Genomic DNA, 141,799 nt, shown 5'->3' with positions numbered 1-141,799 from the left:
GACCTGCAAAGGAATCTGCTGGAAAGGTTTGAGGAGGAAAGGCTAAGTGGGAGAATTGGGCTCTCTTCTTTTTAAACAAACTCTGGTTCCTGAGGAACAGCAGAGGGGAGCAGATTTGGTGTTTGGGTGACTTTGTAGAACATAACTACTGCAAGTCACCAGGATCAACTATATGTTCATGCACATACGTTTGTGTATGTATGTATGTATGTTTATAAAGCAAATTAGGGAAACTGACTTACACCTTTGTAACCTGTTATTTTAACTTAATGTGTGAATTTTTCTTCATTTATAAAATAGTCAAAATTGGTCGGGTGTGGTGGCTCACGCCTGTAATCCTAGCACTCTGAGAGGCCGAGGCGGTAGGATAGCTTGAGGTCAGGAGTTTGAAACCAGCCTGAGCAAGAGCGAGACCCCATCTCTACTATAAATAGAAAGAAATTAATTGGCCAACTAATATATATAGAAAAAAATTATCCGGGCATGGTGGTGCATGCCTGTAGTCCCAGCTACTCGGGAGGCTGAGGTAGATGGATTGAGCCCAGGAGTTTGAGGCTGCTGTGAGCTAGGCTGATGCCACAGCACTTACTCTAGCCTGGGCAACAAAGCAAGACTCTGTCTCAAAAAAAAAAAGTCAAAATTATGTGAAATGACTCAGACAATTAATTACATAACGAACATATGTAACAGATCACTTATCCAATCTTCTGTAATTTGCCTTTTGGCTTATTTCCAATTTCCTCTGATTTTAAATAATGCTGCAAGGGGTGAACGTCTTTATAACAAGTCTCAGAAAATGTCTCTGATTTTTTTCCTGAGGAAAAATTCCCAGAAGTGGAAAGGCAGGGTCAATGGATATACACGTTTACAAAGATTTAGACATGCTAAATTGCCCTCCAGAAAGGCCTTGCCAGTTTGTTTTCCTGACAGCTGCTTATGAGAGTGCCCCAAATCTCAGGGTTTTGAACACAATAAAAACCGAAAACCTATTAGCTTATTAAAGGTACTTTTCCCCTCCTCCTATCAATGCTTAACTGACCCCAAAAGGATGCACAAACCTTGCACTTCTCAAACTCCAGCATGCATCGGAGTTACCCGGAGAGCTTGTTGGAACCGATTGCTGGGCCCTTCTAACTTCCTAGATACGCGGTGAACCTGAGAGCATGTGCTTCTAACAGGCACGCAGGTGGAGCTAGTCTCTGGACTGCGTTTGGAGAATGCTATGCCAGGGAGAGACTTTCCGGGTTCATGACAAAGACTGAACATTTTCTATGGAAGCTGCAGTCTGTACTGAGAATTCTGCTAAGTGATCTGTCTTACTCTGTTCTGTGAATATTGCTTCCCGCTGACCCTCCAGCAGCAGAGTGTGGACTTGATAAGCTTTCCGATAGCTAGTAAGCACGCGCTCCAAGTTGACCCTGTGCTGGCACTGGGCTAAGAGCTGGAGTACCAAGTACTATATAGATCATTCCAGTCTTTTCCCCTTGCTTATCTATAACTTCCCACTCCAACAGTGAGAAACCTGCTTCCGCCATCCATTTGTGTAATTGCTAAATTCCAGTATACACAGTGGTTTCCTGATTGTTGACATGTACGCCTGTGGGAAGCAACTTTATCAACGAGAGTACAGTTCTCATGTACAGTTCCCTTTGCTTTTAGTCTGACAGACTCCACTCATTTCCAGAGTTACTTAGTTCAGCAGTTTTCTACCTACCCCTTTTAATAAGGTTCTTACATTATAGTTACATTGTTTTTTGGGTTTTTTTTTTTTTGAGACAGAGTCTCACTCTGTTGCCCAGGCTAGAGTGAGTGCCATGGCATCAGCCTAGTTCACAGCAACCTCAATCTGGGCTCAAGCGATCCTACTGTCTCAGCCTCCCGAGTAGCTGGGACTACAGGCATGCGCCACCATGCCCGGCTAATTTTTTGTATATGTATTTTTAGTTGGTCAATTAATTTCTTTCTAATTTTAGTAGAGACAGGGTCTCGCTCAGGCTTGTTTCAAACTCCTGACCTCGAGCAATCTGTCTGTCTTGGCTTCCCAGAGTGCTAGGATTACAAGCGTGAGCCACCATGCCCGGCCATAGTTCCATTGTTTTGACATATTCTGAATCCATTCTAAGATTCCCCTGATCTCTAAAGGATTTTTAAAAATTTGCATATATTAAAGCTTACTTTTTGTCCTCTAATAGTCTGTGAGTTTTGACAAATGCATCTTGTCATGTATTCATTAGTGTTTTATTTATTTTAAAAATTGCTCAGACTTTAGTATGTTAAAAAATTTTTTAAATGCAGATAAATTTCATCTTGCTTGTTTTCAATTCCCCTCTTTCTTAAAAATTAACCACTGTTATCAGTTTGGTATAAATCTTTCTGGATTTTTCTTCCATGCATTTATACACATATATTTGGGTATATAAATACACAATTTGGTGTTTTTTCTAAGATGTATATGATCATACATTATATGCATTTTGAGATCTCATGTTATTTATTACTGACAGATGTACCTAATTCTTTTAAACTGGTGTAAAGATAATACAGATGTACTGTTAATCACAGATTCTTTTTTTTTTTTTTTTTTTTTTTTTTTTTGAGACGGAGTCTTGCTTTGTTTTCCCAGGCTAGAGTGAGTGCCGTGGCGTCAGCCTAGCTCACAGCAACCTCAAACTCCTGGGCTCAAGCAATCCTCCTGCCTCAGCCTCCCAAGTAGCTGGGACTACAGGAATGCACCACCATGCCCGGCTAAGTTTTTTCTATATATATTAGTTGGCCAATTAATTTCTTTCTATTTATAGTAGAGACGGGGTCTCACTCTTGCTCAGGCTGGTTTCGAACTCCTGACCTCGAGCAATCCACCCGCCTCAGCCTCCCAGAGTGCTAGGATTACAGGCGAGAGCCACCGCGCCCACCTCTAATCACAGATTCTTAATCCAGTCCATGTGACATGCTCCAGAACCCTAATGTGTAGATAGCTTGGGTGCTGGGTTTAAGTTGGAAAATAGAAGAAGGGCAGACAAGAAAGGAAGGCAAGGGTCAGATAATGAAAGGCCTCATGTTCCCTTGCTAAGGAGATCCTCAGACTTTAAGGAGGCCCTGGAGAGGCACCAAGAGTTTTTAATATGGTTTTATTTCTGTAATGGGTACAGAAGCATTTTAAGGCATCCTACGGATGTGCAATGCTGTTTAATAATATATCCCTTTTTCCCCCTCATACCTTTCTCTTTAGAAAATATCTGGCTGGGTGCAATGGCTCAGGCCCATAATTCTAGCACTTGGGGAGGCCCCAGCAGGAGGATTGCTCAAGGTCAGGAGTTTGAGACCAGCCTGAGCAAGAGTGAGATCCTGTCTCTACCAAAAATAGAAAAAATTAGCCAGACGTGGTGGCTCATGCCTGTGGTCTCAGCTACTTGGGAGGCTGAAGCAGGAGGATCACTTGAGCCCAGGAGTGTGAGGTTGTAGTAAGCTATGAGGATGTCACTGCACTCTACCCAGGGCAGAGTAGATCCTGTCTCAAAAATAAATAAGTCAATCAAATTAAATGACTAAATTTAGTTTTCAAAAAGAAAGAAAATATCCAAGCATATTTACTGAATGCATGAGTGCTCTGTAAATACTGGGGTAGCCATGGTATGACATGCCATTTGGACACCTTCATCTCTTTAGTTATTCCACAGGCATTTATTGGGTGGCACCATAGGAGGCAGTGGAGGGGAGTACAAAATGGTGTAGTGATTCTCAAAGCAGGTCCAGGACCATCCGGGGCATGAGAGGGTCTCAGTTGGGCCATTAAAAGTCTAAAAGATCATCTCCAAGTACCACAAAACTGTAAGCGCCATGAGATCAGGGACCCCATCTCTCTTTTGTTCCCCACTGTATTTCCAATACCTGCATAGGTCTTCACATATTTGTTTCACAAATAATGGACAAATTACTCTAAAATGCAGATCCTTATATTATTATTATTTTCATTATTATTGAGACAAGGCTCTCCCTTTGTTGCCCAGGTGGTCTCAAACTCCTGGCCTCAAGCAATCCTCCCTCCTTGGCCTCCCAAAGTGCTGGGATTATAGGTATGAGCCTGGCCTAAAATGGCAAATTCTTTTGTTGCTTCCTAGAGGCAAATAGTCTCTGTCATTGCTTCCTGGGGGCAAATAGTTACATACCAATATATCCCCATAATTTAGTATTCACACGCTAAAACATGCACATTACTAGATTTGTTACAATCTCTAACTCATTATTCAACTAAATCTAGCGAGCTGTCATATGATACTTGGCAATTTTGTAAAGCTTCCCCATTTAGGGTTCCCCTCCCCCCGTTTTTACATATATAAGGTAGTCGGAATGTCTGCAGTTTGAGGAAAGATAATTTTATTATTGTTGCATCTTCAATGTTTCTTGAGTCGGCTGGGCACCTCAACTAATGCTTTTCAATTAGGAATTATTATTATCTTAGTCACATTATTACCAATGTAATACGTTGTAGGTGTTGGGCTAACCCTGCAATGTGAATACGTGCATCTCTGCATCAGCAATACTTTGGGCCTGCGATGTTTCCAATGACTAGACTTTTTTTGGTTTGTTTAACCATGTTAACCATTTTAAGAGTCCAGTGACTAGACTTTTAAGACATGTATGCATCGTGTTGCTAATACAAATCATCCATAACCCTAGCACTAAAAGAGGTCATCCCCATGTCCCACAACCCTGCTTGTTACAGTAGCATTTCATGACTATCTCAGGTTATTGTCCCCTGAACACTGGGCTGTGTAGAGTGGGTTCCCCTCTGTGACCCTTGTCCTGCCTTCGGAAGACCAGCTGGCGTCCCCTGGTGTGCTCAGGCAGGAGATTTCTGCAGTCCACTCTCCCCGGGAGTAGAGACTGGGTGGTTCCCACTGAAAGTGGCGCTCTCAGTTTTCCAAACCAGCTGGAACTGGGAAAACTGGGATGAACTGGTCATCCTACCTGGAACCCCAGAGGCTGGCTTGGTCTTAACCAATTAAAGAAGGAAATAGTCCTGGGAAAATATTTAGTTCCTTCTGTGAACTAAATCCCAATTGCGGCTGTGGCCTGGGAGCGAGAGGAGGTGCATGCAATGTACAGAAGGAAGAACCTCCTAGCATAAAGGGAGGGAGGCTCGCTGAGTTCCAATGTGTGTCAGGCACTAAATTAAGCACTTGGCAAACATGCTCTCATGTAACACTCGAACTCTGTGAGGTGGTTCTATGATGCCTGCCCAAGGATAGCCCAAGGAGAGCCAAAAAAGAGCTCCTCCTCCTCCCCTGCTTCCTGCCCAGTGGCCAGAGGCAGGGGGGCTTTCAGAGGCGGTGGAAGTAGGTCAGATAGAGGTAAAGTTAGAGAACAGGAATGGCCACCTGGAGCTTGGGCAAAGTGACCCGGATCAGAGTCCTGGCTCTAGAATGTCAGGCCGCGTGGCTTTGGGCAAGTCCCCTTCCTTTGCAGGGAGGCAGCCTACTGTCAGTGAGAGCTTTGGCCCAAACAATCTGCAGGTTCCATTTGGATACCCTGTCATCAGGGGAGGTGGGCAGGGGATTCCAGAAAGTAGTGATGTTTCTAGGGAGTGAGTAAAGAGTCCTTTGCTGGTCTTTGGGCGTGATTCGAGAGCAAGTGGAGACAGTCCTGGGACCCAGGAAAGGGGCCAGCATCCTGGCTTTCCCAGGCTGAGACTTTCTGAGGTCAGAAAGGGTTGGGATACTTGCATTTCTTGAGACGGAAAGTACTTGAAGACATGCCAAAGCAGGGTCACGAAAGTCATGGAATACTTTAAATATTTAATATTTTAAGTTTCTACATTTAAATATTTTTAAATGTTTACATTTACCATATATATCAATGCATTTAACAAGCACATTAAAAAGCAGAGCAGTATGAAGAAGAGGCTAGAGCAAACCTGGGACAGACCAGAGCCATGTACAGCTGCAACCATGCACCCAGCGCCTATGTCCAGCCTCCCTGGCCACCAAGCCCAACAGAAAGGCTGAAGGGAATGCTAAAGAGATAAAGTCAAGGTGACAGACAGAGAAGATCTGCAAGGTTGTCTGCTAAAATTGCTCCTCCAAAGCCAGAGCCCGAGCTTAAAAAGGCCCCTGCAAAGAAGAGAGAGAAGTTAGCCAAAGAGAAGGGGGAAGCCAGTGCCAGCAGGTATCTCCTGCAGAAAACGGAGATGCCAGGACAGACCCGACACAGGAGGCTGAAGGTGCTGCAGATGCTAAGTGCGGTGTGTGCATTTTAAACAAAAATTTTCATTCTGGTAAAAATACACATAACATAAAACGTATCATCTTAACCATTTTTAAGTGTACAATTCAGTAGCATGAAGTATAATACATTCACGTTGTTGGACAAGCCATCTCCAGAACTCTCTTTATTTATTTATTTATTTATTTATTTATTTTGAGACAGTTTCACTCTCTTGCCTGGGCTAGAGTGCCGTGACATCAGCGTAGCTCACAGCAACCTCAAACTCCTGGGTTCAAGCGATCCTCCTGCCTCAGCCTCCTGAGTAGCTAGAACTACAGGTGTGCACCACCATGCTCGGCTAATTTTTTGTTTCTATTTTTAGTTGCCCAGCTAAGTTTTTCTATTTTCAGTAGAGACAGGGTCTCATTTTTGCTTAGGCTGGTCTCAAACTCCTGACCTCAAACAATCCTCCTGCCTCAGCCTCCCAGAGTGCTAGGATTACAGGCGTGAGGCCCTGCGCCCGGCCTCCAGAACTCTTTTCATGTTGCAAAAGTGAAATTCTATACCCATTAAACAATAATTTTCCATCTTCCCCTCCCCCAGCCCATGGTAACCACCATTCTTCTTTATGTTTGCATGATTCTGACTAATCTAGGTACCTCATGCAAGTAGAATCAGACAGTATTTGTCTTCTCGCGATTGGCTTATTTCACTTAGCATAATGTCCTTAAGGTTCATCCATGTTGTAGCGTGTGTCAGAATTTCCTTCCTTTTTCAGGCTGAGTAATATTCCATTGTCTGTACATACCACATTTCGTTTATCCATTCATCCATCAATGGACACTTGGCTTGCTTCCACTTGTTGGCTATTGTGAATAATGCTGCTATGAACATGGGTGCACAAACATCTCTCTGAAACCCTGCTTTCAATTATTCTGGGTATGAACTAGAAATGGAATCACTGGATTGTAAGGTCATTCTATTTTCAATTTTTTGGGGAAACTCCATGCTGTTTTCCACAGAACTGCATTGTTTTAGGTTCCCACCAACAGTGCATTAGGGTTCTAATCCCTAGGATGTAGATCCTCGCCAGCACACGTGATTTTCTGAGATTTAAAAAAATTTCTTCACCCACTTTATGAGTAATAAAGTTCTCGCTCCAGGAATTTTGTGATTTTTTTTTTTTTTTAAGAGGCAGGGCTTCATTATATTGCCCAGGCTGGACTCGGACTCCTAGGCTCAACTGATCCTCCTGCCTCTGCCCGCCTGGTAACCAGGACTACATATGTGTGCCACCATACCCAGCTCTCTGGGAATTTGTACCAGTTTATTTCCTCTGCCCCGAGTGGAGCTCTTGGAGGATTATTTTCAGATGGAGGCGATGGCATGGAGATTTCACCAGAAGAAAGAAGGGTTCAAATACTAGTCTGGCCACCTTGCTCGCAGCAGAGGCAGATGACAGCTGCATTCCTAAGGCTGGAACCCCCCAAAGGCAGCAAACCACCTCAGGCACCACCCTCCTTCCCCACCCCCACCAGTGCTTGCCCAGCTCCCAAGCCCCAGTACTGCCAGCCAATCAGGAACACTGCCCTAATTCAGGGTAGAGACAATCTGCAGGTTCTTTTCGTTTCAAAATACTATGCCATTTCCCCTCTTTGCAAACCTGGTTCCCAGAGGCCAGACTCAGATAGACCAGGATCCCCTGCTTGGCATTAAACGTTCTTCCTTCAGCACTCTGTCTCCGGTCACAGCAGGGTGCAAGGATGCATGCGGATCCAGAAAGTTGTTTTGCAAAGTGGGACAGGCAAAGAAATGGAACGATTACCTCCGTGAGGTAGAAACCCAGTTTTTCAGCTGGAGCGATAGATTGTCTAGAAGGCTTGAAGGAAGGACCACGGATTGGAGATCAGCACGGGGGATGTGGGAGAAGCTGCCCAAGAAAAGTACTTGGAGCCACAGGAGCTGCTATTAGAGGCTGTACATTTGTAATAGGGCCCATCAGCACGCTTCTGGGATTTTCTACAGAAAAGTCCCCAAATGTAGAGAGAATCTTCAGAAAACAAAAAATCACTGTTTTCTTTGTGTGTGTGTGTCTGTGTGTGTGTTTTTGATGGTAGCTATCCTAATGGGTGTTAGGTGGTGTCTCATTGTAGTTTTGATTTGCATTTCTCTGATGATTAAACATCCATCCTCTGCTGCCCATGAGCATCTTTTCATGTTTTTTTTTTTTTTGCCATTTGTATATCTTCTTTAGAGAAATGTCTTTTCACACCCTTTGTCTATTTTTTAATCAGGTTGTTTTTGTTGTTGTTGAGTTATAGGAGTTCTTTACATATTCTGAGGTATTAACCCTTTGTCAGATATATAGCTGCAGTTCCCAACCTTTTTGGCACCCGGGACCGGTTTCTTAGAAGACAATATTTTCACCAACAGGGGGTTGGGGGGGAAGGGACAGGGGAGATGGTTTCAGGATGATTCAAGCATGCAACCCAGATTCCTCACATGCGCAGTTTACAGCAGGGTTCAAGCTCCTGTGAGAATCTAATGCCACTACTGATCTGACAGGAGGTGGAGCTCAGGTGGTGATGTGAGCAAGAGGAGCGGCTGTTAAGTATAGATGAAGCTTCCAGCTCACTTGCAGCTCACCACCTGGTGTGTGGCCCGGTTCCTAACAGGCCAGGGACCAGTGTCAGTCTGTGGCCTGGGGGTTGGGGACAGCAGAGATGTATGATTTACAAATATTTTCTCCCCCCACCCCAGGTTGCTTTTTCACTCTATTATGTCCTTTGAAGTTCTTTTTTTTTTTATTTATTTTTTTATTTTTTAATTTTATTTTTTATTTTTTTGAGACAGAGTCTCACTTTTGTTGCCCTGGCTAGAGTGAGTGCCGTGGCGTCAGCCTAGCTCACAGCAACCTCAAACTCCTGGGCTCAAGCAATCCTGCTGCCTCAGCCTCCCGAGTAGCTGGGACTACAGGCATGCGCCACCATGCCCGGCTAATTTTTTTGTATATATATTTTTAGTTGGTCAATTAATTTCTTTCTATTTTTAGTAGAGACGGGGTCTCGCTCAGGATGGTTTCGAACTCCCAACCTCGAGTAATCCGCCCGCCTCGGCCTCCCAGAGTGCTAGGATTACAGGCGTGAGCCACCGCGCCCGGCCTGAAGTTCTTATTTTTTATCAAGTTTTATACAAATGAAAAATTCTGTTTCACTTTCTTTTTATTTTGAGACAGAGTCTCACTCTGTCGCCCAGGCTGGAGTGCAGTGGTGTCATCTTAGCTCACTGTAACCTTGAACCCTTGGGCTGAAGCGATCCTCCTGCCTCAGCCTCCTGAGTAGCTGGGACTGCAGGCATGTGCTACCATACCTGGCTAACTTTTTCTATTTTTGGTAGAGATGGGGTCTCACTCTTGCTCAGGCTGGTCTCAAATTCCTGAGCTCAAGCGATCCTCTCTCTTCGGCCTCCCGGAGTGCTAGGATTACAAGCACTGCGCCCGGCTTGTTTGACTTTTTTAAAGCTATGTCTTAGCTCACAGAAGACATCATTGTTGTTTTTTGAGGAAGGGGCATTTGCCACTCATATAGCATGTCTCTCAAGCTGGACAGATTTGGGAGAAAACACCTTTCTCTTCTAGTTTTGAGAGACTCCATTCCCAGGAGGAGGGGTTCCCTGATATTGATACACATTAGCCACTTTGACACAAATGTCTTACAGTGTGAAAAAACTAATTTCACTTCTATGTCCATTGACAGTAAATTTCCTGGCTCAACTTGACTGAGCTGTGCAGATAGCTGTTGAGACACGATTTCTGGGTGTGTCTGTGACGGTGTTTCCGGAAGAGATTAGTATTTGAGTGAGTAGACTGAGGAAAGAAGACTCCCCTCACCAGCATAGGTGGCTGTTATCCAATCCTTCCGGGGCCTGCACAGAACAAAAAGGCAGAGGAAGGGCCAATTCACTCTCTCTTCTAGAGCTGAGGCATCCATCTTCTCCTGCCCTTGGATGCCAGAGCTCTTGGTTCTCAGGCCTTCAGACTTGGACTGAGTAGCACCACGGGCTTTCCTGGGTCTCCAGCTTGCAGAGCGCAGATCCTGGGACTTCCTAGCTTCCAGAGTCGCCTGAGCCAGTCCCTGTAAGAAATCTCCTCTTTTATACCTCCATATATCCTACTGGATCTGCTTCTCTGGAGAACCCTGGCTAACCTGTGTCCTTATGTCCTTTTCTCTCTCTCCTTTCACATACACTTGACTCCCTTAAGCCCAGAGACCTGCCAGAACCTGACCCCCAAATTAGTCACCAGTACGTCGGCAGTCTGGACTTCCCCGTGACACCATTGAGATGGTGTCCCTCAAAGGAGCAGCACTTCCTTTTTTTAGACTGTGGATCTTCAGGATGGAAGTCCTGCCATTTTCATTTCGTCTCTTGAAAGTTAGGGTCAGCTGGTGAAAAGTTGTCAAATGACATACTGAATGTGAGATATCAACCCTTACTTTAAACCTTCTCTGTTCAGAGCAACAAAGGAAGATGCTGTTGGGTTTTATAGGTGGCTCTCTGATTTTGGTAGTCCACTGAAGGAGGGAGTTTGAAAATTGTTGTTAATGAGTATCTGCTCATGTCCTACCTGAAATACCATGATTATTTATGAAAAGTATCCTTCGTAAAGCTGGATACGGTTTGGCTTGGGAAAATAAAAAACAATTAGACCCATGTATTGTGACAGTCACCTCATAATGTGGTTGGCAGATAGGTTTAAAGTTGAACACTGAACATCTTCCTTTTCCAATCCTGTTAGTTCCTCTAAGACTGACAGGTGAGGCGTATCAATCCTGGTCCATTTCTCTAACCAGCTTGTTGCATTCTCCAAAATAGCTCTCTCCACAGACCTTCACATCCCTCCCTTTCCCTCACTCACCCACCCTCTCCTCCTTCCCTCCCTTGGCGTTCTGCTCCTCAGCCTCGCCCTGCACCTGGGTTTTCTCTGGATCCTCACGTCCTCACGCTATTCTTCCTGCTTTGTGCTACATCTTCAACCTTTCCCTCCACTCCTGGCTCTCTCCCAATAGCACTTAACAGTGCTCTCCTCTCTCCATTAGACTGGGGGCGGGGGGAAGCAGAAGGAAAGAAGAGGGTTCTGGCTGAGGAGGGGGAGGGCCTTTTTGGACCCACATGCTCCGGGGGCTCCCTAGTCTCTCTCTGTCTCTCACAGCCACTTTCCTATATGCATTGTCCAAGGGCACTGCCTACTGACCCTGATTTCTCACCTTAGGTCACTTGGGCATCCACCCCCCTTACTACCCTGAAGCTGCGTTACTGATGTCCTCCTATAACCCCCATGTTGACAATTCCCAAGGTTGCCTCTCAGTTTTCATTTTAGCTTCCGAGTGCCTGTCTACCTACTGCTGGCAACACATAGGGGAGTCAGAATAGAGTGGGGAGAAGAATTGCCTAAAATTCCTCTGCTCAAAGCCTCCATTGACTCTCCAGATGGTCAATATAAAAGCTGACGTCCTTATCGGGGCCTGCAAGGCTCTATAGATTTGACTTATTTTTTTTAGGGGGGGGGGTGGACAGTCTTGCTTTGTTGCCAAGGCTAGAGTGAGTGCATTGGCGTCAGGCTAGCTCACAGCAACCTCAAAATCCAGGGCTCAAGCAATCCTGCTGCCTCAGCCTCCCGAGTAGCTGGGACTACAGGCACGCACCACCACGCCCGGCTAATTTTTTCTATATATATTAGTTGGCCAATTAATTTCTTTCTATTTATAGTATAGACGGGGTCTCGCTCTTGCTCAGGCTGGTTTCGAACTCCTGACCTCGAGCAATCCGCCCGCCTCAGCCTCCAAGAGTGCTAGGATTACAGGTGTGAGCCACCCCGTCCGACCTAGATTTGCCTCTTGTTAAGAAACAAAAAGCTCTAGCATTTCTGCACTTCTTTCAAGCAGAGGCACTGGCTGCCTTGGTTTTGACTATCTTTTTTGAGGATGTTTATATAAAACAGCCTTGGAAGACAGAGCCTCTCTCTGAGGCAGGGGACAGGGGGCAGGTTTGTGTACTGTCCAGTATGATGGTGTGTCCCTCTGGGTCAAAGTTCAGGCAGGTTTACTTGCAGCCATGAGTGAATGATTTGGGTTCCCTGAGCACTAGGTTCCTCACCTGTGATGCAAACCCACCGTTTGGGCAGGGTCCATCCAGGCTCCTCTGTTTCATTCCATTGTACTTGGAGGGGAGGAGGGAGGAGGGAGGAGGGGGCAAGTGGAAATGACAAAAGCAGGAAGTTCCTGCTGCTTGCTATGCTTGAGGTAGTAAAATCTTTTGTCTTTGACACAGAAATCCGGAAAGACTTTAGAGGTTAATTGGTTAACTTGTGAGTTAGGTAAAACCTTAGAATCTCAGAAGTTCCTAATCACACACACCTCTCTCACTGCATCTCCTACTACTACTGCCTTTGCTCATCTTGCCTGGTCTTGCTGGCCTCCCAGATGTTCCTGGAACCTGCCAGGTACACTCCTGCCTTAGGGCCTCTGCTGTTAGCTTGGAACATACTACCCTGACGGTCACATGATTTTGGGTCCCCATCCAAATAGCACCTTTGCAGGTCTTCCTCGACTTCTTTAAAACAGCCTTGCCACGAATACGCTGGTGAACTTTTGCCAAACTGATTGGTGAAAATGATATTTTAGTTAAGTTTTAAATTTATCTTTATTTTTTGTATCTACTTCTGACAATATAGATATAACTATATAGAGATATCTAGACATAGAAATAGGTCTATATATTTTCTGCATCTACATTTTCTATATTTTTATATATTTTTCTATATACAGAATTTCTACATCCATATATTCTACAGTATATATATTTCTATTATTTTACTATACTTAAGAGCCACTTATATTTCCTTTTCTATTAATTATCTATTCCTATCTTTGCCTATTTTTCTATTGTTGTTAGTCTTTTTCATATTTACTTTTCACTTGCCTATGATGTGATTCTCTTTTCAACTTGTTTTGTCTTTTGAGTTTGCTTGTGTTGTCATCATTGTTGTAGTTTTGCCATGGAAGTTTTTTATCTTTATGTAGTTGAATTTGTCAATCTTCTCTTTTATGGCTTCTAGTTTTCAGTCAGAGCCAGAAAAGTCTTCCCTATTCCAAGATTATAAGAAATCTGAATCCATGCTTTCTTCTATTTTTCTAGTACTTTTATGGTGTCATTTCAAAATATACAAATCTTTGAATCACTTGGAACTTATTTGGTGCAGCACATCAGTTATGGATTCAATTTCTAAGTTTTTTTTGACTACTCAATTATCTCAACCCCTTTTATTATTTATTTAAAAGCACATAATAGAACCATCTATTGAAAACGTACTCTGGAAAAACTACTTTACATGCACAACAATGCCTGCTTCACCTGTTTAACAGGTGGGTATAAGGTGGTCTGGGGCATTTGTCAACTTGCTCAAGGCTGCCTAGTTGGTAGGTAGAGTTGCAGCTTTTCTGAGACTCTGCCTGTGTGCTCTCTCCTTCCTCCTGCAAGCTCCTTCCTTGTAATTTGGACACCCCAACCTTGTGCAACCAGGCTCCCACCAGAGCCAGTGATCTAATGCTTTAGTTTGCACTGGGGCTCCAGAATTCACACATTGGGGTTTCGAGTCCCATAAACACAGCCCATGTTTATCAAAAGCTGGCAAGAAGCCTCAGAACATACCATGGCCCTTTTCTATGTTTGAATGGGATTCAAATTCAATGCCCTAGATCCCAGCATGAAAGGAGGGGAGAAGGTGGTGAGCTTGCCCACCCAGTCCCCCAAGTATTGCTCGAGTGCCAGATGGCACTTTAGTTTTATTTCTGCAAGTACTTGGGTCTATTTCTGTGCTTTATTCTGTCTCATTGGTTTCTTTGGTCTTTTGTGCACCAGTTTTAATTACTGGGGCTCTAGAATATGTTTTCATATTTGACAATGCCAGATCCCCTCTCCTTGTTCTTTTTCAGAGCCTGTTTCCATATGAATTTTAGAGACAAATAGGGTAGTTCAAACACACACAAATTGTTCCCTGGTAAACTGCTAAACTTAAGTAAATGTTTCTCTGTGTTCTGTGAGCCATTCTAGCAAATGATTGAAACTGACTAGGCAGTGGTGTGAACCTCCAATTTATAGCTGGTCAGTCAGGAGCACAGGTGCCACAAGCACAGGGCTTGTGATTGGCATCCAACGTGAAAGGAAGTTTTGTGGGACTGAGCCCTTACCCTGCAGGAACTGCTCTAACTCTAGTTTATGTTAGAATTGAGTTAAATTGTAGGACACGCAACTTGTGTTGGACAATGGGTCAATGTGGAACACCCTCTCCTCCCATTTTGGTGACCAGAAATGTTTTGTGTTGAGAGTATAATAGGAGAAAACAGTCAGTTTTCCTTGTGAATAGGAGACCTCTTTGGAACTGGAATGAATGATGTGATGTGTCGCCCAGATCCCTTTTCAGGAATAAAACCTTATTCTTTCCAGATGCCAGGAGTGCTGGCTGACAACCCTCAGCTGTCAGCCCTCTTTGGAATTGCCTTGCCCTTGGTCACACCCCCTTCTTGTAGCACTCTGTATCCAATGACTTATCAAACATAAAGGTCATCCCCTTCACCCCAACAAGGGCATCTATGAAGGTCCATCTCTCAGCTTCAGAGTTCAGCTGAGGTTTTCTTTGTGACTTCATCACAGCGTAACTTATTCTCCCTACACTTCCAACCCTTCCCTTCCACAGGCATTTATGCCAAGAGCACTCATTAATACCCTCTGCATAGGGGTATTAGGGTCCAGGGCCCCCCAGTGGATGCCTGAAACCATGGATAGTACTAAACCCTCTATATACCATGTTTTTTCCTACATACACATTTCTATGATAAAATTTCACTTATAAATTAGGTACAGTAAGAGATTAATAGTAACTAGTAATAAAAAAGAACAATTACAATATACTGTAATAAGTTATGTGAATGTGGTAAAAAATCCACACACAACCTATTAATCCTATTAGTACTTTTAGTGGAAACACGTTAAATTTATAATTTTATTTTATTTTGTTTTGTTTTTTTTAGAGACAGTATCTTGCTCTATCACCCAGGCTGGAGTGCAGTGATGTGATCAAAGCTCACTGTAACCTTGAACTTCTGGGCACAAGACATCTTCCCTTCTTGGCCTCCCCAAGAGCTGGGATTGCAGGCATAAGCCACTGCGCCTGGCCTATATCTATAATTTTAAAGGAGAATCGAGATCTTCACGATATTGAGTCTTCCTATTTAAAAACACCATCTATCTTTCAGTGTGACTGTTTTCTGTAAAACGGGAGTAATAATAATACCAATCTCATACGGCTGTCCTCAGAACTGAGTGGGAAAAGGCAAGTACAGTGGGGGCCAGCATGCTGCTTTGCCACTGAGCTGTATGAACTTGGGCTTGGTTACTGGACTACCTTGAACTTCGGTTCCCTCATTTGTAAAATGGAGATAACAGTATCTGCTCCACAGGACTGTAAAGAGGGTTAAATGAAACAAAGCGTGTAAAACACCCAGTGCACTGCCTGAACAGAAGCGCACAATAAATAACAGTTGTTTTTCTAAAAGACAGGCCACCCCCCAGGGCAGGCAAAATGTGACTTAAAGGGAAAGCTTGGTGGGCCGCACCTTGGGTGGGCCCCAGGGTCAGCTCTCCTTTCCCAGGACCTACCCAACCGTCGGCCGCCCCTCCAGACTTTCGCGGCGCGCCTAGGGGACGCAGGAAAGGCGACGCCACGAGCCGAAAGCCCGAGGCAGCCACGGCACGCCAGGCCCCCGCCCCGCCCGCTAGGCCCCGGCACTGCCACGTCTCGCGCGGCCTGCTCCCCCTCCAGGAGTGGGCGGGGCCAAGCAGGGCCCGCCCCCGGGCGCGCTTCGTCACGCCCTATGCCCGCCTCTCTGCAGCTCGAGTCGCTGGTAGGGTGGCACCAGGCAGAGCGGCGTGACGTTACGAAGGGGCGGGGAGGGGCAAGCACGCGCCCGGAAGTCTCGGGGGAGGAGGCGTGACGTACATCCGGCGAGTAGCTGGCGCTCCCGGTGCTGCTGGTCTGTGTGCCGTGAGGGAGGGTCTTAGCTGCCCGCCGCCGGAGGAGCCCCTCGGGCCGTGAGTTAGGGGGCAGCGTCAGGGGAGGGAGCCAGGGCCAGAGGGGCTGGGGCGGACGGTGGGGCAGTCGGGGCGGAGGCCGCCCTGGCGGGGTTGGGGAGGGAAGTGACACGCAGGCGGTTCTGTGGGGCCGCCGGGCTGGTTCTGGGCGGGGACGGGCCGACTCGGCCCGGTCTCCTCCATACCCTGCTGGCCTCTGGGGTATAGGGTCCACCTGCGTTCCGCTTGGGGGTCTTGCTGTTGCTGAGCCGGATAGCAGTTTTCTTGTCTGTACTTTGCGCTCCGATTTACGAAAGGGCTTCACGTCCTCTGTCTTGTATGAGCCTCTCAGCCTTCGGGTCGAAGCCCTTGATTATCCTTATTTTACAGGCCCAGGGACTGAGGCTCGCCAAGGCCCCGCAGCTGGCAAGTGTGAGCACTGGAACCAGGTGTACGGGCTCCTAGTCCAGGGCTCCCCCCCACTTCAGCTCTCGGATATCATCTCCTGTCCTGGGTCAAACCCCGAATTTTCTCCTTCCACCTGACTTTCCTTGTCTGTGCATGGAAAAATTCCCCATGTGCATTTGAATTAAATTAGTGTTTTCACGTTTCTAGCCGAGGGGTTGGGGGCACATTTGTGATGCTCGGCACTAAATTGTCTCTGTTAGTATTCTTCTTTGCTCTTTTTTCCCCCCTTATCCTGAGTCCATCTGCTTTGATTGCGAAAGGGGAGTGAGAGATATTTGCTATTGGGCTGACCTTTGACATTTACCCCGCAGCTAAGGATACCAGCTAAGGGTACCAGCTGCCTGGTACCCATATCTGTATGGAATGGTGTTTTAAAGTTGCTATGAGTACGTATAAGAAGTAATATGTAAATTTTTAATTGGCTGATGGTCAGTTTGGTGCTCTTCTTTTCTATTTGTTTGAATCAGTCCTGAAATGTGCAAAGTTTCATTTTTGGGTACATTAGTGGTGTTTTTATTGATAGCTTACAACCCTTAAATTTTAGAGTTTTCTAACTTGCTTTAAGGTGGTAGAGTGAATCAAGAATAGAAAGTAAATACAATGCTAGTTATTAAAATACCATCCAAAAGGTGCGATGAATTATAAGGAAGAAAACTTCGAAAGATTATCATCTGTGTAGTCAGTGGGTTAAGGAAGTTTTATATTTTTTAATCAATTTTGTGATTTGGAGTTGAGTTTTGTATGCTTTTAACAGAAGAGCGTAGACTTTGGTGTTAAAACCTGAGGGTTTAAGTCCTGGCACTGTTAGTTTTTCAGCTGAGCAATCTTGGGCAAGACAGCTAACCTAGGAGTGTCAGCATCTTCCTTCATCTTGTTAAATGAGGCTAAATGATCCCTGCCTGGTAGAGTTGGTGTGAGGATGAAATGAGATGTATGTGTAGGTACTGTATAAATTGTAACAATACTGATTAGTTGATATTAAGATCTCAAGGAGAGAGAAGCCATCAAGGCCATTTCTTTAACTTTGGGTAGTAGTACAACCCAGCTCTTTGGGTTTAGTAAGGGTTATTATTATTATTTTTTAACATACCTGAAAAATTTCTTCAATTGCTCCCCATAGACCATTTTGGAGGGATGAATTGTATGGCTTTTAAAACAGGGATGTCATGGGAAAATAAATTGGAAAGTTAAAGTAGTTCTATTGCCATGAAAAATTTGTTAGTTTGGGGTTTTCCCTTTGTCACGTTTGCAGAATTCACCTAATTGGGAATTCTTTTAAAGTGATGTAAAATTTTTAAAAAGAGTCTATCAAGTATCTGCAAACCAGTGTAGTAGGAATGTATATAGACATATTGGGTTGTAGAGAGTGATGAGAGTGGGAGTGACCCTAATGAGGGGTGCTCTGTAAAGGTGAGCTGCACTTCTCCAAGTGGTAGATTGAGAAAAGGAGGGAAGGATGTCTGGTTTGGGGGAGGTGCAGGGGAAAGGTGCATTGTTCTTTTACTTAACTATAGTAAATGGGAGCTTAAGTATGGAACTTTGTAAGTATGTTTAAGTTATAGAACTATTTAAAGTACAGGTTAAGTTTCCAGACAAAACTGTTATTTAACGTGTTCAATGTGGTCTTTCTGCCAAAATGTATTTGAATGTTACTGAAAAGGGCAAAAAACAAACCACCACCACAAAAACCTCATTTAGTATCTTTTTGTAAAAGTTTAGTCTGTACTTCCATCCAAACTCCCAAGCCTTACTGGGCTTTCTATGGTAAGAGTCATGAAAAGTAAGCACTAATCAGGCCCTAAATTTATAGGTCAGGCCATAGGCCTGTTAAAAACCCAGTAATTAGATGAAAACCAAAAAATATACTGTCTCTATTTTTTAGTTTACTCTTCATCAAGCATTCTTTGAATGAAGATAGGTGGATTTTTGTAAGTAACCCTTTTATAGGTTACTGTTCCTGAAAGTCTTGTTTGATTGCAGTTGGTCACATCTGGTATAAACCCTTGTGTTCAGATGTTCTTGCTGATTGAGAGAAGTAAAAGTGGAGATCTTCCCTTTTTCTGCACTAAAATCTGAGATATCAAGGCAAAAATTCAGCATGACCAGGAAATGCTGACTGAGAATCCTTAAGACCTACCAAGGTCTCTAGATCCTCCCCTCTTAACTTCACTCAGAGTTCCTTTTGCTTATTATCAATGTATGTAGACCTTTTAGTTGGTTTGGATCATGGTTAGTTTTGTCTAGGTCTTTGGGAAACAACAGAAGAAATGATGTTTAATATCAGTACTAATTAAGATATGTACTTGCTTAGGAATCTGCTGCTATATCCTGAACAGGTATTCTTTTTTATAGAAAATTCATATTTGTAAAGCAGGTTGGAGCTTGATTATTCACATTATGAAAAGATTCTCTTCTTATCCCTTCCTGTTTCTCTAAAATAATGATGTTGTCTCTTTATAAGTAGAGACACACAAGAGAGGTGAAACAAATATTGTTTAAAAGAGATAGCATTGGTAAATGGAACAGGGCAAATTGTGCCAGCCAATAGGATTTTGGGGGACTTTGGATTTTAGAGCTGTTTGCAAGGATAGGTAAATATGCTTTTCGTTTAGGTCAATATGCTTTTCAATCTTATTTTCTACGTAGTTCATCTGTATGGCATTTTGATCCAGACTCTTGATGAGATTGATCCACATTATTGATGAGACTGATTTCCTAGAGCTGTTGCTAACTGGTAGACAGCAGTGGTGTATCTCGGGAATGTGAATGAGCAGCTGCCTAGTAGAGGAGTGAGTCCCACAGTGGCAGAAGAAAGTACAGGCATACCTCAGAGATATTGCAAGTTTGGTTCCAGACCACCGCAATAAAGCAAGTATCAAAATAAAGTGAGTCACACAACTACTTTGGATTGTCAACAAATATAAAAGTTATGTTTATACTTTTATGTTTATTAAGTGTGCAATAGCCTTATGTCTAAAAAACAATGTACATACCTTAATTAAAAAATACTTTTTTTGCTAAAAATTGCTAATAATCGTCTGAGCCTTCAGCAAATCATAATGTTTTTGCTGGTGGAGGGTCTTGCCTTCATGTTTATGGCTACTGACTGAGGGTGTTGATTGCTGAAGGTTGGAATGATTATGGCCATTTATTAAAATAAGACAATGAAGTTTGCCATATCAATTGACTCTTCCTTTCACAAAAGATTTCTCTGTAGCATGTGATGTTGTTTGGTAGCATTTTACCCATGTTAGAATTTGTTTCAAAATCAAGACCTGCCTCTGCTTTGTCAGCTAAGTTTATGTAATATTAGAAATCCTTTGTTGTCATTTCAACAGTATTCACATCATCTTCATCAGGAGATTAGATTTCCATCTCAAGAAACCATTTTCTGGGACTTGGATCAGAGTGGCAGTAAAAAAAAGAATCTATTTTCTTTGCTCATTTATTCTTTTTTTTAAAAGATAGGATCTTGCTCTGTCATCCAGGTTGGAGTGCATTGGTACAATGATCATAGCTCATTGCAGCCTTGAACTCCAGGGCTCAAGCAATCCTGCCACCTCAGCCTCCCAAGTAGATGGAACTATAGGGGTATGCCACTGTGTCTGGCTAATTCTTAGAGATTTTTTTATAGAGATGGGATCTTGCTATGTTGCCCAGACCGATCTTGAACTCCTGGCCTCAAGCATTCCTCATGCCTTAGCTTCTTAGAGTGCTGGGATTACAGGTGTGAGTTACCGCTCCTGTCCTTTTTGGTCATTCATAAGAAGCAACTCCTCATCTGTTCAAGTTTTATTGTGAGAGTGCAGCAATTCAGTCATGTCTTCAGGCTCCTCTTATGTATGTACGTACTTATTTATTTTTTAGGGACAGGATCTCTATTGCCCAGGCTAGAGTACAGTGGCACCATCATAGTTCACTGTATCCTCGAATTCCTGGGCTTAAGGGATCCTCCTGCCTCAGCCTCCTGAGTAGCTGGGACTACAGGCGATGCCACCATGCCTGGCTAATGTTTGTGTTTTTTGTAGAGATGGGGTCTCCTTATTTTGCCCAGGTTGGTCTCAGACTCCTTGCCTTAAGTGATCCTCCCACCTCAACCTCCCAAAGTGCTGGGATTATAGGTGTGAGCCACCTTGCCTGTTTAGGCTCCACTTCTAATTTTAGTTCTCTTGCTGTTTCCACCACATCTGCAGTTACTTCCTCCTCTGGAGTCTTGAACCCCTTAAAGTAATCCACAAGGGTTGGAATCAACTTCTTTCAAACTCCTGTTAATGTTGATATTTTGACTCCTCACATGAATCACAAGTGTTCTTAATGGTGTCTAGAGTGGTGAATCCTTTCCACAGGTTTCCATTTGCTTTGTCCAGATCCATCAGAGGAATCACTGTCTATGGCAGTCATAGCCTTACAAAATGTATTTCTTAAATAATTAGACTTGAAAGTCAAAATGACTCCTTGATCCATGGACTGGAGAATAGATGTTTTTGTTGGCAAGCATGAAAACAATATTCATCTCTTTGTACATTGGCATCAAAACTCTTGGGTGAGTGAGTACATTGTCAATGAGCAGTTATATTTTGAAAGGAATTTTTTTCTGAGCAGTAGGTCTCAAAAGTGGGCTTGAAATATTTAGTAAACTGTGCCGTAAACAGATAGGCTGTAGGAAGAGTAGATTCAGCATAATTCTTAAAGGCCTTAGCATTTTTGAAATGGTCAGTAAGCATTTGCTTCAATTTAAAGTCACCAGCTGCATGAGCCCCTAACAAGAGAGTCAACTTATCCTTTGAAGCTTTGAAGCCAGGCATTGACTTCTCTTCTCTTGTTATGAAAGTTATAGATGACATCTTCTTCCAATAGAAGGCTGTTTTGTCTACCTGAAAATACCCTTGTATTCCATTATCTAAAAGACAGAAAATCTGGGTATCTTTGATGCCCAAATCAATAGATGACATTGGAAACATTAATTCACTTTATCTCCGACTAGCTGGTTTAACTTTTTTTTTCTTTTCTGTTATGCTAAACCTTAAAGGTACAGAATAAATATTAAAACCAATGTGACCTTTCTCAGTAAGTTCAAGGCTGATTGGTCTCTGAGTATTATAGATTGAAAACTATTAGGAAACCAGGAGTTTGTACAGATAGAAGGATTCTAGAGGCTTCCCTGCAGGTTGCAAAATCTGTAAGTTTCAAGATGGAAGGAGTTTATCTTCCTTATTTTGCTTTCTAATGCCTGAAAACATGGGACTGTAAATGTGCCATTGGGGTCAGGGGAATAAGAGGTAACTTCTCTAGAACTATACTGGCATTCAGAAAGCTAATGTTTGCTACTTTCATATTTTATACAGGTAGTAAGCATTAATAATGTCTTTCATCTTCGAGTGGATCTACAATGGCTTCAGCAGTGTGCTCCAGTTCCTAGGTAAAGCCATTTCCTTGAAATATAATAGGTTTCAAACTTTCTGCATTTCCTTCAGCAATTTATACAAACAGCGTTTGGTATGTAGAGAGCAAATTTATGTTAACAATTTTTTTCTTTTAGGACTCTACAAGAAATCTGGAAAACTTGTATTCTTGGGTTTGGACAATGCAGGCAAAACCACTCTTCTTCACATGCTCAAAGATGACAGATTGGGCCAACACGTTCCAACACTGCATCCGAGTAGGTTTGAAAATACCAGGTGACCGTTTGATCTTTGAAGACCATTGTCAGGCTTCGAGGATGAATCCCTAGCTGATTTAGTTCTTGTGTTAACTGAAGTCCCAAAAGCCAACTCAGTTGAAAAAGTTCTGTATAGGACACACTCAGGTCACATAACTTATAGGTCTGAACCTTTGGAACTTTGTCGTCATGTTTTGTCACTGGTCCTGTAATAGGACACATCTCCGATATCTACTTCCAAGAAAGAGAAAAACACCTTGGAGAAAAACTTTTGGCTTTTAGAATAGTTTAAGGGCATTTTCACCCCTGTATTCTTTTCTATTTTTCTTGAGACGGAGTGTCACTATTGCCCAAGCTGGTCTCAAACTCCTGGGCTCAAGCGATCCTCCTGCCTCAGCCTTCTTAGTAGCTAGGACTGCAGGCGTGTGTTGTCACGCCTGGCTTTTTGTATCCTTTACAAGGTGAAAGCTTCATTAAATTTTGCATTGTTATTAGCTTATGGTACTGGTATTTGGGCCTTGTTGGATTGAGAAATTTATTTATTTTTTTTAAACACTTTTTCAGCATCAGAAGAGCTGACAATTGCTGGAATGACTTTTACAACTTTTGATCTTGGTGGGCATGAGCAAGGTAAGAGACGACTCAGTGGAAGCATGGTATTGACTTGTGGTTCCTTTTGTGTGCGCCCCGCCTCCCTTTTTTAAAAAAGCAGTGTGTTATTTTTACCTTTTAAATTAATTGTTTTTAGGAATGAGGTCTTATAATACTTCAGTGAAGTTGTTTTATTCACTTAATATTTTTAAGTAATTTCAAACTTCTCAAAAATTGCATGAATAATACAGGGAACTCCACTCACATATACATTTTGCCCAGATTTGTTAGTCTCCTTCTCTCTATAATACATATTAATGTTTACTTTTTCTGAACCATTTGTGATTATATCATGCCCCTTTAACCCCTTAACACTTTAGTGTCTGTTTCCTAAGAACAAAGAATATTCCCTTGTATAATCATAATAGTTATCCAGGACGTTTTATTTTTATTTACTTTATAGTGTATATTCTCTTTTTGGGGGCCGGTTGTCTCACTAATCTCTTTTATAGCAATTTTTCCCTCTTGAACAGGCCCAGCACAGTATCACATATCATATTTAGTTATCAAGCCCCTTTTGTACTTTTTATTCAATGGAGTATAAGTATGTAGGAAATCAACTGAATATTTGTAAGTAATTTCAAACTTGTCAAAAGTTGCAAAAATAATACAGTGTCTACATGTGACCACTCTGATCTAAGTTGATATTTTATATACTCTACCCATTTGGGACAGTTGGTAGAACAGTTTCTTCTACCTTTTTGCTTTCCTCATAAGTGTTTTTTGCCTTACTTAGGTTATGTCTGTTTTGTTCCCAGATTCCTATCAGGTGTCTTGCATGTGTTTTAAGGACATACAAAATGGGCATCTTTATCTAATGGACACTTCATTTACATTTGGCAAGACTCTAGATGCAGAAGTAAAACATTTAAGGTGTAGGAATAAATATTCTGGGAAGATAGGGAAAAGAAACTATAGATACTGTCAGATTTGCTCATTTGTTATCAAATTGAGTTGAGAAGTCTCCTTTTGAAAAAATATATTAGGTTGAATCTAATATAGTTAAAAAATATATATATATATAGTTAAATAACTCAGTATAATATCCATGTTTATAATTAGTAGACAACTAAGAGTAATAGCCAGGCATGGTGCCTCATGCCTATAATCCCAGCACTTTGGGAGGCTAAGGTGGGAGGATTGCTTGACCCCAGGAGTTTGAGGCTGCAGTGGGCTATGATTGCACCACTGTACTCCAGCCTGGCTGACAGAGACCCTGCCTCTTAAAAAAAGGGGGGGGGGGCAGATGTGGTAGCTCATGCCTATAACCCTAGCACTTTGGGAGGTCCTGGTGGGAGGATCACTTGAGTCTAGGAGTTCAAGACTAGCCTGGGCAACATAGGGACACCCTGTTTCTACAAAAAATATAAAAATTAGCCAGGTGTAATAGCACGGGCCTTTAGTCCCAGCTACACAGGACTGCTTGGGAGGCTGAGGCAGGACGATCACTTGAGCCTAGGAGTTTGAGATTGCAGTGAGCTATGATGATGCCACTGTACTCCAGCCAGGGTGACAGAGCAAGTCCCTATTTCAAGAAAAAGAAAGTAAATAGAATATTGGTCATTTCTAATGGTTCAGCCTAATAATTTTATAGTTTATTTCATTAACATATAATTACAGTTATTTTATTCACTTAATATTTATATCCTGAAATGTAGTGTGGTCATAATCATTTAAGATACCTATAAAGAAAAAAGATTGGAAGAAAATGTACCAAAACATTAACAGGGGGTGTGTTTTGATGGACTGATTATAAATTATTTGTTTGCTTTTTTCCTATAAGGAGCTTATATTATTTTCATTTGGGTAGGAATGAGTATATGGTATCTTTTCTGCTTCTTCCACAAAAGGATTTGTAACTACTTAGACATTTAAATTCAGAGTGAGATAAGACTGAACCAAGACCATCTGGAAAATGCAGAAGGAGTAGACACCAGATGGTTTTAGATACCTGAAACTGGGAGTTGTAGATTATTTAGTGTGATAAATTTAGCTTTCAGGTTTTGTTAAAGAAGGGAAATATCTTGCTGTGTATATTGTTTGGCTTTGTTTGACTGAGGAAAATTTACTTAACAAACATACTAATAACCCAGCCACCGTTTTACAGAAGTTACTAAAATACTGTACATCTGGAGGTTTCCTTTTTTTATTTGTATACCTTTAAAAATTTTAACTTATGAAACAGTAAAGGTTCAGTGTATCAAACTCAATCATACAGAAATATGGAAAGTGAAAGCTCCCCCAGCTCTCCATCCCAATTCCACTCCAGAGGTAACCATCATTAACTGATGAAGAGTTGCTTTCTTTTTTTTTTTTTTTTGAGACAGAGTCTCACTTTGTTGTCCAGGCTAGAGTGAGTGCCGTGGCGTCAGCCTAGCTCACAGCAACCTCAAACTCCTGGGCTCAAGCGATCCTCCTGCCTCAGCCTCCCGAGTAGCTGGGACTACAGGCATGCGCCACCATGCCCGGCTAATTTTTTTTATATATATCAGTTGGCCAATTAATTTCTTTCTATTTTATAGTAGAGACGGGGTCTCGCTCTTGCTCAGGCTGGTTTTGAACTCCTGACCTTGAGCAATCTGCCCGCCTCGGCCTCCCAAGAGCTAGGATTACAGGCGTGAGCCACAGCGCCCGGCCTGCTTTCTTATTTATCACATTGCCAGGGCTAGAAATGAACGACTTAGAAATTATAATACAATTAAGGCACTGCTTCCCAACTTTTACCACTTTATGTCACAAATAAAAGTAACATAAGGTATGCTGGGACAAATATGGGAGGCTGAGGCAGCTGGCCTGGAGACTTCAACCACTCCTCAGGCCTAGTTCCCCCTGAGGGCTGTGCCAAAATGTGTATCAGCACACCCACACACTCGTTGGTTAGAAACTAACTTGGGACTAAAGTAATATGGATAAGTAATTGTATCCTGATGTTTTAACTCAGAGGTTGCAAACTAAAATTGCTCCAGGGGCAAGCCAGTTCATTTAAGTGAGTAAAATTGGGTGTAAGACAGCAAGCGGAGAGTAGTAGAAATTTTGGCAAACTGAAGAGCTCAGACATCATCCAAATGGGCAGCCACAGTTCATTTTCAGCTGATTATTGGCATGTGTGTAAGCAGATATAGGATTGCCAAATGTTGCAATTTTTCAAGGAAGGCAGAAACTCTGATTTTCAGATTTACAAAAATCATATTCAGCTCATGGATCATCAGTTTGCATCCTCTGTTCTTACTTAATTATTGCTGGCCAGGACTCTGAGAAATCTTTGGGGAGTCTAATCTTATTGAAACCTGGCCAAAATTTGAGCATTAGGGTATTCATTTTTAAAATATATATATTTTAATTAGTACAACTACACATTTATTTGTCTTTTAGCTCGACGAGTTTGGAAAAATTATCTCCCAGCAATTAATGGGATTGTCTTTCTGGTGGACTGTGCTGATCATTCTCGCCTCATGGAATCCAAAGTTGAGCTTAATGTATGTTTATATATTTTCCCCTTTTTTGGCCTCTATTTGTTTTAAGGAATACAGCTCAATAGTGCCAGTACTTAATCATATTTAATATTTGGTGAAAAATCCTACTTGTAGGAAGAATATATTTTAAAATCTAAGACCTTGATTTTCAGTGTCCTGAGAAAATAAAGCTTGAAATTGAATAACTTTGTTATTTATATCATAGGGTAATGGTATGGCCTAGTTTGCTTAGGAAATTCCTCATTTATGCCTGTTGTCCCAGAGTAATAAATGGTGTTCCCTTTCATATATCATGTATAATCACTCTGTATAAGTAGTGTTGGCGTACTATTTATACTCTTTATGACTAGTAGTGAAACACTAAAAGATAGTAGAATTCTTTATATTTTTAAAATTTGTATAAATTTATGGGGTACCAGTACAATTTTGTTACATGTGTAGATTGTGTAGTGGTCAATTCGGGGCTTTAGGCTCTCCCTCACCTGAGTAGTATACACTGTACCCATTAAGTAATTTCTCATCAGCTACCTCTTCCCCATATCGTTCTTTACATTTCTGAATCTGCATTCTCAGGTTGTGCCTACCCATGCTCCCGCTGAATGACTTGCCAGACCTTCACAGTCTGTTCTCAGTCTTCGGTTTTGATCACATTCATTCTTTGATAATATCACTTCAAGTTTTCCCCTTTGTCAACATTGCATTTTCTTGACTTGATGGTTTCTGTAATACTACCTTTGTTACCCCTACTCCTTCACCGTATATGTCTTCTTTCTGTTTGATTTGTCACTGCCTCCCTGTATTCTGGTTCGTGGCAATTTGAACCAGAGTCTCAGAGTTGTTTGTGTGTTTCTCACATCTATAGTTTTAATCTAATGTAGAATTGCCTGCCAGGTAGTCCTTATCTTACTTGATCTCTTGGCACTGGCCATTCTTTCTCTCTTTAAACTCCCTTATTTATTTATTTATTTATTTATTTATTTATTTATTTATTTATTTATTTATTTATTTATTTATTTTTTATTTTCTTTTTTTTTTTTTTGAGACAGAGTCTCACTTTGTTGCCTAGGCTAGAGTGAGTGCCGTGGCATCAGCCTAGCTCACAGCAACCTCAAACTCCTGGGCTCAAGCAATCCTGCTGCCTCAGCCTCCCGAGTAGCTGGGACTACAGGCATGCGCCACCATGCCCGGCTAATTTTTTCTATATATATTAGTTGGCCAATTAATTTCTTTCTATTTATAGTAGAGATGGGGTCTTGCTCTTGTTCAGGCTAGTTTCGAACTCCTGACCTTGAGTAATCCGCCCGCCTCGGCCTCCCAGAAAGCTAGGATTACAGGCGTGAGCCACCGTGCCCGGCCTAAACTCCCTTTTTATACTCTTAATTTTAGTGCTATCTCTCTGGCTGATACTTCTCAGTCTTTTTACATGCACTTGTTCCTCTGCTTAGTCCTTAAATGTTGATGTTAATCAGGGTCCATATTTTCTCCCAATCTGGTCTCATTTACTCTCATTCCTTTATCTGGCACCTACCTATCAATAACTCTCAAATGGATTTCTCTCATCTAGACCCTTCCTGAGCTCCAGCCTCATACATGATACCGCCTATTAGATAGCTCCATGTATTGATTCTGTTTTCCTATAATGGAACTATTCATCTTCTCCTACCACCTATCTGGACATATAGTCCAGAAACTAATGAATTATTGTAGATTCCACCATAATCCTGATATGCATTGAGTGCTGTAAAGAACTTTCTCAGATTTGTCATCGCCCTACTTAATATCCTTTGATAGTTCTCTTATCATTTTCAGAATAAAATCTACAAATCATTTGCATATCACATAAGATCTTCCATGATCCTCCCTTTGTTTATTTCTGTAGCTTCCTTTCTTTCTACTGTCTAGCTTGACCTATATTCCAAACAAAGAAAACAACTTGTACTTCCTTGAATATGCACAAGTAGCTATTCCTGCCTGGCTTTCTCACCTATACCCATCCTCAACCGCTTGCTGGTAATTTTTAAAATGTCTTTTAGAGACCTCAGAGTTGAGATGTTATCACTTCTAGGAAGGCTTTCCTGACCTCTCAGACTGCATTAGACATTCCACCTTATCAATGTCTATTGTCTTTAGTTATTTTCTTACAGATCTCTCTCACCAGTCTATGAACATGGTAGGGACCAATATGGTCAAAGCACATTCTCCTTTTATCCCTTCAACTCTGCTTTCCTTCCTAGCCCTTCTTTTGAAAGTGAGAATTAGATGCCCAGGCTTGAGTTCTGTGCCAGCTTTGATTCTTTGTCTTCATTATCATTTAGACACTGGTCTCTTTACTTCTTTCTTTAAAAAGCCTCCTGCACTACTCATTGAATGCTCTACCTTAGAATCTAACATCATCTCTTATATGAGCACCACAGATACTCTTGGAATTCATTATACTGCAAGTATAGATTTTATTCACTAACTTCTGGATTTGTGCTCTATATGATCTATTGCAGCTAGCCCCTCAGACTGATACTTTAATGTGGGTCATCCTTTCCCATCCCATTTACTTTGTCACTGCTCATCAATATAAATGCTTTAATCTAGCCACACAATACTCGTGTGGCTTCCTGAATTCTTATCTTACTGCAAAGCTGCTTATGATTTTCTTTTTCCTTTTCTCCTAAATGCTGCCCTCCCTTTTTAGGTTCTGGATCTTTGCTAAGACTTTTCTCAAGCCCAAAATTGCCATTTTATTTTCCTGAACTTGGTTTAATATTAATATTCTGTTGCCATTCATTGTGACACTGAATAATTCACTATGTTGTGTTCTTAATTTAGCTTTGTTAACATAAATATGAACATAGACAAAGGATTTCTTGAGGACAGGGGTGTATCTTACCCTTCCTTTTGTACCCTTCTCAGTGCCTGAGATAGTTCTTTGCACACATTGGGCACTCAGTGAATACCTGAGGACTTCCTTGTAGTCATCTTTGAGACTCTGTGGCCAGAGCTTTCATTTTTTAGAACTGTGCTCAATGGATATCCTTAGGGTAGTTTGTGAGTGAGTGAATTAGCTCAAAAGTTAAGGTTGGGCAGTTCAACTGCCTTGCAAATAGCCTTAAGTTTTAGTTATTTTGAGGCACTTAAGGGACTTTTATCCATTGTCAAGAGTGTTATATAATGTCAAGATGAACCTTTAATCACTCAGATATAAAGATCAGATTTTTACTTTACATTTAATGCCTTATAAGGATAGTGGAAGACAAAGTTCATTATCTGGTGGGCTTTTATAGATTCCTCACTTGACTCTTATTTTTTTATCGTGTCTTTAGGCTTTAATGACTGATGAAACAATATCCAATGTGCCAATCCTTATCTTGGGTAACAAAATTGACAGAACAGATGCAATCAGTGAAGAAAAACTCCGTGAGATATTTGGGCTTTATGGACAGACCACAGGAAAGGTAAGAGAAAAATCTTCAGGGGACATTCACAGCTTTTAAAACTTGATATTTTGCTGTCTAGATTCTCATTTTCTTTCAAAAGTTTAAACAGGCTTAGGATTTGTTTTACTCTGGGTATTTTGTAAGCTTGCTGAAGGCAGGAGCATATTCTATCTTTAACCATTTTCTAATTGGATTCATTCCTTAGGTATTTGAGGCAGAAGAAAATGGTACAAAAGGCAAACTTACTCCTTTAAGAATTTTCTAATTGTCTTTCAAATCTGATTCTGAGAAATCTCTTTTGAAAGAGCCCTTGTTAACCAGAAATGAGGGTTTTTTTTTTTTTTGGACTGGAGATTTTAGGTTATGAAGAAGAATAATCATTTATATCACTTTCCAAGCACTGAAATCAAAGCACTTGATTTTCCTCAGTGCTGCTACTGAGAGAGGTAGGAGTATTATTCCCATTTTGCAGGTGAGGAAACAGAGTGGTTTGTTCAGGTCTAAGAGCAAGTTTAGTGATAAAATCAGGAATAAAAGTCATCTTTCAGATGAGGTTATGCTGTCTTCAGTTAGAGGGAGGACTCTGTTGTAGAAAAGCAGGCTTATGAGAGAGAACAATCTAGATCAGATAAAATTAAGCAGGAATCATTCTGGTCTTTTCAGCTTGAGGTTTTGGCATATTTAATTTTTAAAAATCTTCCTGTTCTGTGATCTATGATAACTTTCTGACTTTTTTTACAGTTCCTTAATCTTGCCTCTTTTTAGTTATCTGTTTTAGTTCTCTTTTATTTATTTTTTAAAATTTTTTATTTTTATTATATCTTTCTTCGTTTTTGTTTTTCAACCTCAAACCTTGTGTTCTATAGTTCTCTTTTAGTTCATTTAGTTTCTCCTCTTTTGCATGAATGTTTTTACACATGAATTCTTCTTTTTGAGACAGAGTCTCACTCTGTTGCCCTGGCTAGAGTGCCGTGGTGTCAGCCTAGCTCACAGCAACCTCAGTCTCCTGGGCTCAGGTGATCCTTCTGCCTCAGCCTCCCAAGTAGCTGGGACTACAGGCATGCGCCACCATGTCCAGCTAATTTTTTTCTATATGTTTTTAGTTGGCCAATTAATTTCTTTCTATTTTTAGCAGGGACAGGGTCTCGCTCTTGCTCAGGCTGGTTTCGAACTCCTGACCTTGAGTGATCCTCCCACCTCAGCCTTCCAGAGTGCTAGGGTTACAGGCGTGAGCCATCGCTCCCGGCCATACACATGAATTCTTAATTTCCTTGATGCCACCCATTACCAGTTCTAAACAGTCTCAGACTTCTTTTGTCCATCAAAGAGCATGCTGGTTCCATGGGTCCCAGTGGCTTTTTCTTGGTTTGCTGCCATAACTCTCCAGATGAATGTTGGGTGTTCGAAGAAACTGCTCTTCAGAGAGAGAGAGAGGGAGAGAGGCAGGCTGGGAATAGAACTGTGCTGCTTATTCTATCCTGGACATAAGAAACGCTGAGGAAGTCTTCTGTATGGCCTTGACCACATTTCTATAATTAATACTTACTTAGATTTGCTTTTAAGGAATGATTGTGGTAATCACCCTTTTAAGCTTTTCCACTAACAGGAAGATGCTAACAGGTCTTTCTTGGTTTTGCCTCCATTAGGGGAACGTGACCCTGAAGGAGCTGAATGCCCGCCCCATGGAAGTGTTCATGTGTAGTGTGCTCAAGAGGCAAGGCTACGGCGAGGGTTTCCGCTGGCTCTCCCAGTACATTGACTGATGTATGGACAGTGAAAATAATAGAGCTTTACTTCTCTGGACTGATCCTATTCACAGCTTCCTCATGAACTTTTCTAATAGAACAAGGAAAGCTCTCCAACCAAGTCTGGCGTTGAGAAGCCAAGAGTCTTTGTCAACTCTCTCATCACCCAGTGGTGACATGTGCTCTTCTCCACACTGTTGGGAGGTAACGCTGCCCCATGTGCTGGTGCAGGTCAGGATCCCGGGACTTGGAAACTGGCAGAATTTGCCGGGTTAAACTGTGTGCCATCATGGGGCACCTGAAAAGAAAAACACGTCTCACCACTGTGGTTGATTTCAAAGAAAGTGATTCTATTTTTTAAAGAAAGTGTTGTTAATGTAATTGGTATCCCTCTTAATTTTTGAGTTCACAATTTACTTGGTCCAGAGTTTTCTATTCTTTTTTTTTTTTTTTTAAACTAATGAGTGGTATTTAGATACTTCATAAATTTATGAACAGATACACATTGGAGGCCAAGGCTCAGGTGGGTGAACTTAACTCCTGCTGAGTTAGCAGGTTGGGAGAGAAGCTCCCCTGTGCTCACATGTCTCTATGACTGCCTTGTAGTAGGTGATATCACCTTGCGCACAGAGAACTAAAAAAGGGCAGAACCCTGGCCTTGCAGTTACAAGTTCCCACTGTGGTAAGCTCATCACAGAATGTGTAGTAGATTGTTCACTGTGGAGGGGTTAATTACAGAGGGAGTTATTGTTATTATTTTTACTTATAAAGTTATAAATTTCAGCCAGTCTTTGCTTTTATACTGTTGTGAAATTTCATTTCTCTATAGCACCTTCTTTTTTCATTTTGAGTTATAAAAAGTGACTTTCACCTCATGAAAGAGTTGAGACCATCTCTCATGTTGTCACATACTGCAGGTGTGTCTCAGTTACTTTTTTGCACAGATTCTAGGGGGAATTTTTGTGAATAGGAGGACAAAGTTAACAGCTTTAAGGGCTCTTAATTCTGTGAGTTGAGGACTTAAAATTGGTTATTGTAGTACTTGTTTGAATTTAGGAAAGATGTACTTGGTGGGCTATAAAATTTCCACTTGCAGAATTTAGTCTTGATTTGGCTGTTCGTGAACTCTTTTTCTTAAATCTTTTCTCTTTATCAGCTATCTGTTTCATTCATTGGTGTTTAAAGTAAGAGTTAACATCTGTAGCTTTTCCAGATTTGGGAGGGGAGGGTATAAAATTGCCTTTCTCCATTTTAGAAATAAGTTGGGAAAAACATTAACTCAAAAACTGCCTGTAGAACTGTTCCTTTGAAGGCAGCATCATTTATTGTCAGTGAACACCCAGTGTGAAAGCTTCAGCATCTACACTAGGGTGATGATGATTATTTTTTATAGCATTCCATTTTCTTAGTGCCATGTGTGAAATTGGATTTTCATGATCTTAATCTATAGTCTACCCTTGTAGTAAAAGATGAGAAGATAGGAGATGGTCTTAACATGAGAAGATAGCTTTATTCCTTTTTCCTTTAATAAAAGATTAGAGGTAGTTTCCTCAAAATTGAAAATTGTAATGATGCTTATTTGTGGAGGATGGAACTAAATTCAGTGGATTCCTTTTTAATGTGAGGTAGGGAAACTGTGGATAACATTACTGGGATGAGAGAGTGTCATTCTTTAGTTGGATTTCTCATTCTTAGTCTTTAGTACTGACCTGTTGGGAAAGCATAGTTTTTCACTGCCAGGTCCTGAATGCAGAGCCTCAATGACATATGTCTGGGAAATGCATGCATTTCATTTATTAGCAAGCATAGCTGGGATTAAGACAAAATTATTGATTTGGAAAGGTGTTAAAGCCTTAAGTGAACAAATCTAGCTAACCGTGACTGAACTAGGTAGGTAGTTAACTTGCATACCTTTTTATTTCCTCTGGTTAAAGGTTACTGATACTTCTCTGTTCAGAGACATGAGAAGTATGATTGCTTCAGTGTTAGTTTTCTTTCTTTTGTTTTTTCCCCTATTTTTTCCTAATCACTTTGTTGCAAGCTAGAAAACTATGGGTTCTACATAGGGCAGCTCTTGTGAAAGTGGTTTATTCCACTGGAGAAAGAGGGGATTGAAAAGTCAGTTAGCATTAGTCTATTTCTTGTCCCATAGAACACCATTCTTATAATAAGATAGCTGAGAGAAGCTGCTGTGAGGAGCTTAGCTCCAAACACAGGATCAGAGCCTTGTATGGGAACTCCTATGAGTTGAGACTTTTCATTCTGTTTTATCAGAGTGCATATATGTCCTATTTCAGGAAGAGCAAAACAGTCTTTACAAAAGAAAGTCAATCTGTATTCTAAGCATTTTAATAAAAAGTTAAAACAGACTTGCTGTTTTCTTTCTTTTTTGCATTGGTTCTGAGTTCTGAGTTTGAACAACACCATTTGTTTGGGGTTGGGGACAGGGGGGAGGCAGGGAGACAAAAATTCCTCCCTACATATATGAAGAAACTTTGAGGGTGGATATGAGATACTTGAATTTTGCCACCAGAGGGCAAAAATGGCTGGGCCATTAGAAGTAATTAATTTAGTACTGTTTGAGAGCCTTGGAACATGCTATGGACCCAGGGTTGTTGATCATCTCTGCAACAGGGTAACATGCTTACAAGGATTGAGTATAGTTTAGCTGTGTTTCATGCATTAATACAAAAGTAGAATCAATTGAACTCTACATTTGGTAAAATAGGGAAAGGAATCTGTTCTTGTGCGTTTACTAGGCTTTTAGGAACACTTGCTTTTAGAAAACCCCAAATGAGATCCCCAAACTAAAATACTGGGACAAATAAAATGGGCACCAAAATGCAACAGGTTCTTTTTAACCAAGAATTAAATTGTTGGAGGTGTCCTGTCCCTGTTAATGTGTAGGGATGCCATGGATTCTACAGGTAAATGGGTTTGTTTTGTTTCAGGCAAAGTGGAACATGAGGATTAAAGTCTGAGTCAATGAGCCTAGCACTCAAGGGGTCTCACTGGCTGTGACTTGGGACTTCTGTACTGTGGTCTGCTGTAAATACAGAAAAACCTGACGCATAACAGTTCATGCTGGAGCCTTGAGCGTCATTAAGGGAAAATCATTGGGCTCTAGAGAGGAATGAAAGTTTTAATTGCTAAGAATTGGAACAGTCAATAGATAATTGCTGTGATCAAGCCATCTTCTGTGTCACAGAACCAAAAGAAGACAGTGCCTACTATGGCGAGACTGCTTAATTTCAGTCCTGCCTCATACTATGATGGATAATCATTTCCCTTTCTCAAACAGGTTTGTGTCACTGGGAGCCCTGGGAGCATTGTCCATGTTTTGTGCTGGGGCTACACCACACAACCTTAATTCAAAGAATTCAGGCAGAAAGATCATGGCATTTAAGTAGCAGTTGAATATTTTTTCATTAATACTAACAGGTATGTACTATACTGATCTTAATAAAAGTTAACGTATTTTAGTGATAGTTATAAAGCAGACCTTTGTAAAATGTCTAGCTTGTGGTGACTGCTTTGGGGTATCATGAAAGCCTCCCAACCATAGCATACTTGTTCATTCTCTGTCCTAAAGGATACTTTGGAAACGTCGAGAAAGCTTTATGTTAGCCTAAATTATATATGGCAAACTATGGCTTAAGGGCCAAATCTGGCCTGCTGCCTGTGTCTTGTATGGCCTGTGAGATAAAAGGTTTTTACAACTTTTAAACGCTTGAAACAAATTAAATGAAAAATGATATTTTTGGCACACGAAAATTAAATTTGAATGTCTATAAAGTTTTTTTTGAACACAGCCACTGCCATTCCTTTAGTTTTTCCATGCAACAACTGCAGACTCTTTGAAACAGAGATTGTATGGCTCCCAAAACTTGAACTATTTCCATCCTGGTCAGGGCTGTACGATTAAAATTTTTGACTTCAGCTACTGTTCATCATAGTCAACTTAAAGGACAGTTTAATTTAGTGCAAATCCAGTTTCCATGAGATTTATCTTGTTGGGGCTTGGGCAGCAAAGAGTCCTGGGAATAATCCTGAGAGCTCCACGCCCCCTAGTGGATTGCTGTGGGATTTACTTTCAAAATTTCAAAACACTGAATCGGCCTAGGATTTCCTTGGTCCGTATTATCCTAGGGGTCAGAGGCTAAAGGTCGCCTAGACCTGGGCAAATGCTGACAGGTCCTGTCACGGCCTGGGCAAGTCTGGCCACGTCAGCGCTCATTTCTATTCCCTTTCCAGCAGCGCAACAAGCCGGAGAGACTGGGCAGGGACGGACCCGCCCTCCTCTCCCGCGATCCCCGGAGCCGCCGCACGCGGGTCACACAGCCGGGGCTCATCCCGGGGGCTGCCTGCTCCGCCTGCGTCCCTCAGGTGCGACGAACCGAAGGGGCGGAGGAAGCAGGCAGCATCAGCAGCCAATCAGGGTTCGGCACAAGCCCAGCCAATCGGGTCCGTTGGGGCTTAGCCAATCGGCTCGACGAGGAAGGCCTGAGTCGGGCCTGCGCCTCCCGTTTCCAGCGGTGGGAGGCGCTGCGCGGGTTCATCTGGGGCCTGCGGGGCGGCCGGCCCTCGCTCGCTCCCTCGCGGGCAAGCCGCAGGTGTCCCGTCCCGGAGGCCATGGGGCGGCAGTGGGGGCCCGCGATGAGGGCGGCCGAGCAGACGGGCTGCGTGGTGAGCGCCTCCCGAGCCGGCCAGCCTGAGGCGGGCTCGTGGAGCTGCAGCGGGGTGATCCTGAGCCGCAGCCCGGGCCTGGTGCTGTGCCACGGGGGCATCGTCGCCCCTTTCCTGCGGGCCGGCAGCGGGGCCCTGACCGCGGCTGGCGCTGCCTACCTGCCCGGCGACAGTTGCAGCGACGACCTGCGCCTGCACGTGCAGTGGGGGCCAACGGCCGCCAGTCCCGCCGGCCGCTCGGAGCGGGGCCTCCCGGGGCTGTGCACGCCCCAGTGCGCCGGCCTCGAGCTGGGCCCGCCTGCCCGGCCCCGCGGGCGGCCCCTGCAGCCCCCGCGCCCCGCCGAGCTGGTGCTGCTGCTGAGCTGCCCGGCCTTCCGGGCCCACTTCGCGCGCCTCTTCGGGGGCGCGGCGGCCGAGCAGTGGCGCTTCGCGAGCGCGGCGCCGGACGACGAGGTGTCGGAGGACGAGGAGGAGGATCAGCTGAGAGCGCTGGGCTGGTTCGCGCTGCTGCGCGTGCGGCCCGGCCGGGAGGCGGCGGCGGAGGAGCGCGGGCCGGCAGTGGCCGTGGCGCCGTTCGGGGCGGTGCCCAAGGGGTCACCGCTGCTGGCCTGCGGCTCCCCGTTCGGGGCCTTCTGCCCGGACATCTTCCTCAACACGCTCAGCCGCGGGGTGCTCAGCAACGCGGCCGGCCCGCTGCTGCTCACCGACGCGCGCTGCCTGCCGGGCACCGAGGGCGGCGGCGTGTTCACTGCGCGGCCCGCGGGGGCGCTGGTGGCGCTGGTGGCGGCTCCACTGTGCTGGAAGGCCCGCGAGTGGGTGGGCCTCACGCTGCTCTGTGCCGCCGCCCCGCTCCTCCGCGCCGCGCGCGCCGCGCTCGGCAGTCTGCACGCAGGGGCCGCTGCTCTGGCCGCCCTCCTGCCGCCCGAGGTGGGCGCCCCGTGGGGCCTGCCCCTCCGGGATCCCGGGCCCCTGTGGGCAGCCGCGGCCGTGCTGGTGGAGTGCGGCACCGTATGGGGCTCCGGAGTGGCCGTGGCGCCCCGCCTCGTCGTGACCTGCCGGCACGTGGCTCCTCGGGAGGCAGCCAGGGTCCTGGTGCGCTCCGCCACGCCCAAGTAAGACCCGCAGGGCTGCCCCAACTCTGCCCTTACCTGGCCTCAGGTCTGGATGCAGGCCTTCCACTCTGAGGATTGCGTAGGCCTCTCTTCTGGCGTCACGCTGATGCTCTGGGCATGTAGTGCGGGTAGAGATCTGGAATCCTTCCTTCGTCCTTTACACAACGAACCCTTGTGCGGGATTAAGGCAGCTGGGGCAAGATGCTAAGCTCCGAGCAACTCTGGATTTGGGAACTGGAGGGCTCCCTGCATGTGGGACGGACGTCTCTGAGCTCCCCTCACGCTCTGAATTCCTTCCAGGCAGCTTCTCTGTCTCATAACCCTGTGGCCCACACCCCGCTGTCATCTGGTCCCTTGAACAGAGCTTCCTTCCTTCACCCTACCTATTTCTCTCTTGAAAGTGGTGAAGTCCCAGGGGCCCAGGACTGCCCTCCTGGGGTAATGAGATGGGCCTGTTAATCTTAATTTATCTTTTAGAGCATAGCCAGGGTGTCCTTTCTGGATGAAAATTACAGGTGTTGGTTGGGTTTCTGCTAATTAGAATATAGCAGTGGGCTGATCCTGGTGGGCAGCCTGGTTGGGACGTCTGACAGTCATTTGCTCCCTCTGCAGAGAAAAGCACCCTTGCCCTCCTATACTTCCACTTGCTCTCATGGTGGGGACAGTGGCCTTGACTTCCTGGCTTGGTTTTCTAGTACCTGTTCCGTTTCCTTGGTGTTAATGCTAACCCAGCCTTGCAGCCCAGGCCTTTCCAACTCTCTTTCCTGAATCCCTGGGGTTAGCCCAGTGTGGGTAAGCCAGTCTGGCTTTGCCATAGAGGTCCCCACTGGCAGCCTGCAGGCCAGCCATGATTTTATAGGGAAGGCTAATGATGAGGAATTTCCCTGTGTTTTGTCTCCCAGATTCCTCCCCCTTCCCCTGACCTGGCTCCTAAGGAAACCACCAGGTCTGCTGGAAGCTTCTCCTACAGGGCATGTAGTAGGACACCCCTGTGTGATCTTGGGCAAGTCACTTAATCTATCTGAGCTACCTCCCCTGAGTTGACACGTAAAGTCTTGGAACAGAGCCTGCCACGTAGTGTGCTACAGAAGTGCTAACATCTATGTGGGCAGGGGACCCAGAGGAGTGAGAACACGTCTTGTCTGCCCTACCAACTGATGGGATTGTCGGGGGTATCAATGAGGCAGTGAAAAAATGTGCTGGTATGTTCTCCCTGGCTCTCCCACTTGCCCTGTGACGTTGAGAAAGCAGCTCTACTTCTCTGGGCCTCAGTTGCACCGTCTAAAATGGAGGTAATACATAGGTTGTGAAGATTAAATGAAGCTATGTCCACAAAGCATTAACACCTGTCCTGCTCATTAAGTGTCAGGTGTCTTATCATGGTAAGGTACTGGAAGCTTTGCTTAGAAGTACTCTACAGTTTGTAGACCACATTTGGAGATGCCACAGAATGGTTAAGTGACTTGCCCACTGTTGCCAAACTGGTAGGTTTCAGGGCTGATAACCCAGATCTTCTGACGCCAGGTCCAGGAGTTTTACTGTCATTCAGCTCCTTGATTTCTCCAAGTGCAAAAAGGTCTAGCCTGTCATTTGTCTCACTTGCTCCCAGGAATGTGGTGATCTGGGGACATGTGGTGTTTGCCACCCAGGAAACATCTCCCTATGACATAGCGGTTGTGAGCCTGGAGGAGGACCTGGATGATGTCCCCATGCCTGTGTCCGCTGAGCACTTTCATGAAGGTAAAGGACAAAGGGCACATCCTGAAGGAGGGCCCCTCTGGTCCAGGGTGGTCTTTGGGGAGGACAATCAGTGCTAGACACTCTAACCATGCCAGACTCCCTTCCCCGCCCCTGCTGAATTAAGGAGTCAGGGTGGCATTGGTCAAGGTTCTGCCCAGAAGCTTCTCTGCTTGTGCCAACATACCCAAGGTGCTGGGGCAGGTGGATACCTGTGGAGGGTGAGGCATACCCCTGCCCTGAGTGCCTGCAGTAGTGTAGTGTGGGCATGCTGGGCCTTGAGGGCTGCTTCTAACATTTGAAGCTGGTTAGAGGTGTGTGGCACTTTGGAGGCTCCAGGGGCATGATTTGAGTGACAGGCTTTGTGATGCTGCCACATAAGTACTGGATGTCCCGCTTCATGGAGGTAGTGTGACATGGTGATGAAGAGTACAGGTGCTCTGGACTGGCATCTTTCCTCTGCCACCGAGCCCTGTGTCCTAGGACAGACCTGTCTTATGCCTCAGTTTCCTCATCTGTAAAATGGGGGTAATGTGCCCTACTCCTGGGCATTTGGGGACTGGCTGAGTTGTTGTCTGTAAAGGACTTAGCCGCATGCTCTGCCCTGTGCACTTAAAGCCCTTGGGAAAGGAAAGTGGTGGTTGCTTTGTAGCCATGATCACCATTTCTTCTCACCAAGAGTCTTAGGAGTCCCAGGAGGAGATGGATGTTAATTCCACAAACATTCACTGAGCACTTAGCTAGGTGCTAGGGACCCTAAAAATTGACTGTCCTAGTCTAGCAGGGGAAGGAGGAGTGAGGAACAGCCTGGTGCTCAGAAGTAATTGAGTGCCCCATGCTAGGAGCTGAGTGGACTCCCAGCCTCTTCCTGCCGGGGCCTGGGCAAGGCTGCTTGGAGTGGGGAGTCTCTGAGCAGAAACAGCAAGGACACAGAGACTTTGGACCTTTGGAGAGGAAGGGGCTGGAGGTTGGGAGTGTGAGTCCTGCCAGAACACGGGAGTCCCAGCTTCACCCTCCTCCTTCCCTCCCTGGCAGGTGAGGCTGTCAGCGTGGTGGGCTTCGGTGTCTTCGGCCAGTCTTGCGGGCCCTCGGTGACCTCGGGCATCCTGTCGGCTGTAGTGCGGGTGGATGACACACCCGTGATGCTGCAGACCACGTGTGCTGTGCACGGCGGCTCCAGCGGGGGACCCCTCTTCTCCGCTCACTCAGGGGACCTCCTCGGTAACTAGCTCCTTGGCTCCCTCCCACCCTCCCCTTGCAGAGCCTCAGTCCCACCCAGTGAGTGCTCGTATCCGGCCCCGGAGCACCTTCTGTCTGGGAAGGCGGTGGAGTGTTCGAGTTAGGTCGCCATGGTTCTCAGGCTGATCTGCTCCTGAGGGCGGAGAGGGAGGGATGCTGAGCTGGGAGGGAAGAGGTCTGGGTTCTGGTCCTTTCTCTGCCACTAATCCATGTTGGGATTCGTAAGTCACTTAATCTGATTTGATCTGTGAAGTTCAGGAGTTGGATTAGTCTGGGGTCAGAAACTTAAAAGCTTACAGAGGTGAAGCAAATAGATGAATGAGTGAGAGAAGACAGCAGGGAGTCGGGGCAGGCCGGGTAGACTGGGCACACGCTACCGCTACCCAACTGCAGAGGATGGTGGCCTTGTCTTGGCTGATTTTCTAATATTTCACAATAAGCTGTGAACCTTTTTTTTTTTTTTAATATGTGGTTGTTAAATCTTTAAATTTTGGTAACATTTAGGTTTTTAAAAAATAGGGCCTGAGGCCAGGCATGATAGCTCACACCTGTAATCCTTGCACTATGGGAGGCCGAGGTGGGAGGATTGAGGTTAGGAGTTCAAGAGGAGCTTGGGCCGGGCGTGGTGGTTTACGCCTGTAATCCTAGCACTCTGGGAGGCCGAAGCCGGCGGATTGCTCGAGATCAGGAGTTTGAAACCAGCCTGAGCAAGAGCGAGACCCCGTCTCTCCTATAAATAGAAAGAAATTAATTGGCCAACCAATATATATATAGAAAAAATTAGCTGGGCATGGTGGCACATGCCTGTAGTCCCAGCTACTCGGGAGGCTGAGGCAGGAGGATTGCCTGAGCCCAGGAGTTTGAGGTTGCTGTGAGCTAGGCTGATGCCACGGCACTCACTCTAGCCTGAGCAACAAAGCGAGACTCTGTCTTGGAAAAAAAAAAAAAAAAAAAAAGACGAGCTTGAGCAAAAGACTTATTAGCAGGGTGTGGTGGTGCATGGGTGTTGTCTCAGCTACTTGGGAGGCTGAGGCAGGAGGATCACTTGGATCCAAGGGTTTGAGGTTGCTATGAGCTATGATGACACCACTGTACTCTAGCTGGGGTGACAAAGTGAGACTCTCAGGAAAAAAAATATCCTGTTTAGCTATTTTAAAAAAACAAACCATGAGTCCATATAAAAACCTCCAGCTCCAGTCTCACATCTCAGGGTTTATGCCTTTGTTATTTCTAACTTTCCTTATTCCTTACTTCTTTCTCCTATAATGAGAAACCTTGCTCTGACTGTCTATAACATATTAATATTTGCTTATCTCTTTAACCCTAGTATACAAATATAGTAGTTTCAGAATTTCTACCCCACACCCCTGTGAGCAACAAATTTACCAACCAGAGTACAGTGTTTTGAGTATTTGTGTTCTTTTTGTCTTTGGCCTGACAGTATCCAAACACTGCTTTCCAAAGTTACTTAGGTCAGCTCTTTTCTTCCCTTTCAGGATGGTTATATTATTCATTTGTAATAGTTAGAGTCATTTGTCAGTTTTTTCCCCTGTCCATTTTTCTCTCCATATCCAGGTTGACTTTTCAAACCATATGTACAGATAAGTGGATTCAGATACATAGATGTGTGTGCATAAGTTAGTGTATACACACACACACACACACACACACACACACGCACACACGCACGCACACACACGCACACACACTCTGTATCTCCTAGCTCTGTCCGCTGATGGGTTAGAAGCAGTGACACTCCAGTTGCAATAGTATCCCCAGAGCCCAGACCTTAGTTTCTAAATACCATTCTCTAATGAAAGTGACTAGGAGCTGGTCGATTCCAGGACCGAGGCAGGGAAAATCAGGGTAAGCCATGGGTGCTAGAGGAGACACGTTAACAACAAAAGGGATGGGGCACGTCGGATGTTGACAGGACTGGGAGCCAACCTGGTGTAGCTCCTACTAGAACAGCTTGACCAACACAGCAGAAAACAATAGTGTTGGATTATAACTCAAAGAAAATGAATATCCATGAATCCACACTGATACAAATAACCAAATAAGTTTTTTAATCTTTTTTTTTGAGACAGAGTTTTACTCTGTTGCCCTGGCTAGAGTGAGTGCCGTGGTGTCAGCCTAGCTCACAGCAACCTCAAACTCCTGGGCTCAAGCCATGCTGCTGCCTCAGCCTCCCGAGTAGCTGGGACTCTAGGCATGTGTCCCCATGCCTGGCTAATTTTTTCTATACATTTTTAGCTAATTTCTTTCTATTTTTAGTAGAGACAGGGTCTCACTCTTGCTCAGGCTGGTTTTGAACTCCTGACCTCAAGCGATCCTCCCACCTCAGCCTCCCAGAGTGCTAGGATTACAGGCATGAGCCACTGTGCCCGGCCCAAATAAGTTTAAAATGAAGATGAGCAACAGCCTTTCTGTTTCTGAGGGAAATAGAAAATCACCATTAGGTGATAGAAATCCTAATTTCTAATTTCCTAATCACCATTAGGAAATAGAAAATAACCATTAGGATCTACCCATGGATGCAAAAGTTGGCAAAAATTTTAGTATAAACAGGATATTTGCATAATGTCAGAATATGTCTCCTGAAATACTGAGCCCTTACAAAGAGGATAATAGTAACTCTACAGTGGAGAGGCCTGGCAGAGACCACCTGGCAGAGGTCACCAGAGTGACCAAGGTTAGCAGCACAAGTGCCACATGTAGACATTGGATACCTAGATTCGATGTGCTGAGGACATGAGGACATGTGGCTTTCAAGGAAAGCCTGAGGAAGCGACCTAGATTAGAGACTTAGGAGACGTAACGGATAAATGCAATGTGGGATCCTAGATTGGATCTTGAAACAGAAAAAGGACATCAGTGGGAAAACTAGTGAAATTGCAGTGAATTCTACACCGTGGTAAATAGTATGGTACCAAGGTTAATTTCCTGCTTTTCATAAATGTTTTATGGTGACATCAGACATTAACAGAAGGGAAAGCTGCATGAAGGGTACACAGAACTCTGTACTATTCAGGCAAGGCTTCTGTGTGTCTAAAATTATCTAAAAGAAAAAACATATCAATGCACTGAGCAGACCAGACAAAGTGTGTCTGTGGTCTCACTCACTCACTCTCACTCACTCACTCACTCACTCAGCAAGTCTGCTGCGAGCCTGCTGTATGCCTGGCACTGTTCTGGGTACTGGGAGACTGCACGAAGAAAACACAAAAGTAGAGCTGATGCTAGTTGGAGAGAAAGATAACAAAAAAGTGAACTGTGGTGTGTTCAGTGCTGATAGTGTTATGAGAAAGCACAGCTGGCAAGGGGGCAGGGTTGGGGCAGCAGGTGTCCGTGATCGGAAGCTTAGCTCTGTCACTGTGAGGGGGCCCTGGGGGCTCCAGGGTGGAGCTGGCCCTCCTCCCTTCCCCGTTTGGCTGGCTGTCCTCTGGCTCACGTCCTCTTCTGCTCTCGGACTCCTCAACAGGCATTGTCGCCAGCAACACCCGGGACAATAACACAGGGGCCACCTACCCCCACCTGAACTTCAGCATTCCCATCACGGTGCTCCAGCAGGCCCTGCAGCGGTACAGCGAGACGGGCGAGCTGGGCGGCCTCCGACAGCTGGACCATGCCGCCGAGCCGGTCAGGGTGGTGTGGCGGCTGCAGCGGCCGCTGGGAAAGACCCCGCGGAGCAAGCTCTGAGGCTGTGTCGCCCCTCTGGAAAGGAGAGTGACCTTTTGATGCTGAAGCAAGTGATACCGAGGTGACAGTGACCTGAGGATCTGGGGCCCAACTTCCGACGGGGCACACGCCAGCTGGGCCGCCTCCCCGTCCCCACCCACGGACTGCAGTCTGGGCTCTGGGCCCTGGAACAAACTTCCCTTCAGCCCCACAGGTCCTTAACCTGGCAGCCTGTTTTGGGGTGCTTTCTTGAGCCCCCACCTCTCGGTGTCCCTGGCACTGGACTCAGCTGTGTTGTTTTCCCTTCTGGGGAGCCCAGGCCCACTGCACAAAAGCCCTGGCCCGTCAGGCCGCCGCTGGCTAGAAGGCAGGCCCGGGCCTACTTTCTCACTTGTACCCCCAGAAGCCACTGGCCACCCAGAGCAGCTGCTGCACTGGGGCCTCGGCTCCCGTCTGCCTCTCGGTCAGGGCCGAGGACTCGGAACACCTCAGTGGAGAGGCCCTGCCCTGAAGACCAGATACGAAAGGGCAGAAACGAGTGTCTCCCTGCTGTGCCAGCCTACGGGCAGGCAGGCGGGTCCCTGAAAGTCGGCACTCCTGGGTCGTCGTAACCGGCAGGAGCTCTCTGACACAGTGCCTTCATTCCCAGCCCTGGGCCTCAGGGATCTTGGGGGTAGAACACGTCTGGTTGGGGCTTGGGAATAAACGCAATCCACTGGAGAGCCTCTGTACTGCCATATATCAAATTCCTTGGCCCTCCCCTCCACCTTTTTCAAGAATTGAATCTGGAACAGGCAGGCACCTTTCTGCACACCTTTCTGTGCTGCTTTCTTGGCAGGGTTTGAGCTCACGGCCCTCACAGCCAGTCAGTGCTTCCTGGAGCTTGCAGGTCCCAGGTGGTGGTGGTCTTGGCCTAGCAGCAGGTGTTCACAGAATGCCCGGGCGAAGTGGGAGTTGAGTTTAGAGGGAAATATGAGGTAAAGGCAACCCTCAGGAACTAAGCCCAACTCTTCGAATCAGGAATGCACAATGTGCCCAGGGCCCTGTATATGCAGGCCCTCAAGAATTGATTCATCCGCTAAAAACCATTTGAGGAATAGCTGGGGGTTCATTCTAAGCAGTACTTTGTTTCTGACTTCTATTTGTTGGTTGCCAGCTCTGGGTATCCACAGAATATTTCTGTAATGGTGGTTCCTCCCTTTACAGATTAGGAACGGGTCCAGAAGGCAAGGCTAGCTTGCGAGAAGTCCTACAATAAATCATAGCGGGGAGCTAGATCTGAGGTCTGACTTTGTTGGGGGTGGGATTTATTCTATCATGTGTGGGTACTAAGGTGCCCACAAGCTATTTTGGGAAGACTGGTGTGTCAACCTATTAGTGCAATGAACAGGGCAGCTCTGTCCATAGAAGAGTGTACGGGGGCCCAGAGATGGGGGTCAGGTAAGGCTTCATCGAGGTGACTCAAGTGTTGAACCATGAAGGAGAGTTGAAGTTTTACCAAGTGGACTGGAAATGGGGAGGGTGTTCCAGGTTGAGAGCAGCAGGAGCTAGGACAAGGCAGTGTGGAGCCACTTGCTGGTTCTGGGGGTGCTAAGTAGAGAGAACATTGTTCTACACATGCGCACTGTGGGCCCGGGACGAGTCGGCTGCTAAGCAGGACAGGCAGCGGTGGCAAGAACACCTGGCAGGCTGGATAGATGTCCTCAGCGGGCCGCATGTGGCCCGCAGGCTGTAGTTGGAGGACTCCTGCTTGACGTTTCTGAAGATAACAGGGCAGTCATTTCATAGAATGCCCCTTAACTTGGGTTTGTCCAGTCTTCCTCAAGATTAGATTCAGCATTGATCTTTGCCAGGGTGATCACGGAAGTGATGTCTTTTTTATCCCTGCATCCTCTTGGGTAGCACCCGATGTTTATTTGTCTCATCACAGATGATGTTAACGTTGATTACTTGGGTAAGATGGTGCCTGCCAGAATTCTCTACTATGAAGTCCCTTTTTTTTCCTTTGTAATAAGTAAGTTACATGGAGATACTTTAACAGTCCGTAAATATACTGTTCCTTATTCGACTCTCACGTACTAGGTTTAGCATCCATGGCTGTTTCTTGGCTGGATAGCTATACTGGCTGCCAAATGGTAGTTTTCTATTTTCATCATTCCTCCAGCATTTATCAGGTGGCAGTCTACTGTAGGCAAGAGCTTTCCCTTCAGTTTATTTATATCTGGGTGGATTCATGGATCTGTACTTTATTCCGTGGGTTATAATCCATTACCCTTTATTATGATTGCTCAAATTGCTCCATATCTGGTCAGTGGGGGCTCCTCCAAACCAGCTTCTGTGTCCTTTTGACACCCCCCATCATTCTTTGAGCACTTCCTTCACAACACAATGGTCTGGGCAACTTTGTGCTTTTCCTAGAATCGGCTGTTTATTTCTCCAGGGTCCCTTTTAGTAGAGAACAGTGTTTAGAAGCCAAGGTCTCAGCACTAGGTGTGCTGACTGCACTGGGTGTCACTGCTCCTAGGCCCTCTCAGCGGACAGACCTTTGAATCTCTATTTCAGTCACTTTCTCTGTGTCGTTAGGCAGAAGTTCACGCCAATAGTTTCAATTTGGATTCATTATTACAATAGCTTTTCCCCTTTTTGTATTTGTTCCATCAGAGAGAAACCTGGCTCCATCATCCGCAACATATCTACCTGTTTGCCCCCTGCCCGTGCCTTGCACGTGGCCGGTCTCCCGACCTCCTGCCCAGCCCCCCTGCTCTGACGCTATTCTTGCCCAGGCCTCTGTACTGCTCCCCTCAAGGCTGCCCAGTGATTTTTTGTTTTTACTTCGGTAGGAAGAGCGAAGGACGCCACCCTCACTTCTTAACTCCTTCGTCCCAGAATGAGTGCATATCACTCCTGCTAATACTCCTTTGGTGAGAACCTGGCTCCACCTAGAAGCAGGGGGTAGGGTGGGGTGGGAAATGCAATCCCTGCTGGGGCAGATGCTTCTCAGTAACACCCCAACACCACAGAAGAGGAGAATCGCCCTTTATAGATAGCAGGTTGGCTCTGCCAAGCTGGGTGGTGGTTTATTGCTTGCTGCTTTTTGGCTAGCAGGGAACAAAGACTCACTCCTATTACCTAAGTACGGTAGAGTTCACTGTTCACACCCTCCTGGGCAGGTGCCAGAAAGGTCCTTGACCTGGGGAAGTTCTAGGGGTCACGGAGGCCACTAGGTGCTGACTCAGCACCCCTATTGGCTTTGTTACTCTCTTCTGCCGCCTCTGCTCACTGGGGGTCCCTCCTTCCTCATAACTGCAGTGTGCACGTGGCCATCCAGACCTTGTATCTCTAGCTCTTATGATCACATGTACCATGATCGGATTTCCTATAGAAATGTCCAAGGGAGCTAATATCTAATTGGGCCTGTGTTTACGGGACAGGAGCAGAGTGGGGGCCTACAGGGGGGCTGAGAGTAACAAGCAGAGGCCAGGAAGAAAACCAGGGAGGCATAAGACCTAGATCCCCAAGGCAGACACTCGTTAGCCCCTCACCCACATCTGCTTTCTGTTCTTGGGCATTCATTAGACTGCATTTCGTGGCCTCCCACAGTGAGGTGTGTCCATGAGTTCCAACTCATGGAGTGAGAGCAGAAGGGAGGTGAAACCCTGCTAGGCCTGCCCTATAAGAACCTTCCACCTGGCCTCCTCAGAGCAATTGCCCCCCACCCTGGTAGGAACGGAGGCGACCCTAAAAGAGACCTTAGAAACCCTGTGTTGAAGATGGCAGAGCCTGTTAGCCTGCTTCCTGGATGACTAGGTACAGGGGGACAGCCTCAGTAACCAGTCCCCTGGCCTGGAACTGATATTCTAGCAAGAAATGCACCTCTGTTGTATTTGAGCCATTCCATTTTGGGGTCTATTGGCCACAGCAGCAGAACTTACCCTCACTAACACAGTCTTTCCGTAGGTGGGAGCACTATACAAATCCACATGTTGGGGGAGAGAAGAAGAAACTGTCCTTTGCAGCTTACAAATGTGGCTGGAACCCATATGGAAAAGGAGAACATTTACCAGGCTCTTCAGAGTCGAGGGTTGCCACTTCTCAAGCGGGGACACTGCCTCTGTTTCCCTGGGCTCCTGAGCTGACCTCAGTGCGCTGGAGTTCCTTAAGCCCTGGGAGGCGGCAGTAAAAGCCACTTGTTGCCTGTCAGGGAATGTCCTCAGACCTGGCTGAGCTCATTAGGCCTGAGAGCCAGCAACTCTTCCTCCTGTAAATTCTGTAATGTTGGACAATCTGCCTGCTGTCCCCACTTACCCAAGTTCGACGGAATGGACTTGCCAATGTCTCGGCATCCCAACCTACTACCTCTGGCACCTGGAAGTTCAAAGACAAAAGCCTTTTGATAGGCAGCAAGCCCTGATTTTCAGTTCCAAAGCTATCGGTGGTACCGCTGGGTGGGAAGAGGGCAGTGATGTGCCCTCAGCTGCCTGGGAAAGGGCACAAGAGGGGTTGCATAAGATCCTGTCCCCTCTCCTGGATTGAGGTGTCTTCTGGTTGCTAAGAATGTGTTGAGTGACAATCAGAAAGCTTTCTTGATTTTCGTAGTTTGAGACAGATTCTTAGAGATGGGCCACACCAGCCCTGCCATGCCATGCCTGAGCTCAGTGCTGGCCACCCCACACCTCTGTCTCCTCCCTTCCAGCTTTATCTCTGTACTGAGCTTTTTTTGGAGTCCTTCCCTTGCACCCGGCCAGGTCCTACACAAAGCCTGCCTTCACCTTCCCAAGCCCCAGAGCTGTCTCCCTGCCCTGGGCATGAGGTAGCCTCTCCATTCACCTCTCTAAGTCACATGTTACTGGGCACATGCCCAGTAAATGTCCCATGTTTGCTTGACACCACAGTGGAGACTCTCTGCTTTGCCTGCAGTGACCTCTGGCTCCCTTAGGGAGGATGGCCACTGAGGGATTTCCTGGCGGTAGGGTCATGGTTCAGACCTCCATTCAAGGCCCAGCTCCTCTGCTGAGTCACTAGCTGAGTGTTTGTCTAAGCTTCTTAGTTTCCTAAGAAGCCTCAATTTTCCTCACCTGCGAAATGGGGTAATAAAATTTACCTTGCAGGACCTTTGTAAAAAATAAACTTGAGAAGGCATCCAAAGCACTTTTTTTTTTTTTTTTTTTTTTTGAGACAGAGTCTCACTTTGTTGTCCAGGCTAGAGTGAGTGCCGTGGCGTCAGCCTAGCTCACAGCAACCTCAAACTCCTGGGCTCGAGTGATCCTTCTGCCTCAGCCTCCCGGGTAGCTGGGACTACAGGCATGTGCCACCATGCCCGGCTAACTTTTTATATATATATCAGTTGGCCAATTAATTTCTTTCTATTTATAGTAGAGACGGGGTCTCGCTCTTGCTCAGGCTGGTTTTGAACTCCTGACCTTGAGCAATCCGCCCGCCTCAGCCTCCCAAGAGCTAGGATTACAGGCGTGAGCCACAGCGCCCGGCCTGGTAGGATTATTGCATCAGAAATGAATCATTGTGGCCCAGGCATGGTGGCTCACGCCTATAATCCCAGAACTCTGGGAGGCTGAGGTGGGAGGATCGCCAGAGTTTAGGAGTTTGAGACCAGCCTGACTGAGCAAGAGTGAGACCCCGTCTCTACTATAAATAGAAAAAATTAGCCAACTAAAAATATTGGAAAAAAATTAGCCGGCGACATGGCACATGCCTGTAGTCCCAGCTACTCTGGACACTAGGGCAGGAGGATTGCTTGAGCCCAGGAGTTTGAGGTTGCTGTGAGATAGGCTGACTCCACGGCACTCTAGCCCTGGCAACAAAGCAAGATTCTGTCTCAAAGAAAGCAAGAAAAATGAATCATTCTGGTTGCTTTGGGCAAACTAATCTGCAACATAAAATATTTTACCGAATTAGCTCGATCCTCATAGCTTGCAATGCACTGACTTCCAGATCATTGTCTTGCCTCTCGGTCTTTCTTTGTACACCCAGAGCACACTTCCTTCCTCTTCGCCCAGAGCTAACTCTAATCCTTGGAGAGAGGTCTTGCCACTCTTTCGCCCCCGATCTTTCTTACTGCAGTTGGTGATACAAGGTTTTTCGTATTTTTTTTCCGGTGGTGTTAACATCTGTCTTTTCCCAGACTGTCGCCTCCACAAGAGCAGAAACCGTGTCCGTTTTCTTCTCCATTTGATACCCCGAGCGCCAAGCACACTGCCCGGCATGAAGTAGGTGCTCAGCCGGGTTTGAGGACTTTTAATATCATGTCCGCGCGTGAAAGGAGGCTGGCGACGCGCCCACGGTGGCGCAGCCAGTGTGCGGGGAGCCGCGCGCGCAAGCCTCGGCGGCAGGAAAGGTGTCTCCCAAAAAGTCGGGCGGACACTTGGAGCTGAGTGGCTCCGGCGAGGCTGGGGCGTGGCGGCTGGCAGGCGCGGAGAGGCGACATTCGGCCCCCGGAGGCATTTGGCCTTTAAGGTCCGGGGCAGTTCGCTCGCGGACAAGGTCATCCCGCGGGCGGCTCGGGACCAGCCCCGCGCCCCCGGCTGGCGGCTGCAGCTCCCCGGGGGGCGCCGGGCGCGTGGCCGCCGGTTGGGGGCGGTTCCGGCGCTGAGTCACGCCCGCCGGGGAGCGCCTGGGGCCGGGCCGCTCCGGAAGACGCCGGCCGAGCCGGGGCTGGAGCGGCCGCGCGGCGGGCAGGTGAGGTTGCGCTCTGCGCGGCTGCCGAGGCCCCGGCGGGACAGGGGCCGGGCAGGGCGGGCAGGGCGGGCGCGCGGACCAGGGCCCGGCGGACGCCGCGGGAGGTCGGAGCGTGGAGCTGTGGCGTTGGGAGCGGCGGGCGGTCGCCCCGGATGCGCGGCTCCGGCCTGCACCGCCCCTGTGTACTCGGGCGCCGCGGGCGGCGAGACTCTCCACCCTCCCCGTCGGCCCCTAAATCCCTGCTAAGTCTTCCCGGGAAAGATGGGCTCTGGCGGGGCAGAGCAAGCGGGACGGAGGGAACGGGCGGGCGGGGTAACTCCGAGCTTGGGAGGCTGCGAGCGGGAGAGGCTGCCGAGCTGCGGAGTGAAGCCGGTATCAGAGGGCAGGGGGAAAACCCAGGTCTCTAAGAGGAAAGGCACTGGGATTACCCGGGGGCCCATAGACTTGGGGGTGCACAAGGAGGCCCGCTTCTCCCCTCCCTGAAGCCCGAGGTCGCAGGGGTGGCTGAAGTAGCTGTGAATGGACCCCTGAAATCAGCCAGGAACTGAATTAGTGGGTGGTGTTGGGCTTTCCTTCCCACTCAGCACACCCCTGCCCTTTCCTCCAGCAAGTCTCTATGACCCTAGGAGCCAAGGTGAGGGTGGGGAGGGTAAGGTCGCTTGGGAGCTGATGGTCCCGCGGGAGGACAGGCGCAGGGCAGAGGGTCAGACATAGTTTGGGAAGGGACTTCCAGGTTTCCAGGCTCCACAGGTGTGACAAAGGCCCGTGTGAGGTTCTAGTGTGTCGCACGCACTGGGGAGCCCCAAGCTCTCAGAGCCCACCTGTCTTCACCCTGGCATGAGAGAGGAGCTCTCCAAGGAGCACTGCGTGGAATCACAGATCCAGAGCACCTCCATTTCACCCAGGTGGACGCTGAGCCCCAGCCAGGGTGGGGCCTTGCTCAGGACTACCCAGCCGGAAAGCGATGGAGCCGGGCAGTCGGGTGTGCTCCAGGGCCAGCCTGGCCTTTGTCTGGTGGTGAAATGAAGGCAGGGTCCAGGTGCAGGTGGTGAGCAGACGTGGGGGTGTTAAGGGGCCCACAAAGTAACTGGCTCTGAGGAGGACCGCCGAGTTGCTTGGCCTCGGTTTTCAGTACAGGTGACACCCAAATGAACCTGTCAGCCCAAAGCTGCCCTCTCCTGGGGCAGCAAAGGAGACTGCTACCTCTTCAGACTTTGAGTCCCTTTCAAAAATTGGTCTTTTTTGGATTACATTCAGTGTGTGTGTTCCCCGGGGGGCCAGCCATGGAGTGTCCAGGGAGCGGGGCCACCTGCCCCTCTCCCTCCCCCTGGTGGAGGGGGGACATTCGTCCTGCTTTTTTTTTTTTCAGACAAGGTCTTGCTCTGTCACCCTGGATAGAGTGCAGTGGTGTCATCATAGCTCACTGCAACCTCAAACTCATGGAGCTCAAGCGATCCTCCTGCCTCAGCCTCCTAGTAGCTGGGACTACAGGCATGCACCACGATGTCTGGCTTTTTCTATTTTTTTTTTTTTTTTTTTGTAGAGATGGGGTCTTGCTGTTGCTCACGCTGGTCTTGAACTCCTGACATCCAGCGATCCTCCCGCCTCAGCCTCCCAGAGTGCTAGGATTAGAGGCATTTACAGGCATGAGCCACCGTGCTCGGCCTCTGTGTGCTTTGAGTCACGATTTAGTGTCCTTCTGATCCCAGACGGCCACTCTGAAAACATGGCTCTGCAGAGGGCTGGTGTTGAAATCTGCCCTCTTTGCAAGCCGTGGAGACTCAGAAAGCTGCATGCTTTGGAATCTTTATGAAGCAACACTGGGGCGACATGCTTGCTTTAATCAGAGCCCGAAAGGTTTCTGCTGTGTGCCTTCTGAGGCTTGAACTCTCAACAGCTTTGGCATGGATGTAACTTACTCTTATTTCAGTAAATTCCTAAAGGCCCCTTACTGTTAAAGAAGAATCCCCTGGGATCAGTGGGATCAGGCTGGTGTCCTTGTCAGAGAAAACAGGGTTGACTGAGCAAATTGACGGGTGTAAACCAGACGGTGTGTGTTGGGGCAGGGGGCAAAAGTAAAATGACTTAGGAGTTGCTGGACAATCAGGGTTCGTTCTGTTCTCGTGGGCCTTCTATTCAGCTGACATTCCTAGATGTGGGCCGATGTATTAAGATTCTCTGTGCTTCCTCCCTGGGCTGTGATGTTCAGTTTAAAATTAAATGGTAGGTTTGGCAGTTCCTCAAAAAGTTAAACCTAGTGTTACTATATGACCAGGAAATTCCATTCCTAGATATATAACTAAAAAGAATTGAAAACATGTGTTCACACAACAATCTGTACACAGATGTTCATAGCAGCATTATTCACAATCGCCAAAAAGTGGAATCAACCCAGATGTTCAGCAGCTGATGAATGGATAGAGCAAATGTGGTGTGTTTGTACTATGGAATTTACTCAGCCATACCAAGGAATGAAATACTGATGCATGCTACAGCACGGATGAACCTTGCCAACATTGTGTTAAGTGAAAGCCAGACACAAAAGGCCACATGTTGTATAATTCCATTTACACAAACTGGCTAGAATAGGCACATCCGTAGCAACAGAGTAGATTAGTAGTTGCCAAAGGCTGGGGTTGGGTGGGGCGAGGGGAGTAACTGCCAATGGGTACAGGGTTCATTTTGGGGGTGACGAAAATGTTCTGGAATTAGATAGTTGCGATGGTCGCGCTACTTAGTGAATATACCAAAACCCACTGAACTTATATTTTAAATGGTAAACTTTATGGGAATTATATTTTTGGTTTTAAAAAAATTCCATGGTGAGAGGCCTGTCCTGTTTTTAAAGCTTTATTATTTGTGCAAAAATGACATTTGTTTGAAAAAGAATTCAAACAATACGAAAACACTCAAGAAAATAAATACATCATCTGTATGACTGCTGTTAGCATTTTGGTTTAGAGAGCAGGTTGGAGCTGTTGAGGATTGAACTTGGGCAAGTTACTGAGCTCTTTCCTGAAACAGGGAGAAAAACCCAGGAAGATAGGGGTGAAAGTGCAACAAATGCTGCCTGTAGTGCTCATTACGTGTGTGTGTGTATGTGTGTGTACCTAGGTGCACGTGACTTATTGCCCACAAACAGGACTAGGGTCTACATGTAGATCTATTGCCTGACTTTTTCATGGATGGACTTTTCTTGTAAAAACATAACTTACCCTTAAAAAATGGCTGGCTACAGAATATTCCATTGTATGGGTGTATCATAGTTTGTCCTGTGGTCTCCCACGGATGGAGTTTCCAGTGATTGACGGGGTCTCACAGTGAAGTTGTGTTGCCGCCCAACCGGGTTCATATTATGCCCGTCGCCCAATACGCTGAGTCAGCAGGTTTCATGGCCGAGAAAGAGTTTTATTCTGCATAGCGCTAAGTGGGGAGACGGGAGAAATTTCCCAACTGCACTTCCCCGAGAATTTGGGAGACAGAGTTTTTGAAGTCGGTTTGGTGTAGGCAATTGGATCTGTTAATTGGCTAGGTTTGGGGTGGAACCATATAGGGTTGTAAACATTGTCTTCTTTGCTGATCAGGTTCTAGGGTGGGGGTCACAAGACCAGTTGAGTCAGTTCCTTGGGCCGCTGGTCTGCGGGACTTGAGGATATCTCAGAGACTACCCTTAGGTTTTAGAAAGGTGGTGTTATCTACGGAGAAAGCTGAGAATCTTTATGACCACCAGCTGTGTGGCTCGGAGTGGCAGTTACAGAGAAGCAAACAGGGGGACAGTGGCTAATTATTATTATTTTTAGATAGGCCCTTACCATAGCTCGCCTTGTAGTTCACCTTTTTATTAATTTGCGAGGGCGGTTGCAGTAGTTTGTCAGCACGGCTGCTGTGTTAGAACATGTGCTGGAGCACCCATTAATGCCTTACCTGCAGGTTCAGCCCCGCCGGGGCGTGTGGCTGGAAGTGCAGGTCCGTGCTTAGGTGTAGGTGTCTCCTGGTGTAGGTGTCCGGCAGAGCGCGTCATGGCCCAGCAAAGGGGAATCTGCTGTCCTCGGGGACCTGGCAAGAATCGACAGTGGCAGCACCAAGCAGAGTCAGCCTGCCCAGGGTGTGGGGCAAGGGGCTGCTGAGGAGGAAGGGGGACTGGCCAGAGAGTCCCTGGCCTCCCCGTTCTGCTTATTTGTTTGGTGTCAGAGGTCAGCGGAGGAGAGAGAAGAGCAGGTTGCAGGAGCGGCCTCGGGCCCAGTGCAGTGTGACAGCGCCTCCCCTCCCTGGCCCTGCCCTGGTGCCCCTCTCGGGCTTAGGTGTGCCCTCCGGCCCCAGACCCCCATGGTGCAGCGTGCCTGCAGAGGCCAGGGTTTGCCCTCTGGGGAAGCAGGTTGATGATCCTCAGGACTGAGGAGTGGTCAGGGGCTCAGCTCCTGTGGCCAATTCACTGCCCTTTAGGCCTGCCCTGGGGCTGCCGGGGCTCATATGTCCACATGGTTGTTAAAGCTGCCCTGGTGTGACAGGCTGTCTGTGCTGGGCCCTGCCGTCTGCACTCCTGGCCTCCCTACCTTTCTGTCGCAGTGCCCTGAACTTCTCCTACCCCCACTCCCTTCCTGCTGCTGGGCCTCTGGCCTAAGTTGTCCCTCTGCCGGGAAGGCTCCTGACCTCGGCTCTTTTTCAGGACTCTAGTGTCTCCTCCTTGAGTGTCCCTGAGTGGTGCAATGTGACCTGACCCACAGTGGACCCCCTGCCCCAGCAAGCTATGTAGGCCCTCTCGGGACCTGCGCATAGCCAGCCTGAAAGTGGGGCTTTCTGGGTGTTTACTTGACCTCATCTCTAGCTGCCAGTCCCAAGGGCAGGGCCCAGCACAGAGGGGTTCATGCGGGACAGGGCAGGTGATACACAGCCTGCCTCAGTGCTTCCTACCTTCCTGGGCCCTGAGCCCCTGGTGTCCACTCCTGCCTCTGGCTGGGCCCCAGGAGACGGTCTCCTTCTGGCCCAGTTGGCAGATTCAGCCTGACGCGCACTCAGGGATCAGCTCTGGACAGCCCTTCTGAGGGCCTGGGGCACTGAATGAAGGTGGCCCTGCCTGCTGGGGCACTTGTCCTGGGTCCCAGCCCTGCCTCCTGTAAAACGGAGTGTCCAAGCCTCAGTGCATCGGGGACCGTTCGGCCAACGAGAAACGACGTTAAGTTCCCTCCAGTCCTTTACACGTGGCTTGCGTTTGCGGTTCCCCACGAATGTGCACCCCGTTTCTCGTTACAGTCCAACCTGCCCAGCTCCACGCGGGATTTGTGTTATGATCCTTGTCCTGTGACTTTGCAAGCGCGGCCTTCTTAAGGGCAGGGACCACATCTGCCTGTCTGACCACCGGATCCACAGCGCAGAGCGTGTCAGAGAGCAGGAGCTGAGTACGTGTTTGTTGTTGGGTGAACATTACTCCCCTCTTCAAAAGTCCTTGATGAAATATAGTGAGTAAAAAAGAAATACAGAAGTTTAACGTGTGCACAAAGCAATGACTGAAGTAGTCATGGTTAAGTGTCTCTGGAAGGACTCCTACAAACCTGGCGACAGTGGATGCCCTGGAGAAGGGAACTGGGTGGGTGGGGGATGGGGTGGAAGCGGGATAGTCCTTGTTCCTTCTGAATTTAATTCTAATTTTGCAGAATTGGAATTTCATTAATAAAAGGTTTACTTGATTTGAAAAGGCCAGTTGGTGGCACCGGAGGCCTTTGGCTGTGGGTGCCCCTGCCCTCCCTGCCCCTGACTGTGGTGTGCTCTCCTCTCCCGCCCTGGCAGCGCCTGGTTCGAGATGGGGTCCCAGGTCTCGGTGGAGTCGGGAGCTCTGCACGTGGTCATTGTGGGCGGGGGCTTCGGCGGGATCGCGGCCGCCAGCCAGCTGCAGGCGCTGAACGTCCCCTTCATGCTGGTGGACATGAAGGACTCCTTCCACCACAACGTGGCAGCCCTCCGGGCCTCTGTGGAGAGCGGTAACTTGCGGCTGTCCGGGGCATGATTTCGGGGCTGGGGTGCTTTTCTCCACTTAGGGCAAGGCGCCTGCATCCCACCATTAGACAAGTTCCGGAGACCCTCAAGGTCACTGGTCTTAAGCAGCTACCATAGTGAGACCCCGAAGTTAGAGCTTGAGCTTCTTGGAGGGGCTGAGGCCCAGGTGGGCCCTGCGGAGGGTAGTGGGTACCCCAGGGGTACCTGCCGGCCCAGCTCTTTGGCCAAGGACGCCCCTGTTGGTGCGCAGCTCAGGAAGGGTTCTGACTTCCTCTGGCTTCCTGTGGGCAGCCTGGTTCCACGCTGTGACCTCTTCTATGTCCGTTCCCCAGGGTTTGCCAGAAAGACATTCATTTCCTACTCAGTGACCTTCAAGGACAACTTCCGGCAGGGCCTGGTGGTCGGCATAGACGTGAAGAATCAGACGGTGCTGCTGCAGGGCGGGGAGGTGAGTGCTGGGCAGGGGTGACCCGCCGTGATCTGGCTCTGGAGGGCCTGGCAGGTCTCCCCAGGGGTCAAGAGAGCTGTCCCTGTGACCCCAAAGCCCCACCTGGTGCTGGGCAGACAGCAGATTCCTCATAAACAAAAGGCTGGACCATAGCAACCACAAGGACACGGTGGCAGATACTTCTTGCGTCTTTCCTGTATGCCAGGCACCGTCTTCAGCCTTTACGTGAATCTCATTTAATGTTCACAGTGCCTCTAGGAGGTAGGCGCCCTAACCGCCTTTTACAGAGAGGCTACAGGGCAAACTGTGTATCCCCGACCCTGTGTGTGTAGCTTGGTGCCTCTACTGCCTGCAATGACTTGAGCTCCAGCAGTGAGCTGCCACCACCCCAGATGGGTGTCACCTCCAGCCCAGCCCCTGGCTGGTATCCCAAGCTAAGGGGGGATTGAAAAAGCAGAGACACGTTCTTATCCTCAATGAGTCTGTGACTTGGTGTGAGTCAGTCCTCCTTGAATTAATTTTAGGACTGGAGAATTTCCTTGTTGAAAAAATTCCTGGGTATCTCCTAGTCCTGCAGTTTCGGGTCATGCTTTTCAGAGCCCTGGAAGGGTCCGTGGGGGCCTCTCGGGGGTCCAGGTGGGAAGAGGGGGTGAGTGGAGTCAGACTCTCCGGCCCCTCCCATTGGAGCAGCTTTGTTTTTGTCAACGGTATGTATTTAGGCTCCACACAAGATTTCCTTTTCTTTCTTTTGTTTTTTTGGTGAGGGTAGGAGAAGGGTTCTTCCAAAATACCCAGGAGGTTCCTAACTAATTGCACATAGGAAGCTGGAATCCTGCGTATGCCCACAAACCGCCCTTTCCCGCCCAGCACCTGCTGTGGGGCTCGCTCCTCCCTCTCCCTGCGGGGGGCTCTGTTGCTCAGGTGTTGTCCAGGCAGGAGGTCACATCTCTTCCTTAGGTATAATGTTTCCCTGGGTTCTAGTGCCCTCGCTTGGCCTGACCGGTGCGGCGATTCTGCCTCCCTCAAAAGAGGGCTGCTCGGTGTGCCCAGAGCGGCTTCCTCACCTGGTGCTCCTTGGTCGGCGGGGCCCCCAGTAGGATGCAGCGGCCCAGGCCGCCCCTGGTCTGCCCTCATCTGCCTTCCTCTTGTCCCTCCCACCCAGGCCCTGCCCTTCTCACATCTCATCCTGGCCACGGGCAGCACCGGGCCCTTCCCGGGCAAGTTCAATAAGGTGTCCAGCCAGCAGGCCGCCATCCAAGCCTACGAGGACATGGTGAAGCAGGTGAGCTGCGTGCCGAGGTGTGGGGCAGCAGGGCCAGGTGGGTGGACAGCCGGGAGGCTGCCGGGGATGCAGCTGGGAGACCACGGAGGGGAGAGGTGGCTTCAGAGCTGCGGGCTGCAGCCGTAGAGCTGGAGAGTCACTAGGAGGAGACTTTTCCTGGGAGGAGACTTTGGACCTGCCCCTGAAGCCTGAACGTGAGCACCTGCTCATGTTGCGCTTGGTGCGTCCTCGGCTGGTCTGTCTCGGGGCTTTTCCTGTTCCTGTCCCTCCCGTTCACACAGGGCTCTGTTTTGTAGAGCAGGCTTAGATCCGCGGTCTCGGTCGTCACAGCAGTCCTGCGGGGTGGGTAGGAGGAAGCTGGTTTGGACCCCAAAGTTGGAAAGTATTCTCTGCCCTTCTTTGGCCAAGGAAGCCACACGGAGGGCTGCGCTGCCAGGCAGGGGTGGGTGTGTCTCACGTGTCCCTCTTCTCCAGGTCCAGCGCTCAAGGTTCATCGTGGTGGTGGGAGGAGGCTCCGCAGGAGTGGAGATGGCAGCAGAGATCAAAACCGAATACCCTGAGAAAGAGGTGGGGCAGGCTGCCTTGATTTTGCACTCTAAGTGGTCGGCTTCTTTTCAGCATTCAATTTGCTCAGGGGCTGGGAGGCTGGAGCTCCACTCATTAAACTGGGAGTGTGCGTTTCCCATTTGGTGCCAAGGTGCCATTGTGCTGCTCTGGGTGTGTCCTCATTCAGTGAGAGGTCCTGCCCTCTGCTCCAACCAGGAGGATCAAGCCCAGGGGAGATGCCTTGCAAAAGCTGAACTTCTTTGTCTCCTGCAGAATTCAGGCCTTGTGATATAACTGTAGCTTTGATTGCCTCTTCTTGCCATTGCAGGCTTGGACAAAGTGGGGGTGGGGGCGGTGGGGGGTGCAGCCCCTTGACTGCCCAGGCTAGGGAATGAGCGGTGTGGGGGTGACAGGAAACTTGCCCTTCCCCGGAAAGTTCACTGAAAGATCAACTCACAATTAAGGCAGATTAATAAGAGGAAGAGATTTTTTTACTGTGCTCACGGGGAGACTCACAGTGACTACCCAGTACCCCAGTGGGATCCAGATATTTTTATACCTGTTTTTTTAGAGGGGAGTGGCAGATGAGGGGTATAGGTAATTCTGTTTAGGGGCAATAAATGGTTGCTAGGGAGCATAAATGGCTACTTGGAGAATGAATGGATGGGGAAAAACAGATTGGCTTGTAAATTAACCTGAGAGACTTGTTTGAAATGATTCGGGCCAGATCTGGTTGTATTCTTTTTGTTTGTTTTGTTTTTGAGACACAGTCTCACTTTGTTGCCCGGGCTAGAGTGAGTGCCGTGGCGTCAGCCTAGCTCACAGCAACCTCAAACTCCTGGGCTCGAGCAACCCTTCTGCCTCAGCCTCCCGAGTAGCTGGGACTACAGGCATGCGCCACCATGCCTGGCTAACTTTTTCTATATATATCAGTTGGCAAATTAATTTCTTTCTATTTATAGTAGAGACGGGGTCTCGCTCTTGCTCAGGCTGGTTTCGAACTCCTGACCTCGAGCAATCCACCTGCCTCAGCCTCCCAGAGTGCTAGGATTACAGGCGTGAGCCACCACCTCGCCCGGCCTCTGGTTGTATTCTTGATTTGCTTTCCTGCAATATAGTGACATAACAGGGAGGGGAAGTCCATGGTTCTTTTGACAGGTCAGTGGGGTTCATGCAGATAGAGGAACGCCCTTTCCAATGCCTTTTGATCTTGAAGAGCTTTTAATTCAAAATATTCTTTATACCAAGGAGTCATATTTTGGGGTGAAATTTCCTGAGCTCCTTCGGCGGCCAGCACTGCCTTTTGCCCATGGGTGTGTGCATGTGACCAGCCTGCCCGTTGCCCGCCAGCGCTCCAGCCACAGAGAGCCTGCCTAGCAGCCTAGGGAGGATGAGGAGACCCTGGCATGTGGGCTTGGCAGCGGCTGAGTGACGATCGTAATGACGGGTGCTCCAGGCAAGGGCTTGCTTGCGGCTCATGCCAGACTGGCTTCTGAGAGCAGCCCGAGCCTGTGGATGGTTCTTTTTTCCCTAGGGCAAGGCAGGTTGGTTTTGAAAAGAAAGATCAATACGGGCTAATTTAATTATGGGGCTGTTCTCTGACGGATTGTTGGAAATTGTTATGAGTGATTGATATAGTTAAAGTTTATTCATTTGATTTATGAGGGGTGTGGAGGGAAAAAGCAAACTCTCCTTCTCTGTACTCACACTCAACACTTCTGTGACGAGACGTGCGGGGTTTTTTTCCCCCTCCACTGACCAATTCTTTGACACTGTCTGGGTGTCCTATAATTGGATTCAATTCGGTTCAGTTCACTTCCATGCTGACACTACCTGGAGTTAGCGCAGACCCCACAAGACTGCCCCACTCAGACCCGAGTTGCCAGTTGTGGGTCCCAGCTTACCCACGCTTCTGTCCCACTCGGCACAAATGGGATGTTCCCAGGACCTCTCCGCGGGCGTGATGATGGGCTAGACCGGCTCGCAGAGCCCAGGTTACTTGTGAATGCTGAATTACTACAAAGGATGTTTTAAAGGCTACAAATAAACAGGCAGACGAACAGGTACGTAGGGCAAGGGGTGGAGGGGTCCTGAGCACAGGAGCTCCTGTCCCTATGGAGTTGGGGTGTACTACCGTTGGGGCAGATGGCACGTTCACCAACCGGGAAGCTCTCTGGACCCCGTGCTGTAGGGATCTTTATGGAGGCATGACTGATCCTTCGCTCAGTCTCCAGCCCCTCTCCCCTCCCTGGAGGATGGGGTAGGGCTGAGAGTTCCGGGCTTGCAACCATGGCCTGGTCTTGCTGGTGACCAGCCCCCATCCGGGAGCCCACCATGGGTCACCTCATTAGAACAAAAGCTGCTCCTCTTACCCAGGAAATTCCAAGGTCTTAGGAGCTCTGTGTCAGGAACCAGCATCAAAGACCAAAGACTAGAACAAATGATTTCTCCTGGCACCCCTTTTTACGAGAGTTTTAAGAGCTCTGTGTCAGGAAGTGGGGGCAGAAACCAGTATGTACACTTTTTGTTTCTTATTTCACAGGGGTAAGACCAGTCAGACGTAGTAAATTAGTTCAAGTAACTCAATAGAATGCCCATATGTGTATGATTAGTACACAAATAAGAGTAGTAGCAGCCACCTTTTATTAAGGACTTAATATGTGCTGAGTTACATGCTTTATACATATTTTCCTGTTCATCAGTACAAAATTTCTGTGAGTGGGACCATTGTGCCCATTTTAGTGAGCCTCCAGGAGGTGTCCGAGTGAGGAGCAGAGATGAGATTTCAACCCAGGCAGTCGGATTCCAGAGTCCAAGCTTTGAACATGATTGAAGGCTGCCTCCTGCTTCCTTGTCCGGGACAACAAGTAGACATGCCTGGAGGAGCGCTAATTTTAGAACCAGCTTCAATGTTGGCGTCAGCCTGATTTGCAGTTGGAATGTCAAATGGTTTATGTAGATTATATAATTGTCAGTGCCCAAGGATGCTTGAAAATAATTTTCCAGGTGGCCCTAGGGGAGGTACAGCTTGTGGTGCACTGGCACCGTGGTGGTCCCCTGGCGCAGGGCAGCAGGGCAGTGCTGCAGGAGTGCTAGACTAGGACACATGGGCGAAATCCCAGCTCGCAGCTGACTGGTTCCAGCATTGGACAAATTACTTCTCTGGGGCCTCAGTCTCCTCATCTGTGACCTGGAGGCAGGGGAGGACATGGATGTTGATGTGAGTCCGAGACTCAGGGGCCCCTTCTCAGGCCCTGTGTGGTCATTTCGTCCCCAGGTCACTCTCATCCACTCCCAAGTACCCCTGGCTGACAAGGAGCTCCTGCCCTGCGTCCAGCAGGAAGTGAAGGAGATCCTCCTCCGGAAGGGCGTGCAGCTGCTGCTGAGTACGTGCAACCTCGCCTCCCTCCCCGCCCCTCCTGGCTGGTGAGATGTGGCTCAGGGGCTTGGTCACTGCCTCCAGCTGGAGAGGGCCACAGCCCCCCCAGCCTCTCTCTCTTCCACCGTATCCTGGGGTTGAGCATGAAGCACCTAAGAACAGCCACGGACATCAAAGCCCACGTGGGCCTTGTCCCTCGGGAAGTCGTGTCTGTTGCCGGGCAGGGCAGCAGCTCTGGTACTTAGGGGATTTCTTGCCATGTCTTGGAGGCAGAAGTATCCTGGCCGTTGCTTTGGACACAGTGCAGATTGTGAGATGCCTACTTGCTGAATGATTTTTTTTTTTAAGTGCATCTAAAGGATTTGCCCTGAATTGTGATGTCTCTGTGGTAGAGGGAGCAGGTTCGTTGGTTTCTATTTTGAGAGTGGTGAGGAATATGGAGTTCCCTCCAGAGTAGGAGGGATGTGAACCACCCAGCACTTTAGAGAGGGGGGCTCTAACTCCATACGGTACTGCACTGGGCCTCGACCTCCTCCTTTTTTGCAGGGGTTGGGGGTGAGGCATCTGTTCCACTGAAGTCCCTCGTGTCTGTCACAGCCTCCTTTTGGTAACTGGTTGTAGAGCACTGTCACCACTTTACTTTCAGACAATGAACGTAGTGAGCTGGCTTCTCTGACGTCCTGGCTTTTCCCTTTGTCTGTGGTGTGCTTGGGTGTCTTGTCCTGCCTGGTTGGGATGGCGTAGCTGACATTCAAAGAGGCATGTCTGAGGTCTTCCGTTAAATAGCTTTTCCTAGAACTGCTTAGGAAACTCAGCCTCACTTCCCTCGAGTGGCCTCTTGGAACTTTCCTCCAGTTGGATCCCTCAGGGCCAGGCATCCCGATTGGCTTCTCGGGGCAGTAGAGTGGACTGAGGGAGGGGCATGGAGTGGCATAACGGCCCAGTGGGGCCACGGCGGTCCAGGCCTTCCCCGGGGCCAGCCTTGGCTTGGGTCCCTGCCTGGATGGGGTGTGGGGGCCCTGCCTGCCTCCTGGTCATGGAAGCTCTTCGACAGGCGAGCGCGTGAGCAACCTGGAGGAGCTGCCCCTCAACGAGTACCGAGAATACATCAAAGTGCAGACAGACAAGGGCACGGAGGTGGCCACCAACCTGGTGATTCTCTGCAACGGCATCAAGATCAACAGCTCTGCCTACCGCAGCGCGTTTGGTAAGCGGGTGGCCGAGCTGTGGCCTCTGCCCCGGGTGCCTCCTTCGCACTCTCTGAGAACGCCCAAAGCCCTTGCCCCCAGGAATCAGCACCTCCCTGCCTTCCCCTTTCTCCCCAACATATCAAACTTTAAATTCAGGGCAGGCAGAGCTTTCCTCATCTGTGATGACGACTTCTGCCCTCTGGTGGTAAGAGATGGGAACAGGTTTCAGAGAGGTGAGAAAGACCCATTTTCTGTTCCTTCCTTCCTACATGGATGTGGAGGAGATTTGGGGTCAGTCCTTTCTTTGCTCACAGGTGTGCTGCTCTCCCCAAACCCAGATCCAAACATCTGGCCACCTGAGCTTGGAATGATCCTTCGGGGAGTGGAAGCAATGATGTGGCCTCGTTTCCTAAAGCTCAGTGTTTGACTGTGTAGCTAACTGGACGTTGGGCGGGGAACTGACGTGCGTTTGAGCTCCGTGAGTGAGCGGGAGACTCAGTAGCCAGGCCCTGTGGTTGCTTCGTGTCCTCAGGTCTCCATCATTTTCTCCCAAGTATCCTTTCCTGATAAGGAGTTCCTGCCTTGTGTCCAGCAGGAGGTAATGATCCAATCTCAGAAGAAGGCAGCCTGTCCAGACCGAGTGTAGGCACGGGACTGAGGGCCTCTAATGGACAGAGATCCCAGAATTTAACATCTAAGGGTCTTCATAGTATATTTTCAAAGATAAGTTATTTTAAGCCCTTTTTAAAAAAGCAAGCAGTTTATCATATTTAAAAAAATCATAGGCCAGGCGAGGTGGCTCACGCCTATAATCCTAGCACTCTGGGAGGTTGAGGTGGGAGGATCGCTTGAGCCCAGGAGTTGGAGGTTGCAGTGACCTATGATGACACCGCCGAAGTCTACCCAGGGTGACAGAGCTGGACTCTGTCTCAAAAAAAAAAAAAAAAAAATTCATATCTTGTATTTTCTGTTTGCTTAGCATAAAAAGAAAAACAAAAAGAAACTTATCTGTGTTCAGAAGTAAATTTAAGACTTGGCTAATCATTGTGACTTAGAAAGAGTTATGTGCATTTCTAAAGGGAGGCTCGCTGGTGTTTCGACCCGTTGCCACCCTGGAATCAGCAACCTTGTCTTTGCAGGAAGAGACTGAGGTGGGGACTTGAGGCAGGAATGAATTAGGCGGGAGGATCGCCGTGTGAGCGCACACCTGGGAGGGTGACCAGCACCTGTTGACCAGCACCTGGAGCTTGTCCTCACCTCCTTCTGGTGGCCGCTTACCACGGCGACTGAGGGTCTTGGTTTTGTGTCATTTCGCCCGGCAGAGAGCAGGCTGGCCAGCAGCGGTGCCCTGCGGGTGAACGAGCACCTGCAGGTGGAGGGCCACAGCAACATCTACGCCATAGGTGACTGTGCGGACGTGCGGGAGCCCAAGATGGCCTATCACGCCGGCCTGCACGCCAACATCGCCGTGGCCAACATCGTCAACTCCACCAAACAGAGGCCCCTCAAGGCCTACAAGCCAGGTAAGGGAAGCCCCAGGGGCTTCGCAGTTTTAAGAGTTTGGGGTTAGACGCTGGAAGCCTTTTGGGGCCATAAGATGCCTGACCACCAGAAGAAACTCTCCACGCTGGTGGCGGCAACACCCTCCTAGGGCTGTTTAAAAGTAAACCAGAGCCTCACCCACCTTTCCTGAAAGCCTTACACGTTTCCTGGCCTGAGCCTGAAGGCCCCGGGCAGGGATTTCGCTCTGGGGTCGCAGGGTCTGCGTGTGTCTCTGCTGTCCCACAGGTGCGCTGACGTTCCTGCTGTCCATGGGGAGAAATGACGGCGTGGGCCAGATCAGTGGCTTCTACGTGGGGCGGCTCATGGTCCGGCTGGCCAAGAGCCGGGACCTGCTGGTGTCCACGAGCTGGAAAACCATGAGGCAGTCTCCGCCCTGACGGGGAGGCGACCACGCAGGTGAACAGGCCGCTTGACAGTGGGCACCCGGCTGGCGAGCGCTGAAGGGCAAAAGCTGTCGTTCTGGATTAAGATGTCAATGATGTACTGACCGGAAATGCGACTTGTGCAAAGCCAAAAGTGGTGGGGGTAGGGCGGGCAGGCAGGGGAGAGAGAGGCATTAAAAAAAAAGGACTCCTCCCTAGAGGATTCTTTCTGGGTTTCAAAGATCTGCTTGCGGTTGTACCGGCCGAACGGCTCACGTGTGCTGGCTGAGTCGTCTTGGGGAGGCCACAGCCAGTCTCTGTGCCCCGGCTCCTCTTGGACGTGTGCACGTGCATGTGTGTGCGTGCATGGGGTGTGGCATCCAGAGCTCTCAGAGAGCCTGGCTCCCGGTGCCTGGCATCTGTCTGTGAGGGCAGGAAGGAGCCTCACTGAGAGACCAAAGGAAGGGGGCTGGGGGGGAGGTGGCCCGCACCCCAAACCTTTGCCATCGCGTGGAGGGGGAGCCCGTGCATTTGGCAACCACCAGGTCATTAACAGGAGCCTTATTTTAAATTCCCTAACTTGTGGTTGGTCCTCATGCTCCTCGTGCTTTGTGAACCTTTCTACATTTCCACTTTCAGACCCTAGCTACATACCATAGGTTACATTTAACGGGAGAGGGTTCAACAAAGTTTCTCTCCTGGTTAACCTGCCCTAGCACAGAGTGAGTTTGTACAAAGCCAGCAGGGGTTCGGACTGCAGCCTGGCTGGCAGCTGCTGGAGGTGTGATCCTTTCGGGGGGTACAGAGGCAGTTCAGCAGGTGACACCCCAGCGTATTTCCAGGTTACCATCATGGGCGAATCTGTAAGGAACAAAACTGCAGCTGGTGTTGAGGGGCAGGAATGGGGCTGTGAGGGACTTTGTGGTTTTGTGCTTCTCCTCCCTGGCCAACCCCAGGCTTACCTGTCTGGAGGTAACAATTGCCAGCCATGTGGCAATAACCTCTGCTACTGACTGTTAAGGTACACAAATGACTCTGTTTAGGAGAGATCTTCCAATAGGGAGCAGCCTGTTTGGGCCCACCTAGGTCAGACCCGAGCAGAAGTGGCTGATGAGGTCAGCTGGATAAATTCAGGCCCTGACCTCCTCACCTGCCCCTCCCTGCTCACTATGGTGGTGGCCTCTGGGCACTCAGGCAGAGTCCTTGGGACTCCAGTCTCACTGGAGTTCCCAGCCCATCCCCTATTTGGGCTGAGGCCCAGGGTCTGTTCCGTTGTGTCGCCCAGGCCTGAGTGAGACCCGTGCCTCTCTCCCAGAGGAGGGCTCCTTGCCAGTGGCTTTGTTCAAGGCTTTGTTCCTGTGGGCCGGGGCCACAGGCTCACCCTCCCCGGAAGCAGGACCTGCCGCCTGAGAAACACAGCCCCGGTGTCTGACCCGGAGCCACGTGTGGCAGGACTCTCAGCCTGTTAGTGACAGAACAAGTGGCCTTGTTCTGTTTACTGGTGACATTCTAGATGGATCTACCCACGGGGACACAGTCTTCCAAACTGAGGAAAATGTTGCAATAAAAGCATATCTTGTAAGAAAGATGCTGGATCTTTTATTTTTTCTTTTCCTTTTCTTTTTCTTTAAAAAACAAAACAAAATAAAAAAATGCCCGAAGCAAAAACTTTTTAGGAGTAGTTACAGATTTTACAGGGCTGGGGGTGGGGGCACAAAACGAACGAGAAAAGCACCAGTGAGGTGTCCCCCCCAGTTTTCCCTCCGTCACGGGATACAGACAAACCAGCGAAGCCCGAGTCGCTCTTATGCCGTCTTCCCTTGTAAAAAGGAGGAACAGAAGATCTTAAGAATTTCGAAAGGATTTTTTTTTTTTTTTGTGAGTGTGTGTAAAAGTCAATGCTATAAATCTAAAACGAGGTCTTTTTTTTTTTTTTTTTTTTCCTAAAACAACGGGAAGAAAACCCATGGAAAGAAACCGCTCGTAGAGACCTGCTTGATCATGGACTGAGGCTCTTGAAGGAGAATATGAAATGCAGAGGGCTCCTCCCGGGGGCAGGACCTGCCCTCTCTGTCGCCCTCCACTCCCCTGCCCTGCCCTGCCGTCACCCTTCTTCTCTCCTTTTAAAAAATAAAACCCCCCTCTCGTGACTCCGATCCTCCTGCGATCCCTGCTGGGAAGCGCAGCGGCTACTTGGCGTCCAGCTTGGCCATCTCCTGCACGTAGATGCCGATGCTCTCGCTGTCGAAGAGCAGGAAGTACACGTTCTTCAGCGAGGACGCGCTCGAGTCGTCGAAGTGGGCCGAGATCGCTTTGAGGGTCACCTGGGCTGCGGTCTGTTTGGGAAAGCAGTTTCTGTGCCAAGGCAAAAGAAGAGCTGGCGTCATTTCGGTCCCCGGGAAGGTCGCGTGGTGCCCTTGTTAACACTGCATGGGGCTGGATCGCAGTCGAAGGGACGGCGTGGGAGGGGCAGGCAGGGGGTGTCGTCCCCACTCATAAGTGCCACACTGACTCAGAGAGGTACAGTGATGGTAGCCAAGGTCACAGGGCTGGCAGGGGATGGGTACCCCGTATCTGAATCTGTGTCCCCTGACTCAAGTTGAACTTGGCTTTAAAAGGGCTAGCAAGTCAGCACTGAGAATTCCTGGTCTGCATAAATATAGGTTTTATTAGCTCCCTCAAAGCTAGTTTACATGCTAACCAGATGGCTTAGTAAAGGGCAAAAATGTACACTCAAAAGCTTGTCTTCATGATTCCTTTTTTTTTTTGAGACAAAATCTTGCTTTGTTGTCCAGGTTAGAGTGAGTGCCATGACATCAGCCTAGCTCACAGCAACCTCAAACTCAAGCAATCTTGCTGTCTCAGACTCCCAAGTAGCTGGGACTACAGGCATTTGCCACCATGCCTGGCTAATTTTTTCTATATATATTAGTTGGCCAATGAATTTCTTTCTATTTATAGTAGAGATGGGCTCTTGCTCTTGCTCAGGCTGGTTTTGAACTCCTGACCTTGAGCAATACTGCCTGCCTCGGCCTCCCAGAGTGCTAGGATTATAGGTGTGAGCCACCGCGCCTAGCCTTCACGATTCCTTTTTCATGCACTTGCTATTTCTTTTATTGACTCCCACGCATGTGCCAGTGTACTTTCAGCAGCAGTGTCTCTGGGCAGGGCGGGCTGGTGAAAGTTTGCCAAGGCCCCAAGTGCCGGGGAGCTACTAATAGCGTGTTCACCAGGCGGAGCCATGGCACCAGCCTCTAGGACCAGAGCCAGAGTGGTCATCTGGGGTCAGCCACCAAGACCCGTGGGGCAAGTCCAGGAGGGGCCTGCAGCCTTCCAGTCCAGAACAGCTCTGCCCATGCTCCCGCCTATGCCGGGATTCACCCTACAGCGCCCGGGGCCTGGGCTATGGAGACCCAGCGCTGGTCGTTTAGGCTCAGATACGATGTCAGCAGGAACTAGGCCTTGCTGTTTCCCTCTCAGCCTGCCCATGACGTGGCTACAAGTCATAGCTATGTGATGGAGGGCCAGCTCTCAAGAAGAGAGGGTGTTCAAAATTAAAGCAAATAACTGCTCGGCCAGGAGCATGAAGGGAGAGGATGTGTTGCCTGTGAGAGCAGATGTCCTCGCTATGTTCCCGAAACATGCCCAGCTGGGGTCTGTGACAGCGAAACCCGTCACATCCTCCTTTTAAGCAAGTCCTCAGTGACAGCCTTTCGCTTCTCTGGGTGTGTTTCTCAAAGCCTCGGCCTCCTGGTGCTGCTGCCCTGAGAGCAGCAAGGGAATCCCCTGGGGATGCTGAAGCAGAAGGGCAGGCCTGGGCCTGGGATTCTGCATTCTGACCAGGTCACGTCCCTGCGGCTGGTCCACGGACCGCACTTTGAGTAGCAAGGCCTTCGAGCCCGGCGTTTTCTGACCATGTGTTCTAGACATGGACAGCTGGTGGGAATGTGGACTTTGAACAAGGCAGGCTCTCAAAGAATAAGATGCCAGCTTGCCGCTGCCTCCTGCTCCTGCCTTGAGCTGCCTTCCTTCCTCCTTGGGCTTTGCCACTGAGGAGGCGGGGAGCTGGCCCCCGCCAGGGAGACCTGCCGCTCTACGAGCCTGTGGGCTGGCTTCTCCTGGGAAGGCTGGAAACTGGGTCTCCTGCTCTGTCACCTGGTCAACGTGCTTGGCTGTGCAGCTGCCCCTGGCCGTGTCTTCCGCAACGGCCGGGTCGGAAGGAAGTGGGGAGCCGCCGGTTCCCAGGGAGAGGCTGCAGGAATCAGCCCTAGAACCGCATCTTACCTGCCGCTGGGGAAAGGAGGGAACGCGACAGACTTTAGCTTCTTGTCCTCTGCGGCCGACAGGCAGTTTTTGATGGTCTCTTCAAGCTGTTCTTCACATTTGTCAGAGCCCCACTGAGGGATGTGACAGTGGATGACAAATTTGGCTGCAAGTCCACTGGATTGGCTGACGGCGGCTGGGACATGGGAGACAAAAAACAAAAACAAAAACCTGCTGGTTATTTCCTCAGTCTTCACCCTATGTTAGGAGGCTGGGCCGAACCTTCTCCGCGGGGGACAGGGAACTGATGGGGAAGCTGGCTGGACAACGCCCCATGCTTCTGATGGGGACTGTGTCTGCCAGGGGGCAGGGGCTGTGTCGGAATGGCTCTAGACAACCAGCGTGCGCTTCGGATAAAAAATTAATGCTGATGGGACAACATGTCACTTTCACGTGGTCTGTCCCTGAGTTGGGCTGCCTCCTCTCGGTGTTCCCTAGTCACAGCCACACTCCGAAATCCCCTCTGGTGGCTGTGGTCCGTTGAGGAATGACCTCCCCAAAACATCCGAGTCCTAACTCCTGGGAGCTGTGGGTGCTACCTTACAAGGCAAAGGGACTTAGTAGATCTGATTAAGTTAAGGACCATGACTTGGGGAGGTGATCCTGGGTTAAGGGTGAGCCCTAAATATATCACCAGGGTCCTTATGAGAGAGGCCAGAGGTCAAGGCGATGTGATGACAGAGCAGAGATTGGAGAGACCCAGCCAGGAGCCAAGGAATGTTGCAGCCTAGAAGCTGGGAAAGGCAAGAACGGGATTCTCCCCTGAGCCTCTGGAAGGAACCAGCCCTGCCTCAAGACCTTGGTTTTAGCCTTTTAAAACTCACTGTGGACTTCTGACTTCTAGAACTGCAGGATGATACATTTGTGTTGTTTGCAGCCACAGGGAATGAATGGAATGGCTTTTAAAAAGTAGGCGTGTCTGAGCCCGACCCCCAGGTATCCTGACTCAGGTGGTCTGGCTTAGGGCTTACCCTTCTGCAATTCTAGGACCCTGCATGAGTTGAGAACTGCTGAACCTGACTGTATACTTCCTTGGACAGGGATATATATATACATATATATATATGTGTGTGTGTGTGTGTGTGTGTGTATGTGTAAGGCTGGTGGCTGGGGGGCGGGGGGGGGGCCGCTCCCCTCCCTAGATCAAAAAGAAAAGGCTCACCAGACGAGACCTGCCAAGGACAACTTCCAGGCCCAGCTGAAAACAACAACACCTGAATGTCCACCCAGATAAGAAAGTTTTCGGTTCCTGGATTCCGCAAATACCGCTAGCCCTCCTATTTCTCAATAACTGCTATTTCTCAATAATCGCCGAAGGTCACAGTGGAAAACCCCCAGCTCTTCCCGCCAAAAGTCCCTAGCCCACCCCAAAGAATATAAAGGCCTCACCCCCTCCAAACGGACATGACTGCTTGGGCTCCCTCTCTTGGGACCCAGGAACCTCGTCCGGGAGCGCTCAACAAAGCCATGTTATTTGGCCCTACTCTCTCTCTCGTTGTCTGCTTCTTTCGCCACTGGAAAACTTTACATTATATATATGTATTTTTGAGACAGGGTCTCACACTGTCACCTGGGCTAGAGTGCTGTGGTGTCATCATAGCTCACTGCAACCTTCAACTCCTGGGCTCAAGCGATCTTCCTCAGCCTCCTGAGTAGCTGGCACTATAGGTGCACGCACGTCACAATGCTCAGTTAATTTTTCTGTTTTTAGTAGAGCCCTGTTTTTAGTGGTCCCACCTCGGCCTCCCAGAGTGCTAGAATTACAGGTGTGAGCCACCGCGCCCTGCATGAAGGTTTCCTCTTGATTTTCGAAACTTCTGAAGCTTCACCACAATGTGCCAGGTTTTGGATTTATTTTCATTAAATATGCTTGATATTTTCAACCTGTGGACTCATGTTGTGATATTGTGAACTATATATTTGGTCTTCATCCCATTTCCTGGCATTCAACTCCTAAAATCCCTGGAATCCCCAAAGTGCTTTTTGTTTTTATTTATTTTTTTAATTTTTATTTATTTTGAGACAGAGTCTCACTTTGTTGCCCAGGCTAGAGCAAGTGCTGTGGCATCAGCCTAGCTCACAGCAACCTCAATCTCCTGGGCTCAAGCCATCCTCCGGCCTCAGCCTCCCAAGTAGCTGGGACTACAGGCATGCGCCACCATGCCCGGATAATTTTTTGTATACATTTTTAGTTGGTCAATTAATTTCTTCCTATTTTTGGTAGAGATGGGCTGGTTTCGAACTCCTGAACTTGAGCAATCCATCCACCTCGGCTTCCCAGAGTGCTAAGATTATAGGTGTGAGCCACCACACCTGGCCTAGTGTTGTCTTTTTGTTGGCTTATGTTGACGGATAGCTTCAGGGTAGGGCTGGTCACCAGAAAGACAAAGGCAGGATGAGAGGATTGTAGAGGATTGGGACTCTCAGCTTCAACCCATCCCACCAAGCTCCAGGGAGGAGAAAGGGCTGAAGGTCAAGTTGATCACCAATGGCCAATGGTTTAATCAATCACATCTACATTCTGAAGCCTCCATAAAACCCCAAGGGTACCAGGTGCAGAGAGCTTCTGGATAGCAGGACACGTGGAGGGTCCTGGAGGGTGGTGTGCCCAGGTGGGGCATGGAAATTGCATCCCTTCTCCCAGACCTCGCCCTATGAATCTCTCCATCCGGATCCTTTGTAATATCCTTTATAATAAACCGGTAAATGTGTTACCCTGGGTTCTATGAGCTGCTCCAGCAAATTAGTAGAACCCAAAGAGGGGGCCGCCGGAACCCCAACTTGAAACAGGTTGGTTCGGAGGCCCAGGCTTGTGACTGGCGTCTGAAGGTGGGAGCGGCAGTTTGGGAATTAAGCCCCGACCTGTGGAATCTGATGCCGCCTCCAGGTAGAGAGAGTCGGAATTGAATTGGAGGACAGCCAGCTGGCGTCCGCTGCGGACCGACTGTTCATTGGTGGTGAGGAGAACCCCCACGCCCCACCCTGTTCGGTCGCAGAGGTCTCCTGTGTTGATGATTGCTGTTGCTTTAGTGTGAGAGCAAAGGGAAAACACGGGTTGAGTTCTTCCAAACAGTGTTTCCTTCTGGAAGATTCTCTCAGCTGTGACCTCTATAATACTGCTTCTCTACCTTCTATTTTCTGCCTTTGGAACTCTGTTTAGAAGCGTGTTGGAGCCTCTCTGTGTGGAGCAGCTCTCTCCTCTTCCTGTCTGGTAGTTTGCTGGGGGCCTCCCTCGGCCCCCAGGCCGGCAGGCCAGGTGCAGTCTTAGGTGGATCTGGCCTCAGCCCTCTGTGTCGTGGTTCTGTAAGGGATGCGGTAGACCCAGGCCTGGCGCCAGTGGGCAATGGGACCCTGGGCTGGGTGTGAGGTCTGCCCCTTTTTGCTACCCTAGGAAGACGGATTTTACATGAGCTCTGGGTGGTGGCCAGAGCTTTGGCTTCCTGTATGGGCTGCTGGAGTCTTTCTAGTCCCTTGCGTTGAGCAGTGGTCCTGGCTGTGGTCACCTCCACGCGTGATGGGGCTCAGCATGTTTCTAGGCCTGTGGCCCAGGGTCCGGCAGCTGTGCAGTTGCAGCTGTGGCTCTTCTGTCCCTGTTCCCGCATACGCTCGTCTTGTATTTGAGTGTGGCTCTTCCTTACAATTTTGAAAAAGAAGCTGCGTCTATCACCGCTACCCATAGGGGAGTGGTGTGTGCAGATCTGGAGTGTGGACTATATTCTCTCTCGGCCAGAAGCCCCCATCATTCTCTAACAGTCAACTCTAATCAAGACAGTCCTCTGCTTCAACTTTCAAGGTGGCCCCGCTTGGCCAGACAGGGTCAGATTCAGAGCTTTCCGGAGAGCCTGCGGCCCAGCCTCATTGTGGCTGTCATTTGTATCCTGAAAGCTGACCCAGGGCTCCCTGCCGTGTGTGACAGTCCTTGCACAGGTGGTCTCAGGCCCTCCCTGCAGTCCTCCCAGCCCCCCACGCTGAGGTCGTGGCTCCCCCTCTGTACCCCATTTATGCTCCTGAGGACATTTTTCTCTGAAGCCCTGGCTTTACTGCAGCCCTTGGCACCCACTGGGCGTATGAGGAGCGAACTGACTGGGGACTTTGTGTAGCTGGGAACACGGATCTGAGGTTTACATCCATTTGTCAAAAAGTTGCCCCAGTAGCTTTGGTGACACGTGTTCACACGAACCTTGTGCACACATGTTCCCAGCAGCTCTATTCACAGTAGCCAAAGGTGGAAACAACTCCATTTCCCACCGATGAGTGGAGAAACAAAATGGAATGTGGCTCAGCCACAAAAGGAGGGAAGTGCTGTTGCATGCTACAGCATGGGTGGACTTTGAAAACGCTATGGTAAGCGAAAGAAGCCAGACACAAAAGCTCCCATGATCTATAGTTCCATTTACATGAAATGTCCAGAATAGGCAGATCCACAGGGGCAGAAAGGAGATTAGTGGTTGCCAGGCGCCGGGGTGGGCGGAGGGGGTGGGAAGGCCTGCCGTCTTAATGGGTAGGGGGTTTCTGTATGAGGTGACATAAAACCTCTGGAACTAGATAGTGATGATGGGGGCACGACATTGTAGGAATAGGTATTGTCACTGCATTATACACTTTAAAATGGTTTCAGCAGTACATTTTACGGTAAGTGTATTTTACACCCACCCCCCTCCCCCCAGCGTGCAGTGAACCCAGTGGCTCCAGACCATTTGGGGGGAATCTCGTGCAAAATGACTTGAATTATCTAGACACGTTATAGTCCCCAAAGTGCATCTGAAAGGATCCACGAGGTCTGCTCCAAATGATCTGAGAGATGCTAAAACAGCTTTCTGATTCGCTAGGGCTTACTGTCTCGGAAGCTGAACGTGCAGGGGGCATGCGAGGGGCGGCGCCTTCCCACGCTGGCCGTAGGGCCGGATTCCACACTCACCTTCAGCAACTTCCAAGGGGCCTTGGGATTTGCGAAGCTCCTTTACTGTTTCCAAGAACTCTTTCCCCCCAGCCTTTTCCAAGGCTTTACCTGCAGAGGGAAACAATGAAGCCACTGTGGTTGTTCTTTCGATGTAATTATACCTTCTGACAAAATTCTTAGTAAGCCAGGGGAAAAAAAAAAAACACTTAGAAATTAAGACTCAAACTTCCCACTTGTTATGCTGGTTTGCCAGTGGTCACCGGTGGCCGGGTCTCCGGGCCCCTGTCCAGCAGACTTAGACCAAGCAAGTGTAGCAAGTTGTTTCTTTAAGCTTTTTATTCATTTAGCAAACTGTAAAAGGACCTTTTTAGAGGTGACCTGACCAGAAAGTAATCTCATGACATGAGTTCCAAAAATGATTTTTTTTTTAAAAAAAACTGAGATTCCAGCATTGAGTTTTATGGGTTCAGTACCCGTGTTGAGAGCTCTGAAGTCCTGTTCCCATCTCAGGCCACCAACATATTGTAAGTCCTTGGGGTCAGGACAGACAGAGCCTGGAGTGTTGCTCCGCTAACCTAGGCTTCAATTTTCAACTGAAAAACAAAGAGATGTGAGAGGCTAATCTCCAAGGACTTTCCTGTTGGCAGACCCCTTGAGTCTTTGATGTTAGGGCAATTCCCTACTCAACAGCTTAGGATCCTGCTCCAACAGAGGCCAAGAGGGGCCCCCCAGGAGGTGGCAGGACTCCACTCTGGCCCAGCAGGAGTCCCCACCCCTGAGCACCAGGGGACCCAGCCCCTCTCCCCACACTCATGTCTCAGAGATGACATGTTCTATCCCAGGATGGCAGCTGCTCTTGGGCAGGAGATGAGGTGTTTCCACACGTGTATTTTCATCTTCTAAGGAACTTGCTCATCTGGAAGTCTGGGGCAAGTCTCAGCTCTCTCTCTTTGGTAATCATTATTATTATCAATATTAATACAGTTCAGAAGTTTCCCTAGAGCTGGGAGATAGAGCTTTCCTACTCCACACTCAGCCACTCAGATCTGTCTGGGGAGACACAATGCATCGTTTAGGACAAGTGTCTGTTCTATTAATAGCAGTCACTCTCCACTGCCGGTGGGCCGCGGGAGGGGGTTTCGTCATTAATGTGCTTGGGTTTCAACACCACAGCTGGGAAATGGGGACCACAGACTATGCCCAGCGCCGCCGGGTCTCCTTCCTGGCCCCCAGACTCCGGGCCCCTGGGACCTGCTGGGTGCAGAAGCCTGGAGAAGGCCGGGTAACCGAGGCTGGTAGGCGGCTCACGCTGAGAAGCAGGGAGATAGGTCTACACTGCCGCACTCTGCCCCACTCTGCATTCAGGTCAGGGGCCCAGTGGGGTGTGGAGAAGGCCAAGCAAATCCACCCTCCTCACTGAAGACTGTTAAGAAGCAGGCAGCCTGCAGAGGCGATGAGGAAGTTTCTCTCTGTGCAGGCATTCCCATGAACAAACGAGGGAATGCTAGAATGAGAGTATCACTGCTTCGCAGCCCCTAACGAATAGAAAAATCTACGGGGTGTTCCAGAAGTCGCCATACATAGGGACTTTGTGAAATTTTGTAATGAAATTTTGTAAATAAAGGTACATTTAGCTACAATGTCCCATTTTCCCTAGGTATGGTGACCTGGGGACACCCTGTAGGGAAGGGGCATCCATGGCTGCTAGCCTCACAGGGAGACGCCGGCCAGGTGTGCCTGCCGGAGCGAGACGCCGCTGCCCTGACCCAGGAGTCTTGTCCAAAGGCTTTGAACCTGCACCTCATTAAACCTCTAGTCCAATTGCCAGTTTATATTATATACAAACAGGAAGAAACGTATTTAATGACACCAGGAGGATGCAATTAACAAATTCCAGACTGTGGGAAACCTACAGGACAAATGAGCCAGCTTCCTCGGCAAATAAATTGCAGGGAAATAAGAGAGAGAGGAAGGGGGACACTATGAGCTACAGGAGACTTTTCAACCAGTTGCCGTGTGTGGACTCATCTGGATCCTAAATCAAATAAATTTTTTATGATATATCATGTATGATATAATTAAATTGGAACACTGGTTATTTGTTGATACTCTTTTTTTTTTTTGTAAGGTATGATAACGGCATTGTGCTTATGTTATTAAAAATAGCCCTTAGCTTTTAGAGATCGTTCTGAACTAGCCACAGAGAAAATGAAATGATGTCTGGAAATATGTGGAGAAGGGAAGAGCTGAAACAAACTTGGGCATGGGTGGTGAGTATTGCATCTAGTTGGGTAGGATTTCGTTATACGTTTTTGTGTATGCTCAAACTGTAATAACATAATGTTTGAAGAAGAATAAATCCGGGCCTTAGCTGCATGGGATGGTTGGCTTGGGAGATGGTGGTGGAGAAACATCTCATCATGGGAGGGCTCATAACATCACAGCAGTGATGGAAAAGACAGCTGATGGTTAAGGCTCAGGGGCCCAGCGCTGTGCTAGGCCCATGCATGTATCATCAATTCAATCGTCACCGCACCCCTGTGGGACAGGTACTATTGCCATCCTCACCTACAAAGAAGGAGACAGAGATGGGGGGCGGTGCTAAGAAGCCTGCCCAACGTCACATAGCTAGGAAGTGATTCAAAAGCTGGGACACAGACCAGACAGACCCAGAACCTGCTCTTCTAACCACCTGGCCACCTTTCAGCCCATTTCAAGATCACGCTGCTGGGAGCCGGGCTGGAGTTTTTGCTCTCGTATCAGTCCTCTTTCTACTCTACCATGGTGCTATTTACAAAAACAAAGAAGTATCTTTGCAGTTTTTCTGATATAAAAGTGTGAACACTATAAGAAATGTGTAAAGTAGGAACAGTGCAACTTGTTTTGTAAGAAGTTAGGACACCTATGCAGCGGTCGAGATTGAGGCCACCAGGGGTGTCTTGAGGCCTGTTTCTCCGTGATGCTGGTTTTCCCCAGTGCTGTCCTATCTCCTGTTCAGCACAGCAAGTGGCCGCCGGGCCAGGATGGAACCATGAGTAAGTCCAGGAACCTGGGCCCCCTGGTGCTACCACCAGGGCTGAATGACTAGCACCTGTATCCCAGGGACAAAGCCCTTTCTTTGCTCACTTTACCCTTTCAGTGAAGAGTTTAAGGCAGTTCTGTCTGGTAAAAGTGGACAAGATAGTGACTTTTTTTTTTTTTTGGTAAAGATGAGGTCTCACCATGTTGCCCAGGCTGGTATTGAACTCCTGGGCTCAAGCAATCCCCTGGCCTTGGCCTCCCAAAGTGCTGGGATTACAGGTGTGAGCCACTGCGCACCTGGCCAGAGGTGGTGACTATCATTAACCTGCTGTTGTTTCCAGTGACCCTGACAGCTTCCCCTCCAAGCTCCTCCACCCTGCCTAGTGACGGCTTGCCCCACTCAGGGGACAGGTGGCAAACCACTGGTAAAATAACGATGATCATAGCTTTACAGAAGACTTAATTTTTTCTAGATGTCCATTTCCCATTTTTCCAACGCCATTCTCAATATTTAACCTTAAAATATATGTGCAGTTTTATCCAGAACATGTACAACAGTATTTACTGTAGCACTACTCATGATAGCCCTCACTAGAAACTACCCAGCCACCATCAATGGTGAAATAGACCAATAAACTGTGGTGTGTTTGTGCAGCATAATACTACACAGCAAGGAAAATGAATGAACACAACACTGTGGATGGATTTCACAAATGCTGAGTTAAACAAAAGGAGTCAGACACAGAAAAGTATATGATTTCATTTATATAAAATTCAAAGCAGATGAAGCCCATTTATGCTGTTAGAAGACAGGCTGGTGTTTATCTTTGGAAGGGATAATGACCAGAAAGGAGGAGGAAGGGACTTCTGGGGTGCTGGCGGGGGTCTGCTTCCAGACTAGGTGCCAGTTGCACGGTGGTGTTCACTTTGAGACAAATCCATCAAGCTATACACTAATGATCTGTTTTTATATAATACCTCAATATAAATTCCAAAAAATATATGCAGGATTAAAACAAAGTTGGTTACTCTCTAGCAGAGCAGTTTAATTACACACAGGGACAGAGTTTGACATGGGACCCCAAGCCCTGGGGTAGCCAGTTGACGACGAAAAGCGGGCTATTCTATGACACCTCTACCCGAGTCTCAGGACCTTACCTATGTCTTCCTTGAGGTCAATTTCGGCTGTGGTTGGGTGAACAATGCCCTCCACTCTCATGGAGCCAATATGGCTGATGTCACTCTGGGTCAAGGACAGCTGCATTAGGAAGAAAACGTGGAGAATATGAGAAAGGTCAAATCCCATTGAAAAATCTTACATTTTACCTGACACTCATTACTTCTCTGTAATTATTCACACCAAATATAAACACGAAGGCTGCACATAGAGCAACAACGTCAAGTCTCCTGGGTGTTTGTTTGGTCTTCCATAGGCTCCCTGAGCTCAGGGGATTTGATCTTCACCTTGAGGCTAGCAGTATGCAACAATCTGCCTCCTCTTCCCTGAAATGAGAACAGGACCTCCCCTCTTCTTTCTGTCCCTTGCAGCTTATGCCTTGGGTTCCAACCCTGGTGGCCTTGGTTTTAGGTGCTGCATCCTCTGAGGAGCTCCTGCATGGGAAGCTACGCCACGGAGCAGCACAGAACATTTGGGGCAGGGCTCTGAAGCCACTGACCTTGCTGGAGAGAAGCAATGGGCTCTGAGATTCCAACCTGCCAATGTCTGGCCACCTTGCCCTTTGGGGACTACATTCTGGGGGCCACCCTTGGGATATGCCCTATGTGTTCGTAGCAGAGTGGAATGGAGGGCATTCTCCATTGTTTGCCCATGGGAGCAGGAACTTTGTGTTCTCCTGGCTAAGTCAGAGACAGTTAATTGTCATGGAACCGTGGACAGTCCCGAGAGTGGACATAAATTTCACCTCTTTGCTTCCCTGCTTTCACCAATGATGAATTAGGAACCTGCTACATTGATGCTCTTCTTAGAACGTGCTCTCCCGATTGCTTGTATGGAGGGTCACTCTATTGTTAGGATGCAAACATGAGGCTACCAGAGCTATGATTAACTGACTATTTCCTGGTGGTATCTTATTTCAGCCCCAGTTGACTTGGTAGATTAATCGCCTGCTCAGTAAACTTCACACTCGCAGGCATGAATTATTTGCATCCCTGGCTGGGCTGCTGCTGTGTTGCTGAAGACCGTTGAAATGTATATCCCCGTTTGTTTTCTTTCTGCAGCCTAGGAAGGCAAGCCGGCTGAATTATTGGCAAATAATTCATGTCTAACACCAGGGACATTCAAGAAACATATTTCTATTTTCATTCTTTGATAAATTACACCGAACCAAGCAAGATGTAGGCCTCTCAGAAGCTATTTTAAAGTTAGCTATGGATTTTTTGGGTAGGCACAGAAACAACTGGGTGTAGGGAATTCCCAGCAAAACCAGTAGCGACAGACTGGAAAGATTCTCTACGTTTACCTTTGGCTGACCAATGCCAGCATTAACAATTTTCAGCACCAAAGTGCTTGATCAATTTCACAGTGCAGAAATTGCCATAGCTCTTTAGTGTAAAAATGAGTAATTCAAGACTAGAGTGAAAGTCTATAAGGGGGAGCAAGGGATAATGGCATCATTGCTTGTAAATGGTAGGTTATAAAAGTATAATAGTGTTTCACTACAGCACGTTGCACTTCTCTTTATTACCTTCTGCCCCAGAACAAGGCTCTTAGAAGACAGGATGGTGAATCCATCCCCTGGCCCATCTTCGGAGGTGGAATTTGAAGTTCCTTCTTTATCGCTGTCCTTTGGTTTGGACTGTTGGTAGAAATCAGAAGGACGGATGAGAACCAATCCAGAAAAAGCCCCACGTGGCTTTATTAAGCTCTTCCCATGGCTGCCACCCACTTGGATGCGAAGGGGAACGGTTAGGCATTATGTTCTACTGTTTCTTGTTGGAGGGAAGCAAGGGAGAGCAACATAAGGAAAAGAAAAGGGAACTGCAAAATATAAACTGTGTAGTCCACCCAGACTTGGACATGAGTACCTTAGTCTTGCTCTTTTCAATGCCGGCAGCTTATGCTGACAAACATCAGAGCCCAGAGGGGCTGTGCAGGGCCCAATGCCTTACCTCCCTCCTCCCCAGGATTTCCCTGGGGCACAGTGGCAGTGGAGTGAGCTCTTACATGATCCACCCCCCCCCCCCCCGCCTTTTTAAAATAGGGTCTTGCTCTGTCACCCAGGCTGGAGTGCAGTGGGCTGATTAGAGCTCACTGCAGTATCAAACTCCTGGGCTCAAGCGATCCTCCTACCTAAGCCTCCCAGGTAGCTGGGACTACAGGTGTGGGCCACCACATCTGGCTAATTTAAAAAAAATTTTAGGCCGGGCGCGGTGGCTCACGCCTGTAATCCTAGCTCTCTGGGAGGCCGAGGCGGGTGGATTGCTCGAGGTCAGGAGTTCAAAACCAGCCTGAGCAAGAGCGAGACCCCGTCTCTACTATAAATAGAAAGAAATTAATTGGCCAACTAATATATATACAAAAAATTAGCCGGGCATGGTGGTGAATGCCTGTAGTCCCAGCTACTTGGAAGGCTGAGGCAGGAGGATTGCTTGAGCCAGGAGTTTGAGGTTGCTGTGAGCGAGGCTGACGCCACGGCACTCACTCTAGCCTGGGCAACAAAGCGAGACTCTGTCTCAAAAATAAAAAAAAAAATAAAAAAAAAATAAAAAAAATTTTAGAGATGGGGTCTTGCTATGTTGCCCAGGTTGGTTTCAAACTCCTGGACTCAAGCGATCCTCTCAGATAGGCCTTCCAAAGTGCTGAGATTACAGGCATGAGCCCCCATGCCAAGACTCTTACATGATCTTTTGTGTTATCATGGAGGTCTGGTGGAATGAAAATTTCACAACCTCAAAAGCAGCACTGTCAATGGAACTTTCTGCGATCTTAGAAATGTTCTGTCTGTGATCTTCAGTGCGACTAAGTAATTGAAATGCGGCTAGTGCAACTGATGAGCTGAATTTTTAATTTGATTTAACTTCAATTCAAGTTTAAATAGCTACATGTGACTAGTGGTTACTGCACTGGGCAGCATATGAAGATTTTTTTTTTTTTTTTTTTTTTTTAGGCAATTACAAGATGAAGCATATGAAGATATTATCCACAAGTGGCATCTCTGAGCTAAGCTACTCAGCACATCAAGCTATCCAGAACACCTGAAATGCCACTGGCTGAACTCAGAGGACTACCTGAGAGCTTGTTTAGTGTGCAACATGGAGCTCTGCAGAGCAATAAAAAACAGGTTCTAGGCTATCATCTCTCACTTAAGATTTTTTTGGGGAGGGAAGGGCAGTAAAAGGAATCTGAAGACCCCATGCTTTGAGTTTGGAAATCTCTAGAAGATCCTGTTTGATGATTTGGGCTCAAATCTCAAAGGCCCTCTATTCTACATACGCATTCTTGTCATTTTCTCCAAAATCCAAGCTGCAGAGAGTCCCCAGTCCTTCAGAGGTGCCATTGTTTCATCTTTAAACCTGCCTCTTGTTCCATGGGTGTCTTAGTCCCTCTGGGCTGCTATACCAACATACCACAGACTGGGTGGCTCGTAAACAACAGAAACCTATTTCTCACGGGTCTGGAGGCAGGAAGGCCTCAAGGTCAGATGCCTTGTCTTGGGGAAGGCCTGCTTCCTTGCAGAGATGCCTCCTAACCGTGTCCTCACATGGCAAAGAGGCAAACAAGCTCAGCGCCTGGCCTCTTTGAAGGGCCCTAGTCCCAGTCACAGGGGCTCTGTCCTCATGACTTGTCACCTTCCAAAGGCTCCACCTCTTAATACCATCAACTTGGGGTTAGGTTTCAACTTAGGGATTGGGATGGGGGGGATACCAATATTTAGACCATAGCAGCGGGAGGGCCTGGGCCATGAAACAGCCTTGACTCACCTTTTTGGACGTCCTTGGCTTGGCGGCCTTGGATTTCTTGCCTCCCTTCTTGCCTGACGCGGCCTTCCTTCCTCTCTTCTCTGGGGGCGGGGAGAGGATAGTTTCCGACTTGCCTTTGGTCCCTCGCTTTTTGGCCAGCAGTTCGGGGTGAATTCTGGGCAGGACGCCTCCACTGGCAATGGTCACTCCTTTTAGCAGCTGAAGAGACAGAGGCATGAGCTCGAGCAGCAAACAGCCCACTGGTTCTGGATTTCATACGGTTCTAACTGTCGGCAAAACAAGGCTTAAATCTGCTCTTTGCTTTCCCAAAGAAATTGCGTAATACACGATTTAATTGGCTTCCCCCTCCTTCAGTTGTAGAGCGCTTCTCTGTAGGTATCAAGGCATCCCGTGATGTTGTACAGAAAGCAAAACAAAGCAAAGCAAAATAAAAGGGTTGTAGAAGCTGGAACCAGGGATGTTGCCCAGGGCTCTGGAATTCCAGACACAACAGAGGATAAAGAGCTTCACATGTGGGGAGCCCAGCTTGACAAAATTAGGTTCAAAGGTTAACGCAAAGACTAGACCCAGTTAATGAGAGACCAGTGGTGTCCTCACTCTTGGATGTGTATTCCAACAGTAAAATATGTTTGATCATGCACTTCCCAATTGATACATGTTTATTTATTTGTAAATAATTGACAAGTACTGCTACACGAATATATTCTGCATATTCTAAAGCAGTGCTACCCCAAGCGTGGTTTGTGACCATGGCTCTCCATGAATGTTACCCATCTGTGACAAGGTAAGTACAGACAGCACGAGTAAGAGTCTTGAATCTTTTACAGCAAGTTGACAGAGTTGCTCTGCATCTATTGATCTGATAAAAAATTGTGGCTTATAGTTTGCCCTTGTTTTTATGTTTTTCTAGTAATTGATTTTTATTATATTTTTCTGAAGTTACCAGTCCATGATAGATTGGCAACACAAACTGATTCTTCACTACAGTTTGAGACGAATGAGAATAGAAAATTACTATAAATGAAAATAAATAGAAATAAAAATTCTTATACTATTCACCCACTGCCTTGCCTATCTTAGGGTAGAGAGGGAGCAGTCAATTGACGTTGGAGTCAGTTTCAAAATATAAAGGGTCAGTTCTAATATATAAGGAAGGATTCTCTTGCTCTCATTAGAAAAAATTATCAACAAAGTTTGGGCAAAGAAGCTGTGAAGAGACCGTGTGCTAAGCCTTCCTCAGCAACACACAGAACTTGTCTTTAAAGAGGAAAGGAAGGTCTGGAAAGACCTAGAATATATAATGGGATCTGTTCCAGAGGGAATTTTATTTCGAATCTGAATTATATAGCTAGCAGAATTTGTTCTTTTATGTGGTCTGAATTGTTTTGTGCAGATGTGTTTGGGAACAGCAGCAGGAATGACTCGTGGCCAGCCAGGTCCACATGCAGGAGCATGTTTGGCAAAGCCCTTCTGCGGCATGTCCCAGTGCTTCAGACGTACCTGGTTGAGCTCCTCGTCATTGGCTACTGCCAGCAGGATGTGTCTCGGGGCTATCCGGGCCTTCTTGTTGTCCCTCGCGGCATTCCCAGCCAATTCTAGGATTTCCGCTGAAATCACAAGGGGGTATTAACAGGCCATCCCATAATGGGACCTGGGTTTTCTAAAGCCTTCAACTTTGATCGCATTTATTCATTTATGATTTTTATGCCTGGGCCTACAGAGAAATCCAGGAAGCTGGAAAGATCTAGGCTCACAGACAGGTACGATATTTCAGCGAGATGATGCTTTATCTGGTGGCAAACTCTTCTAGTCGTCCCTCAACATGAACTCTCCTTCCTTAGCCCATGGGCCCCTGCGTCTTTGCCGAGCCCATCACTGCAGGAAGGAAGACTCTATTTCCCACCCTCCTGTGTTGAAAAGTGTGGTCATGTGGCCAAGTTCTGGCCCACGGAAGGCAAGCAGCTGTGCCGTATGCATGGGAAGGGTGCCAGTGAGTCGGCCGTGTCCCTCCGTTGCCACTGGCAGACTGAGGACACGATGGCTGGAATTCGAGCAGCATCTTTGGCTAATGAGAAGAAGTTGTGGGTGACCGAGCGACAAAATAGAAGGAGACTTTAGTCTCCTCACCAATCTAGACTGTCTTTTCTAGACTTCTTTGGTACGTGAGTGAAATAAACACTAATGTTCAAGCCACCGTCAGCGGAAGTCAATCCTGATCAATAAAGAATCCTAATATAGAACCTGAATTTTTTTTCAGTCTACAAACGGCAGGGCCGTCTCTGAAGAGAAGAGTGGTGTGGGTAAGTCTGTCTTTGGTACCCATCGGTATTCCTTTTAGGCTTCCCTTTTCCCATTGCTTGATGCCTCAGGTCCCTGCTGTCCTAGAGGAAGGGGACGGGAAGAGCTGATGTACACTGTGCCAGGAGGAAATGCTCAGCCCAGAAAGGGAATTCCTAAGGCGGGTGCCCAAGACTCCTGGTAGGAGGGCATGTTCTATAGCCCTCAGGACTTAATAACGGCTGTGACTTTAACAAACACGCCATTTGGTAAATGTGAAAAATTCATAAAAGGGAATTTTCCTAAAGCTATTTCACATGCCATCAATATAATATTTGGGGTCAAAATTTAAAAAAAAAAAAACTGTTGCATTGATTTCTATCATCTGCATGCTTTTCCCCTTCCTCCTCTGTCTTATTTTGTTCTTTTTCTTTCTTCCTCAATTTTAGAGGGATGTTCTGCTACGTCAAATTTGTCTGCCTTCAAAAGCATGAATGAGCCTTTAAAGAAAAATTCCTTCCCTTAGAAAGCTGGGGGCAATGTGCCAATGTGTTGACTCACTGAGAATAAAGGGAAAAAAGTGTGTGTACATGCATCTGCATGAATGTACGGTGTGTGTGTGTGTGTGTGCGCGCGTGTATGCAGGCACATATGTGTGCGTGTGCGGGGGGTGAGCTAGTACAATGGCATAAACACTAACCCCTAAAATTAATGAGCGATTCAGTACGAGTCTTTATAATCAACCTCATTTCCAATAAAATCACACGAAATTGCCATCATTCATGAAAATCTACAGCAAGAATAAAAACTTGGCATAAGTATGCCATATTAACTAAGCAAATGTGATTAACAAAAAATAGAGTAAAATAAACATTGGAGTTAAATATTTATACGGCATTTTCACAATGAAAAAATGCTAAATCACTGCAAATACATTCTCACATCTTTTCCAGATTATTGAGCAATGAATGTTGTGTTTACCAACAATTCATTTACACAGTGACCGCGTTTTCTGAATCAAAGATTGGGGCGCTGTGGTTTGAGGAGCGTGAGCATACTTGTTGGGACAGTGGGAGATTTGAAATTAATGCCGTGTTAGATAATCGGGTTTGCTGCCTTCAGGTTGTTGCCCAACCAGTGTTGGTTTACATTGTGTACAAGATGGAAGGACAAAGACTCTCCCAAAATAATATGCGTGAGCTTTACAACATCCCTTTTGGCTGAAGAAATCATTCTTTTTACCACCCATATTCAGCTGTATTCCAGATGGAAGTGTGACTTTTGAGAAGTGAGGGGTTTGCTATAGAAGTCTCTACTGCTTAAGGAATAATGATCTTCCTACAAAATCTGCAGTGAAACAAATTTGTGCTGTGTAAATCCAGTTTTCCTATTGACTGCCAATATAAAGGATTTGGCAGGATTAATAAAATCCTCGAGATCAATACAAACACTCAAGAATGCAGCAAACTTTTGCAGCTCGTGTGGCTATATTTGCCACCATAACACCTGAAACTCGTAATGATGATTAATGTTATTTCAAACATTTAAACAGGGACGTCCCTGTCCAAGGATGTGCAGACTAAACATCCAAAAGAGAAGAACGACTTGCTCCAGATTTTCTGCTTGTGTTATTTTTGTTAAGAAGTTTTTCTCTTTGAAGAAAAAAGTCCTACCTCTGCTTTTGCACTAGAACACAGAATCAAGGTTTGCTTTGTTATAAATTCCACCAGCAGGGTAGTTCAAGAGGCCAGTGGCATGTCCACCGAGCGTCACCTGCATGCCCTGAACCATGCTGCACACTGAATCTCAGCCTTCAGTTTTGTCGGTGCTGCATTTGGTTCTGGCAGATTTTTCATCTTTGCATCTGTGTCTCAAGCTGCAAATAACCTGACCTTCTTCCGGGGCTTCCTGAAGGCTTCAATTAGCCCTGCCTCTCAAGCTGACGGTTAATTTGATGAACTTGGGGAGGGCGCTTAACTTCTTCCACTAAGTGCCGGTAACAGGAGGCAGGAAAGTGATGGTCCAAGATGCTAAATTCAATTCAATTGCTCAGAAGCTTAAAACTGGGGGTGGGGGGGCTTCTTGATCCCCACAACCATCTAGGAAAAGGGATGAGTGGAGTGCTCCTTCCCCCGAGGTGCGGGCCCCAGAAATGACAGTCCCCTGAAATGAGCAGGTGCCGCAAACTCTCCGGAATCATGCACAATGGGGAGCTGTACACTTTAACTTAGAGTCACGAAGCAAGTCTGTTTGTGAAAGCTTTAAAACTCTGTTTCTTTTTGTTGAAGAAAAAGAATCGTTTTGATTCCAGCCCCCAGGAAACAGGATAAACCACATTAAATGTAGGGTTGGGGCAGGGACACGGAGTGACCACTCCTTGAAGACTCTCCTTCCCTGGCCCCTTCCTCCTTGCCCACTTGCCCTCTTGCCCCCGGGGCTCTGTCTGTGCTCTCTGCTTTGCTTGGGCCACAAAGGCTCCAGGGAAGTCCCATCCGGTATTTCTAAAATACAAATGCAATAATGCAAATCATTAGATAACAAAAAGCGTGGTGTTAAGAGGAGAGACCCAATTATGTGGGAATGGTGTGTAAATAATGGGTCTCTATGTTACACTGTGATTTCATCAGATGCCCTGAAATTCAACCCTATTTTAAGATCTACTTCTTCTTCTTCATTTTTTACTACTTCTACATTTTTCTACTTCTTCTTCTTCTTCTTTTTTTTTTTTGTGAGACAGAGTCTCACTCTGTTGCCTGGACTAGAATGCTGTGGCATCAGCCTAGCTCATGGCAACCTCAGACTCCTGGGCTCAAGCGATCCTACTGCCTCAGCCTCCCGAGTAGCTGGGACTACAGGCATGTGCCACCATGCCCGGCTAATTTTTTCTATATAGTTTTAGTTGGCCAACTAATTTCTTTCTATTTTTTTAGTAGAGATGGGGTCTTGCTCTTGCTCAGGCTGGTCTCCAACTCTTTTTTTTTGAGACAGAGTCTCCCTTTGTTGCCCAGGCTAGAGTGAGTGCTGTGGTGACAACCTAGCTCACAGCAACCTCAAACTCCTGGGCTCAAGCAATCCTGCTGCCTCGGCCTCCCGAGTAGCTGGGACTACAGGCATGTGCCACCATGCCTGGCTAATTTTTTCTATATTAGTTGGCCAATGAATTTCTTTCTATTTATAGTAGAGATGGGGTCTCGCTCTTGCTCAGGCTGGTTTTGAACTCCTGACCTTGAGCAATCCTCCCGCCTCGGCCTCCCAGAGAGCTAGGATTACAGGCGTGAGCCACCTCGCCCGGCCTTGGACCTACTTCTTCTGTCAGTTAAAAATATATCACAGAACACCTTCTCACCGTAAAATGATTACAACCAATTCATTCTCAATATCTTACATTTATACTCTATCCATTGCTGATAAATATTAATACAAAATACTTTTCCAGAATTCAAGGCTGTTTTTTGGCTCCATTTTTCCTTGCTTACGCTGGGGAAGTGAACTGGTCAACATTATCGCAGTTCTATAGGTCAAGAAACCGATGTATGAACGTGGTGGCCATTCTGGGAGGCTTGAGCATGTTAGAGTCAGCATGTGGGAGATGAGCAGTCAGGCACGCATTCCTCACACCGGGGCTGGGAACACCACGTGGCTCTCACGGCAGATGCCGGGCTAGCTGGGCAGCCAGTCCAGAGGATCGGGCAAGGCAGATGCTATCTGGCCTGGTGTCGCTGAGAATTTGTTCATCCTCTTGTCTGACTGTTCCCAGCCTTTTCTTCCTGGCCGTTCCTGTGGCGCCAAGTTTCCTTCCAGAGGTGGTGGGTGGCAGAGAGGGCCTTCAGAAACCACAGACAGGAATCCGAGGAGAGGGTGAACTGGCCAGAGGAAGCCCGCTGATGGTGGCCCTGCTGGCTCCCAGGACATTAGCGGGAAAATCCCGGTTCACTCGGAGGCGAATAGCACAGAGATTTGGGCAGGAGGGGAGAGCTGAATGCTGTCACTTAAACAATGTTATGCAGGTCACCTAGGAGAGGCTGTGCCTGCATGTAAGAGGTGGTGTCCACAAGACTCTGATGTCCCCACAGGGGACGCTGTGGTGTATCCGTCTGCTCTCAGTAACCCTGCCCCTTCTGGGAGCTGGAGCCCTCTGACCTGGGCTCAGAGCCTCCAGCCTGTTCGGGGGTCCCCGGAGGCCCGGCTTTCCTGCCAGGCTCCTTGTCGCCATATCTCTGGCCTCGCTCCCTCCGGCAGGGGCGACGCCTTGCTGGTGCCAGGAATCCCTCTGGTGGTCTGGTGAGGTCCAGAGACCTCTTTTCAGAATAAGGTGTTTTTTTAATTTTAATTTTTGTGAGACAGGGCCTTGTTCTGTCGCCCTGGCTAGAGTGCAGTGGCATCATCCTATCTCACAGCAACTTCAAACTCCTGGGCTCAAGCAATCCTTCTGCCTCAGCCTCCTGAGTAGCTGGGACTACAGGCTCATATCACGATGCCTGGCTAATTTTTCTATTTTTTTTTTTTTTTTTTTTTTTTTTTTGAGACAGAGTCTCACTTTGTTGCCTAGGCTAGAGTGAGTGCCGTGGCGTCAGCCTAGCTCACAGCAACCTCAGACTCCTGGGCTCAAGCGATCCTTCTGTCTCAGCCTCCCAAGTAGCTGGGACTACAGGCATGCGCCACCATGCCCGGCTAATTTTTTCTATATATATTAGTTGGCCAATTAGTTTCTTTCTATTTATAGTAGAGACGGGGTCTCGCTCTTGCTCAGGCTGGTTTTGAACTCCCGACCTCGAGCAATCCGCCCGCCTCGGCCTCCCAGAGAGCTAGGATTACAGGCGTGAGCCACCGCGCCCGGCCAATTTTTCTATTTTTAATAGAGATGGGATCTCTTGTTCAGGCTGGTCTTGAGCCCCTGACCTCAAGCGATCCTCCCCCCTCAGCCTCCCAAAGTGCTAGGATTACAGGTGTGAGCCACCTCACAGTAATATTACGAGCAGTAGAGGCATGAGCCCACGGGTTCATAGCAGGTGAACAACAGAGCCAGAATGCAGGCTCAGGCCTGGCTGAGTCCAGCGTTCCTGCCCACTCTGCTCCCCTGGACGTCTTATCAGCACGAAGCTCAACAGATCCACGCCGAGCCCCTCCTCCTGCAAGCCGTTCCTGCCCACTGTCCGCCACTTCAGCTGCGGGCACCATTCTCCACCCACCAGCTGCTTTCCTCTCTCTTCTTCCTCTTGGTCAAACTCCTATGTCCATCTCCAACCCTGGTGACCGAGTGCACATCTCCATCCTCAAGCCATGGCAGAGGGGCCTGAAAGAAAGCAGCTGGTCCAGCCCCGCAGGCTCCGGGTCCTCCTGGACACCCTTGCCCACCGATCTAGCCTGTCATGGAGCAGAGCTGCCTGGCCTCCAGAACACTCCCAGAATGTCCCCTTCTCCCCATCCCACTGTGCGCCGCTGGTTTCCTGGGTACTCTCTGCTCTCCAGTGACACTAAAACAGCCTCCTGCCCCCCCCCCGCCCCCCCCCGTCTCCTGGACTCTGATCTTGCTCCCCGACAACTGTTCTCCACCTAAAGCCAGAGCGATGCCCCAAATGCCTCCTCCTCCCTTTGAGGGCTCATGTGTGCGTGTGTGTGTGTGTGTGTGTGTGTTTGTGTGTGTGTGTGTGTGAGAGAGAGAGAGAGAGAGAGAAATGTGCACATCCTCAGTGTGGCTTTCAAGGACCGTCACAGTCTGGCCCCTGCCTCCTGGCTCCCATTTCACCTTTCACCCCTCCCAGGCACATGGAACTTCCTCCAGTTCCTGGAAAGGGCCATGCACTTCCTGCAAACTTTGGGGTCTTCCCCGTCATCCCCACCTCCTTGACCATCTTCCCCCAACCCAACTCTTTCCCCATCCCACTCGAGCTGACTCCTACCAATTCCCCACTAGCTGCCCATCAGAATCACATGGGTCGGGGAAAGCTTTTAAGAATCCCAATGCCCAGAAAAGACTCCAGAATCTCTGGGGAGCAGGACCCAGGCATCAGGATCTGAAATCAGTCGACTTGAGAAAAAGCAGGGCGGAGAACCTGGCTTAGGTCCGACAACTCTTGCTTTACATAAGCAGAGCCCTCTCCCCGCCTGCTCTTCCCAAACTTCCTCCGGCCTCCTGCCCATCTTACTGTGATGGCTCGAATGCTAGTCCTCTCTGCTGGGCTGTAAAGCCAGAAAGGCAGAACCTTCAAGTCCTGATCCAAAGGAGGCACTCAGTCAAGATCTGTCTCATGTATAGGAAAGTCATTTCAAGGGTGACAGGTGGCTACCACCCTGGGAACTCACTTCCCCAGACAAAATCAGTTGATGGCCCTTCAACAAACAAACACAAATAGATTAACCAACCCCCCACTTCATTTACTCAAGAGTGGCCTGTAATTCCATTAATAAGATTCATTCCTTTGAATTAAAACTCCTTATCTCATTAAAATGCAAATTCAGCCTGAAAACACACCACCTTAACAGAATTAGTCATTTACTTTCCCTTGAATGATTTTATCAGCTCTTAATAGAGAGGAGAGGGGAAGAATGACCATTCATTGAGTGCATCCTGTGCACCAGCCTTTTGACATACACGGGCTCACTGAATCAGGTTAAAGGCGCTAGCTCTGGAGACAGCTCAAGCTCAGGGAGGTTAAGGCAACAGATCTGGTAAATTGGTAAATCCGGATTTTAACTGACATCTAAGCCTCTGCTCTCTCAACTCCAGCCTGCGTTTGGAGGGGAGAAAAGACACAAGAAGGAAACGACAGGCCTGGGCTTCAGAAGGCCGACTCCACCTCCTCCTCCATGTGGCCCGTATGTGCTGGACTCGGAGACCTGCCCCAAGGCAGGTGCGTTCTTGGCAATGGCATCCTCTGACATGGACTTAACGGGTTGTTTTGAAGCTTCATATATACCTTTCTCAAAGTCCCTCTCCTCCCTTCCTGGGAGATTTTCCCATCAGATTGCTGGGTCCCACCCCAGACCGAGTGAATCAGACCCCCTGGGGGTACGGCTGGGAACCCACATTCTAAGCAAGCATTCCCCAAGTCCTTAGGCTGGCGGCTGAAGACTGGCTATGGTCTTGCTACTCACAGTGTGGTCCTGGGACCAGCAGCAGCAGCACCTGGGAGCTCGTGAGAAAGCAGAGTCTCAGTTCCCACCCTAGCCCTTGTCAACAAGATGCCCTGGTGACCCACGCCACTTTGGAGTATAGCACTTGAGAGGATTCAGTTTCAGAGCCCTCCAGCCCTCTCTGCAGCCCCCCAAAGCACCCGAAAGCCTTTTAGCCCAGGAACAAGCCTTTCACTTCACAAGAGACAGGCTCGAGATGCCGAGGTCTGCCTGATTGAAACGCCAGGGAGGAGAACGTTTCCATGCGTGGGGTCAAGGCAAACCTCTCATCAGTAAGCTGACTGGAGAGCAGTGGGGCCTAAGAGGGCAGAGCAGGACTGGGTGGCGAATGAGGGGGACGAGATTGCTCTTGAGGGAGAGCCAGGAGGGAAGAGGAGCCTGGGGACAGAAGCAGGGACAGCCCTGCCACATCCCTGGGGGATTCCATGCTGAGGGGCTCAGCTTCCCAGGGATAGACAGTTTGGGAGGTTGTGCTTTTTAACCTGGTGGACTTATCAAGGGACTTTTTTTTTTTTTTTTTTTTAACAGAGTCTCACTTTGTTGCCCAGGCTAGAGTGAGTGCTGTGGCGTCAGCCTAGCTCACAGCAACCTCAAACTCCTGGGCTCAAGCAATCCTTCTGCCTCAGCATCCCGAGTAGCTGGGACTACAGGCATGTGCCACCATGCCAGGCTAATTTTTTCTATATATATATATTAGTTGGCCAATTAATTTCTTTCTATTTTTATTAGAGATGGGGGGGGGGTCTCGCTCTTGCTCAGGCTGGTTCCGAACTCCTGACCTTGAGCGATCCACTCGCCTTGGCCTCCCAGAGTGCTAGGATTATCAAGGGACTTAACGTTGGTGTCGGGGGAATCTGGAACTTGTTAACCTTGGGCAAAGTTACAGACATTGTTGCTCATGGCTAAAATGACCCTACAAGGAACTAAATCACACTTATTTACATATATTTTATATATTTTATTTATATATGTATTTCTAAAACAGCATCCCCGATAGTGTAAAAGGAGAACATTAAAAAAGCTAAATAGAAAGTTACTCAAATAGATGAACAACACACAGCAAAAATCTCATCTTTTAGTAAAAAAGAAAAAATGTATCAACAAACACGGGAAACTATTTCCTATGCATCCTTGGTAGTCAGAGCACCATCTCAGTAAAGGAGAGCAAGATGGGAGCACTGCATTGGCTTCAGGGAAGCACACGGAGATGCTTTTGAGGTTTGCATGAATGTTATTTATGGACACTGAGTCCTGGTTTACACATACCAGGAAAACTGAAGTTTAATAAAGAATTTGATGCAAAGTGAACACCCCTTTTTACGAAATGAATATGAACTCCCCCATTCTTCCTGCAGTTTCTCTTCTTCAGCAGCCTACGTATTTATCTACTGCATTTGCATGTTGCTGTTTCGGGGCTGGTCTAGAAGAGCCACTTGGTTGTGGGTTCTCTGCCTCCCATGCCGATCACCTGTCCTCCCTCCCTCCTTAAGGCCTGCAGAAGTTGATCTCAGTCAAGCAGGCCACTGGCCACCCACAGTAGCCTTGACCCAGCCACAGGGGGACTCAGAGCATCCCTCCCCAGCCTGAAAGAGGGACCTGGGGGAGGGGGGGTATCTGGGAGCGGGTGGTCTCCTCTGCGTGTTCGAGTTACCTGCCAGATACTCGATGACTGCCGCCATGTAGACGGGGGCGCCCACGCTGATCCGGTACTTGAATGTCCCTTTCTTCAGGTAACGCATCAGTCTCCCCACCGGGAAGATGACACCGGCCCTGGCTGAACGGGACAGCTTGGACATTTTCTTCTTCCCGCTCCGGCCCGACATCTTGCCTCAGTTTCCCTTTCAGCTTGCTGACACGGTGGCCTCCCGGCACTAACACAATGCTGGAAAGGACAGAAGACAGAGTTAAGGAAGGGTGGGGGTGGCAAACACCTTAGACACAGTGGTGTGGCCCTTGGGCACCACTGTGACATGCCGACTGCGCCGAGGAGGCAGGTGAGACCTGGCTGCTGTGCCAGGTGCAGCAGGCAGGGAGTCAGGTGTGGGGTCTTTGAAGGGCGTCGGCAAGCCCACCACAAACATCTCTCCCCCACCAAACCAGCCCAACAGGAAAGGCCATAGAAAACTGTCACTGGAATGTCACCTTAAATGACAAAGGGACTTTGCAGATGTGATTATATTAAGGATCTTGAAATGGGGAGATTATCCTGGATTATCTGGCTGGGCCCAATGTAATTGCCAGGGTCCTTAAAAGAGGGAGGCGGGAGATCAGAGGAAGAGATGCGAGGACAGGAGGAAACAGGTTCTTCCCGCAGAAGAAGAGGGACGGATGAACCAGCCACATGGGGCCAGCCTCACTTTGGCCCAGTGAGACTGGGCCAGGATTTCAGACTTCTAACCCCAGAACTGTGAAAGAATACATCTGATTGTTTTTAAGCCGCTACGTTTGGGGTAATTTGTTACAGCAACAACTAGAAAACTAGCACAGATCCTCTCTGCCCATGTGACTACGTCCATCAAAATGGTCAGATCTGACCAACGTAATTCAAAGCCAAGGTGTTATTTCCCAGATGGAAACACTTTTCTAAGTTCTCCAGTAATGTAGCATCCTATACGGAAACAGGCCAGAAAAGGCAGTTTTATCGAATATGCTCATGCCGTCACCATGCATAGCGAATGGAAAGGCAGGATGCAGCTCGATCTTCTGCTCCCTGGCATGGGGAATCCAGGTTGATTTGGGGGAGAAACTTCGGAGTCAGCACAAAGAGGGGACTTCAGAACAATGTTCCAAGAGACACGTGCATAATTCACTGTTCCTCAAGGAGGCTGTCTTTTGGGTGAAGATAAAATAATTGCATCTGCCTGGACAAAACCTGTGCAAACCCAACCATAATGCAGAGAGCTGTCACAGAGCTCCGGCCCGCTGGATCTGCTGGTGGAGGGAGGGCTGCGACCGACGGATGGAATGTAATCTGCAATAAATAAAAGTGAATTACAAAGGACAAACAAGCAGGACCAAAGAAGAGGAAAGAGACATTTTCTAGGAAATGTGTCAATAAACCGAAGCTCCCTTCCCCAAGGGCAACGGCCTTCCCAGGGGCCATTTCCTCTGGAGATGGCAAATGAGAAAGTCAGAAGAAAATTGAGATTGGTTCTATCCGTTGAGGCAGCTGTCTCAAGTTTTGTTTAGGTCACCTTACCAACGGCCACCTTGGCAGAGAAAAGGCTCATGAAAGTGGCTAAAAATATGATGGAAAGAAGTGACCCATGAATGTATGGCTAACATGAAGTAGATACAAAACTGGGATTTATTTAATCTGGATGAAAGAGGGGACACAGAGTTCAATATTCTAAGTGTCTGACAATTTCATTATTACCAGGGAGTTTTATATAAAAACTCTGGAATTAGCAAGAGTCCATTCTCAACACCCACCTATCCCCAAGGTAAGTGATTCAGGAATGAGTTTGGGACATTTGGGTACATACTTCACATTCATTATTTTAAAATGCTCATATGTACTTTCTACTCTCCTATTTTAAATGTCGTTTTGCTAGCAAAGGATGTGGGTATTCATCAGTTAAGTACAAGCAAAGATGAGAAAACAGCCTCTTACAATATTATCCCTTTAACATCAGGGCACAGGGATGAAAAGTATTGCTGTATTGTTTTATCACGTTGCCGGTTTCTTCTGTGGAAGAAACAAGATTCTCCACATTTCCTGTGCCTCCACTGTCTGAGGCTGCTCACTCTCCCAAATTCTCTTATAGATGTCCTCTATAAGGACAAGTACAATGTCCGTTATGAGGAAGCAAGTACATACTGCAGGACAACCATCAGTACATGTCGAGGGAACTTAGGTCAGGCGTTGCTACCTGCTGTCAGCACAATTCCAGGGCACGGGGGACGCAGTGATGTTAGGTGGTCCCAGTCCTCACGCCGTATGCGTTTGCTAGCCGGGTGGTGGTGACCAAAATGGAGGTAGCTCTTGGTATAGAGGAAAAGACTGAGCAGGAAGCCCTGGGCATGCCCCACTTTACCTAACTACCAGCATGTGCCCCATAATGACTGCATATACCACGGTGGTCCCATGAGATTATAATGGAGCTGAAAGATTCCCATCACCTAGCGATGCATTCATGGTGCAGCACAAGGCACCTAAAAGCTCACGTTTGTGGTGATGATGGTGTAAACAAACCTCCTGCGCTGCCAGTCACGTGAACGCCTCACACATACAATTGTGTACAGTGTGTAATACTCGATAATAAATGACTATGCTACTGGTTTAAGTATTTACTGTACTTTTAATCTTTATTTTAGCATGTACCTCTCCTACTTATTTAAAACAAGCTAAGGCCGGGCCTGGTGGCTCACATCTGTAATCCTAGCACTCTGGGAGGCCGAGGCAGGCAGACTGCTTGAGGTCAGGAATTCAAAACCAGCCTGAGCAAGAGTGAGACCCCGTCTCTACTATAAATAGAAAGAAATTAATTGACCAGCTAAAAATATATATATACAAAAGAAAAAATTAGCAGGGCATGGTGGCGCATGCCTGTAGTCCCAGCTACTCGGGAGGCTGAGGCAGGAGGATCGCTTGAGCCCAGGAGTTTGAGGCTGCTGTGAGCTAGGCTGACACCACGGCACTCACTCTAGCCTGGGCAACACAGTGAGACTCTGTCTCAAAATAAATAAATAAATGAATAAATAAATGAATAAATAAATAAATAAAACAAGCTAACTGTGAAACAGACTCAGGCAGGTCCCTCAGGAGGTATTCCAGAAGAAGGCACTGTTAGCTCGGGAGATGACAGCTCCACGTGAGCTACTGCCCTGAAGACCTTCTAGTGGGCCAAGGTGTGGAGGTGGAAGACAGTGATATTGACAATCCCGACTCTGCGTAGGCCTAGGCTAATGTGGTGTTTGTGTCTTAGTTTTTAACAAATTGTTTAAAAAGTAAAAAAAAAAAAAAAAAATTAAAATAGGAAAAAAGTGGCCGGGCGAGGTGGCTCATGCCTGTAATCCTAGCACTCTGGGAGGCCTAGGCAGGCGGATTGCTCGAGGTCAGGAGTTTGAAACCAGCCTGAGCAAGAGCCTGATCCCATTTCTACTAAAAATAGAAATAAATTAATAGGCCATTTAAAAATATATAGAAAAAATTAGCCGAGTATGGTGGCACATGCCTGTAGTCCCAGCTGCTCGGGAGGGTGAGGCAGGAGGATCACTTGAGCCCAGGAGTTTGAGGTTGCTGTGAACTAGGCTGACGCCACGGCACTCTAGCCTGGGCATCAGAGTGAGACTCTGATGTGAAAAAAAAAATAGGAAAAAGCTTAAAAAGATATAAAGAAAGTATTTTTATAAATCCATACACATGTTTGTTTTAAGCTGAGTGTTATTACAAGACTCAAAAGTTTTAAAACGTTAAAAAGTTTATAAAGTAAAAAATGTACAGTAAGCTAAGGTTGATTTATTAATAAAGAAAGAAAAAAATTTTTAAAGTAAATTTAGTGTACCCTAAGTGTGCAGTGTTTATAAAGCCTACAGTAGTGGACAGTAACGTCCTAGGCCTTCACCTTCACTCACCACTCACTCACTCACCCAGGGCAACTTCCAGTCCCGCAAGCCCCATTCATGGTAAGTACCCTACACAGATGGACCAGTTTTATTCCATATTTTTTTTTTTTTTTAGGTACATTTCAGAAGTGAATTATTCCATATTTTTACTGTACCTTTTCTATGTTTACATACACAAATACTTACCATTGTGTCACAGTTGCCTACAGCTGCAGTCCCCAACCCTGGGGCCACGAACCTGTACCAGGCTGTGGCCTGTTAGGGACTGGCCACAGAGCTTCCATGCCCCTGTCTGTGGAGAAATTGTCTTCCATAAAACTTAAGAATGGGGGCGCACACAGCAGGAGGTGAACCGCAGGTGCACAAAGCTTCATCTGTATTTATAGCCGCTGCCCATCTCTTGAATCACCAAATAGGCTCTGCCTCCTGTCAGATCATCAATGGCATTAGGGCATTAGGGCATTAGGGCGCGCTCACAGGAGCATGCACCCTACTGTAAACTGGGCATTCAGGGGATGGAGGGTTCATGCTCCTGATGAGAATCTAATGCCTGATGATCTGAGGGGGAGCTGAGGTGGTGATGGCAGCACTGAGGAACGGCGCTGCAAAATCATCCCCAAACCATCCCCAAACCCAGTCCATGGAAAAACTGTCTCCCATGAAACCGGTCCCTGGTGCCAAAAAGGTCGGGGACCTCTGGAGGAACAGGCTATACTATATAGCCTACATGTGTAGGACGCTGTGCTGTCTAGGTTTGTGCAAGTACAGTCTATGATGTTCACAGGACAATGAAATTGCCTAACCACGCATTTCTCAAAATATATCCCCCTCGTTAAGCAATGCATGACTGTAGTTATGTGAGTTCGTATGTCATTCCTTTGGGCCCCAGTGACCTCATCTGCATAGCAGGGGAGGTGGCTAATTGGCCCTTAAAGTTGTCCTGGTCTTAAACATTCTGATTTTTCTGAAATGCACTTTAAAATTATTTTGGAAAAGAAGCTTAGTCCCTTTCAAGAAGTTGATTCTAAAGAGTTAAGAGCCTATGCAGGCTCATAAAGATGTACTAGCGACTCCACTAAGCCAATTATATGCTTTTTTTTCAGTTACTGGTAAGAGGGGTCAGGGGGGAAATTACTAAGTCTGGTTGCCATGAAAACCCCTAAAAAGCCCATCACAGGGTGGACATGCCCTCTGGATACGGTGTGTGTTGGCTGGTCATCATCTCCCCCTAGCATTCTCCCACCAGAGGACGATGCACAAGGCACAAATGCCACAAGGGCAGGAATACCAACCTGCACACACACACACACACAAACACAAACATACACACACTCATAAATACACTCATTTTTTTTCAAACAAAACAGCTAGAGAATGACTAATGTCAAGGATGAAGCCAGCTAGAGGCTTTCCTGGTGTTGTGTGTGTGTGCTGGGAAGGGGGCTGTTCACACTCTGTTGTTTTAGGATTTATTTCTAGGATCAGGTTTTAAGCCTGTAAATGACACCGACGAGTTAGATTTTATAGATAACACTGGGTAAATATTAAATTGTAGCACTGACTCAGACACGGGCAATAAACTCACACCAGACTATTCAAATAACTACTGTATTTCACTGATTTTATGATGCACTTAAAAAAAAAAAACGTTTTACTATGTCTAGAAATCGGTATGCATCTTGGCAATCGATGCCATCAGAGATTCAATGAAAGAGAGTATTTATGGAGCATTTATTATTGAACAAGAAACTACATTAGATGTTGTGGAATATATATGACCCATGTCTTCAAATATTTTCCAATGAAGTTGCATAACAGACCATAACAAACTTTCAAATAGATGCTAGAGCCATGGTTCCCAAACTGTGCACCAGGGTACCCTGGAGCAATCAGCAAACCCATAGGAGCACTACAGGAAGGTTTAAGTTTTCATAGTAAATGCAGTGATATTTGACTGCTGTTGGACCCCACCACTACCAGCTCACAACAGTTCACAGTTTCAGCAGTACATTCCACTGTTTCTTTTGATGCTGCCCTTTTTTTTTAAGCTGAGTTTTTGGCTGGTGCTATGATTAAAAGCAAGTGCTGGGTGAAATCAATATGGAACAGAGAATAATGATGGTAGTGTTCAATCTGATTCCAAAGTTTGAGAACCAACAGGTGCACACATTCTATTTGGTTTTTGTATTTTGGTTTTTTTTTTTTTTTTTTTTTGAGATGGGGTCTTGCTCTGTTGCCCAGGCTGGAATGCAGTGGTGAGATCATAGCTCACTGCAACCTCCAACTCCCAGGCTCAAGTGATTTTTGTGGCTCAGCCTCCCTCCCCAGTAGCTAGGACTACAGATGCATGCCACCATGCTTGGCTAATTTTTTGTAGAGATGGGATCCTGCTGTGTTGCCCGGGCTGGTCTCAAACTCCTGACCTCAAGTGATCCTCCCAATGCCTGGGATTACAGGCATGAGCCACTGTGCCCGGTCCACACATCCTATTTGTACCATATTACAGTTATTTAAGAATAGAATAAAAGTATTTTTTCCTTTTAAATCAAGTGTATTGTTCTTTCAGACAGCTAGTACCATGTTAGGATGTAAATGCTTATTGAGTTATTTGGACCTAACCACTTCATATATGGAACTGACAGGCATTCTTCTGGCCTAGTGGCTTGGAGAACACATGATTCAGACACTAAGGACTCAGTGTACTGAGACAGTTTGGAAATTTCTTTGTGAGGGCCCACCCCCAACAAGCTTAAACCTATACTTCTTATATCTTGCTCAAGGTGTCCATGAAGCAAGGAAAATATAAAAGTTAAAGAAGTTATTTAAAAATTTTGAGTTGATCTTTAAACATAAGCAATACTTGCATATAGCAAAAGAAAGCAAAAAGTACAGAAATGCATAGAATGAAAAGTAACAGTCCGTCACCCTGTCACTCCACCCTTACTTACTATCCCCAATCTCACTTCCAGAGACAATACATGCAACAAGGTTTTTTTTTTTGTTTTTTTTTTTTTTTGAGTCAGAGTCTCACTCTGTTGCCCCAACTAGAGTGCTGTGGCATCAGCCTAGCTCCAGCAATCTCAAATTCCTGGGCTCAAGCAATCCTCCCGCCTTGGCCTCCCAGAGTGCTAGGATTACAGGCGTCAGCCACCATGCCTGGCCCATGTAACAAGTTTTAAAAATATTTTCTGGTGGCTACCTCCAAAACTCGAGCGTTTATGCCTTTACTTCTCAATCTGTTCTCACTGTTAGTCTCTATTTATGATTAGGAAGATTGAGACCTTAAGATACCTTTCTCCTCCCTTTTTCAATTATTGACAGTTATATTTTCATTTCCTCCACGGATTGCCTTGGAGACTTTCAATAATATTGTACACTTTGGTCTCCACTCCTGACTCCGTTCGACTCTGGGCATTGTCACTCATGTCACTGTCACATGAGGTGAAGATATAAGCACCCTAATCTTCCCCTGGTCCTCTCCTCTGTACCTCACCTCCCTAGTTCTGCCTCCGTCTTCTACGTTTTCCACTGTCCTGGTTCATAACAGATACATTTTATAATCACTATGAAATTGTCCACATTTTGTCCCTAGATTTATTTTGAAAGTTAAATGCCAACAGGCAGCGTTTAGGTGGCGAAGACTTTGTAAATACCGCTCCCTGAAGAATCGAGTGTGGTGCCAGCATCCCTCCTCTGTGGCCCAGCGTTAGAACCTTGCGTCCTCGTATCAAGAATGGATTTTCTTTGTTCTGAAAACCTATTGTTCAAAACCATGCCACATTTTACTTAGCTTCACATTTGGACCATGCCTTTGTTGTATAGCTTCCCCTCCAAAGCCCTGAAGATACTAACTACAGTTGATTCTTACTATGTGGGTAGTTATGTTCTCCAAAGTAGCTGGAAACACAGAATTAGCGAATACCGAGCCATTGCTCCTAGGGGAAATACCGGGTTAGGTTCCTGCAACAGTCCTGGTGTACAGCATTCATCAACCGAATAATACTCGCCCTTGTTTATGTGTTTCTATTTAAAGACACCTTACAGATATGGCTGATTCGTTAAGATTGAACTCATGGCCAACAGCACTATAATCTGTGCTTGAACAAAGCTTCTTAATACATGTATTTTCTCCATAAAACACATCATAGCTTTCCTGCACTTAGGAACACTAGACAGCACTTTAGCACTGTAGCTGGCGGCCATTTTAAACAGCAAAATCGCCAAACAAACAGCACAAAAACGTGAAAAACATGAAAAACTAAATAGAGCATGGAGAGGGCACTTGTTTATGCATGAGAGCTGGAACAAGAAGGCAGAGTGTCACCCAGTCCCTCAGCTGGGAATGTGACCCTGGGGTGCCTAAGATTTTTTGCTGCCATGTGCATGTATATATCCTTGAATGACCACAAAAGGGCCTCAAGTATTGATTTTGGGGTTACAAATAAAGTTTAGCAAGCAGGCAGGCAAGCAGGCAAATTCCTAAATACAAAATCCAGGAATAGAAACATGGACTGCATCTTTCTTTGTTCTTGTTGATAAAAGAAAAAATGTGCCTTCACCATATCTTCAGAAATCACCCAGCTTCCCAATCCCATTGCTCTTTGTGGAGATCACTAACTTCCCAGAGAACCCTTTGCGGGGGCTTATTTCTGAGGCCCTCTGACTTCCAGCTCCAGGTTGCAAACAGCTCCATGGAAGCTGTTTTAGCCGGTGGTTAACAGCTGTGGGTCCTATGACTTCCTTTCCTGGTTTTCTCCTTTGTTTTGCTGGTCTCCACTTTGTGTAACTCCTCAGAAACAGTACGCTTTATGTTCTTACACAAACAGAACTGTCTTACTGAATGGTTTTTGAATCATCATTTAGTGGGTTATATCATTTTTAGTGTCAAAATCAATTTCCTTCAACGTTTTGAAGTTGTTGATGTCCCACCCGCCTTCCGGCTCAATCTGAAAACTCATGCATCTGTTTATCTCCCATTCCTTTATTTCTCCCACTTCTCCCTCTGTCTCTTACTGAGATGCCTGTAAACCAGCTGTTGAATCTCCCAGATTGCTCCTTAAAGTCTCTTGACTTTTTTCTTCTATTTTTTTCTTTAGTTCTTTCAATATTTAATGTTGGTAATCATATTTTTAATTTCCAAGAAACTCTTTCTTGTTCTCAGATTATTCCTTTTTCATAGCATCCTGTTCTTTTATGAATGCTCAATGTCTCCGAATCTCTCTGAAACTAATTAGAATGTGTTAGTTATCTCCTGTTCTCTAAATTGCTTCATCAGGCAGCTGTTGTATTTATTTATTTATTTATTTATTTATTTATTTATTTTTGAGTCAGAGTCTCACTCTGTTGCCTGGGCTAGAGTGAGTGCCATGGTGTCAGCCTAGCTCACGGCAACCTCAGACTCCTGGGCTCAAGCAATCCTCCTGCCTCAGCCTCCCGAGTAGATGAGACTACAGGCCTGCGCCACCATGCCTGGCTAATTTTTTCGTTTTTAGTTGTCCAGCTAATTTTTTCTATTTTTAGTAGAAACGGTGTGTGTGGCGGTCTCGCTCTTGCTCAGGCTGGTCTCAAACTCCTGACCTAAGCGATCCTCCCTCCTCGACCTCCTGGGATGCTAGGATTATAGGCACGAGCCACCATGCCCAGACTGTTGTATTTATTTATTTATGTTCATCTTTGCCTCTCATGTTGGCTTTTCTTAAGTGTCTGGCGATCTTTGGTTATGCGTTTGTATTTAAGAATGAAGGACAAGGTTGATCATTGTAGGTAGATAGAAGAGCTTTCCTTAACCTGTTTGGGACATCTGGGCGTGTGAACAGGGCATGCCAATTAGCAGGCATCGCCTTAGGGTGCCCAGTTAGGAACTGAGAACCCTCAAATGCCAGAAGGAGGAGCTTTATTTTGTGGAGTCCTATCTATCCTAGAAATTCTATATGTGCCCTGTAGTTGTTCGATTTCTTTAGAGAGGAGCCCTCAGATTGTTAGCTTCAGGGATAAACACCAGCCTGCCAGAAACTTCTCCAGTAGGGGGGAGACAGAGACAGGCCAGTTCTCACAGCAGTCCTGGAGACAGACCCCCAGGGAGTCCCCACTTCTCTCTTGCCTTTTTTTTTTTTTTTTTTTTTGAGACAGAGTCTCACTCTGTTGCCCAGGCTAGAGTGAGTGCCGTGGCGTCAGCCTAGCTCACAGCAACCTCAAACTCCTGGGTTCAAGCGATCCTCCTGCCTCAGCCTCCCGAGTAGCTGGGACTACAGGCACGTGACACCCTGCCCAGCTAATTTTTTCTATATATATTAGTTGGCCAATTAATTTCTTTCTATTTATAGTAGAGATGGGGTATCGCTCTTGCTCAGGCTGGTTTTGAACACCTTACCTTGAGCAACCCGCCCGCCTCGGCCTTCCAGAGGATTACAGGCATGAGCCACTGCGCCCGGCCTCCCTCTTGCTTTTATTCTTCGTTCGTGTATTCCCCTGAGACACAGTTCCCATGTTCCCATGTACTTTCAGTCTTCTGGAAGTTTCACAAAAACTTCTGTCTGCTGATGACCAACACCAGCCCTTGCCCCTCTGTTATTCGGTGTTTATTTTCTTTGTCTTTCTTTACTGTTACCTCTGTAGGCTCTAGAGAAGGAGGGGGTGGAAGGAAAGCCTAGGTGCTCAGTCCATCACTTTGAACTGGAAATTGAAAATGCCATTTTAATTTAACATCTTAACAAACCTCATTTGTGGATGCACCTAGAAATGAGTATGCTGGTAAGAAATAGCTCAGCTGTTTTATAATTGAGTAATAATGTCATGTTAAAAAATTAAGATCACTTTCATCACCAGGTGAGTAACTGAAAACTAACTGGTCTTAAGACAGCTGAAGAATATAGAATGTTGTATCAAGAAACTGCATAAAACTCATTAACGGAATCCAACTCAGTGTGTCTGTATTTGCACAATCTTAGCATATGGGGTTCCCATAAACAGTATTCAAAATTATACTGTAATCCCAGAAGGAAGGAGAAGAAAGAAAGGAAAAACTCTAAACATTTGCCCTTATTGATGGAATTGCTTTTGATGAGAAACAGCAAACTTTAATATACTGCCTGCCTTCACAAAAGACAAAATAGTCTGGTTTCTTTAGATCCATATTTTCTTTTAATTCAAGCACGTCTGTTTGCAAGTATAAAGAGCTGATCGAGAGGGAACCATTTTTTTATGCCTCAAACAACTTGTTGACGTTTTTATTTTTTGTATACTGATGAGGACCACGACAAACTCTCGTCCAATCAGCAAGATGGTCCATCAGAAGCCTCCGGCATCTTGACTTCAATGACCATTTTTTTTTCTACAGTCAAGCTTCTGCAAACAGGCTTTTAGAAAGAGACAGCAGTCAGTAATTTAAGGATTGGGAGCAATGATTATAGGCCAGTGTGTCGCAGGTGAGGTTTGGTTGCACTGATGAGCCACTTTGATCTAGAATTACAAGACAGCTTATTTTAAAGTACTCTTTTGAGATCATTCTCTTCGGAAGTATACAAATCAAAATGCTTTCATATATATATTATCTTAAATCCAGAAATAAGAGGTCTTATAGGTTTTTAATGATGGAACTGAATTTTAAAAAAACTTTAAATACTGTTTGGGAAATGTTCACAAACACAGAATTCAGTGCCATCCCTAATGGACTCGTGTACTGTTTTAAAATTGCTGACATTTATCCAATTTACTCATTTTTAGTCTCTAGGATACCACTAACCTGTAGTATCTTTAGTTCCTATGTGCTTAGAAATATTTTATATTGTAAATATTTATGAAAAATGATGGAGACACTGCAGTGAGGTATCTTTACTTTGTCAGTTTAAAACTATCCTTTGGGAGAATAAAATGAGATGAAATAAAACAAAACTAGGTAGGAAATAAGGGAATTCAATATAAATATATTAACTATATATAGAAATATATTTTAAAGGGTGCAAAAAAATCTCTTAGCCTCACACCTAATAGAATTATAATATATTTTGGTGTGTTACCCCTAAGTACTGTATTAAAATAATAATAGTTTGTTAGCATTATTTTGTAGCTGTAAAAACCATTTTCAGTAATACTAGCTAAATCACTTGCTCTATTACACTTCCATTTATGAGCTCTAAGAGCAAGTCATTATTGCACAAGTAATACTTTCCAAACCATTTTCTTCCAAGGCCACCTTTCAGTGAATGAGAACAGTCAATAATTTGATCATCATATATGTTAAAGCACATTAACAATTTATAATGTAAAGAGCTATATCAAATGCAATTTAATCAAAATGACACGCAGATCAAATTAACCAAATTAACCAACCATGAACGTTAGAACCAAGCATTAATGCAATTTATTTAAATTATACTATTGGATAACAAATCATTCTCTTTTAAAAAGTATTGCAAGTCATATTGTGGAGTGGGGAGCTCAACTGCCAGCGCATTCTTTGTAATTCAGAGGCAGAGAATGTGTGGTCATTCATTCGCCCTATGGCGGGAGCTGGGGAGAAGAGATGGAGGCGTACATGGCATGGACTTAGAATATCTGCTGCCACTGCAGTAAGCTGAGACTTTTTGAGACAGAGTCTCACTTTGTTGCCAGGCTAGAGTGCTGTGGCGTCAGCCTAGCTCACAGCAACCTCAAACTCCTGGGTTCAAGCAATTCTGCTGCCTCAGCCTCTTGAGTAGCTAGAACTACAGGCATGCGCCACCATGCCTGGCTAATTTGTTATATATATATTTTTTAGTGGACATGGGGTTGCTCAGGCTGGTTTCGAACTCCTGACCTTGAGTGATCTGCCCACCTCTGCCTTCCAGAGTGCTATGATTATAGGTGTGAGCCACCGTGCCCAGCCAAGCTGAGACTTTATAATGTGCTTTGTTGTCTTTCTGGAATCTTAGCTATTTTTTTTTTCAAAGAGAAAAGCAGAAAGTTTGTTTCTTCCTTATTAGCCTTATGCTATTTTCTAGTATAAATATGTTTGGCCACCTATGATACTAGTTGGATAAGAAATGAATAAAAGTAATTTTAGTTTTCTTTGAATCTGAGTTAGTAATGCACCCCAGCCGGGTGCAGTGGCTCACATCTGTAATCCAAGCTACTCAGGAGGCTGGGGTGGGAACATCACTTGAGCCCAGGAGTTGGAGGCCATGATTGCGCCAATGCATTCCAGCCTGGGCAACAGAGCAAGACCCCATCTCTTAAAAAAAAGCAGCAATGCACCCCAGAAGAAAATGAACTGGTTTGCCTTCCCAATCTATTTATTCATGGAAAACAAAATTAAAATAATACCCTCACTAGGTCCAGCCTGGTCTCTTCTCTTTTTGTTATTTGAGAATTGACAAATAGGAACAGTGGGCAAACTATCTTGTTTCCTCGAATCTAATAATAGTTTCACGCCGGGCACGGTGGCTCACGCCTGTAATCCTAGCACTCTGGGAGCCTGAGATGGGAGGATTGCTTGAGCTCAGGAGTTTGAGACCAGCCTGAGCAAGAGAGAGACCCTGTCTCTACTAAAAATAGAAAAGTAGCCAGGCATGGTGGCGCATGACTATAGCCCCAGCTACTCTAGAGGCTGAGGCAGGAGGATCCCTTGAGCCCAGGAGTTGGAGGTTGCAGTGAGCCATGATGATACCACTGCACTCTACCTGGGCGACAGAGCAAGACTCTCTCAAAACAAACAAATTAGTAGTTTCAAATTAGTAGTGCACTTTATTGTTATAAGTAGCAGCATGTTTACCTCTCCAAGCAGGGGACTGGTTTTGTCCGAGCCAAGATGAGCTTTTCAGGTGGGGATGAGAGGATGCGGCGGGAGCGCCCTCTGGGAGTTGGGTGTACAGTGTACCAGTCCAGACAGCAGGTGGATTGCAGCCCCTGGTGTGCCTGATCCACCATGGGCTTCTGGAGACATCCATGTCTGCTGGGCAGCTGCTCTGGAACCCCTCGTCCTCTCTCTTTCTCCCGCCTGCGCCTCCCTATCCCATTTTCCTTACTGTCAGTCCTCAGGCTACTCTGTGGGCACAAGTGGCTGTCATTCCCTGGTTATGAGTGTGTGGGTCCCCCATAGCTCCTGGACGCTGGCACGTTGCATTGGCTGCACCAGCTGAGGGCTGCTACTGGCCACGAACACCATTCCCTCTGTGGGGGAAACCTGATAAACCCCAAAGAAGCATGGTGGTGTTAGAACGGAAGGTGCATGGACTGAGGGGAGGGGGACCCAGTTCTGCACTGACCAGCTGTGGCCCTTAGACAAATCAATAGGATTTTTTTTTTTTTGAGACAGAGTCTCACTCTGTAGCCCGGGCTAGAGTGCCATGGCATCAGCCTAGCTCACAGCAACCTCAAACTCCTGGGCTCAAGCAATTCAGCCTCAGCCTCCCGAGTAGCTAGGACTACAGGCATGCGCCACCATGCCCGGCTAACTTTTTCTATATACTTTTAGTTGGCCAATTAATTTCTTTCTATTTTTAGTAGAGACAGGGTCTCGCTCTTGCTCAGGCTGGTCTCCAACTCATGACCTTGAGCGATCCTCCCGCCTCGGCCTTCCAGAGAGCTAGGATTACAGGCATGAGCCACCGTGCCCGGCTGACAAATCAATAGATTTTTCCCAGAACTCCACTTTTGCTTAAACAGAAATTTACAGGAGCTCTAATATACAAAACTGATGAAAAGGGAGCTGTATTGCTTGGAGTGAGGAGTTGCCGGGAATTTTGATGGCTTGGTCCCCACCTTTCCTGCCTTGCGTCCCCGAGGAGCCCTGGGCACTATGGAGCTCCACCTGAGAACCACTGCACCAGGTGGCCTCTGACATCCTTTCCCACCTGTGAGATGCTGCTGTCCATGAAATGCTCAAAATGTCCCTCTTCCCGAGCCCAGAGATTTCTCCTTTGAAGTCACTATTTCATCACTCATAATAAATCACAGTAAAGAAAAACTGGACCTGAAAGATCTGCTTTTATTTTGTTTCTAGGACCGCCTTTTCTCCACCCCAAGGCAACGATCTACATTGCTCACTACAGAATAACTGAGGTGGAAATTCAGTTTAGTGGTGGTGGTTTCGGGGGTGGTGACGTTTGAGTCAACTGCCACTTCATTGAGATTCTGCAAGACTGCTCACTTTGGAAGTTTACCACTCTGATGGGAAACCTAGTGAATTATCATCTGACCTAAATGTTTATGTTGCATATTGCATAAGCTATTGGAATTTACCTCTTTGTGGTCCACCACCACTACTTAATTTTAATGGTGTTATTGAGCAGTGAAGGCAGCTCAAAATACATTACAAAATTCTGTAGATACACCATTGGCAGTGTTACCCAGTAAACTCAGGGACTAGGTTCCAGGGTGAGTTTAATTTTATTATTCTACTTTTTGCCCTGCTGTCATGGAAATACCCCAATTTAGGCATTTAAACTCTGGCATCAGGACAGCCTCTCATACTGAGAAACAACGCCCAAGTCTTTGGTTAGGTCATGTATTGTAATTTTGGGTTAAAAAGTACGGTCACTGTAGCTAATTCTTCTGACATCGTAGAATCAACTGGAGGAAAGGGTCCCAAGCCGGTGGTCTATGCCTATTTCCACACACATTTCTGTCAAAGCATGAAGTTTGACTTGAATTACTTACTCCATTCCAAGTCCAAATTGGCAATGCCAGTCAAATAAATTGGGCAAAGTATGATGGATGGTGAGATGGATAAATGAACAGTACGGGCTTCCGAGCAACCACCAAATCCATCTTATTTAATACTTTGTGACAAGACGGTTTCAAGTACAGTGTTATGTGGCTCAATCAGATATTCTTTATCTTTCGTTTGTCATACACAGATAAAATAGTGATGTAAATAAGGAGTTTTGAAAATAAAAATTCATATACACTAATATTAAAATGAACAGTCTGAGAATCACTGAAATGCTGGTAGCTCCTTGTTTTCATCACGTGGACATAAGCATGTACGTAGTCAGGCTGCCAGGGCTGCAGTCCTTCCTGCGGTGACTCTGGGCACATTCTTAACCTCTCTTTTCTTTTCTGTGAGATGGGTATGATAATAATACCTACCTATCGGCTGTTGTCAGAATTAAATGAGTTAATATATAAAAAGTGCTTAGAACAAGACCTGGCAGATAATAGACGCTTAATAAACATTAACTATTATGATTTATTTCCATAAGAAAAACCATTCTAGAGAACTATTTTTGCAGAATGCAGCCTAACATTTTCTTGGGCATATTTCTATTTGTCCCTCTGTTGCAAAATCAACTACTATAATATTATAGTGCTTGAAGTTGTGTGTATGATAATGTAGGCTTAAAACTCAGCAGTGTCTTTCCACTTTCCTGGTTGATCGAGGAGCTAGGGTAAAGGGGTGGTAATGAAATTTGAACTCTGGGAAAACACAGACAGCCACATGATCTACTGAGAATTCTCATGACAGCGAATGCTTTTGTTTTTCCCAAGGCTGGGCACTTTTGGACCATTCTCCCCCCTCCCCCACCAGTCTTATCCTGTTCTCTCCAAATTCCATCTTCCTGGGAATTCACAATCACTGCAATGTTGGGATCATAGGATTTCACAAAATTATAATCTAGGACTGAAAGGGACTTGAGTGATCAATCATTTTACACCCCCTCTCCTAATTTTTGCCACAATGAAAGGTGTGTCTTGGAAGGGGGAGTGGTCATTGAATGACTTGTCCATAGCCACACAATCTGTGTGAGACTCGCCCTAGAACCAGCCCTCTTATCTCAATTTCTGGAACCCTGGTCTGGGCTGTTTTTCCTATACGCTGTTGCGAGTTTCAGCCCCAAAGGCACCTAGCAGACTGTTAGGTACACAGTTGACGTTCAATAAAAATTCCTTAAGTGAGTGAATGAGTAAATGAAACCAGTCTTAAATATTTTGTTTCAAAAGCATTTTTAGGTTCCCTTTGTGGGTTTTTTGGGAAATGAAATATCTTCTCAAATATTTATTTTTCTCTCCAATCTAATTCCCAATATACATCCCAGTGTGTACTCAGGAGGAAAAAAAAATCCCCACCTTCAAGCTTTCACTACATTCCTTTTTTAAAATACCATCTTTCAATACCATATTAGAATTCATATACTTCTCTATTGGCTAATTTTTTTTCTTTCTTCTACATATCTATAATACTTTAAGTTAGTCACAGAATCATAGCAATGAAAGAAAGAAATTCTGAGCATTCTTCTAGTTTACCCTTCAACCTGAATCTTAGCAGGGCAGGCCAGGGCCCTCAGCCTTGCAAGGCACTTTCCATAGTCATGCAGCATCTGCATCAAGCTTCTTCCCACCTGCCTTGTTCCTTTGCCCCTTCCCCATCCAAATCCCGTGACACTGTCTAGGAAGCCTAGCCCAATTTCCTCTCTTCCAGTCTAAAATTCTCTTCTCTCTTTAAAAATTGTTGAAGCATTTTATTTGTGACTTTCATTATACATTATCAGTCACCTTTAAATTACTAGTTGCATTTAGTTATCCAATCAATATATAATTAATTCAAATTATAAAATTCCAAATATTGTAACAATGGTTACAGATGGGTATGAATAATGATATGACTCAAGCCCTTCTTGACAATTCCTCCAATTCTTGTCTCTTTTAGTAGGTATCTTCTTCTACATATTTTCTATCCATTTATGTATGCATTTTTCTTGTAGAGATTTATAGCTTTATTTTGTTTTTATATCTATAGTACCATATAGTATGTACTGTTATGCAATTTGCTTTTTTCATTAATGGTATATTTTGGTGATCTTGTTCTGTCTCAGTATATATAGATTTGCTTCATTCTTTTTAACTGCTGCCTAATATTCCAGGGGATAGATGTACCCGAGTTGTTTAGCAACTTGCTATTGACAGTTGTTAGGTTGTTTCCAATTTCACAACTACTAAAACTCTGCAATAAACATCATTATACATGCTGAGCTCGTGTATGCCTACATTTTTAGGCTATGTACCAGGAAATGGAATGCTCAGTCACAGAATGTGTACATTATTAATTTAATAGTGCCAAACTGCCTTCCAAATTGCTTATATCAATGCGCACACCTGTCAGCAGTATATTAAAGTACCTATTTTCCCACTAGCTTGCCAAAATAACTTTTTTACCTTGTTTTACCTGCATTTATATTTTCTCTCCCAAGCTTAGGGGCTGTAAGTTCTATGAGAGCAGGGCCCATGACCTCTTCATATTTTCTTTCATTTCTTTCCCCATCCAGAGGTGTTTAAGAATTGGTGCTCAGTACATGTTCGTTGAATGGTCTCTGACCACAAATTCTGTGCTCATCTCTGCGCAATACACACTTTTCAAAAGCATCTACCAAGACTCTATCTAACTTTGAGGTTATTTCTTAAGAATAAAAGACATTCTTAAGAAAGTTGGTTGAATTTCTGCACATCCCTCCCCTGAACAAGTTATAAAGATATCTTTCATTTTAAGTTGCCTAAGACAGGGTTCACCTCCTGCTTTGCTGGCAGGAGGCAATGAAAACAGATGAGGTTGCCTCAAACAATAGCTAGCAGGGTGTCCCACCCACTGGGAAACAGCAGACCACAGGCGCCTCAAAAACCCTGGGAACAAGACAGAGGATGGAATGGAGAGGGAATAGGGTCAGAATCTTTGGGACATTCTGGATCCAAGGAGGTAAATTATTTCATAGAGTTTTGAAATAGAGGAAACCATCAGTAATGTATAAAGTCTGGCTATGAATGGATCCAGGTGAGGTGGAACTGTGACACGGTAGGAAAACCAGAGGAGAGGAAAATTGGACATATTTTAAAAGGAACTCTGGATACAGGAAAGGGGCGTTTTAAAGATGTGAATTATGCTATTCAAGATAAACGGTTCCACCGGGCAGTGCCTATATTTATTTATATGATAATCTCGGGCTAAAGCAATTCTAAAAATCACCAGCATGGTTCCAAATCTTGGAGCTCTGAACTTTTGGTTTGAAAATAAGAAGAGTTTTAAAACAAATTGAGAATTTCGTGTAGCTTAGTCTGTATTTCAAAACAACATAAATGAAGACACACTCTCGCTCTTAATAATGTTTTCTTTTTCTCTCACCTATTGAACCGTTTCAGTAGCAACTGTGCAGCCCAGTGAGGGTACAATTGCATTTCAAAACAAACACAAATGAGAAAACCATTCGCCACGGTGTATTGATGGCCCCTTGGGGGTCCTGGGGTCTGTGGGACTGAGAACTGGGTCCTTGTTTTGAATTCCCCTGAGCAGGACAGAGTCTGGACCGACGCCTCAGTTCCCCAGCGCTGTGGTAACACGGGAACTGCCCTCACAAACAGGGCTGCGGAGCCGGGGTTCCCGTTGCACCCCCTCAAACACTCAGGGACGGGCCTTTGGTTTCTCAGCCCATTTCTTCATCCCTTCACCCCATCCTGGGGCCGATGCGGAAAAAAAACCCGCCAATAACCAGGCCTATATCAGGCCCACGGTAGCCCATTTCACTCGCCAGGAAACTCCTGGAGGAGGAGGGTCCTTTGGCCCTGGGGGACCAATGCCCCTTTGGCCATTGTTGTGAGGAACAAAGAGGGCAGGAGCTGAGGGCGCCCCCAGGAGGAAAGGCGGGGGAGGACACCCACGGGGGCGAAGTGGGAGGCTGGCGAGGCCGGGCCAGGGTGCGCGGATCGCGGGCTGGGAGCGGGGGAGGCAGGGCTGGTCCCCGCCCGCCGCGCCCCGCGCGCGACACGCACCGCGCCCGGCGCCCGGCACAGCCCTTTCCTGCGCCGCAGCCACTTTACTTTTATTCTCTTTTTCATCATTATTATCATTATTATTATTTTCCCGCGCAAAGCGGGAAGCCGGGCTGCCCGGGCGAGCCGCGGAGGGTCCGCCATTTGCCAGCGAAAGCGCAGCGCGCGTCGGCACCGGGCGCCCCGGAAAGGGAACCGGAGGGGAGTGCCCGGCCCCGCGCCCTCCTCCGCGCCGGCCCGGGGCGCACGCCCGCCGGCGACGCTCAGGTGGCCGCGCGGCAGCCCCGGCCCTCCCTCCGCCGCCCGGCGTCCCCGGCCTGACCTTCCTCGGCGGGGCCCGCCCCGGGACCCCGGTCTCTTCCCTCCGCGCCCCTCCATTGTCAGCCCGGAGCCGCCGGCGCCCACCGGGCACCCTAGCAGGCCCCCGAGCGGCCCTGCCCCGGCTCCCTCGGCCCCCGCCCCCGCCCAGTCCCCCTCGGTGGCCGGGCGCCTCCCCCTCCCTCCTCTGCGCCCCAAACTCCGCATCCCCAGGAGCCCTGCGCTTCCTGCGGGTCCAGCCTCGCCCGGGCCCGCCGCTGGACCCCGCATCCCTGCTTCCTCCCTCCCTCACTGCCCCAGATGCCCCGGCCCCTCGCCGGCCGCGGGAATTTTACCGCTCTTTTACCAAGCCCCCCTTTATTCCTGGAGGAGCAAGTTGGGCGGCTTGATGTATTAATTTTTTTCTTGCAGGGGATGGGCCGGCTCTCGGGGGTGCGCCCGCAGGGGCTCCGGGAAGAGGCAGGGGAGGTTCTCTCCGGCCCCTGCACTGCCCCGGCGGCGCGTTTTGTTTCCAGAGCCCGGAGCCCCTAAACAATAATGCCATCGCCATGGCGGGCTCACCTGGTGCTGCGCCGCCTGCTCCGGGCGCCCGGTGCCCTCCGCGCGCCCCTCCTCGGCGCAGGTTCGGCCCGCGCGGCGCCGGTGCCGGGCAGGACTCTTTGCCTTTCTTTGGGTTCTATCTGTGCGTGTCAATGGCGGCAAGCGGCAGTTCCCTGGGCCGCGGATAGTAGCGGGGGGAGGAGGAGGAGGGAGAAGGGATTGCTCCTTCTCCACATAACCACCTCTAGGAGGAGTCGCTCAGCCTCATCCCCCGCCAGCCCAGGCTCCGCGACGGGTCCGGGGCTTTCGGTGGGGCTTGATGAGCTATTGTCCTTCAGGAGCATGAACGACGAAGCCGCGCGGCCTCCGCGCAGTTGGCGGGTCTGTCGGGTGCGCGGGGGGCCGCTCGCTACGGGGAGGCTCTCCCCAGAGCTGGGCACGCGGGCGCTGTGGTCACCACCCAGAGCCTCCTGTTAGCCGGATCCACCTTTGGTGGGAGAAGGTGGCGTGGGCGTTCATCTGGCAGTTCTGGGCAGAGTCGTAGATGGTGAAAGCGGAAAAATGCCACTTTCAATGTTCTTGTGTCCTTAAATAATAGCAACTACATTAACGCTTGTGTCCATCACTGGGAGGAAGATAGCATAGGGCGGTCACGGCCACAAGGACTGAGAATTTATACCCATGCCTGTCGGCTTTTTATAAATTAAGACCAATTTAGAATCCAGTGTTGCATGATATTTGGAGTAGCAGATGTATCTTTTGGTGGGTGAGAGTGTGTGCATAGGCATAATTTTTCATTGGGTTGCTTTGGAGTGTGTTGATTTGTAATATCCCAGTGGGTATTTACATTAGCACGAGGCTATTGTTTTAAGGACCAATTTTTATTAGTTTCTAGAAGACAATTTTTTTTTTTTTTGTGGGGGATGTGGTGGACAATATCAGGTCTCATAATGGGAATTAGCAGTTGCTCCATTCCTGCTGGAAGCCAGTCTCTCTTTTGTACTGTGAGATGTTGGCAAGGGCTCCATGGCTGGAGGGGAGTCAAAGGAATTTGTTTATTTCAGTGGGAAATGCTAACTTGCTATGGACCATCCTTGTTTCCTCTGATTTCTCCTTGATGAGTCAAAGGATTGTGAAGGGCAACATTTTGATCACTTCGAAAAAGAGAAACCCATGAAAGCATAATTCTCTCCAGCATGGATGGGCCAAATGGATGTTTTCCAAAGCTGTTATGTTTGGTAATATTGTGTGTATTTGCTGCTATAAACTTGTAGCTGTTTAGACGATGGGGACTTTGGGGTGACTGAAAACCTCCGATTGCCGGATTGGGAAGAACCCAAATGCCTCCTGCCCTCTGGATCTATGCCAGTTAATCATGGCTATTATAGCCGGCATTCATAGATAGCGCTTTAGGTTTAGAACATGATGTGCATTTTAAACAATGTGTTTGCTGAGAAATTAGCCATCATTCTCTCTGACTTCCCCCAAATCATACATGTGTATAAATAAAGCTCTGTTTAAATATCACGTGGCTTTTCAAACTCTTCTGGACTCAATAGTTTCAGTGTGTTGGGATGTCCTTCACTCTTCTTCCTAAGCCCTTTATGCTTTCTGGGTATGACCTCACTGTTCTTTGTCTTGGAAGGTTCTTTCCAGGTCAGAAATCCAGTCAGGACGAATTCCTCATTTCCCCAGACATGGATTTAAAGGGTTTCAAATGATCCCCTGGGGCATCCCATAATGGTGTCTTTTCCCATTCCTAGAGGAAGTGCCTGTCTCCCTTCTTACACATTCTGGTGCCCATTCTTCACCAGAAACACCCTTCAGGCCAACATTCAAGAGAGTTCAAGAGCCTTCTGGGAATACTTGAAAAACACCCCTCCTCTGTCACCCGGTCAGCGAGGGTGACTGAAACAGAGTTGAATAATTCATCAGTAGATATTAGGTTCACATTCTCCCTGTAATTTCCCCACAAAAGTGGTATACATGGCCATTTTTATGTGAGTTTTATGTAATTTGTTTCATCCTAGCATTTTGTTATGTGCTATCCCGAGAAAAGCTGAGTCTAGGAAAGTGACTAGTCAGTATTCTCTCATTTCGTCCTGGTTGGTTTTCTTCAGACAGATGATGCTGTCACAATCCAGAAAATCAAGGGGGAGGTCAGCTTCATAATACTCTGGTTCTTAGAATAGAAGGGATCACGGCGTTCACCTAGTCCAAACCCTTTAGGTTCTAGGAAGAAGTCTGGTGCTTGTGTGGGTCAGGTGACTCAGCCAAGGCCTCGCAGGTAGGTAGTGGTAGAGCTTCCAGTACATTTCTGGACACCCAGCCAACGCAGTTTCCACCAAGTCCAAACTTTTCAGGATGGATAAGGGGACAAATTTGCCACTTAATGTGCAGATCTGGTCAAGTTATGTATGTTTAGTACTGAACATTTAACACAAAGATTTAACACATAGATAATTTGATATAGTATTGTATAAATTTAAAATACATTGAAAATAGTCAACATGATTATAAGTTCATCGGTAATCTTAAGTTCAGCAGTGGCCTCCAGCTCTGGGAACCTCTGACAAGTTGAATAATAAATAATAAGAGCTTACACTTTTAGAATGCTTACTACATCCACTGTACTAAGCATTTTATCCTTATTAACTCATTTAATCCTCATAATAATTCTATGGGGTAAGTACTATTTTCTCCTTTTCACAGATGGAGCGACTGAGGCAGCGAGTGGATGAGAACTTGCTCACAGTTATGGAGTTAGGAAGTGGTTTGTTCATGTGCTTAGTCACTGTCTTAATCTGACAGTGGGGAAGTGCATTTGCTTTAAGCAAAGGAATATTGCACTCAGTCACATGATGAGTCCAGTGGGGCCCCTTGGGCCTCTCCCAATGGGTATCCTCAAAGAGTCAGCAAATAGCCTAATTGCTGGGTTTGGCAATCGAGTTCTGTGTTCTCGATTCTTGGTGTGCTCATGGATGAAGAAGGACCAGACACACCAAAGTGAGGCAAACACGAAAATGAGGTTTATTGAGGAGAGAAAGAGAAGATTATAGAGCAAGAGCAAGATATAGGTTACAGAGCAAGATACATACACCACAGATAACGACTGGACCCATTGTTGTAGCAAAAAAAAGAGAACTTGCTTATGGTCTGGGTCTTGTTTTATAGTGTCTGGATAGAAGACCTCCCTGTGGCTCAGATGCCACCATGGAACCACTTTGATTGGACAGCTGGGAGTTATATCCCCTGAGTCTTACTGCACATGTGAGTCTCCCATGAGCCTCTCTGAACACCCATTTTTGGGAGGTAAATTGCAAGGCACCCACTTTCATCCCTAGGAGACCTGGAATCCCTCGCTATCTACCTAACATAATTACAGGAGGTTTGGTTGATTACAAGTGCACTGAAAACATTTTCATAACCCTTGACCTGTATGTGTGCATAATGTGTATGAATACATGTATTGATTGTGAGTTGACTCCATTAGCAACAAGGATCTCTAGTAAAAATTTTATTCAGATGCAGGATGAAGTACTTCTCCATTTAGAGACAGGCATGTAGCATGATTTAGAGATTGAAAAAAATGAATCAAACAAATCAGCCATCCAAGCAGGTTCATATTCTATTGGGTCTTCTAGTAATTCATCTATTCCAAAAATAGCTTCATTGATTTTACTCCCCCAAACATTTTTTTCTTTCTTATGATCCAAATTTATGATGTTGTATAAATTGAATGGGCTTTTATTTTCCATGATTAGTTCTAATCCAGTTTATGACACATATTATAATTTGTGATTTTATCCTCCTAAGATCTTGATATGCAATTACCTTATTCATTTCTGGACTTTTTCTCTTCCAGAAAGACTATGTGCATAGAGGTATATATTTATATCTGGCATATGTGAGTATAAGTGTGTAGGATTTGTATATCCAGATTAATTTTGTTTGAGAATTCAGATCTCCTTTGAAGTAACCTGATATTCTCTGAGAATACCATAGAATCAGATGGAAATCACTGGTTTAAGCACTTATTTGGATGTAAGTTAGGAAACTCTAGACACTGTATTAATTCTGTCAAGGCACCAACTGGTATAACTCTAAATAACAACTTGGGAGCCTGAGGTTATCAGTGCAGACAAAGCACCAAGCTACATAGTATCCCACCATTCTAAAGGACAAATACAGCTTCCAAAAGTACTTTATATCTAGAAACATGGAAAGTCTTTCTTGTGGTATTTTGAATAATGAATATCATTAATGTTAAACTTTTACTTCCTTGATCAGAACTAATAACTTTAGGATCTTAATCATTTATGGAAGGATAATAGTGCCCTTAAAGAAAAGACACACAGGGAGTTATTATGCCAGCAAAGCCCATATTTAGTATCTGGCTAAAACATCTTAGTCTTCTAACAGAAAAAAAGAAAAGAAAAGAAAAGAAAAATTTTACAAACAGTAACAAAAATATGCTGTTTTTGATACTAAGTCCTAACCCTTTGGCTCTGGAAGAAGGATTTGCATAAGTAGGTATCTGTATGTATAGATGCATACCTATGTATAAACATCTGTATATAAATCCAGACATATTTGATGTGTAAGTTACATGTGTATACCTTATGAGTAGTGACTGAGATTCCAGTAGGCTCAGAATTAAGGTTGGTTTGGATTTTAAAGGAGTCTACCCAATATTTAGCATTTAACTGATGAACTATATTGTAAAGAGAATGAAATGTTTCAGGTTTTTAAGACAAATACATTGTAAGCACCAGTTATGCAAAGTCGTGGTTAGGAAAATAAGGCAAGTGGTGTCATTAACTTTAATGAAAAACGGACCCCAGAGCTAAGGGGAGTGTGCCAGTTGGTGACTTGCTCTGATCGGTTACTAAGCTCTCTGGGAGATCATCCTGTTACCTCCAGGCAGAGTTCTTTGTGACAATTGTGATGGGAAGTGGCAACAAGCATCTAGAGAATTTGGACTTTAGCATCTGTGTTGGCAGATCTGTGCAATGTGACCTCACACCTAAACAAAATTGCTCTTTACAGTTTAGGCCCATTCTAGAGAATGGGGGCATTGATTTTCCAAATCCACAAATGCAGAATACCATAGTGAAACTATAATTTATTTATACAAATGGTGTGTTTTTACAAAGGCCATCTGTCAGTTGACTCTCTGATCTAAAACAAATCTGTTTGTTCCCCAGAAGAAATAACATGTCTGTTGAAAAAGCATTTATGGACGACAGGCTGCCCAATCTACCAGCCATTGGTATAATAGTAACTATTTATGATATATTTACTTCTAAGGGAGTGCTGTGAGTGGAAACTATTACTTGTAAAGTATGGTAATTAATTTTTCATTACCTCAAAGCCAAGAAATGGAGCCCACTTACATTTATTAAGATTTCTACATGAGAAATGTGTTCCTTCTGGAAAAAAAATTCAAATAAAAGCATTCATAGAGCTATGGTCAGGTGATAACTCACAGATCTGATTGGGCAGATATAATTACCCATGATTCTATAATCAGGGGTTCAATAAAGAGGTCTTTTTTTGTGTGTGTGAGGAGGGGTGCTCTGTTGCCTTGTTTGTTTTTATTGAGACAGAGTCTTGCTCTGTTGCCCTGGGTAGAGTGCAGTGCTGTCATTGTAGCTCACTGCAACCTCCAACTCCTGGGCTTAAGGGATCCTTCTGCCTCAGCCTTTCAGGTAGCTGGGACTACAGGTGCATGCTGGCAACACCAGGCTGTTGTTTTTTTCCCCCTTTTCTTGTTTGGTAGAGACAGGGTCTCATTCTTGCTCAGGCTAGTCTCAAACTCCTGAGCTCAAGAGATCTTCCCGCCTCAGCCTCCCAGAGTGCTAGGATTACAGGCGTGAGCCACTGCCGTGGCCAAGACGTCTTGAATGACCATGGGAGGCTACTTTATCTCAAGGCACAATTGATTGCCATTATAGAAAATTAGATCTTACTATGAATACTAAAAGAAAAGAAGACTCTAGGCTGGGAGAAATAGAGATGGAAAAGAAGGGAAGGCTCCCTGCCCTATCTCCACCTCCCTCCATGCCCCTCAGAGGAGACACCTGAATAGATAGTTCATTCATTCATTCATTCCTTCATTCATTCCTGGATTCTTCCCTCCCCTTGCTTTATCGAGGTATAATTGACATACACAATTGTACTGTCAGCCCTTCGTATCTGTGGGTTCCATATCTACACATATCCACAGATTCAACCAACCACTGTTAGAAAATGTAGGTAGGCCTATAATGGTTGTGTTTGTGCTTAACATAACACAGACTTTTTTGGTCATTATTTCCTAAGCAATACAGTTTAGGAAACAAAACAATATTAAATAGCAACTGTTTACATAGCATTTACATAGTATTAGGTATAAGTAATCTAGAGATGATTTAAAGTTATATGATAGGATGTGTATATGCTATTTTATATAAGAGACTTGAGCATCCTTGGATTTGGAATCTGCTGAGGTTCCTGGAACCAATCACATGTGGATACTGAGGGACGACTATATATATTTAAGGTGTCCAATGTAATGCTTTCATATGTGTATACATTGTAAAATGATTACCATAATCAAGCTAGTAACCCATTCGTCACCTCATAGAGTTACTTTCTGTATATGTGTGTTGAGAACATTTAAGATCTACTTTCTTAGCAAATTTCAAGTATACATCCAGGCACTGGGTCTCAGGCATGTAATCCTAGCACTTAGGGAGGCGTAGGTGGGAGGATGGCTTGAAGACAGGAGTTTGAGACCAGGCTGAGTAAGAATGAGACCAGTCCTCACCAGACAATGAATCTACTGGCACCTTGATCATAGACTTCTCAGCATCTGCAGCTGTCAACAGTAAATTTCGGTTGTTTATAAGTTACCCAGTGTAAGGAACAGTTGGCCCCTTATATCTGTGGATTTAAGTAACTACAGATTTAAAATATTTGAAAAAAATTGCATCTGTACTGAACAAGTACAGACTTTATTTATTGTTATTATTCCCTAAACAATACAGTATAACAACTATTTATATACCGTGTTTCCCCGAAAATAAGACCTACCCATAAAATAAGCCCTAGCAGGATTTCTAAGCATTTGTGCAATATAAGCCCTACCCTGAAAATAAGACCAAGTGATGGGCGTGGCTACACAGCGTATCTGCACAACCCGTGCATTTAGTCATGGAGCAGTAAAGAAGACGAGCAGCCCTTCTCATCTGCCCCATGAAAGCTCTAGTGCTCGACATGAGAGATTGGGGCCAATGGTTCTAAAGGAAATAGAGTCGCAAGAAATTCAGGATGGAATTCGGGGTTTGGAGAGTTATGATGATGTTCCAGAAGAAGACGACTTAACTATATTTGAATAAATGTAGACTGTTGTACCATACTTAAAGAAAATAACACATCCCCTGAAAATAAGCCCTAGGGTGTCTTCTTGAAGAAAAATAAATACAAGACCTTTTCTTATATTTTGGGAAACACGGTAGCTTTACATTGTATTAGGTATTATAAGTAAAGTGGAGATGATTTAAAGTACATGGGAGGATGTGCATAGGTTATGTGCAAATCCTGTGCCATTTCATATCAGGGACTTGAACATTCTTGAATTTTGGTATCCATCATAGGTGCTGGAACCACTGCCCCGAAGATACCAAGGAACAACTGTATTTTGTTATAGCAGCTAAAAGGGACTAAGACAGTACTTTTAAAAGAGGCATATTAAGTAGATCTACCTAGAATCTTATGGTATAGTCATAGATCTATGGCTGCTCAACTGTTCTACTGATAAGTTATCTTACCCATACAGAGTTGTCACAGCCCGTCTGTCCTTTGCATCGGTTTTTGTCAGAAAGCCCGGTTCTCTTAATAGTACACCATGCTGCCTTTCTCTCTGGTTGTTTCTTTCTTCCAGCTCATTAGATGAGTGTATTCTCCTCTCGGCTTTGTGCTGATGATCATGAAATTGAGTGCTCCCACATTATATGACGAGGAAGCAAGAAGAACATTACTTAGAGCCAGAGGAGAAGCTCACAATTAAGATCTTTAAGAACTTTCAAGAAGGTGTCCCTGCAGAGTGGCTATGACAGCTGCTGCTCATTGAGATTAGGAACCATTGGCTTGAAACCAGCTAGTGCCAAACAGCAGGACTTCCTGCTCTACTCCAAAGTGTTTATTTCATTCCACTGGTGGCTGCTGAAATGCAGCCTCTAGGAATCCTGCTTTAAATATGCCCCTGGGGACCCTGGGCTATTAAGGGTTATTGCTGGTGGTCCTCTGTCTCGGAAATGATTCCAGTTCTGCATTGTACATCTTTGAGGTGGCTTCAAAAGCTGCATATGTTACTACAAAGTGTTGTAGTGATGTATATGTTTGCTTTGGTGACCCACATAGCCATTTGTAATGAAAATTATGTTGGGGACATTATAGCACATAACCCAGAGAAGCAAATGTTCATCTATCAGTTTCTTTCAATGTTTTTTTTTTAGAATAAACTCTGTAGAGTAACTCTCACATGTGTGTGTGTTTCTATTTTGCAAGCAGAATGAGTGTCCAGATAGCCTTTAGCTCACACTAATATGTCCTTAAAATGGTTATGTATATTAATGATTCAATTACATTAATAGCCCCCAATCCCACTTTTGGAACTATTTAAAATTTTCTCATATTGCTCAAAGATTAAATAAAGCCCCAAGTTTTGAATTCTGTTATCACAAAAAAAAACCCCTGCATGATATGTACTTAGTGAGAGCAAATGACATCCCATGTACCCTACTAAATTCCTTTTCACATTTGTAAATTTAAAAAAATCAATACTCAAACTAGCCAGTCCTCCACTCCCCCTTTCTAAGTGTGGTATAGTCCTGGATTTTGCTAATCCTTAGAGTGTGTGAGGCGTTTTCTTAGGAAATACAATAGGGCTGGTATTCTAGGTGGCTAATCTTACCTGACCCAACCCTAGCCATTCACAAACAGCAGATGTTCATGGTATGTTTTTCACTTTCCAGCTTGTTCTCTGAGCAGTTAATTTTGCAGTAGGCTATGTTTTTATTAGGTCCTCGGATTTCTAGTCAAACCTGATATTTTCCTTGTGCTGATTTTCCCTCCCTTGGGGTATAGTCTTTTGGTGATGTTAAAGATTTGCGGCTGTCTTTATTTAGTCTTGTTCTTGTTTCTGGGCACAGCTAATGCAGGCATTAGGGCCATATTTTACTGTTCCTTTTCATGCCTGGTAATTTGTTTATTTTGACCCAGAGGAAATTTAGAGCTGCTCTATATGTCTGTTTAGAACATTAAAAACACAGGGATCTTTGTACAGCTTTTGTAAATGCAATATCTGCTTGCTTACAAAACAATCACAAGACCCTCTGAACCATGCTGGTCTCCTAAAGAAATCCTCAGGGTAGCAGATTGCCAGTTCTGGCTTTGGGAAAACTGTTTTTACCTCCCATTTCTTTTTTTTTTTTTTTGTTTTGTTTTTTTTATTAGGGAGACTGTGGGACTTGATTTACCTCCCATTTCTCAGCCAAATGTCATTATTAATTAGAAGAAGTTCTTTAAAAATGTAATTTTAGCTGCTTTTTTTTGGTTCTATACATTAAATATTTGGAATGCCTAGTATTTCCTAAATTGTGGTTGTTAGCACATACCACAAAACAATGGGGCTAGGAATGGGCAGCACTGATGTATTCAAAGCAAAGATGCAAAGATAATGAAATGAGTCCAGAGGTGTGAAGTCTGTTCCCAAGGAACTTGTATAAATTTATGGATAAAGCATTTCCATTCAAAATGTTTGTTTTTATTTCTTCTCCTTCTTCTTCTTCTTCTTCTTCTTCTTCTTCTTCTTCTTCTTCTTCTTCTTCTTCTTCTTCTTCTTCTTCTTCTTCTTCCTCTTCCTCTTCCTCTTCCTCTTCCTCTTCTTCTCCTCCTCCTCCTTTTTCTTTTTGAGACAGGATCTTGCTTTGTTTCCTGGGCTAGTGTGTAGTGGGGTGATCATAGCTCACTGCAACCTTAAATTCCTAGGCTCAGGTGATCCTTCTGCCTCTTGAGCAGCTGAGACTACAGGGGCACCACCACACCTGACTAATTTTTCTATTTTTTTGTAGAGACGGGATCCTGCTCTTGCTTAGGCTGGTTTCAAAGTCCTGGCCTCAAGCTTTCCTCCCACCTTGGCCTCCTGAATTGCTAGGATTACAGGCGTGAGCCACTGCACCTGGCCAGCTGCTACTTATTTTTCTTGATTACAAAAGTAAATAATATTCATTGTAGGCACTTTGAAAAAAATAGAAAAGTAGCCCTCAGACTTAATCTCAACACCCATAAAATAATCACTGTTAACACCTTATTTCATATTCTTTCTGTCTTTTCTTCTACACGTGTCTATATAGTTCAAAAAGTGGAATGATTCACTTTATAATTGCTCTTAAAGCTTTTACGTTATAATAAAACCTTTATATATATAGAAAACAATACAAATGTATGATGTAATATAATTTATTACAGGATTAACACACTTGTAACCAATATCCAAATAAAGAAATAGAACTTTGCCAACCACACCAGAAGTTCCTCAGTCTGCCCGGAAACATCTCAACCACCTTGCTTCCCACATGAGCAATCACTTATTCTGGCTTTTATTATATGTAGCATTTTATCATTTATAACTTCTACACATGTTATAGGCCCCATCATATGTTGTTATTATTTTTTGCTTTAAACTGTCAATTATCTTTTTAAGAGATCTAATAAAAGAGAAAAAATACTTTTATATTTACAATTGCTGGTGCTCTTCATTTCTTCATATTGATCCAGATTTCTGTCTGTTACAATTTTCCTTCTGCCCGAAGAATTTTTAAAAAATATTTCCTGAAGCACAAGTCTACAGTTAATAAATTTTTTCAGTTTCTATATGCCTGAAAATGTCTTTTTTATTTCACTTTTGTTTTTTGTGAGATATTTTTGCTGGGTATACAATTATGGGAGGATAGCTTTTTTTCTTTCCTAGTACTTTAAAAATGTGCTCCATTGTCTTTTGGCTTGTATTATTTTCAACAAGAAGTCAGTTGTATTCTTATATTTGTTCTTCTGTCTGTTTATAAGATTTTATCTTTATCACTGGTTTTAAGTGTATCTTAATATTCCTTGGTAGGGTTTTCTTCTTGTTTCTTATCCTTTTGGTTCATTAAGCTTCTTGGATTTATGGACTTAATACTTTTGACCAAATTTGGAAAAATTTTAGCCATTATTTCTTCAAAATGTTTTTGGCCCCACCCCCTCCTCTTTCCTCTCCTCCTTTGGGGACTCCAGTTGCATGTTTTTAGGCTGCTGAAGGTATCCCACTGCTCACTGATGCTTTATTATTTTTTTAAGTCTTTTTTTCTTTGTGTGTTTCATTCTGGATAATTTCTATTATTATATCTTCAAGTTCATTACTTTTTTCTGCAGCATCTAATATGGCTCAGTGTTTTTAAAATCTCATATGTTGTAGTTTTATCTCTAGAAATTCATTTGGGTCTTTTAAAAATATATCTTTCATGTTTCCACTTTACATGCTTAAAATTTCTTCTACTTTATTGAATATATGGATTATAATTATAACTGTTTTATGTCCTTGTCTACTAATTCTGCCATTTGTATCATTCCTCCATCTCCTTATTATGGGCCGTATTCTCCCATCCAAGTACTAACCACGCCCGACCCTGCTTAGCTTCAGACATCAGACAAGATCGATCACATTCAAGGTGGTATGGCCATGGACTTATGGGTCATATTCTACTGTTCCTTTTCATGCCTGGCAATTTGTTTATATTGTTAATTTTACTATGTAGATTGGTGGATATTTTGCATTCCTGCAAACATTCTTAAATTTATTTCTGGAATTCAGTCATTTGGAAACAGTTTAATCATTTTGGAACTTGATTGTAAGCTTTGTTAGGTGGGATCAGAGCAGCTTTTTATTCCAAGGCTAATTTTGCCTCACTACTCAATACCTCATGAATTTTTGAGATTTTCCACTCTGGTGAGTGAGACTATGGACTTTTCTTGCTTCTATGTGAGCTCCAGAAAATGTTCACCTTGCTCGTTTTGAGTGGTTCTTTCCAAGCTTTGGGTACTTTCCTTACAGAAATGTGCTGATGAATGAATACTCAAGGGGTGCCCTTGGCACTTCTCTGGAGCTCTCTCTGCACACCCCTCTCCTCTCCAGCATTTTGCTCTGTGTACTCTAGCCACCTGGCCCTCCTTGAACCCCCAGTTGTGCCTCCTCTACTCAAGGAGACTGTTGGGTCCCCTTTTCTGTGTTCTGGCCTGGGTATTCTCTCCAGGCAGTAAGCTGGGACAGCTTCAGAGCCCATCTCATTCCGCCCCCCTCTTTCAGTGATCACTATTATTTGAAACCAGACTTTCAATGTCTGAAAACAGAGGTGTTTTTTCACCCCATATATATGGTCTAGTATTTTAGTTATTCCAGGGAGGAGGGCAAATCTGGTCTCTGTTACTCCATCTTAATCAGAAGCAGAAGTCCTTATCCTGACTTTTATAGCGATCGCTTCCTTATGTTACTTTGTAGTTTTATCACCCAGGGGTGCATCTCTAGACACTATGGCTTAGCCTTACCCAATAAAAAATTATTATATATCTTTTAAGTCTCTTTTAATATGCAGAATCCTTTTCTTTTCCTTTCATTTTATCTATTGAAGAACTGTCCTGCTTGACTGATAGTTTCCCACAGCCTGGATTTTGATGATGCACATTTGTGGTGCGGTTCCACACACTGTTCTAGTCTTTTGTTATTTCCTGCAAACAGCCAGCTGGATCCAGGGGTTTGATTGGATTTGGGTTCAATTCCTTTGGCAAAACTATAGTGCTTCTGTGCTTTTTTACCAGGAAGCACATAATGTCTGATTGTCTTTTTGTGATATTTGCAGCCATTAATCTTAAATGCCTAGATTTATTAATTCATTGGGGATGGAAAAATGGTGATATTCTGATTCTTTAATTTCTTTTTCATTTATTAGATAGAGTACCTTTATAAAGAGCCAAGTATCCTCATTACTATTTGATTACCCATGGTACAGTTTATATGGGAAGGCAGAATAAATGCCTCATTTAAGATAATGAATTGGTTTCATATCATTCTCTCAAGGTTACCCATTAGTTTTTTAGAAATCATTTTAAATATCATTATTGACTTATTGATTGATGAGTTTTAATCAATTGCGATTATTATCCTTTTCAAAATTGTCCCATTTCTAGCTGTCCTGACTCATATGTCAAGTTGGCTCTGAGTCCTTTTTACATCTTAGTATTTCGATGCCTACTTCTTATCCAGTTTAACAAGATGGTCCAGGCCCATCTTCTACAGTTTCTGTCCCAAACCAAGAATCAGCAATTTCCCCAAGAAGCCCTAGTTTCATTTAGTGGCAAGTGGTATTTCGAACAATCTGGGAGCTAGGGATGATGCATGCAATTAGGTTGGTCATTGTCTTCAGACTCCTTTAGTGAATAGAGGTAAAATATTGTGTGTGTGTGTGTGTGTGTGTGTGCACATTTTCTTTTAAAAGATAAAATACAGTCATGTATCACTTAACAATAGGGATACTTCTGAGAAATGAGTTATTAGGTGATTCAGTTGTGCAAACATCATGGAGTGGACTTACACAAACCTAGATGGTACAGTCTACTACACACCTTGGCTATATGGTCTATCCTATTGTTCTTAGGCTACAGCCCTGTACAGCATGTTACTGTACTGAATGCTGTAGGCAATGTTAATACAATGGTAAGTATTTGTGTATCTAAACATAGAAAAGGTATGGTAAAAATATAGTACTATACTCTTATGGAGTCTTCAGATGGCATATATATGGTCCACTGTTGACTGAAACATCATTATACAGTGCATGGCTATATCTCAGGAATTCATATTGATACTTCTAAGTCATAACAACGGAGTTATATATAGTCTTCTACATTACACCTGTGCCTCCTCTCTTCTACACCAAGAATTGTATTTCTTAAGGACACAAGACATGCTAGAATTAGAATATGCCATAATTAATTATTTACTTCTTCCCACATTCACATTTAACACCTTCAGAGTAATAATATTAACATTCCTGCCACCAGTGTTATTACTGAGAACAGTTAAAATACATTTTTGCACATTGTCTCCCCATTCTACTTCCATTTAAAATAATTATCTACATTGTTTGAACATCAGCCATTGCACACTATAATCTTTTATCCCTCGTTTAGTGTTAGTTATATAAATACTATAACTACATTTTTATTACTTATCACTAGTCCTATGTAAATGTTTCTTTAGTTGTTTTGTTTGATTGAAGTTCATTCTTTAGTATATATTTCTCAAGAAGGGCTCATGGGACCTATATTTCCCATATTTTTTGTGTGTTGATAATGGCTTATGCCTTTTATATTTGAATGTCAGTTTTGCTGCGTGTGAAGTCCTGGGATCATATTTTCTTTCTTGGAGTATCTTAAGCATGTTCTCCAGTTGCTTCTGGATAAATATTCATGTAGAAATGTTTCATGATAATCTAATCTTCTTTCTCTTCTTACTCTTTTACTTTTTTGATTAGATGCCCAAATGATTTTTTTCTTTTTTTATTAAAGTCTAGCAATTTCATTATAATATTTTGTGATATGGGTCATTCTAGGTCAATATTCTCAGGTACATGGTGTGTTCTTTTAAAATGTAGTTTCATAATCTTTTTTTTTATTTCAAGAAAGTTTTCTTAAATTACGGTTTTTGGCATTTGTTTGGTTCCCTTGTTTTAGTATTCTTCTTTGGAGACTCCTATTACCCATATTTTGAATCTATTTTGCCCATCTTTAGTATTTGCTTTTTTTAAGGAGAAGAGAAGTTTATTAATTTTCTGGCAAATGAGGAGGTTGGAAGACTCCTGTCTCAAAGTACCAATGTTCTGCCTCTAAGCAGAAGTACAGAGCTTCACAGGTTCTAGTTAATCCCATAGTCCCATCTTTGGCTAAGACAATCTCATGACCTCTGCCCTGGCAATTCCTGAGCTATCTCCTGTGGCACAGAGAACAAAGGACACTCTCCTGCTCCTCCCAACCACTGGGAGGCAGGGATGTAGGTTTTAGTTCACAAAAAGGGTGAGGGGAGTTTTGAAGAGATAGAAAACATTTTGACTTTTTCAGGCCGTTCTCTCTGTAACGTATTCCCAACTGTCAATTTTACCCTTCCATATATATGGAATGAGGGCTATGTAGGCATTGAGCTACTCCTGCTGAATTGGGGTGATGGTTTAGATGGTAGGTACACTCTGAGCACAGAGCTATTAGTCGTACCCAGTAGGTGATCCGAGAGACTGGCTTCTGCCAATTCAGAAATCATGTACAGAAATACTTGTACCAAACGAGATTTAGGTTAACACACCCGCAGCAAGACAGATCAACAGAAGAGGTGATAGTCCCTAGAAATCCTCACTGAGGAGTTGTCCCTCTATCTTATAGGCAGAACCAGAAAAGATACCTGCACTTGTATGTTTATTGCAGCACAATTTACAATAACAAAGATATGGAATCAACCTACATGCCCATCAACTGATGAATGGATAACCAAAATGTAGTATATATACCATGGAGTACTACCCAGCCATAAGAAAGAATGAACAATGTCTTTTGCAGCAACTTAGATGGAACTGGAGGCCATTATCCTAAGTGAAGTAACTCAAGAACAGAAAAATAAATGCTGCATAATCTCATTTATAAATGGGAGCCCAACTATGTCTATGAAAGGACACACAAAGTAGTAGACATTGGGGACTCAAAAGGGGGGAGTGTGGGAGGAGATGAGGGTGGATGAGGGTGGTAGGCACACTGAAAGCCCAGACTTCCCCACTATATACATGTGGTGTGCAATATACATATGCAACAGAATGTGCACAATATACATGTGCAACAGAATTCAACTTGTACCCTCTAATTATATTAAAATTGTAAAAAGGAAAAAGATATTATTAATATGCTAGAAGAACTAATGGCAAAACTGAATGGGTAATTGGCTAGGTGCATTGGCTCACACCTGTAATCCTAGCACTCTGGGAGGCTGAGGCAGGAGGATCACTCGAGGTCAGGAGTTCGAGACCAGCCTGAGCAAGAGTGAGACCCCTAAAACTCTAATAAAAACTCTACTAAAAAATTATCCAGGCATGGTAGTACATGCCAATGGTCCCAGCTACTCAGGAGGCTGAGGCAGGAGGATTACTTGAGCCCAGGAGTTGGAGGCTACAATAAGCTATGATGATGTCACTGCACTCTATCCAGGGTGACAGAGTGAGACCCTGTCTCAAGAAGAAATTGGTTAAGGTGGTACATTTTATGTTTTATGTATTTTTTTTTACCAAAATTAAAAATAATTTTTTTAAATGTAAAGGAAAGAAGAGAGGTATACTATGCTAACACTAATCAAAAGAAACCTGGAGTAGCTATATTTTCAGACACAGTAGACTTTAGAGCAAGAAAAATTTTCAGGGATAAAGACAGGCATTACATTGTGATAAAGGAGTGAATTCTCTAATAGACATAACAATCTTTAACAGTTAAGTGCCTAACAATATAACATCAAAATACATGTGGAAGAAACTAGTAGAATTACAAGAAGAAATAGATGGATCCACTATTATTGTTAGAGAGTTCAACACCCCTATATCAGTAATAGACAGATCCAGCAGCCAGGAAATCAGTAAGGACATGCTTAAACTCAACAGTGCCATAAATACACTGGATATAATTTACATCTATAGAATACTGCATCCAACAATTGCAGGATGCACATTATTCCCAAACTCACATGAAACACAATACCCATTATTCTCAAGGTCACATGGAACATTCATCTAGACCACATCCGGGGCCATAAAACACACCTTGGCAAATTGAAAGGAATAGAAATCATACAATGTATACACTCTCAGACCACATGGAATTAAACTAAAAATCAATAACAGAGATATGTGAACATTAGACAAAATACTTCTAAATAATACATGGGTCAAAGAAAAAAATCTCAAGAGAAATTTTAAAATATTTTGAATTAAATGAAAATATAACTGATCAAAATTTGTGGGATGCAGCAAAAGCAGTGCTTAAAGGAAAGTTTATAGCATTTGATGCATATATTAGAAAAGAAGAAATATATGAAATAATCTAAGATTTTACCTCAGAAAACTATAAAAAGTTTTCTAACTAGAAATAACCTAAGATTATACCTCAGAAAACTAGAAAAGAGCAAATTAAATCTACTGTAGTTAGAAGAAAATAAATAATAAAAATTAGAGCAGAAATCAATAAAATTTAAAACAGAAAATCAACAATGAAAATTAATAAAACCAAAATTGGTTCTCTGTAAAGATCAATAAAATTGATAAACCTCTAACTAAGAAAAAAAGAGAGAAGACACAAATTGCTAATATCAGAAACGAAGCAGGAGATATCCCACAGATGCTATGGATGCTATTAAAAGAATAATAAAGGAATACTATGAATAAATATATCCACAAATTTGATAATGTAGATGAAATGGACCAATTTCCTGAAAGACAGAATCTGCCTGAACTCACACAAGAAGATATAGACAATTTAAATAGATCTATATCTATTAAATAAATTGAATTAACAATGCATGATGTTCCAAAGGAGAAATCATGAGCCAGTCATGGTGCCTATAATCCCAACAGTTTAGGAAGTCAAGGCAGGAGGATCACTTGAGCCCAGGAGTTTAAGACCAGCCTGAGAAACATAGGGAGATGCTGCCTGTACAAAATAAAAATAAATTAGCCAGGTGTGGTGGTGTGTGCCTGAAGTTCCAGTCACTCAGGATTGCTGGAGTCCAGGAGTTGGAGGCTGCAGTGATCTATGAGCACCCCACTGTACACTTTGAGTGGCAAGACTCTGCCTCTTAAGAAGAAAAAGCATGATAGAGACACAGACAGACAAAGAAGAAATCAACAAGACCAGATTGTTAGCTGAATTCTAGGAACACACTATATTAATTCTCTACAATCTCTTTTAGAAGATAGAAGCTGAGGGAATACTCCTTAACTCATTTTATGAGGCCAGCATTACTCCAATACCCAAGACATTACAAGAAAATAAAACTGAAGACCAATATCGCTCATGAACATAAAAGCAAAAATCCTCAACAAAATATTAACAAATTGAATCCAACAATATATGAAAAGAATTATACACCATGACAAAATGAGATTTATTCCAGGTATGTAAGGCTGATTTGACATTCAAAAATCAATTAATGTGATCCATCATATCAGCAGGCTAAAGAAGAAAATTCAAAAGATTACAACAAAAGATGCAGAAAAGGCATTTGACAAAGTCCAATTTCCATGTGTGATTTAAGAAAAAAAAACTTTCAGCAAACTAGGAATAAAGGGGAACTTCATCAACTTGATAAAGAACATCTGCAAAAAAATCTTCTTTCATCATACTTAATGATGACTCTGGGCACGGTGGCTCACACCTGTAATCCTAGCACTCTGGGAGGCTTAGGTGGGAGGATCACTCAACGTCAAGAGTTTGAAACCAGCCTGAGCAAGAGCTAGACCCTGTCTCTACTAAAAACAGAAATAAATGAATTGGCAAACTAAAAATATATAGAAAAAATTAGCCAGGCATGGTGGCGCATGCCTGTAGTCTCAGCTACTTGGGAGGCTGAGACAGAAGGATCGCTTGAGCCCAGGAGTTTGAGGTTGCTGTGAGCTAGGCTGACTCCACAGCACTGTAGCCTGGGCAACAGAGTGAGACTTTGTCTCGAAAAAAAAAAAATGATGAGAAACAAGACAAAAACGTCTCTCTCTAATACTCCTTTTCAACACTGTAGTGGAAGTACTGTCTAATGCAATAAGAGAAGAAAAGGAAATAAAAGGTATAAAGATTTGGAAAAAAAATACAACTATCTTTGTTTACAAGTGGTATGGTTGTCCATGTAGAAAAATCTGAAAGAATTGACCAAAAAAAAAAAAAAATCCTGGAACTAATATGTGATTATAGAAATCACAGCAATGAATGAATGAAATTTGAAATTAAAAACACAATACCATTTACACTAGCACCTCCCCAAAAGAAATACTTAGGTATAAATTTTACAAAATATGTATAAGAACTATAAGAGGAAAACTACAAAACTGTGGTGAAAGAAATCAAAGAAGAACCAAATAATTGGAGATGTATTCCATGTTCATGGATAAAAAGACTCAATATTGTCAAGATTTCAGTTCTTCCCAACTTGATCTATAGGGTCAATACCAATCAAAATTCCAGCAAGTTATTTTGTAGATTTTGACAAACTGATTTTAAAGTTTATATAGAAAGGTAAAACACCACGAAGAGAAAACACAGTATTGAAGGAAAAGAACTAAGTTGAAGAATTGACACTACCAAACTTCAAGACTTACTATAAACCTGCAGTAATCAGGACAGTGTGGGATTGGCAAAAGAATAGACATATAGATTAGTGGAATACAAGAGAGTCCAGAAAGAGACCCACACAAACATGGTCAACTAATCTTTGACAAAGGAACAACTAATCTTTGACAAAGGAGAAAAGACAGTCTTTTTAACAAATCATGCTGGAACAAATGGACACCCATGTGCAAAAAAACCCCAAAATTAATCTAGACACAGACCTTTACATCCTTCACAAAAATTAACATTCTTGGCTGGGCGCAGTAGCTCGCTCATGCCTGTAATCTTAGCACTTTGGGAGGCTGAGGTGGGAGGATTGCTCAAGGTCAGGAGTTTGAAACCAGCCTAGGCAAGAGTGACATCCTGTCTCTATTAAAAATAGAAAGAAATGAATTGGCCAACTAAAAATATATAGAAAAAATTAGCCAGGCATGGTGGCACATGCCTATAGTCCCAGCTACCTAGGAGGTTGAGGCAGAAAGATTGCTTGAGCCCAGGAGTTTGACGTTGCTGTGACCATGGCACACCAAGGCTGACACCATGGCACTCTAGCTCAGGTAACAGAATGAGACTATCTCTCTCTCTCTCAAAAAAAAATTAACATTCTTTAGGTTGCCTATTTACTCTTTTGATTATTTCTTTTGCTGTGCAGAAGCTTTTTAGATTAAGTAAGTCCCATTTGTCTAGTTTTGTTTTTGTTGCATTTGCTTTTGTGGTCTTAGTCATACATTCTTTGTTTAGGCCAATGTCCAGAAGAGTTTTTCCTAGGTTTTCTTCTAGGATTTTTATGATTTCAGGTGTTACATTTAAGTTTGTAAGCCATCTTGCATTAATTTTTGTATATGGTGAGAATAGATATTCAGTTTCATTCTTCTGCATAAGGCTATCCACTTTTCCTAGCACCATTTATTGAATCATGTATCCTTTCCCCAGTGTATGTTTTTATCTGCTTTGTTGAAGTTTAGTTAGTTGTAAATATATGGTTTTATTTCTGGGTTCTCTATTCTGTTCCATTGATCTAGTGTCTACTTTTATGTCAGTAAGATGCTGTTTTGATTAGTATAGCCTTGTAGTATAACTTTAATCATAATTATTTTAAATTCACCTGACAATTCCAATATCCCTGACATATCTGAGTTTGGCTCTGGTGCTTACTCTGTCTCTTCAAACCACATTTTTTGCCTTTTAGTTTGCCTTGTAATTTTTTGTTGAAAGTCAGACATGATGTACTGGACAAAAGGAATTGTGGTAAATAGGCTTTTAGTGATGTGATGATGAGAGGTTGGGGAGGGCAAGTGTTGTGTAGTCCTATGATTAGGTCTAATCCTGTGCCTTTGGACTGTGAACTTCACAACTGCTTCTCGTTTTTTTAAGTCCCTTTAGGTGGGACAAGATAGCTAAAAGGGGCTGAAGTTGGACATTTGCCTTCCCCCAGCTTTGTTATGTTCTGATAAAATGCCAGTAGGTTAGGTTCTGATATAATAGTTTCTCTTGAGGGCAGGCCTTGTTAAGAAGAACAGAATGTTCTGGAGTATTTCAAAATTACCCTATGACTTTACTTTTCTTCTTTTTCAAGATAATTTTGGCTCCCTTGAATTTCCATATGAATTTTAGCATCAAATTTTTATAAATTTAAAACTTTTATGCTTCAAAGAACACCAAACTTTGTGCTTTAAAGGATGTCATCAAGAGAGTGAAAAAGACAAATCAGAGAGCCTAAGAAAACATTTGCAAATCACATGTCCAGTAAGAAACTTTTATCTACTATATATGAAGAACTCTTACAAGTCAACAATTAAAAAGATAAATGAACCAACTAAAAAGTGGGCAAAGAATCTCAGTAGAAATTTTTCCAAAAAAAATATACAAATGCCATTATGCATGTAAAATAATGCTCACCATCATTAGCTATCAGAGAAATGCAAATCAAAACCACAATGAGATCCTATTTCATATGACTGGAATGGCTACCATCAAAAAGATGGGCAATTGCAAAGGCTTATGAGATAAGGAAAAACTGGAACCTTCATGTACTGCTCACTGGAATATAAAGTGGTGCAATTATTTTTGAAAAAAGTCTGACTTAAAAGAAGTTACACAGAGATGCAAGAAAAAGAAAAAGGAGAAAAGAGTCTGGTAGTTTTTCATAAGGATAAACATAAAGTTACCATATGCCTAACAATTCCATTCCTAGGTATATACCCAAGAAACAAAAATATATATCCACACAAAAATGTGTCCACAAATGTTCATAGCAGCATTATTTATAATCGTTAAGCCTACTATGAGATATCTTGGTCTGGATATCTTTGCATTTATTCTACTTGGAGTTCTTTGAATTTCTTGGATATATAGAGTAATAATGTTTTTCATCAAATTTAAGAAGTTTTTGCCACTGTATTTTAGAACTTTTTTTTTTGTTTTGTTTTTTGAGACAGTCTTTCTCTTGTTGCCCAGGCTAGAGTGCTGTGGTGTCAGCCTAGCTCACAGCAACCTCAAACTCTTGAGCTCAAGTGATCCTCCTGCCTCAGCCTCCCAAATAGCTAGGACTATAGGTGAATGCCACCATGCCTGGCAAATCTTTTCTATATTTAATACAGAGGGGGTCACACTCCTATTCAGGCTGGTCTCGAACTCCTGACTTCAAGTGATCCTCCTGCTTCAGCCTCCCAGAGTGCTAGGATTACAGGTGTGAGCCACTGCACCCAACCTTTAGAATTTTTTTTTGTACCATTTTCTCTGTTCTCTCCTAGTACTCTCATTTCTCATATGTTGATGCAATTAATGGTGGCCCACATTCTCTGAGGCTTTGTTCATTTTTCTTCATTATTTTTCTCTGTTCTTGGGATGCACAAGCTCTATCAGTCTACTTAATGTTCTCTGATTCTTTATTCTGCCAGTGTAAACCTACTGTTATGTCTCTCTTGTGAATTTTTTATTTCAGCTATTATACTTTTCAACTCTAAAATTTCCATCTGGTTTTTTTTTTTTTTTTGTATTTTGTATCTCTTCATTGTTATTCTATATTTGATGAAGCATTGTTGTCATACCTTCCTTTACTTCTTTAGTGTGGATTTCTTTAGTTCTTTGAATACATTTATAATGGATTCATTGAAGTCTTTGTGTATAAAGTATAGCTTTTGGGCCCTCTCCCAGACAATTTCTGTTGTCTCATGTTTCTCCTTTAGTATGGGCACATTTTCCATTTTCTTTGCCTGTCTCATTATTTCTTGTTGAAAGCTGGACAGTTTAGATAGACTCTTAGATGCTATTTTGTAGTAATTCACATACAGATGCTCCCTCTTGGGGTTGTTTTTGTTGTATTTTTTTATTTTTTGTTACTTCCTTGGCTGGACTATTTTCATGAAGTCTTTTCCCCACAGTGTGAAGCCTCTGATATTGCTCCTTGGAGGATTCAGTCATGCACATAGTCATCTTGGGATAAAAGCAGTTTTAGCTGGGATGTCTCTGTCTCTTTTTCTGATCTCTGTTAAGCTGTTTGTCTCTGTTGGTATCATACACATATGTTAGGCTCTACTAATTGTTAGCTGACTCCTCTATTTAGTTTTTGACAATGTTCTGGGCCATAAATTACTCCACAGTTTTGTCTAATTAAATTCAAATTCCTTTAAAGGAGTAGTCTTTGAGGCCAATCTTTGAGGTTTATTCTGATTTCAGGAGGACTCTTAGCTGTTTTTGTGGTGCTCTCTGATAAACTAGCCAGCCTATGGTTTAGCTTGTTGCTATTATGGAATTAACAACCTTCTCTTAGTTGCTTAACACCCAAATCTCCATTGTTTTTGAGAGAACCCTTTGGTTGAACTTTTCTACCTTCTTTTCCAAAAAGTCAGTTTCTTTGGGGAATGCTTTGGAGCTCTCTGTTCTTATGATTTGCCTCATCCCCTGGGCAAAATCTCTGAACCTCTACTCTGGAGCTGGAGGCAGGGATACCTTGGTTTGAGAGTAGGGCACTGGGCCAGGGCGGTGGCAGCTTCTGGTCTTCTTGGCTTGCCTTTCCTGGCATGGAACCTCTGTCCTGTGAATGAGAGTGATCAGGGGCTCAGTATTCTCGGACTCCTATTCTTGGTGTAGAACCTCTGGTTTACACAAAGGGTCTAGGTGAGGAAGGGTGCCTCTAACTTCTCACCTGTACTTACCCAGCATTTAGCCTTTGCAACATGGAGCTGGAGGGATGAGAAATGTCAGTTTGGCTTTCTGTATTTACTGTAGCCCTAGGCTGGGAGCTGAGGGAGGAGGGAGCCTGTCTTCTAGACCACATTGATCCATGGTGGAACTTCCATTATGATAAACTGCTGGAGAGAAATAGAAAATCGGTCATGGCTGAAGTGACATAGACTTGCTGTATCTGCCGTGATTTAGTAGAATTTCTTGAATAAAGGTTTCTTTATTCATCTGGAAAATTTCCAGATGATTTAAGTGGCTTTTAAAATTTTTTACCAGTTATGGAAAATTATGAGTGGCTGTTCCACTGGGGTGAGGGAGCAGGTCAGTGGAGCGCTTTACACTGCCATTTCCACTTAGAAGTGGAATCACTAGTCCTAGGTAAAGTTTGTGTCTATTAACTCAGATATTTTAATACTTAAATTTCCTGTTGGTTTGTGTCTATTTTTTTTGTTTTGGCCTTTATTTTCAGTCAATGTTCATCTTTTTCTCTGCTTGGTTATCTTTGATGAAGTGTCAGACATGGCACACAAAAATTTCAGAGATCATTGTGTCTCTAGATGGTTTACTTTTCCTACAATGAGAATTTACTCTTGCTCCTGGCAGGCAGGCTAGTGGCAGATGACCTTAATTCAATTAAGGAGTGATCTATTAATAATTTAAAGGTCGTTGTGGGATGGTTAATTTTATGTGTCGACTCGACTGGGACAGGGGCTGACCAGATAACTGGTAAAATACTATTTTGGGGTATGTCTATGAGGGTGTTTCCAGACTCAGACTTAGGACTTACACCGCTGGCCTCTCTGGTTCTCAGGTCTTTGGACACGAACTGAATTATGCCATTAGATTTCCTGGTTCTCTGTCTTGTAGATGACAGATTATGAGACTTTTCAGTCTGCATAATCATGTGAACTAATTTCTATAATAAGTCTATCTATCTATATCATCTATCTCCTATTAGCTCTGGTCTCTTTTTTTTGGCTCATTCTTCCTTTTAAAGGGATAACCTTCAGAGTTTCCTTTGAAATATCTCCCCTTTTTGGTGGGCGTAAACTCCAACTTTTAGCCTCCCAATCAACTCGGAGTCAGTGATCAACTGAAAGCTTGTTCAACTTCCCAGCTATTGTTTTCAGACTGGCAAATACTTTAAAAAAGAGAAGTTGTTATTTTCCCTTTCAGGGTTTTTGTTTATTCTGGATCCTTACCTCTAAAAGTCCTAACTATTTTGATAGCTTTCCAATACCTTTAAACAGATTAAAAACACTTAGTCTAGCTTTTATTGCTATTCTCAGTAGAGAAAAACCAGCCAGCCCATCATTTTCAGAGCAAGACTTACTTAACTGAATTTTATTTTTTATTTTTTCAGATGAGGTCTTGCTATGTTGTCCAAGTTGGACTGAAACTTTGGGGCTCGAGCGATCCTCCTGCTTCAGCCTCCCAAGTATCTGGGACTACATGTGCATGTCATTGCGTCCGGCTTTTTCCCTAAGATTTTTAGCTGTGTCTTTCAAAAAATTGCCTGATCTTTTGCATAGTGTCTCATTCATTCAGTATAGTTTCTACACTTAAAAAAATCTCATTAAACATTTTAAGCATATACTTTTTATAATATATTTCAGAGTGTTTTGTTGTCTTCGGTTCTTAGGATATTAATTCTCCTCTATGGAGTTTTGTGCCTCATGTGTTCTATAATTTTTTTTTTGAGGCAGAGTCTCACTCTGTTGTCCAGAGTAGAGTACCATAGTGCCAGCCTAGCTCACAGCAACCTCAAATTCTTGGCCTCAAGAGCTACCCTACTGCCTCAGTCTCCCAACTAGCTGGGACTACAGGTGTGTACCATGATGTCTGGTTAATTTTTCTATTTTTGGTAGAAACAGGGTCTCCCTCTTTCTCAGGCTGGTCTCGAACTCCTGGGCTCAAGCGATCTTCTCTCCTCGGCCCCCCAGAGTGCTAGGATTACAGGCGTGAGCCACTGTGCCCTGTCTATAATGTTTGAATGTAAGCTAACCTTTACCAAGAGCCATTTTTTTTTTGTAATTCTGCTACAGGTTGTGCAAGTTTTCTAATGGAGAAATTTACATTTGTATTTGGTAATACTATAGAGGTGTCATTATCTTAAACCAATTTTAATGTTAGTTTCAGGTTTCTAGGTGGACAGGGGAATGGGAATTACTGTTAGTAGGTATGGGCTTCTTTTGGGGGTTTTCTGGAGTGAAATAGTGGTGATGTTTGCACAACTTTGTGAATAAACTAAAGACCATTGAATTATATACTTTAAAATGGTATGAATTTTATGTATGTGAATTATACAATGAAATCAAAAAAGAAAAAAATTCAGGTTTTTGTACCATACAAGCAATATAAATGCATACTGTGCAGCCCCAACATCCACACAGAAGATCATGTGGACAATTTTTTTGTTGCATCCTGGGTCTATCAATAGTGTATTTTTATTCCTCATTTTAAAGACAAAGCAGCTCTTCATGGAGTTTTAATTTCAGCTTCTCATCTCATGCAACCCTTAGACCTTGATTCCTGCTTTTGTTGGGCATTAAAACCCTAATATCAAGCTCCTATGTTTAAGTCAAATACTGTCTTAAACTATCATGAGTTTTCTTCTTTTTTTTTTTTCTTTCCATGCTAGTGAGGTTGAAAGTTTTCTTCTTTCTTACCCATCTAATCTGCATTCCCTTTTCATTTTTGGCCCTAGGGATTTTTTTTTCTCTTGCTTTAGAATTGTGTCCCTGGGTCAACAATTGTTTTTAAAAGTGGGATAATATACCAATATACCATAGTGTTGCTATAGTACATTTATTTAACATTTTCCATATTTTTTGCCATTAAAAGTAACATTTCAAGAAACATTTTTGTACATATGTTCTTATGGACTGATTTTTTTTCTTTTTTAGTTTTTGTAAGGTAGAGTCATATAGGTGAGACTGTTGTGTCAAATGTTTGTGCATTTTGAATGTAATTGCTATTGTCAGATAACTTTAAAAAAATGAAGAATTCCAAACTTTCACTAGCAATATATGAGACTGCCCATTTCCCTGAGCCCTGGCCACTGCTGTAGGAGTTGTAGTTGCTGTTTCACAGCTTGACTGAGAAAGACACTGCAGCACTTTGACCTGAGTAAGCTTCCATGGGTAGTGGAGGTGGAGGAGGCAGAGAGAGGACACCTCAAAGGGGTTATGTTGGGCTACTTCTCATTGGGCAGATGGTTGTTTGAATAATTAGTTTTGAAAAGGGAGAGACAGAACTTATGTGAAGTTTGTGAAGCAGATCTTATCTGTGGAAGATAACATTCATATTGAAGATCAGTCCTGGTCATCTTTTAAATTGTATACTTTTAAGTCATAAACAATGCACCAAGTGGCCCATAAAATAACTCCAAGACCCTACTAAGATGGTTTTAGCATCTGTTCACTTGTAGAATTGTTGGACCTTTTTTTTTGAAGGGAAGGAAAGAGGAGTTTATTCATTTCCCAGCAAATGAGGAGGTTGGCAGACTCCTGTCTCAAAGTACCAATGCCTTGCTTCTGAGCAGAAGTACAGAGCTTTTAAAGGTTCTGACTCATCCCATCTTCAGCTGACACAATCTTGTGACCTCCACCTGGATTCATCGCATCTTTGGCTAAGACAATCTCATAACTTCTGCCTGGACAATTCCCTTGAGCCATCTCCTGTGGCACAAAGAACAAAGGACATTCAACACTCCCCTG

The 141,799-nt window shown here is 45.4% G+C and overlaps 4 protein-coding genes across 9 annotated transcripts; 3 read left to right on the top strand and 1 right to left on the bottom strand.

Moving 5' to 3' along the window:
- The first annotated feature begins 16,226 nt into the window (after positions 1 to 16,226).
- SAR1A (secretion associated Ras related GTPase 1A) lies at positions 16,227 to 34,122 on the top strand. Of its 4 annotated transcripts, XM_012762624.3 has the most exons (8): positions 16,236 to 16,350; positions 19,444 to 19,682; positions 22,143 to 22,216; positions 22,337 to 22,456; positions 23,021 to 23,086; positions 26,480 to 26,583; positions 29,895 to 30,026; positions 31,655 to 34,122. In XM_012762624.3, the coding sequence occupies exons 3-8, from the start codon at positions 22,159 to 22,161 to the stop codon at positions 31,769 to 31,771; spliced, it is 597 nt and encodes a 198-aa protein (XP_012618078.1). In that variant the 5' UTR covers positions 16,236 to 16,350; positions 19,444 to 19,682; positions 22,143 to 22,158; the 3' UTR covers positions 31,772 to 34,122. The 4 variants fall into 4 exon arrangements, with proteins under 4 accessions (XP_012618077.1, XP_012618078.1, XP_012618079.1 ...); XM_012762623.3 differs by lacking the exon at positions 19,444 to 19,682 and having other exon boundaries at positions 16,227 to 16,350; XM_012762625.2 differs by lacking the exons at positions 16,236 to 16,350; positions 19,444 to 19,682 and adding an exon at positions 21,231 to 21,340.
- Positions 34,123 to 34,208: 86 nt separating this feature from the next.
- On the top strand, positions 34,209 to 44,928 carry TYSND1 (trypsin like peroxisomal matrix peptidase 1). Its single transcript, XM_012762621.3, has 4 exons — positions 34,209 to 37,551; positions 39,161 to 39,291; positions 40,324 to 40,509; positions 44,012 to 44,928. The coding sequence occupies exons 1-4, from the start codon at positions 36,386 to 36,388 to the stop codon at positions 44,227 to 44,229; spliced, it is 1,701 nt and encodes a 566-aa protein (XP_012618075.2). The 5' UTR covers positions 34,209 to 36,385; the 3' UTR covers positions 44,230 to 44,928.
- Positions 44,929 to 50,655: 5,727 nt separating this feature from the next.
- On the top strand, positions 50,656 to 67,812 carry AIFM2 (AIF family member 2, ferroptosis suppressor). 3 transcript variants are annotated; one of them, XR_012922900.1, is made up of 12 exons: positions 50,656 to 50,901; positions 56,152 to 56,297; positions 56,686 to 56,876; positions 57,225 to 57,340; positions 58,503 to 58,622; positions 59,097 to 59,189; positions 62,446 to 62,554; positions 63,602 to 63,754; positions 65,060 to 65,260; positions 65,526 to 65,696; positions 67,176 to 67,240; positions 67,622 to 67,812. XR_012922900.1 is itself a non-coding variant. In XM_012762632.3 (11 exons), exons 3-10 carry the CDS (start codon positions 56,699 to 56,701, stop codon positions 65,675 to 65,677), a joined length of 1,122 nt encoding a protein of 373 aa, XP_012618086.2. In that variant the 5' UTR covers positions 50,657 to 50,901; positions 56,152 to 56,357; positions 56,686 to 56,698; the 3' UTR covers positions 65,678 to 65,696; positions 67,622 to 67,812. The 3 variants fall into 3 exon arrangements, 2 of the variants coding, with proteins under 2 accessions (XP_012618086.2, XP_012618080.2); XM_012762632.3 differs by lacking the exon at positions 67,176 to 67,240 and having other exon boundaries at positions 50,657 to 50,901; positions 56,152 to 56,357; XM_012762626.3 differs by lacking the exon at positions 67,176 to 67,240 and having other exon boundaries at positions 50,658 to 50,901.
- MACROH2A2 (macroH2A.2 histone) lies at positions 67,237 to 114,835 on the bottom strand. The gene is made up of 9 exons (XM_012762633.3): positions 114,438 to 114,835; positions 93,910 to 94,140; positions 84,348 to 84,454; positions 82,848 to 83,045; positions 80,612 to 80,722; positions 79,065 to 79,164; positions 74,904 to 74,993; positions 69,947 to 70,121; positions 67,237 to 68,017 (listed from the first exon to the last, which is right to left on the bottom strand). Exons 2-9 carry the CDS (start codon positions 94,079 to 94,081, stop codon positions 67,852 to 67,854), a joined length of 1,119 nt encoding a protein of 372 aa, XP_012618087.1. The 5' UTR covers positions 94,082 to 94,140; positions 114,438 to 114,835; the 3' UTR covers positions 67,237 to 67,851.
- Between the last annotated feature and the right edge of the window lie 26,964 nt (positions 114,836 to 141,799).

Source organism: Microcebus murinus, chromosome 14 (assembly GCF_040939455.1).
Source record: "Microcebus murinus isolate Inina chromosome 14, M.murinus_Inina_mat1.0, whole genome shotgun sequence".
NCBI lineage: Eukaryota > Metazoa > Chordata > Mammalia > Primates > Cheirogaleidae > Microcebus > Microcebus murinus.
Note: the sequence above shows the minus strand (reverse complement) of the source record. Positions and strands in the feature narration are given on the sequence as shown.

What these genes read in the sequence shown, in the direction of transcription:
- SAR1A (XM_012762623.3), top strand. Translation starts at nt 22,159, where the DNA reads ATGTCTTTCATCTTCGAGTGGATCTACAATGGCTTCAGCAGTGTGCTC. An exon ending in TCTTGGTGGGCATGAGCAAG is followed by an intron (nt 23,087 to 26,479) that starts GTAAGAGACGAC and finishes TTTGTCTTTTAG; the next exon opens with CTCGACGAGTTTGGAAAAAT. An exon ending in AATCCAAAGTTGAGCTTAAT is followed by an intron (nt 26,584 to 29,894) that starts GTATGTTTATAT and finishes TCGTGTCTTTAG; the next exon opens with GCTTTAATGACTGATGAAAC.
- TYSND1 (XM_012762621.3), top strand. Translation starts at nt 36,386, where the DNA reads ATGGGGCGGCAGTGGGGGCCCGCGATGAGGGCGGCCGAGCAGACGGGC. An exon ending in GTGCGCTCCGCCACGCCCAA is followed by an intron (nt 37,552 to 39,160) that starts GTAAGACCCGCA and finishes ACTTGCTCCCAG; the next exon opens with GAATGTGGTGATCTGGGGAC. An exon ending in TCACTCAGGGGACCTCCTCG is followed by an intron (nt 40,510 to 44,011) that starts GTAACTAGCTCC and finishes ACTCCTCAACAG; the next exon opens with GCATTGTCGCCAGCAACACC.
- AIFM2 (XM_012762632.3), top strand. Translation starts at nt 56,699, where the DNA reads ATGGGGTCCCAGGTCTCGGTGGAGTCGGGAGCTCTGCACGTGGTCATT. An exon ending in TGCTGCTGCAGGGCGGGGAG is followed by an intron (nt 57,341 to 58,502) that starts GTGAGTGCTGGG and finishes CCTCCCACCCAG; the next exon opens with GCCCTGCCCTTCTCACATCT. An exon ending in ACGAGGACATGGTGAAGCAG is followed by an intron (nt 58,623 to 59,096) that starts GTGAGCTGCGTG and finishes CCTCTTCTCCAG; the next exon opens with GTCCAGCGCTCAAGGTTCAT.
- MACROH2A2 (XM_012762633.3), bottom strand. Translation starts at nt 94,081, where the DNA reads ATGTCGGGCCGGAGCGGGAAGAAGAAAATGTCCAAGCTGTCCCGTTCA. An exon ending in AGTCATCGAGTATCTGGCAG is followed by an intron (nt 84,455 to 93,909) that starts GTAACTCGAACA and finishes TTGTGATTTCAG; the next exon opens with CGGAAATCCTAGAATTGGCT. An exon ending in AGCCAAGGACGTCCAAAAAG is followed by an intron (nt 80,723 to 82,847) that starts GTGAGTCAAGGC and finishes TTCTACCAACAG; the next exon opens with TCCAAACCAAAGGACAGCGA.